The sequence below is a fragment of the Citrus sinensis genome, chromosome 4 (genome assembly GCF_022201045.2).
Source record: "Citrus sinensis cultivar Valencia sweet orange chromosome 4, DVS_A1.0, whole genome shotgun sequence".
In the NCBI taxonomy this organism is placed as follows: Eukaryota; Viridiplantae; Streptophyta; class Magnoliopsida; order Sapindales; family Rutaceae; genus Citrus; species Citrus sinensis.
The window spans coordinates 24,822,021-24,958,884 of NC_068559.1; the positions used below are offsets into that span (position 1 = coordinate 24,822,021).

The 136,864-nt window shown below is 35.7% G+C and overlaps 22 protein-coding genes and 1 non-coding gene across 36 annotated transcripts; 10 read left to right on the forward strand and 13 right to left on the reverse strand.

The window, feature by feature from the left end:
• Nucleotides 1–728: 728 nt before the first annotated feature.
• On the forward strand, nt 729–10,810 carry LOC102629404 (serine/threonine-protein kinase 1). Of its 5 annotated transcripts, none has more exons than XM_025100859.2 (19): nt 733–1,411; nt 1,975–2,063; nt 2,162–2,269; nt 2,374–2,481; nt 2,583–2,673; nt 2,975–3,027; nt 3,647–3,709; nt 4,348–4,452; nt 4,853–4,897; nt 5,302–5,337; nt 6,106–6,161; nt 7,175–7,256; nt 7,928–8,056; nt 8,237–8,369; nt 8,816–8,951; nt 9,206–9,407; nt 9,889–10,107; nt 10,188–10,273; nt 10,517–10,810. In XM_025100859.2, exons 1-19 carry the CDS (start codon nt 823–825, stop codon nt 10,614–10,616), a joined length of 2,430 nt encoding a protein of 809 aa, XP_024956627.1. In that variant the 5' UTR covers nt 733–822; the 3' UTR covers nt 10,617–10,810. The 5 variants fall into 5 exon arrangements, with proteins under 5 accessions (XP_024956629.1, XP_024956627.1, XP_015387446.1 ...); XM_025100860.2 differs by having other exon boundaries at nt 737–1,411; nt 9,907–10,107; XM_015531960.3 differs by lacking the exon at nt 4,348–4,452 and having other exon boundaries at nt 735–1,411.
• A 1,977-nt stretch (nt 10,811–12,787) lies between these two features.
• TRNAA-UGC (transfer RNA alanine (anticodon UGC)) lies at nt 12,788–12,860 on the forward strand. The gene has a single exon. It is a non-coding gene; the product is annotated as a tRNA-Ala (tRNA).
• A 50-nt stretch (nt 12,861–12,910) lies between these two features.
• LOC102629113 (uncharacterized) lies at nt 12,911–15,147 on the forward strand. Its single transcript, XM_006484119.4, has 5 exons — nt 12,911–13,243; nt 13,524–13,591; nt 13,691–13,866; nt 14,456–14,564; nt 14,669–15,147. The coding sequence occupies exons 1-5, from the start codon at nt 12,994–12,996 to the stop codon at nt 14,966–14,968; spliced, it is 903 nt and encodes a 300-aa protein (XP_006484182.1). The 5' UTR covers nt 12,911–12,993; the 3' UTR covers nt 14,969–15,147.
• A 7,394-nt stretch (nt 15,148–22,541) lies between these two features.
• Nucleotides 22,542–28,736, reverse strand: LOC102628451 (probable methyltransferase PMT5). Of its 4 annotated transcripts, XM_052439299.1 has the most exons (10): nt 28,435–28,729; nt 27,927–28,155; nt 27,176–27,785; nt 26,829–26,964; nt 26,352–26,592; nt 24,944–25,169; nt 24,525–24,684; nt 24,094–24,395; nt 23,315–23,447; nt 22,542–23,137 (listed from the first exon to the last, which is right to left on the reverse strand). In XM_052439299.1, the coding sequence occupies exons 3-10, from the start codon at nt 27,685–27,687 to the stop codon at nt 22,988–22,990; spliced, it is 1,860 nt and encodes a 619-aa protein (XP_052295259.1). In that variant the 5' UTR covers nt 27,688–27,785; nt 27,927–28,155; nt 28,435–28,729; the 3' UTR covers nt 22,542–22,987. The 4 variants fall into 4 exon arrangements, with proteins under 4 accessions (XP_052295259.1, XP_052295258.1, XP_052295257.1 ...); XM_052439298.1 differs by having other exon boundaries at nt 27,176–28,117; XM_052439297.1 differs by having other exon boundaries at nt 27,176–28,155.
• A 679-nt stretch (nt 28,737–29,415) lies between these two features.
• On the reverse strand, nt 29,416–31,673 carry LOC112498987 (protein KTI12 homolog). Its single transcript, XM_025101333.2, has 2 exons — nt 31,413–31,673; nt 29,416–30,521 (listed from the first exon to the last, which is right to left on the reverse strand). The coding sequence occupies exon 2, from the start codon at nt 30,501–30,503 to the stop codon at nt 29,592–29,594; it is 912 nt and encodes a 303-aa protein (XP_024957101.1). The 5' UTR covers nt 30,504–30,521; nt 31,413–31,673; the 3' UTR covers nt 29,416–29,591.
• Nucleotides 31,674–32,537: 864 nt separating this feature from the next.
• On the reverse strand, nt 32,538–34,491 carry LOC102627678 (NAC domain-containing protein 83). Of its 2 annotated transcripts, none has more exons than XM_025101429.2 (3): nt 33,886–34,491; nt 33,541–33,773; nt 32,538–33,341 (listed from the first exon to the last, which is right to left on the reverse strand). In XM_025101429.2, exons 1-3 carry the CDS (start codon nt 34,082–34,084, stop codon nt 33,228–33,230), a joined length of 546 nt encoding a protein of 181 aa, XP_024957197.1. In that variant the 5' UTR covers nt 34,085–34,491; the 3' UTR covers nt 32,538–33,227. The 2 variants fall into 2 exon arrangements, with proteins under 2 accessions (XP_024957197.1, XP_006484176.1); XM_006484113.4 differs by having other exon boundaries at nt 32,586–33,341; nt 33,487–33,773.
• A 118-nt stretch (nt 34,492–34,609) lies between these two features.
• On the reverse strand, nt 34,610–38,089 carry LOC102627182 (uncharacterized). 2 transcript variants are annotated; one of them, XM_025101426.2, is made up of 9 exons: nt 37,836–38,087; nt 37,370–37,587; nt 37,103–37,217; nt 36,788–36,877; nt 36,415–36,588; nt 36,185–36,304; nt 35,795–35,905; nt 35,031–35,112; nt 34,610–34,900 (listed from the first exon to the last, which is right to left on the reverse strand). In XM_025101426.2, the coding sequence occupies exons 1-9, from the start codon at nt 37,974–37,976 to the stop codon at nt 34,836–34,838; spliced, it is 1,116 nt and encodes a 371-aa protein (XP_024957194.1). In that variant the 5' UTR covers nt 37,977–38,087; the 3' UTR covers nt 34,610–34,835. The 2 variants fall into 2 exon arrangements, with proteins under 2 accessions (XP_024957194.1, XP_024957196.1); XM_025101428.2 differs by lacking the exon at nt 36,788–36,877 and having other exon boundaries at nt 37,836–38,089.
• A 3,785-nt stretch (nt 38,090–41,874) lies between these two features.
• On the forward strand, nt 41,875–46,868 carry LOC102626910 (beta-glucosidase 40). Its single transcript, XM_006484110.4, has 13 exons — nt 41,875–42,514; nt 43,981–44,047; nt 44,164–44,222; nt 44,338–44,413; nt 44,519–44,590; nt 44,688–44,775; nt 44,899–45,154; nt 45,274–45,389; nt 45,483–45,706; nt 45,836–45,867; nt 45,975–46,077; nt 46,177–46,285; nt 46,407–46,868. The coding sequence occupies exons 1-13, from the start codon at nt 42,374–42,376 to the stop codon at nt 46,582–46,584; spliced, it is 1,521 nt and encodes a 506-aa protein (XP_006484173.1). The 5' UTR covers nt 41,875–42,373; the 3' UTR covers nt 46,585–46,868.
• Nucleotides 46,869–48,081: 1,213 nt separating this feature from the next.
• Nucleotides 48,082–49,783, reverse strand: LOC102625836 (expansin-A23-like). The gene is made up of 2 exons (XM_006484284.4): nt 49,340–49,783; nt 48,082–49,216 (listed from the first exon to the last, which is right to left on the reverse strand). Exons 1-2 carry the CDS (start codon nt 49,473–49,475, stop codon nt 48,600–48,602), a joined length of 753 nt encoding a protein of 250 aa, XP_006484347.2. The 5' UTR covers nt 49,476–49,783; the 3' UTR covers nt 48,082–48,599.
• Nucleotides 49,784–50,988: 1,205 nt separating this feature from the next.
• Nucleotides 50,989–52,244, forward strand: LOC102626620 (NAC domain-containing protein 45-like). Its single transcript, XM_006484109.3, has 2 exons — nt 50,989–51,428; nt 51,803–52,244. Exons 1-2 carry the CDS (start codon nt 51,152–51,154, stop codon nt 52,132–52,134), a joined length of 609 nt encoding a protein of 202 aa, XP_006484172.1. The 5' UTR covers nt 50,989–51,151; the 3' UTR covers nt 52,135–52,244.
• Nucleotides 52,245–57,389: 5,145 nt separating this feature from the next.
• LOC107177684 (NAC domain-containing protein 2-like) lies at nt 57,390–58,379 on the forward strand. The gene is made up of 3 exons (XM_052439931.1): nt 57,390–57,657; nt 57,761–58,035; nt 58,154–58,379. Exons 1-3 carry the CDS (start codon nt 57,390–57,392, stop codon nt 58,280–58,282), a joined length of 672 nt encoding a protein of 223 aa, XP_052295891.1. The 3' UTR covers nt 58,283–58,379.
• Nucleotides 58,380–71,886: 13,507 nt separating this feature from the next.
• Nucleotides 71,887–73,032, forward strand: LOC107177683 (uncharacterized). Its single transcript, XM_015531893.1, has one exon. It carries the CDS (start codon nt 71,887–71,889, stop codon nt 73,030–73,032), a length of 1,146 nt encoding a protein of 381 aa, XP_015387379.1.
• A 2,502-nt stretch (nt 73,033–75,534) lies between these two features.
• LOC102626123 (protein ESSENTIAL FOR POTEXVIRUS ACCUMULATION 1-like) lies at nt 75,535–84,188 on the forward strand. Of its 3 annotated transcripts, XM_025100642.2 has the most exons (12): nt 75,536–75,848; nt 75,943–76,032; nt 76,267–76,326; nt 76,420–76,490; nt 78,221–79,054; nt 79,178–79,271; nt 79,361–79,459; nt 79,584–80,360; nt 80,437–82,632; nt 82,708–82,759; nt 83,274–83,419; nt 83,667–84,188. In XM_025100642.2, the coding sequence occupies exons 2-12, from the start codon at nt 75,957–75,959 to the stop codon at nt 83,996–83,998; spliced, it is 4,737 nt and encodes a 1,578-aa protein (XP_024956410.1). In that variant the 5' UTR covers nt 75,536–75,848; nt 75,943–75,956; the 3' UTR covers nt 83,999–84,188. The 3 variants fall into 3 exon arrangements, with proteins under 3 accessions (XP_024956411.1, XP_024956410.1, XP_024956409.1); XM_025100643.2 differs by having other exon boundaries at nt 75,535–76,032; nt 79,590–80,360; XM_025100641.2 differs by having other exon boundaries at nt 75,536–76,032.
• Nucleotides 84,189–84,426: 238 nt separating this feature from the next.
• On the reverse strand, nt 84,427–87,707 carry LOC102625835 (uncharacterized). The gene is made up of 11 exons (XM_006484106.4): nt 87,663–87,707; nt 87,247–87,507; nt 87,086–87,157; nt 86,814–86,893; nt 86,205–86,304; nt 86,052–86,105; nt 85,511–85,588; nt 85,204–85,301; nt 85,050–85,107; nt 84,846–84,967; nt 84,427–84,708 (listed from the first exon to the last, which is right to left on the reverse strand). The coding sequence occupies exons 1-11, from the start codon at nt 87,690–87,692 to the stop codon at nt 84,558–84,560; spliced, it is 1,104 nt and encodes a 367-aa protein (XP_006484169.2). The 5' UTR covers nt 87,693–87,707; the 3' UTR covers nt 84,427–84,557.
• A 17-nt stretch (nt 87,708–87,724) lies between these two features.
• LOC102625552 (photosynthetic NDH subunit of lumenal location 5, chloroplastic) lies at nt 87,725–91,211 on the forward strand. The gene is made up of 7 exons (XM_006484105.4): nt 87,725–87,885; nt 87,978–88,196; nt 88,361–88,511; nt 88,636–88,724; nt 89,580–89,634; nt 89,947–90,032; nt 90,793–91,211. Exons 1-7 carry the CDS (start codon nt 87,856–87,858, stop codon nt 90,949–90,951), a joined length of 789 nt encoding a protein of 262 aa, XP_006484168.1. The 5' UTR covers nt 87,725–87,855; the 3' UTR covers nt 90,952–91,211.
• A 2,050-nt stretch (nt 91,212–93,261) lies between these two features.
• Nucleotides 93,262–96,698, reverse strand: LOC102625080 (ACT domain-containing protein ACR4-like). The gene is made up of 7 exons (XM_006484103.4): nt 96,215–96,698; nt 95,995–96,040; nt 95,754–95,868; nt 95,589–95,656; nt 94,271–94,870; nt 93,979–94,083; nt 93,262–93,895 (listed from the first exon to the last, which is right to left on the reverse strand). Exons 1-7 carry the CDS (start codon nt 96,286–96,288, stop codon nt 93,551–93,553), a joined length of 1,353 nt encoding a protein of 450 aa, XP_006484166.1. The 5' UTR covers nt 96,289–96,698; the 3' UTR covers nt 93,262–93,550.
• A 6,335-nt stretch (nt 96,699–103,033) lies between these two features.
• Nucleotides 103,034–104,424, reverse strand: LOC102624796 (transcription factor TCP20-like). The gene is made up of 2 exons (XM_006484102.4): nt 103,380–104,424; nt 103,034–103,182 (listed from the first exon to the last, which is right to left on the reverse strand). Exon 1 carries the CDS (start codon nt 104,224–104,226, stop codon nt 103,402–103,404), a length of 825 nt encoding a protein of 274 aa, XP_006484165.1. The 5' UTR covers nt 104,227–104,424; the 3' UTR covers nt 103,034–103,182; nt 103,380–103,401.
• A 2,613-nt stretch (nt 104,425–107,037) lies between these two features.
• On the reverse strand, nt 107,038–111,010 carry LOC102624333 (glucose-6-phosphate 1-dehydrogenase, chloroplastic). 2 transcript variants are annotated; one of them, XM_006484101.4, is made up of 10 exons: nt 110,592–111,010; nt 110,041–110,267; nt 109,854–109,948; nt 109,558–109,672; nt 108,789–108,994; nt 108,554–108,703; nt 108,360–108,480; nt 108,044–108,273; nt 107,740–107,940; nt 107,038–107,447 (listed from the first exon to the last, which is right to left on the reverse strand). In XM_006484101.4, exons 1-10 carry the CDS (start codon nt 110,764–110,766, stop codon nt 107,198–107,200), a joined length of 1,770 nt encoding a protein of 589 aa, XP_006484164.1. In that variant the 5' UTR covers nt 110,767–111,010; the 3' UTR covers nt 107,038–107,197. The 2 variants fall into 2 exon arrangements, with proteins under 2 accessions (XP_006484164.1, XP_006484163.1); XM_006484100.4 differs by having other exon boundaries at nt 110,041–110,273; nt 110,592–111,009.
• A 5,329-nt stretch (nt 111,011–116,339) lies between these two features.
• On the reverse strand, nt 116,340–116,958 carry LOC102623858 (uncharacterized). The gene has a single exon (XM_006484099.4). It carries the CDS (start codon nt 116,956–116,958, stop codon nt 116,578–116,580), a length of 381 nt encoding a protein of 126 aa, XP_006484162.2. The 3' UTR covers nt 116,340–116,577.
• On the reverse strand, nt 116,340–121,730 carry LOC102623569 (uncharacterized). Its single transcript, XM_006484097.4, has 5 exons — nt 120,978–121,730; nt 120,260–120,500; nt 119,076–119,193; nt 117,861–118,986; nt 116,340–117,120 (listed from the first exon to the last, which is right to left on the reverse strand). The coding sequence occupies exons 1-4, from the start codon at nt 121,559–121,561 to the stop codon at nt 118,895–118,897; spliced, it is 1,035 nt and encodes a 344-aa protein (XP_006484160.1). The 5' UTR covers nt 121,562–121,730; the 3' UTR covers nt 116,340–117,120; nt 117,861–118,894.
• A 2,819-nt stretch (nt 121,731–124,549) lies between these two features.
• LOC102625553 (hypothetical protein) lies at nt 124,550–125,701 on the reverse strand. Its single transcript, XM_006484283.1, has 5 exons — nt 125,693–125,701; nt 125,411–125,564; nt 125,092–125,270; nt 124,910–124,997; nt 124,550–124,812 (listed from the first exon to the last, which is right to left on the reverse strand). The coding sequence occupies exons 1-5, from the start codon at nt 125,699–125,701 to the stop codon at nt 124,550–124,552; spliced, it is 693 nt and encodes a 230-aa protein (XP_006484346.1).
• A 2,516-nt stretch (nt 125,702–128,217) lies between these two features.
• On the reverse strand, nt 128,218–129,324 carry LOC127901732 (uncharacterized). Its single transcript, XM_052439167.1, has 3 exons — nt 128,804–129,324; nt 128,638–128,725; nt 128,218–128,506 (listed from the first exon to the last, which is right to left on the reverse strand). The coding sequence occupies exons 1-3, from the start codon at nt 128,879–128,881 to the stop codon at nt 128,295–128,297; spliced, it is 378 nt and encodes a 125-aa protein (XP_052295127.1). The 5' UTR covers nt 128,882–129,324; the 3' UTR covers nt 128,218–128,294.
• Nucleotides 129,325–129,446: 122 nt separating this feature from the next.
• On the forward strand, nt 129,447–131,274 carry LOC102623085 (uncharacterized). Of its 2 annotated transcripts, none has more exons than XM_006484095.4 (3): nt 129,447–129,593; nt 130,014–130,691; nt 130,781–131,274. In XM_006484095.4, exons 2-3 carry the CDS (start codon nt 130,089–130,091, stop codon nt 130,997–130,999), a joined length of 822 nt encoding a protein of 273 aa, XP_006484158.1. In that variant the 5' UTR covers nt 129,447–129,593; nt 130,014–130,088; the 3' UTR covers nt 131,000–131,274. The 2 variants fall into 2 exon arrangements, with proteins under 2 accessions (XP_006484158.1, XP_006484159.1); XM_006484096.4 differs by lacking the exon at nt 129,447–129,593 and adding an exon at nt 129,600–129,749.
• Nucleotides 131,275–136,864: the final 5,590 nt, after the last annotated feature.

The window sequence follows — 136,864 nt, forward strand, 5'->3', positions numbered from 1 at the left end:
AGATTGTGCTAAGTTGAGAAGCTCTTATTGGCCGTGTGGACAATCAAATTGACTATAATCATCTAATTGAATTTAGATATTCTCACTGCAAAGTAAAACATACACAGGAACAAATTAATCTTTATAAAATAATGTACAAGCGGGCAATTTTGTTAAAAATATTGAGTTTTAAAATTCTATTTGAAGTAGCGATGAAAATAGGTGGTGATGTTTGAAGGATGAGAGAGGGAGAGAGAGAGAGAGAGATAAGAGAGAGAGCGCAAATTCAATTAGATGATCAATTGAAAAGATAAAAAAAAAGTTTTTATTCTTATTTTTCATAAGGCAAATTTAAAAATAAGTGAGGTTTTGAAAAGTATGAATATGATCCTCTCCTGATATGAGTTTTACTGAGTTTGTAAAGATTTTCTGTCATGTGTCTTTTAGTGGTAGTGTATGAGTAAAATTTAACTTTTTTTATTTATTTATTTCTTAATAACCAATCAGTAATTGAGTTATTTGATCAGGATTCAGGACTGAAAAGCAAGGGTTGATGAGATAAATTAAATGGGTCAAATATCACTACTCATTTAATAATAAAAACTGAAAATTTTCTAATAATATATATAAAAAATAATTTAATGGGTTCAAATAAGCCCAAATAAGCATCCTCAGTATTTTAATGCAGTGTATTAAGAAGACAAAATATATGGAATTTGCAGCAGTAGGCCCAACACGAAACAATGTTTGCGGATTAACGGACACTGGAGTCCAATAACGGCTGCAATTTGCTTGGGCGAAAATAACATTTCACTTGCGGTCTCTTTCTTCGTGGGCAGAAAAATGGATCACACGCCCACATCTCGGCGGACCCCGAAGCCGCCATCGAGATCGGAAATCTACTCAACAGTCGTAATTCACGACGACGACGATGATGACGATGACGATGAAGAGACCAGATACGACTCAGATTCCAGAACCAACTATTCGCAGAACGACGCCGTCATGGAGGACGACGACTCCCTCCCCCCGCTCCTCAAACGCCTGCCTAAAGATTTCGGCGCCGCTCCTCCCGAAGACGATGACGAGGAAGACGGAGATTTTGGCACTATGATCATCAAAACCAGAACTAAAACTAAAGCTAAAAACAGCCGTACGATAGTGAACAAACCGTATTCGGAGTTTAAGAAAACGGACGGTGACGATGAGTTCGGGACGTTTGTTGTTAGATCGAAGGACGGAGAGAGGAGGAGCGGAGGATACGACGATTCGACGATGGGGAGGGCGGTGGCTAGCATGCGGAGGTTTGGGAGTAGCTCGTCGTTGCATGGAGAGGATGTGAGGCAGCAGACAAAGGTGTCCTCGAGCTCGATCCCGGAGAGTGTTACCAGAGAAGATCCTACTACTAAGTATGAATTGCTCAACGAACTCGGTGCGTCTTGAACTCGAATTTAGTACTGAATTTTTTCTTCACTTTTGTTATTATTTTTTATTTTTTTTTGAAATCCACGTACTGACTTCTGACAGGTACTGTTAGTTAATCCTGTTTTTCTGTATGAACATGAATTTTCTCTTTTGATCGTTTTATAATTTCTAAAATTGTGCTTCTACTATTTAAGCAGCAAACTCGGTAGGCTATGTGCTTTCAAAATTAATCTGAATTAGAAGCACAACAGTTACAGATAGGCTCTTAGTCAAAATTTCAAATCAATTACAGCTCTGGCATTTTTAGTTGGCTCTTTTGGGGTGAATTGGAAAATACTTCAAGTTTGTAAGGCTTTTCAATGAGGCATATAATATGCTTTGTACTTTGTGCTTAGTGTAAGGCTTTTCAGCAAACTTTGTGCTTTATTAAGGCATTTTTTCTCCTTACCAATTGAAAAAAAATAGAAAAAAGAAAGGGTTTGTTTGCTCGTGGATAGCTGATTTTGCAGTATATTTTGACACTGCTGATACTTGTTTGTTTGGTTATTGTTCTAATTTTTGAGGAGGCAGGGAAGGGGTCTTATGGGGCTGTTTACAAGGCTAGAGATCTTAAAACTTCAGAGCTTGTTGCCATCAAAGTTATATCATTATCTGAAGGGGTATAAATGTTTCCTTGTTTGGTATGAAACTATTTTCTATGATTGTTTTAAGTTGGAGGGATTGCAGGAAATGAGTTTTTGATGTTGTTTGTGTTCAGGAGGAGGGATATGAAGAAATTCGTGGTGAAATTGAGATGTTGCAGCAGTGTAGTCATCCGAATGTTGTCCGCTACCTTGGTAGTTACCAAGGGGAAGAGTATCTTTGGGTGGGTGGTTCGGCATTTGCTAAATACTCCTTGTTTCCATAGCCCGTCGAATCATCATTGTCGGGTGTTTAGAGTTCAGTATAAATAATTTTGTTATTTGGCAGATAGTGATGGAGTATTGCGGGGGTGGAAGTGTGGCTGACCTGATGAATGTTACTGAGGAGCCTTTGGAGGAATATCAAATAGCATACATTTGCAGGGAAGCTTTAAAGGTATCCATAACTTTGATAAGTTTGAAAATGAATATTTAAATATTAAGCAATGTAGTGTCATACATATTTCTGCCTGCCTTTCTTTCTCTTATTATATGCAGGGCCTTGCTTATTTGCACTCAATTTTCAAAGTCCATAGAGATATCAAGGGTGGTAATATCTTGTTGACTGATCAAGGAGAGGTGAAGTTGGGTGAGTACGAATCATCAAACAATATTAATTTATCAAAAACAGTGCGTTGGTGCATGTTGTAGGTTTTGCATTTCACTTCCAGCCTGTGATATTGTTAGTTTTTGTTTGTACTTCAATCCTAATTGTTGGCCTCTCCATCTTCCCTCCCTTCCCCCCCTCCCCCCCCCCCCCCCCCCCCCCCCCCCCGGGTTTTCTAATTTCCCTTTCTCAGTTCGTGGTTTCCCATTGCAAAGTTAGCATATTGGTTCTCCATTTGCTTGTAACAGTTCATTGATTCAGAACTTTGGTGTCAATTTATCAGGTGATTTTGGAGTTGCAGCGCAGCTTACAAGGACCATGTCAAAACGTAACACGGTATTTTATCGTCTAACTTTTGCATAAATAGTTAGACGGGTGCTCGAGGTTTCTAGAAAGCTGGCATTACAAATGAGTAGTAATATTTGATTGAAGTGATAAAGCATTTTAACTTAATCTGCTCACCTTGGAATAAGTAATATGTTTTCCTAGTTGCTCATTTCTTTTGATTTTACTCTCTGGATTATGTACCCAAACGGTAACGTATTTGATATATGGATTTTGCTTTAATTTCTTATATCCTAATAAACTAATTTTAACTTCTGAGTAGTACTAGTATGTCATAGATTTTGAGATTTTGTTGCAAATGCGCTGGAGAAAAATAAAAAGAGTAGTGATTTCTTTTGCCTTAATGTTCATATGGATCTTCCTATTTGCTTATGTGAAAGCCAATTGAATTTTTTAGCTAAAATATTTCCTTCGAGTTTGGTATTTACTCTGCTTTTATGTTTATTTTTTCCTATTTCTTTTTACAAACTCCATTTTGTCACTATTTCTACATAACTTGGTCTTTTTGTTGGCATTTGCCAGTATTGCTCCTGCATTGATGACTTCTTTTGTTACTCTGTATGGATTTGACTTCTGATAGTATGTTTTATGACCTTCTACATTGTTTCAGTTTATTGGCACTCCACATTGGATGGCTCCAGAAGTTATTCAGGAAAGTCGATATGATGGCAAGGTATTGTATCTTTTGGCTGCATGAACTTTATTTTCTTTAAATCTCCTTCTTGCTTTGTGGTTCACCATCTCATCCTTTCCATCATTGGTAGAATTAAGTACCTAAGTAGCAGAGGAAACAGGTTTTAAGTATAGATGTGTATGCTAAAGTACTTTCATGGATTATGAGATAGATTGGTTATGGGGCTGCCTGATCCTTGGCTAACTACTGCATTTATTTTAACATCTGAATAGATTTGTCATAAAAAAGAAAAAGAAGGAATCTGAATAGATTAAGGAGATATTTTTTCTACTTGTACCCGCTTGAGTAACTAGTAGTTTTGGGATTTTGGGCCTCAGTAATAGTGAAAAGTGGATTTTAGGATTTTCTTCACTGATGCTGGACGCATATATAATTTTGATGGGTAACATAATGTTGATACTTCCATTGAGGAACGAGTTTGGTTAGGTGTTCTTGTTGAGCACTATTTCTTTTTCCTTTCTTTTTTATTTTTCTCTTTAATGCTTTTGTATTTGGATTTGATTGAGGTCATCGGATATCTTCTTGTCTTAATTTCAAGTTTTATTTGAAGGTGACTAATCTCCAGATGTGCATAAAAAACAATATAAATTACTAACACAAAGATTGTGGGTATGAAGTTGAACGAAAACCCTTGGAAGCACAAGTGGACTGATCTTTATACAAGATTAGGTGGAAATCACACGAAAAGCTTAAGAAACATATCTGAAAATTTTGTTACTTCAGTAAGTAATTTTTTAATGACATAATGAAGAACAAAATGTCAATCAAGCAATCTGATTATGTGATTAGGGTTCTAATGTCCTTTATGGATATTTGTAAATCCACATGACTCTTGTTCTTCCATTTGTTTTTTTCCGAAACCCTTTTGTGAGTACTTCGTTTGTTTTCGTTCTTATTCTTGAAATAAACAACCCGCACACACTCCCTTTCCAACCATCACATTCAAATGTTGAATCTGTAAGTTTTAGAGCAATGACTGTCCTGTTTTAGCTATTAATGATGAGGTTCTTGGATTAATACTTGGTTCCTGTGCTATTGGGAAGCTTTGATATGGTGCTGATTTTGCTATGATAAGTCATTGGTCATGCTAACTTCTTGGTACGCTTTCAAATCATCTCCCAGGTGGACGTTTGGGCCCTTGGTGTCTCTGCAATTGAAATGGCTGAGGTATGTCTGTCCAGGGGATAAATGGCTCCACTGTTCTTCCTGCCCCCCACAAAAAAAAAAAAGTTATCTGTGAAATTTTTTTCCCCCTCTGAATGAGCAATTTTTTCCAGTCATATCTTTTTTTGTGCCCTTGCCTTAGGTAATCTTAAGTCATTTTAGTTTCTGCCAGAGATATTCTTGTATGATTATAAAACCTTAGAATTTGTCCACATTCTTGCCTGGGGGTGCCTGGAAGGCTGGAATGAAAATATAACTCAGTAGAGTTGAGTTCATCAATCTTAGCTTTTCCGTTTATCAACTTATTTAGAATCTCTTCATCGAATCATAAATTGGCTCCTTCTATTTCTGTTTGGTAATGATGTTTTGAGCACTGCTATTCCGTATTTTCTTTTTCCTATTTTCAGGGCCTTCCTCCAAGGTCAACGGTCCATCCGATGAGGGTTAGTGCATTTAATTTCTTTTTAATCTGAACTCTTTATATTTTGGAATACTGAAGCATTTGAACTTCTATATTTTAATTGCCTTAATTTATATTGATGTTGGCTTCAACTGTCACTACATTATTTCTTGATACAGAAGCTACATCTGGATCTGTAAATTGTAGGATGTTTTGAAGATGAAGAGTGGGGGATAGATGTCCCAAAACATAAAATTGAAAGTTTGCTCATCTTAATTAGGTGTGAGAGATCACCATTCAGTTTGATGTATTATGGTTGATGGAACTGCTATGGACAGCCAAAATAGTTTTAAGGAACAGTTTGGTTGGTTTGGCCTCTTGCTTGGGAAGCAAGGGATCAAGGGTGTGAATCCCCTTCATACAAATGGAAGGGAAGTATTTTAATTTGGGGTGGGATACATGATAACTTACAGAAAATGGAGTATTGTGGGAATACGCCGTTTGGGATAATCTACAGGGATGGATATGATGCTTAAATAGATTGAGGGATTCTGTGGGGGCGATTCATTATTGTTTTAGACATCATTTCTTTTTTATAAATTAGAAAATGATAAAGAAACATGGTCAGGTTATTTTTGGAAAATGGGAGCAGGCTTCAATATCATATATATTTCTTCTGCTGTTATATAGATTTACATGAAGAAGTTTTTACTCCATTTTTTCTCTTATTTCCATGTCTTGTAATTCCTTTTCATTTTTTGTATTCAATTTTTGCTTATTAAGAATGTGACTTATTAATTTTTTATTATAGGTCTTATTCATGATATCCATTGAGCCAGCTCCAATGCTCGAGGATAAAGAGAAATGGTTTGTTATTTTAGTTCTTTTTGTGAACAATCTCTTAAAACAAGTCCTCTAGAAACATTGTCTTGCAAGTGGCTTAGAAATTCAGAATATGATTGCCATGCTGAACAGATTCTTTTGCTGGCTTTATGAGTCAGCAACCGAATTTGCAGCCATTATTTTCTATGCCATATAATATGTCACATTCATCGGCCATCTTCTCTTTACAGACCCCAGTTCTTTTAGTCCTTTCTGTTTCCCAAGTGTTTCATTCTCAAACCATATCCCGTTTTACAGGTGCAGTCATCAGATTCATCGCAGATAATCAAAAGACTTTAGTAGCCTTTCTTTTCATAACTGCATCTGCAGTTTCATTCTTTTGTTGCCTTTTGCATGTATGCACATGCTGTGGTTTCCTGAGCTGTCATGCAACTTGTTGCTTGCAAACAGTCCAAATCCCGCAAATTTGGTGGGAATTCATGGTCATTCAACATTATATTACAATTTTTCCTAAAAAGATATTGATGATCATCATCGGGTCTCTTTTTGCTTAAGTTGTCTATCTCTGGTTAAGCCCTGTTTTCCTTCATAAATTTCTTTTGGGTCTGCTTTTGTAATGCATATCCCCTATAACCTTTTGGTTGTAAAGTACAAAGTTGGGGTCTCAAGTCATTAATCCAGCTTCAATTATGACACTAAGAAATTGCAAAAGACATAGTTGGAGTTGTTAAGGGTGAATTTTTGCTGCATTTAGTCAGCTTTTGGTTATACTCAACTCAATGATCCTTATGGCACTGCATTGTAGAACAAAAGACATAGTTGGATGTATTGACTCCTCCACCAGAGGCTGTGGGCTCATGTATGGTAGCCTTTTAAGTATCAGTTTCCTTATACTCATAAATCTGATGATGTGTCTCAAAATCAGAGGAATAATCATAAAAAATTCCCACATCTTTCTAGTAAAGATTGTGCCTACTTATGCTTGTTTCATGACTGGCATTGTAAATCAATGTTTAAATTTGATGATTCTCATTCAGGTCTCTTGTCTTTCATGACTTTGTTGCAAAATGTCTTACCAAGGAACCGCGTGCTCGTCCCACAGCAGCTGAAATGCTTAAGGTATGGTAATTATTGGTTTCTGTATAATGTTGTCCTAAGAATTTCAATTTTGAAAAAGCTTGGTGCAATTATTCCTAAAGTAGTTGTTAAACATGAATTACCAGAAAAAGCTTCTCGCATTAAGATTTAAAATCCACTTGTCTTAGTTTCCATATTGTTTTTATGCTCCAGTTGTCATTTTTTATAGAGTTTTCCATATTGTTTTTTATAAGAGTTTTATGTGCTTCCTAAGTAATATACTTTGTATCTCCATTATAGATTGTGAAAAATGCTTTGAATGCCTGCAAGAATTATCTGTGTTTGATGACCTTTTTTTTGGGGGGGATGGGACTATGTAATAGTTTGATCTCTTAATAACTACAAGGAGAAAAAAGAAAAAAAGTTTTGCCTCTGTGATCACCATGATTTAGTGAACCATGTGATTTATATTCACATAGTTATAAGCTTTTGATAAATATAGTACTTATTAATACCTTTTAAGGATCAGACAACTACCTGTTGAGATTCGTGATGTCAAAACACCTGTATATTCATGTTCGCTAATGTCTGCTTGCATGTGCATGTGTTTTGTCTCTGTTTTTCTAACTTATATTATATAATTGGTATGCATTCTTTTGTTCTATTCTTATACTTTCCTACTTCAAAGCTATTCTCTTCATTTCAAACTTCAGCACAAATTCATTGAAAGATGCAAATGTGGAGCTACTGCAATGTTGCCAAAGATTGAAAAGGCAAGGCAAATTAGGGCCTCAATGGCTCAACAAGCACAAAATATTCTCTCAGACGAACCAGAAGTCAATGTATGCTTCTATTTCCTTACTTTGTGTGCTCAGACATGTTATAAAATCTGTGTATCTCATCATCACACACACACACACACACAAACATGCACATACTGCTTGCATACATAAACGTTATATTTTAAGTATATATGTGATATATCATTGATTGTGCTTGTATTGCTTCCGGTTCTGAAACAGGCAACAATGGGTCTGAAGTTGAATGAGGATTACGGAGATACCGTGCCATCAAAGCCTCAGGTTCAAGTGACAAATGAAGTGCTTGCAACTAGTACTTTGAAAAAGCAACATACGTTGGAGGATATGGAAGAAGGTATTGCTTACTCTGTGTATCTTATATTTCTAGTAAAATTCAGTTATTAGAAGGAAACTGTATTCAAACCCTAAATCACATTACAATTTGATTGCATTATTCTTATGTTGCTTTATCTTCATATTGAAATGCGGTATGGTTGTTGTGTGCATACTTTTAACTAAGATAAGAATAATGAGCAAACTAAAAAATTGTTGTTTCTTTTTAGTTAGTTCTTCATATAAACTAACTCTCACTCATGGGGAAAAATTCTCAAGTTTATTTACCATCTGACAATCTTAATCCAAGTTTGGATTGCATACTTGAGCCTGTTTGCTGGTGATAAATGGGAACCATGTAAATATATTGTGTAGTTAACCTTGTTTCTCTGTGAAGTATTGGTTACTGGGTAGAGAGAGCAAATTAGTTCACTTCTTTCTGATTTAGCTGAAATCTTTGTTAAACAGGTGACTTTGGGACTGTTGTAGTTCATGAGACTGATAAAACAATATCCAAGACTCAATGTTCCAATATTAAAGAATCTTCAACTCTTCCTGGACATACTGAAATTAGTGGCACTGGCGGCAAATTGGCTGATGTCAGGTATTTCCTACCCTAGATACTTCATATTTAACTTGGAACCACATGTATGATTCTTGTCTTTTCTCTTTGCTCCAGGAAAATGCCAAATTTTGTTTATTTGGCTAAGATTATCTTTTGGTATATACAATTGTGGCAATAGATTTCATAACCTCGGTTTGTAACCTATCAATTAATTCCTGTTATGTATCTTCTTTAAAAAAGTTATTGTTTGCCTACTGAAGTGCCTGATTCATTTGGGTATCCTATCCTATTAGGGTGGACGGTGCAGCAGGTGTTGCTTTAAACAATAAATTGGTTGGTGAATCACATCATCTTACACATACAATACAACCTTCTTCTGCTGAAAATCTCAAGACAAAAATTTCTCAAGGACAGATTGGTAGTGGCAGGGATACCGGCAGTGGCGCATTGAAGAGTGAAACAGTCAGCAAGAAAGCTTTTGCTTTGCAAGACAAGGTGATTTTTGTTTTAAACTCTATTTACACCAAATAATTGAGGAATGGTGATAAATTTTTTCCAGATTGCATTATAACTAACCTGACCTGAGCCCTTGGCTCCAGTGTTACATTGAAGTTGGAATGAATTTGGAAACTTCTAGAACTTTGTGAAAGTATGTAAGAACGTATAGAAGTCGAAAATAAATGGTTAGATTTTTACCCTATCAAGTTTATTTTGATATTTAGACAGTCTGTAAACATATGGTAGTTTAATTCACAAGAAACTCAGTATTTCATTTCCTGAAGTTCAGAATGACCAGGTCTTGCTTTTCTGTTTAACGTTTTTCCTTTGCTGAGAAAATTGCTTAGTTACCAGATGCTTGTTTAGTTTGGCTTACCCTGCCTCGTGAAATTGAGTGATGCACTTTATTCTCTCTCGTTTCATTTAGGCATGCTTTATTGCTTGTCATGGGACTGCAATGAATATACCTAATATTTAGTGCTTTCGGTTCCTGCAGCTTTGGTCCATATATGCAGCTGGTAATACAGTGCCAATTCCAATTCTGAGGGCAACTGATATTTCCCCTATTGCTCTCTTGTCGGACAATGTACTGGGAGCCATGCAACATGATAACAAAGGAACGGTGGCAGTGGAAGCACTGCAGGAACTTTTTACTGGTGATGGACAATCCAAAAAAGGACGAAGGGGCCAAAATGAGGTTAGACCTCTTGCTCTCTCTTTGTATGTGTGTGCACCCTATACTTTTGCTTGTCTTATAGGCTGTTTAATGTGGTACAGATTCCCCTCCCTCCAAGTGTCTACCAAAGGCTCACTTCAAGTTCCACGCTATTGAATCTGGCTCAGGCTTTAGCTTATCATAGAATGTATGATTTCATCATTCGCTCAATTATACTCGTTTGTTCTGTTAACCTGTGGCATGTTAATTTTCTCTTATTGACCTTAGGCCCAGTAAATCAGATAGCTTATGCAATTTGTGATATTTGAAATTCCCAATTGACTCCAGATAGTGATTCTTAATTTGTCTGTTCTGCCTGTATGAGTCATTCATGTGTTGCAATTTATTTATTTTTCTAAACTAGAGCTTGTTTTGATATATTACCGTGCAGGTGTTATGATGAAATGCCACTTCAAGAGCTGCAAGTAACACAAGAGGAACAGACCATTCAAAATCTATGTGATACCCTTCGAACTATACTCCGCTTGTAGATAATTTTATGTGGAAATGAAAAATAGAAAAGTATTAAATCTTTTGAATTTTTGTTTCTCCCTTCAATAGTTCAATTATTGTTTTCCTGTTCTCCGTAGCAGTACATTTTGTGTAGGTTTGAGGATGGCCAAAGGTAGTTGCAAAGGGGCAGTTAAATGTCCAATCTCATGTTCTCGCAATTTTTTCATGTACATTACATGTGGATGTGGGCTGTGTCGCTCTGGCCGTTGTTTTTGCTTCCAGTTTCATTTATTGTCCCTTAAAAAAGTTTTTGAAGGGTAGGATGGTGGGAATCCTTGTTAGAGATTTAAATTTAAGCAATTCTTAATGAATAAATACTCTCTGACTTTTTTTTTTTGGGTTGTTTGGGGGGGGGGGGGGTGGAGGTGGGGGAGGAGGAACGGTGATATGTATAATACAGTCAGAAATCTTGACTATCTGAGATTTAGACACTACATTTCTACACACTCAGTGATGGGGAGATATTTGTTTCATCCACATTAATGGGGGAGATATGTAATAGATAATCTGTCAACCTCATATCCCAAACAACTTCATGCTAAAGAATGAGAGGTGATTACTTAATTAGGAAACAACAATTAGTAATTTAGAGTAAGAATCTGTTCGTTGGTATAATTCTGCAACTGTTAACTTGTTTTGTAAATTGATATTGACTACTTATTAGAAGTCTCAAATCTGCTGTTCATTGTCGACTAATCATTCTATTCAATGACAGCCATAGCATCTCAAAAAAATCAGTTGGAATATCAGTTAAACGACAGGAAAATGCTACTTTCTCCGGGTCAAAAACCCTGAATTATTTCAAAACGGTGTCGTTTTGGTTTTTTTTTTTGTTCTTTTTACTTGCATGAAACATAGTCGTTTGAGCTAGTAAATACAAAATAAACTAAAGCAGAAAAAATTCAAGTGCTTCTCTGCCCCTTTCATTATGACAAAATCCCAAAATCATAGAGTTGCAAATAATCACATCCAATGAAAATGACTCCTTGAAAACCCGTATTGCATACTCAAGACAACGGCATTTAGTGTACACCTCAACTAAAGCTCCTCTGCATACAACATTTATCTTGTAACAATTTCTTATCATGAAACAATGAATTTGTTTGCCTTGCTCAAGAGAAGAAATGTTTGCACATGCTGCCAAAAAGAGTTTCAAATGTAAATTTACAAGGTCTTGTCTCCCATTACATCTTTGAGAAAGATGTCATAGCTTCTTCACTCTGAACACGACGAGCGTAGCCAGTCAACACAGCATTCCAAGAAACCTTGTCCCGCCGTTGACTGAACGCTGTATTTTTTGCAGACCAAATCAGCTCAAATTTCAGACCAAATCAGCACAATTTTCAGACCAAATCAAGCACAAATTGCAGACCAATTCAAGCACAAATTGCAGACCAAATCAGCACAAACTGCAGACGAAAATGAAGACGAGAAAATGAAGAGGGGAAGACGAAAACGAAGAGGAGGGGAACAAGGAAGAAGGGCTGCTTGACTCTAGATCGAATGCGACTGGAGATTTTGATTTCCTAGCTCTAAAGGGATTTTCCTCAACAAAGGGCAACAAGAAAGTCATGAAAGAGAGAAGATGAGACTATTAGCCAGCGGGCGAAGGATTTAGCTCTAGAACCGGCTAGGAACCCGAAAAAGAAAGGAGAATGTGAAAAGCGGATTCCCCTTCTCGTTATCCAATCCGCGGTTGAACAGTTCGAATCTCGACTAAGAATCTATGCTTTTGTAGTCGATTGATGATACAGAGAGCTTGTTTTTATTTTTTTGTTTTAAAGCTCCGAGAGGTCTCTCTCTCCTCTCCGATTTTGTTTGTTGCTATGCTTTGCTTTTTTAGGAGACACTGAGAGAGAGAGAGAGGAAGACGAAAACGAAGAGAGGAACTTTTGCTAGGGTGAAACGACAGCGTTTCATGAAGAAGAGAAAACAACGTCATTTTGTTTTATTTAATTTTTAGAGTTTGACCCGTGATTTAATCCGGGGTAAATATCAAAACTCTTAACTAAATCTAAAAAATCCTCACGGGTACTTTTTGGGCTCGCGCGGTTTCAGTCTCATAATGAAAGTGCTGCTTGGGGAAGCGGTTCTAGTAAATACATTTCTTAAGGTATATTAATGTTTATATAAGCTCAAAGCCCAAGTCGGGGATGTAGCTCAAATGGTAGAGCGCTCGCTTTGCATGCGAGAGGTACAGGGTTCGATCCCCTGCATCTCCATTCGTTTAACTTTTGCAATCACAATTCGACAAAGTCGAAACTACGTCCTTTTATTTAGTTGAAAACCGATTTTCCAGCCCCCACAAAACCCAGGGGCCTGAGACAGTAGCCGGGCATTAGCAGTAGTAATACTATGTTTCTTCAAAATTTACGACGCAGTGTGGGCAGGTGGTCACTCTTCTTCTCTTCTTCATCTTTGTCGACAAGAAGGCTCTCTTTTTTTGCTTTGCCCAATATACAACATAACTCACTCCTTTTTCAAAACCCTTGTCGTTTTGTTGATGTTTCTCTTAAACCAACTTCTCCTTTAGCTTTATCTCATCGATTCTTAAGCTCCAGTGTCACTCAAAATAAAGACCACTACGAAGAACACCCACTTCAGCGTAAGCTTCGTTTTAGCTATTCCACGCAGGTTCTATACGATGTTTTCTTCCATCACTCAAGTGTATTATGTGTTTGATTAAAGTTCTATTCCAACGGCTTTATTTGCTTATATATTATTTGATGTTCCAATCAACGTCAATTTTATAATTTTCTTACCACCTCCGCTCTCAATTCACTCTTTTTCCATTTGTGTTTTAAATTTCCATTGTATCTCACTTGTTTTTGATAATTTCTAAATGTGGTTTGGGAGTCGCTGAGAAACTCTTGTTACTGCTGCAGATGAAGAAACTGAAGCGGGAGAAACCACAGATGATGGATGGGAAGAGGAGGATGAGGCCGAGCCTCAGGTACAGTGTTGCTGTGTTTTTGTTGAAGAGTTTGGTTGCCCATATTTCTTTTTCTACCATAAATTTATAGTGGATTAATTTATTTGTTCGTTATTACAGGTTGGTGATGGAGGGGATGGGGGTGGCGTGGTGTTTCAAGGTGTACCCTGGGGCGAACGAGCTCTATCTATTGCCCATGAGGTCTTGTTGCAGTTTGGTGATGACATAAAACTCTATGCTTTCAAGGCCACTCCTCGTGGATATGTTTATGTGAGACTAGATAAATTGTCAAACAAGTAAGGCTTTCTACACTTTTGTTTGTATTAAACTTTTTTCAGTGATGAGAACCAAAATTCATAATATTGTACGCAAATAATTACTGTTGAGCCCCTAATGGTTGATAGGTGCGGTATGAAGCATAGACTACCATAATAATTAATTTCCAAAATTTTATATCAACATATTCTACACATGTTCAAATATTTCAAACAATTCAATCCACTAGTTAATAAGCGGCATTCAATCAACAAGTTCTAACTTATGGAGTTGTTTAAGTTGAAACCATTTTATTTGTTAGTTCCAGTTTTTCTATTTGGGCACTTGTTAAATAACGATGTTAATTCAAAATCCTTAGTTAAATACTCTCTTGTAAACTGTCAAACTTTGATAGCTAATAGAAGCTTCATTCTTATGCAAAATATACCCATTTTCCTCTACACAAACAAACTAGATGAAAATGGTATCTATTCTTTTGCTTGACCACGTTCCTAAATGGTTTGATGTCAATTATGCTGGTTTTAGATTGTAGATCGTGGTGTTGGTAAAGTACTTGTATTCATCTGTTGATGTTTCTTTAAGTTAAATTACCAACATGCCTTTTATTAGATATGGATGTCCTAGCATGGAGGAGCTTGAAAGTTATAGTCAAGAATACAAGAAAAAATTAGATGAAGTTGGAGCTCTTGGAGAAATACCTGATGATTTGGCTCTTGAGGTAACGGAACAAATTGCTAACTGTGCTTTTTTATTGTTGCTCAGTTCATATATGCTGTGATGGCAAAATATATATAACAAATAAGGCTTTGCTTTAATTTGCAGGTATCAACTCCTGGTGCAGAACGGATGTTGAAAGTACCCGATGATTTAGGTCGTTTTAAAGAGATGCCCATTACAGTTTGCTATGAAGACCAGGACTCTGATAGCAGGGAAAAGACTGGGGTCTTCCTGTTGGATTCCATAGAGATGGACTCAGAGATTTGTGTGTGGAAGTTGGCAAATGTGAAGGAGAACAGGGACCCTCAAGAGAAAGGTAGACCATTAAGCCGCAAACAGAGAGACTGGAGATTGAATTTGCCTTTTGTGATGCATAAAAGGGTGACTTTATATCTTGAATACTGAAAAATCTGTGCGGAATGTATTATAGGAATTAGGAAACAAGATTATAGAGTCTCTGCTGTCTTAGTTGAAAAGGTCGAGCACTTGAGCTTGTATGCATTTAAAACAATGCTTTCAAAAGCATTTTCATCTGAAATATTAATCATCTGAATCGAATAAGATCATGCTTAAATTTCGATTTAGTTTCATGGACCATTAATAATGAGCGGCTCAAATACCGGCTGCATATATCGTCTATGTAGACTTGTAAACTGAAAATTATTGTCTCGTTAGCTATTGATTAATTTTTACTCACATTGAGAGCAAGGGAAATCTCAATTTCGTTACTGATCTGTGAGAGCAAGAGCAATCAACAATCACCACTCATCAGCAATTAACTGATGATAAAATTACTAACAGATGAAGAAGTGATAATGTGTTATCTTCTCAGCAAGGTAACCAACAAGCCGCGGCGTACAAAGTTTATCACTGAAATGTATGATTCTACTATGGTGATGAAAAAATATTTGGCAAAGAAAATTTGGCGAAACAGGTGAAAAGTTTCCATACCTGCTCGCCAAGATAAAAAGAGTTCCCAGAACGGGTACCGTATTGATAGAAATTTAAATGAAAAACTCAAGAGAGAAGAAAGATATTAAATATGAATCAAAACCTATCAGGCTTGATGGAGCATGACCGAATATCAGTTATTTAAATAAGGTTCCGATATATATGCACAAAACTAACAGTTGACGCAGAAATCTGATCAACTAGAGAATTAATCGTGTATGTAGAGGCGATACACAGAGTTTTAGGTAATTCAGCCATGGATAGAAATTAAATGCTTTTAATACCATTAATTTAATGGTTTTACTTAATGAAAAACAAATCCAATTTTTACTGTTACAGTATCTTGTCCTTTGTATTAAGAGAGGCATTCTATTTATAATCTTCTACTTATAACATAAAATTTGAATTCACATTCTTCTTAGTCATCTGTATTACTTAAGATTCGAATGATAATATAATTTTATATCTATCCATATTTATTTAACGTATTTTCTTAAATTAAACTTATCGATTCTTTCAGGTCGCGAGAGTGGACTTAAACCAAGTGTCTAATTTTAAATTCATGGATAAGACACTTGACTTAAGTCTACTGATGCAGCGGAAGTTTAATGTTCAAAATATTCCGTTGATTCTAGAAAATACCGGAACAAAAGAACAACTAAATTCACGTTGATTCAAAAGAATACCGCGACTTTAGGGGTTAAGATTCGTTGATTCCGCAGAATACTGAGAATTAACTGTTCAAATACTCACAAAGAGATTTGAAAATTGAAATATTATTAAACTCAAAATTCTACCTTCAAAGGCTACAAGAGGGAGCTATTTATAGTAGTAGTAATTATCCTAATTCATGAAGTAAAACAAAATCCTAAATTGAAAAGGAAACAAAATTTTAAATTAGAAAGGAATTAAAAAGTCTTTAAACTTTAGTTAATAAGGAAACTAATCCTAGTATAATATAGATTCTTACTCTTCATAATTCCCCCCAGGGTGGAGAGAATTCGCCCTCGAATTCGGAGTGTCAGCAACCACATCTTCATCATGATCACCTCTATAAGGAATAAGACGCTTGACATTAAATACATCTGCGGTGCGGATATGACTATGAAGCTTTAATCTGTAGGCATTAGGATTTATCTTCTCTATAATCTCCAAAGGGCCGATTTTCCTGGCAGAAAGCTTGTTGTACTCACCAACTAAGAATCTATCTTTAGTTAGGACAGCCCAAACAAGATCTCCCACTTGAAATTCCAAAGCTCGACGTTTTTTGTCTGCCACAATTTTATAACCTTCGGTTGTCTGCTTCAAAGACTCTTGCGTAGTTTCAAGAATTTTCTTAAGTTGCTCAATAAAGTCTTCCGCTTTACTACTTTTGCGAACTAAATCTGGAATTGGAGCCAAGTTGATGGGAGCTTGTGGATTATATCTGTAATTCACCTGAAAAGGGCTTAAACTAGTACTGCGCTTAACTGCATGGTTATAAGCAAACTCGACTTGATATAACTTTTGATCCCACATCTTCAAGTTATCGCCGACTAGACTACGTAGATGGTTGCCTAAAGAGCGATTGACAACTTCGATTTGACCATCTGTTTGTGGGTGGTAGGCATTACTGAAATTCAGGCGAGTGTTAGTCAACTTCCATAATGTCTTCCCAAAATGGCTAAGAAATCGTGTATCCCGGTCAGATACTATAGAACTCGGTAAACCATGCAATCTATAGACTTCCTTGAAGAATAGACGAGCAACAGTCAAAGCGTCTGTAGTATTTTTGCAGGCAATGAAGTGAGCCATTTTCGAGAATCGATCAACAACAACAAATATTGAATCCATACCCCTCTGAGTGCAGGGTAATCCCAAAACAAAATCCATGCTAATGTCAGCCCAAGGTTGTGTTAGAATCGGCAGCGGCATATATAAACCAGCATTAGTTGCTGAACCCTTGGAAACTTGACAAATGCGACAAGTCTCGACATAGTGATAGACTTCACGCCTATAGTAGGCCAAAAATAAGTGTTGGCTATTAGAGCTAGAGTTTTGTCGCGACCTATGTGCCCTTCATTATGTAACTCTGCAATGATTTTCAATCTCAAACTTGAGTCAGGAATACACAACTGATTACTCTTGAAAAGGAATTTGTCGTGTAAATGATAATCTGAGCGAAACCCTGCAACAACGTCTTCTAATATAGGAGCAAAGTAAGGATCAGAAGCATATAACTCTCGAAATGTGTCAAATCCGAGAACTTGATTATGCATCTTTGTCAATAAAGAAGTTCGTTGACTAAGTGCATCTGCTGTCCGGTTGGATTCACTAGAGGTACGCTTCACCACAAAAGTAAATTGTTGAAGGAATGTTGTCCACATGGCATGTCTGTGAGAGAGCTTGTCTTAACTATTGAGGTATTTTAACGCGGCATGGTCAGTGTATAAAACAAAGTCTTTATGGATTAGATAATGTTGCCAATGTTTTAACGCTTGGACTACTGCGTAAAATTCCACGTCATAAATATTGTAGTGTGCCTTTGCTCCATTTAACTTCTCACTAAAATAAGATATAGGCTTACCCTGTTGGCTAAGAACAGCTCCAATGTGAACCTTAGAAGCATCACAATGTACCTTAAAAGTGAGCGAAAAATTTGGTAGAGCAAGTACTGGGGCAGTAATCATCTTTTCTTTGATAATCTTGAATGCCTTAGTAGCTGCCTCTATCCAAGAGAATTGTCCTCCTTTCATGCAATCCGTGATTGATGCCATAATAGTACTGAAATGAAGAATGAATCGCCTGTAAAAAGAGGCCAATCCATGGAAACTTCTGGTGGCAGATAAAGTAGTTGGCGAAGGCCAATCTCGAATAGCATCCGCTTTTGATTAGTCAACAGATATACCATCCTTCGACACCACATATCCCAAAAATAATACTTTCTCTGTCAAGAAAATACAATTGTTTACTGCTGTGTATAAACTTGCTATTCTTAAGGCTGAAAGCACTTCTCTCAAATGTTGTAGATGTAACTCGTGACTGGTGCTATATATAAGTATATCATCGAAGTAAACAACCACAAACTTTCCAATGAAAGGGCGAAGAACTTGATTCATGACTTGCATAAAAGTACTCGGAGCATTGGATAAGCCAAATTGCATTACCAACCACTCGTATAACCCTTCGCGAATTTTAAAAGTTGTTTTCCATTCATCTCCAGGCCGTATTCAAATTTGATGGTAGCCACTTTTCAAATCAAGTTTGGTAAAAATTGTTGCTCCACTGAGTTGATCTAACAAGTCATCTAATCGAGGGATTGGAAAACGATATCGAACTGTAATTTTATTGATAGCTCGACTGTCCACGCACATCCTCCAAGAAGCATATTTCGTTGGAGTCAACAAAGCAGGGACTGCACATGGACTAAGACTTTCACGGATAAATCCCTTTTCTAGTAACTCTTCCACTTGGCGCCTTAATTCCTTATGTTCTGTAGGACTCGTACGATAATGAGGTCGATTTGGTAATGTAGAACCAGATACCAAATCAATTTGGTGTTGTATATCCCGAAGAGGTGGTAAACCCTGTGGTAGCTCATTGGGGAACAAATCTTAAAATTCCTCCAGAATAGGTGTCACAGCTTCAGGAATCTTCGAATCACCGTTACTCTCTTTTCCCAATAAAATGTAAACTCTCTTTGTCTATGCTACAACATCTATAAATTACTTCTTGCCTAACAAATAATTACCCAAGTCTTGCTGGAGAGTAAACTCCTTGTTAGGTAGGAGAACGATCTTGGTGTTGTTAAACATAAAGCTGTAGGTGTTTCTCTTCCCATTATGCACTATGTTTCGATCATATTGCCAAGGTCTACGCAGTAATAGATGACAAGCATCCATAGCCACAACATCACACCAAATTTTGTCTTTATAAATTGAACCAATGGATAAGGAAATTAAGCAACGTTTCGATACTGTCACTTGATTTCCCTTCTTCAGCCATGTGAGCTTGTATGGAGTTTGATGAGGTTATATCTTTAAATTTAGCTTTGTTATGGCTTCTTCTGAAATTACATTCTCGCAACTGCCAGAGTCTATGACCATACGACCTATTTTACCCCCAATTGTGCAAGTAGTCTAAAAGATATTTTGTCGTAGCCACTTGTCTTTGTCTTGCCCTTTAGGAGTGAATAATGCACGGTTCACGATCAACATTGGTCCACTATCACCATGTTCTTCAACAGATTGAGCGCTACCACTACTATTAAAAGTTGGCTCTACAGTGAATTCTTCAGTTTCTTCCTCCTGATAGTCTTCGCTTTCCTTTGTGCCTGCGAATAAGCCTTTACCATATTTTCCTCCCTTTTTACATTCTGTCATTCGGTGCCCATTTTCTCCGCAATTAAAACAGCATAATCCCGAACCCGAGGATTGAGTTTTGCTGCTTTGACCGATTTCACTAGGTTTACTAGTTTTATTTGGAGGAGTGAAATTACGAAATTGGGAAGTCGGGTTTGAATTATCACGAACAACACTTCGAGCACCCCGAAAGCTTGAGTCATTAGTACGTCGACTAAATTGCTTTTCCAACTGCAAGGCTTGTTGGTGTGCCTCTGAAATAGAGTATGGGTCAAGTAAATTTAATTAGTCTTGAAATTGAGATCGTAGGCCTCCAATGTAGTGGGAAACCTGTTGTTCTTTTGTCTCTGTCAAGTCATTGCGTGCCACCAACCAATGGAATTCTGTAGTGTAATCATCTACTGATCGATTACCTTGCCTTAAATTCTGTAGTTGTTGATATAACAGTCTGGCGTAATTATGAGGCAAGAATGCTCCACGCAAGTGCTTCTTGAACTTTTCCCAAGAATCAATCTTCTTTTTGCCTTGCCTAATCCTTGTGAGCTTAGTTTGTTGCCGCCAAGCTACTGCTCTTCCACGAAATCGAGTTGCAGTAAGCGAAACTAGTTTATTTTCAGGAACTTCTTTGTATTAAAAAACTTCCTCAATGGCGTTAATCCAATCCAATAATTCTTCAGGTCGACCACTTCCTTGAAATTCGGGAATGTCAATTCTCAACCCAGATTCCCATCTTCTGTCATCAGTAGACTCAGTTCTAGGTCGACGCCCAGAGAATGGATTAGCAAAGCTTCCACTTGATTTGTCTTCACGTTCTGGAGTATGATGGCGTTCGTCAAGTAACTCTGCCATTCGTGCCATTTGTGCAGCTAACATATCAATTCTGGCTATCATACTAGCCAGGACTTCATCTTTAGAAACATCTTCTTGATTGTAAGTTGCAGTATGAGCATCACGAGCTTTTCTTGGAGGCATTTTTTCAAATTCGGGTTTAAAAAGGTAGTGGGCCTAAACTGAAAGTAAATAAAAATTTTAGGTCGAAACTGTAATTAAATAGAAGTTTTAGATTTCTGATGACGGTGGTTGGAAATCGAGTAAGGATGGGTAGATTTGAAAGATTTTGGGTTGGTAAGTATGATGGTGGTGGTGGTTTGTCCGAAAAAGTGGTGTTTTGGTAGGAAATTGTAGATAAAGCCGGCGGTTTTGGAGGGCTTCGGTTTCTGGTGGTTTGAGCGTCGATCGGCAGTGAGGAATGGTAGGAAAGGTTCAGTTGATGGAGAGGAATGGACTGATGGTGGTGCTTCTGGCCAAATCGCGCCGGAAAGTGGTGAACGGAGGTGGCGGCGATCGCGGCTGTTTTGGCTTTGTCTTCTGGCAATCTGTGGCTAACGGATAGTGGAAGATGCTTGGGGTTTGATGGCCGGCGATTTATGATCCGTTTAGTGGTGGTTGCGTCCGGATCGGTGACGGAAAACGAGAGCCGGCAGCCTTGGACGGTGGCCGCAGGCTAAAGGTTTTGTTTCTGTTCTGTTTCAGTTTTTTTTTTTAACTAAACGGAAAAAATCAAAGAAGGAAAAAAGGAAAGGTTTGGTGGTAGATGGAGTTAGATTGGTGATACCAGGTTTTGGCTCTGATACCAAGCCGATGCAGTAGAAGTTTAATATTCAAAATATTTCGTTGATTCTAGAGAATACTGGAACAAAAGAACAACTAAATTCACGTTGATTCAAAAGAATACCGTGAATTTAGGGGTTAAGACTCTTTGATTCCGCAGAATACCGAGAATTAACTGTTCAAATACTCACAAAGAGATTTGAAAATTGAAATATTATTAAACTCAAAATTCTACCTTCAAAGGCTACAAGAGGGAGCTATTTATAGTAGTAATAATTATCCTAATTCATGAAGTAAAACAAAATCCTAAATTGAAAGGGAAACAAAATTCTAAATTAGAAAGGAATTAAAAAATTTTTAAACTTTAGTTAATAAGGAAACTAATCCTAGTATAATATAGATTCCTACTCTTCATCATCCACCCTAGCAACCTAAAAAAATCTTAAGTTTAATTTAAAACAATAAGTTAAAAAGATACACATAGATACTTGACTCAAAATAAAAATATTTTAGACTTTCCTTCACCAATTTTTCGCATTTCTTGATAGAAAATTACAAAATATATTTTTATTTGTTTAGTTTCTTGGAACTAGCTAATCAATTAAGTCCCATTCAATTTTTCTTTATTTGTTACTTTTCAGGACAGTGACTGTGTTGTTTGTCGGATTAAAAAACTTAAAGAAACTTGGGATACCTCTTTGAGGCAGAAAGTAGAAGAATTGACAGCGACAATAATGCTATTCTGGAGTATTGTGGATATAGCAACTACACGGTAATGGCGCCGATGAATCTCGACACAATTACAACTGAACAAACGGCACAAGCAAGCAGCGGCAGCCGGCACTTCTGTGTCTCTTACGTAATATTTCAAAGAAGAAGATCACGTAATATGCACATGCAGCCCATAGGCTTACTACTCATCTAGTGGGCGGAAGGCATGAACGTTTCACGCTCAGCGAACAAAGCCTTGGTCACTAAAGTTCTCGTTGACAGTACGAGGCTTTCAACCCATTCCTTATTTCAGCACTCAGTGCATAAGCTTAAGCGTGAAAGAAAATTGCGGACATACGCAAGAGTTACAATACAATGGTTGCTATGTCATTCCGTGGTCATCAGTGACTGTTCAATACAGAAACTTTTGGGTCCAATATCAAGATAACAAAGAAATAAAGAACCCCGGGGGGTGGGGGGAAACAAAAAATTGGATGAATGAATTGCTACAATCGCCTTGACAAAAAGAACCAAAAAAAAAAAAAAATGAATTGCAGCAACTTTGTGCGACAAACTTTCTAATCTACAGCTTCGAGCAGAGCCCTTGGATCAGTTGTTGACATAAAATCTGTCGAGCACCTTGGCATACACAACAAATGCTGATGCAGTGAGACTATTCGTGCTGCGGCAATAGTAACAAGGGCGTAAGGTTATTACTGCCAATGATTTATCCTCCACCTCTGGACAGATTTTGAGTGATTACCAGAGACCCAAAAAAATGTACAAGTCGTATCATGTGATGCTAAATCAATTATTTTTTCAAGAAAGGTTTTTGACAAACAAGTAGCCGTTGGTCACTCCCATTCTGAAGGTCGATCACCCTTGCTTCCCATCGCATCTGTGTAACAACCATTCGTGCCATCTCTATAGCTCCCAATTTATCAGAAATAACAACCCATCCCTGGTGACCAAACACATATCTCATATATCAAAATAAAGTGATGGTGGATTATTGACTGCTGTAAAACAATACCGGGAACAAGGAGCAAATGACCATAATAAACAACTTTGTAGGCTACAGCATAATGTTCAAGAATAAGCAGTTGGATAATAAACAAATGGAACGCAGAAAAAATACCTCAGGGCGTAGAATTCGATCCATCTCCAAAAATAAATCCATCAGATCGCACCTCTCTGAAGAGAGATGTGAGAGGAGCCCATTTGCATGAAGCATGTCATATGTTCGGGGATAAGTGGGGAAGGGTTCACACCTGTGCCCATACAGATAGATCAGATCTGTAAATCTAAATGATACAGCTGAGAGTCTGACACAGTAATTTTCTTCTCGACAAAATATTTCAATTCAGAACTAACAAATAACAAAAACAAAAAATAACTAGAATTTTTTAAATTTTGTCTTAAACATGCCTTTGAATTTTATGAAGGTCCTCAGCAAATACGTATAACTGTCTTGGGACATGTAGATCAAAGAAAGAGTCAAACATAGTTATCATTTGAGGGATCTTGATTTCCTAAATTCCTGTTATATGGGCAAATTTTATATCTTAGAAATTTACTCTTCCCTAAGAAGTAAAGAAGTCAACATCCTCACTGAAAAAAAAATTGTAAAGAAGTCAACACAAAAAGGCTACAGAACAATTGTTAGCAACTTAATCTCAGCAGGTTTCAAAATCAGAAATTATTCAAATAGCATAAACCATTCAAAATAAAAACTTTTATCAACAAATTTGCCAGAAAATTCAATCAGGAAAACCTCAGAAGAAATTGAATTTTTGTTTTTATTTTTCTTTCTGCAAAACCAAGTGATCAATCCTGATTCTTAATCGGCTCAATTCTAAGATGCTTACAAACATCACACTCACAAATTTTATTTAACAAATCCAAAACTTAACTTACCAATCATGCAAAACACCAGCAAAGCCTTGATGAAGTATGAGTGGAAGCGTATTTCGAGCATTGACAGGCACAACATTCATCACCCACACAGATTTTTTCTCCTCCAAAAATGCAGCATTTAAACCCCCATAATGAGCATTCATGTCCATCACATTGCGTATCATGTTAAATGGAGGTAATGGATCTTCATCGCCTGGCCTCTTAGGATGGTCTGAGAAAATTAGGGGAGTGAGCAACGACCAGAAATTTTTCAGAGCTGACCTCCAGACCTGTAAGTCGTCAAAAAAATCTTCAGGCTGGACTCCTGTAAGGACAAAACTCCATCAAAAAACTGGAACAGGAACAACACACCAATAAGGAATTAATACACAAGCTGCATGTAGCACAACCAAAACAATACATTGGGAGAAGATAATCTTGAAACAATACTTTCCGTGAACTTCAAGCTCAGCTGAGCTCAGTTGGGAACCAGAGGACCTATTCTGGATGGAAATCCAGCGCTTGCTGTTTGTTGCACTTATACATGAAACAAGGGGATGATAGTATGGTACAGCATCATGTTCTTCTTTGCAAAGTGGTAAACCATGCTTGCTATGTTATAGAAGAAAAAAAGAAGCATCAGAAGAGTTTTCCCTTAGAGCCATTACTTTGAGAAAGAAGTATGATAATTTCTCACAAACATAATTCAGTATAACAAGGCACATGGAAATATGGAAGTTACTAAAGTTAAAAAAACCTTCTACCTAGCAGCAAAACTAAAATAAGTTGTAATTCCTTTCAAAACAGAAAATAAACCTTTCAAAAAGAAATAAAGTGTAATAGAAAAGTGCTTATTGTTATAGAATCTCACCGAGATGTGTAGCAATGAGCATCAACAGTCTTTTGCCAAATGAAAGTCTCATCCTGCTGAGCAATTAAACTCCAACATATTTTTTCAGTGAATTCTTCCATTACCTTTAGCAAGCTTTTATTCTTCCTACTTGATGAACTTCCCCGCGGCTTGCTTTCAGGCGAGGTTAAAACAAAGTAACCTCCGGGCTTGAGTAACCGGTCCGCTTCAATCAGAAATATGCCTTCTGTTTTGTGTAGTAATGGTCAGAAGCTAAGCAATGAGATTCTCAGAAGAAAGTAGTACGCACACACTAAAAATAAAAATTAAAGAAATCATGGCATTAGTTAACCAAATCACATCGACAATAGCATAGACTTGATCATTGAAACGTCCAACACGAATACAGTGGTATATTACAAAAAACTCGAGTGTTTTATAATTCCTGAGAATTAAAAAAATTAAGTAATTCCAACATCAGATGTGTATTCTATGGTTTCCAATGTTTCTATCTCTCACCTTTTTTGTTTATCATTCAAACTAAAAAATATTGACCATATAAGTCTGGTTAAGACTATATCTGTGTCTGACAACCTAATAACATAGAATGTGATTTGGTGGAATATGCATTATTGGAATATTTTCACAAAGGAAAAAATTTCTTATGTATAATGGCCTATTAATGCCAACAATCCAATTGGGATGAGATCTGCAGAGACGGCATTTCAGCATAGAAGTTCAGAATCAGTTCAATACATGCTATTTGTCAATAAAATTATAACAATGGAGGGGCAGAGGACACAAAGAATTTTAGACAATTTTGAATATTAATAGACAGGAAATATAATTTCAGTTCAGGTTAAAAAAAAAAAAGGCTCATAAGATTTTAGCAAACAATCCAGCTGCGGCCAGCCATGCTAAGTTGCTAACAGCTCAAAATACAGCATCCAGTTTGAATGCCATCTGGTCTTTGCCAAAATTTACCAGCAAATGGATTTCTTACCCTATACAGCCATCTTATCCTTCCTGATATTATTCTTGAGATACATCATTCCACTAAATTTCAGCACAGAAATTTAAAGAAGGTAGGCTCATATCAGTCAGGAATTCACTCAGGGTCGATAACCATATGATTCTTTCATTTATGGCCAAGCAGCACCTATATGCTGTGGTTAAAACTAAATAAGCAGTAATAAAATACCTATGGATGTCAGTCAATGGATTAAAACAGTGAACCCCTATTTGTAACACTTTCAGATAAGAACAATTCAGCACTGAAACAAACACAATAAATTTTAAGCAAACAACAGAAAGCAAAATATAGGATTCCAGCTACACTCACATTCCTTTCTCCAAATAATATTTTGAATCAACCAAAAGAAAGCACACCGGTGACTAGAAGAAAAATGCTTAATAAGTCCAGATGTACCTTTTTGATCCCAAATGATCCCACACTGAGCACAATGAACCATGTCAAACGACAATGATGGATATGGAAGTTGTCTTGAGATGAAGTTGCCAATCATAGCTGGAAGACCTCTCTCAAGGGCCAACTGAACTTGGCTGCCAGTTGCCTCATACACCGCAACACAAACAGCCATCAGCTTCAATGATACTAAATGAGCTCCAAAACTTCCAAATCCACAGCCAACATCAAGTACAGACTGAACCTGTAAGGGACATAGCAAAGATTAAAAATCATAATGCGAAGAGTTCTATTTTCCTTTCAAAAAGATAAAAGGGCAAAAGAAAAATTGCAAAATAGACACAAAACATGCCTGGGTTTTACTGCTAGAATAAAATGATACTAAAGTTTCTATTCAACAAACGCAAGCTCTTTTGGCAAGTTTTGACGTTAATGTTAAAATATATGCATTAATAACCATGATATGCAAAGAAAACTTACACCGGCTTGAAGAAATTCAGAGTCAGTTCCTAGCCCTATCATCTCAGCAATCTGGCGAGAATAATCTTTGACACCGTCAAATACCAATCCATCTTCAGAATGAAATGCAATTTGATTCTCTTCCAGTAACATCAACCTAGCAGATTTATTACAGATGACAAAGACATGACTAAATCATCATATCTCACAAATCCAACAAAAAACAGAGAGGAGAACAATAAACTTTGAATGAAACTATGCAATCCTAATGATTTGAGCAAATCATGCAACTGTAGAGGATCAATGTAAGTTTCAATTTAACACTTACAACCACCGAAGAATCATGTTTAGCATAAATTAAGGAGTACCTCTTTGTCATGCTTCCAGAAGAAAGAAATTGGTCTTTTGTTATCTTCACATTTGCACTCCATATCACATCTCTACCAGCTGGCCACCTCAAGGGGATCTTATAATCCTTTGGGGGCCGAACCAAACACCGGTCTCCTAGTCCTGACATTCCACAATGCCGATCAAACTCCTCTCCCTCTTTAAACCCAGCCAACAAATTTGCTGACACATTGTAACAAGGCACAAAGTTTTCTCTTTCTTTGCCACAAAGATCAAGCTCCTTTGGCCTAGTTGTTCCCAATGAAAGAGTTCTAAGCTCCAAATAATCAACCGCAGCTTGCTCCTTTAGCCTCCTATAGCTTGAATAAATATTGGGTTTCGAGGATGAAGTTACAAAGTCTAAGGTATTAGAGGTTGATGATCCTAATACAGCAATTAGCGCAACAATGCTTAAAAAGCATAATAACAACCAGCTGAGTGGGGGTCCGCGGCCAAGAATAACAGACAGTTTATTGCACCAGGGGCTTCTCATGTCCAAATTGCTGATCGCCTATACAGTCTAGAGTTTCAAAGTCCACTAGATAGCAAATCCCTTTAATGTATTAATCCAGGAACAACGAAAACCATAACCTATCATAACACATAAGTTCCGATATATGTTACCATGAATCCGTACAACTAAAACAAGCATTGAGATACTCCTTTTTAAACTAAATCTCCAATAAAATGCACAGAGATTTCACGTGTGATTGGAGCATCACACACACTCACATTACTAAAAACGCACGAACCAGATCACCACACCCAAGTTTGAGTTCCTGATTACAGATCAGTAATTCACAAAAACTGAACAGTGTAGCAGAACCAAAAGTCCAAATCACACCGAAAAAAGAATAAAGTTCTCTCAGAATAGTAATGCTGATTGTACACTACTGAGTAATGCCAATTGTAGAAACACCACCCTGCAACAGCAAGTAATCAACCAACCAATCAGATCAATCTGCAATAAGAAAAGTCAAAGATCCACCGAATCAATATCACACAATTAATTTAGATTCAGTAACGGCTGGCATGAATGTTCCCCAAAAAAAAGAAAAAAGAAAAACTATCATTTGCTTTACACAACTTCAACTACCCAAAAGACCAGAATGCAAAAGTTCCCATTTCTATAATCAACTATAGGAAACCCAGATCTCAAAAAAGAAATCAGATCAAGAGCACAATAAGAGATGAAAAGAAAAGAAAAATGAAAACAAAATTAGGGATTTTGAATGCGCACCAATTGAAAGAGTCGTTGAATCAGTGAAGAACAAAGATTGAAAGCAAACAGAGCTACTTTTGTTAAGCGTCCAGTTATATATCGAACTCAAGTTTTTGGGGATTGTGTTGGGTTGGAAATAAATACTTTAATTAAATCAGATCTGAAAAACAATCAAAGGCTCTAACTTTTAGACAAAACAAACAGGCAGCAAATCATTTCTCCTCTACAACACAAATAAGGAATAATTGTAATTTATGTTGCAAGCTTTTGCTTTTAGTGCCACTATTAAATTTGTTTGTTCTGTCAATTACGCAGCTACGCTGCGCCAGCCTTAAAAAAAGATTCAAGCCCATCTGGCATTTGCTAGAATGACAGGTGGTATTGCACTAGTGGGTGGCTTGGCCAGATTCTGGCCTTGGATTTGGTACAGAAGTGGAATGGGCGGTTGTGATTTTGCCCGTCATCTGATTATGGAGTATAATACCCTTTATTTAAGTCTGCGATTAGCTGGATTTAATTAACAGAGACAGCGTTAAAATGTACCACTTGTCAAAACAGAATCAGAATGGACTCTGCATTGATTTTTTGCTTTCAAGCATTTCAGCATGTCAAATGACACCAACGCGAAACATGAAAGTTTCTTTTGGGTTCTTATTTTCATTCTCAACAGAAAAATTGATCCCGTCAAAATCAGGGGGTTTCTTTGCCCATTACTCATTTACCAACTTAATTTTTTCTAATTTAATTGGGTTGATGGAAATTTGATAGCCTAACTTAATCGCTGATGCCAACCTGTAGATTAGATTTGGTTCTAGATTGACTATTCGGCCGTAATAAAAAATGTTGGTAGAAGCCTTGGGCTATTAATTTCTCAAGTACTGCTCTGCTCGACACGAATCCTTGACAGAAATTTATTGATCGCACGTCTGCTAGGAAATGGTACAATGGTGCCCAATGATAAATGAAAAATGATAATTAGGCTTTCTCTGATGCAATAGATGCGAAAAACACAACATTCTTTTTTCTTTTTTTTATTTCTTTCCCCGGAAAGCAATACATTACTTCTTAGTACAAAGCCATTCATATTGCAACACAACCTAGAAGAGTATTCAAAAACTCAAAAGGAGGATTAACCCAGAGATGTATCAAATAGCTTACTAAAACATCGTCATCCTTCAAACAGTTGTTTCTAGTTCCCTATTCAAGTAGTCAACAAACATCCGCTTTGCACTGTCAGCATCTGAGGGAGGTGGTGGTCCACTCAAACTTGTTTGCCCTGTCAATTTGATGAATGTTCTTCGCAGCCTTCGTAGCTCTGGCAGCCCAACTGACCTTGAAATACTGATATTTGGTAAACCCTGCCCAAGAGATATCCCATTCATGGGCCCTCCAAGAGCCTTGGATTGCGCTTCGACAACGGCATTAATCACCTCTTGAGTTGCTCTGTCTAATTCATACAATGAATTTGCCTCAGAGAATCGTGTATTTTGTGTTGCAATTGTTGGCTGTAAGATCTTAACATCCCGTGATTTTGAATCCACCTTTTTGGTTAGATAAGCAACGGCGTCCAAAATGGCGGCGGAAGAATTTTCTATTGCATCTTTATATGGGCACAGTTCAAACAAAGGGGAATCCCACCGATTTCTTCTATCTGGCTTCTCGAACCTTCTTACCAAATCTTCAAATATCTTATCATCATAAGCGGCTTCTCCTTTCTCATGGCGCTCTTTATTCCATTTTCTACAATGATCTTCTTCCAAGTCGCAATACAGAACACAGTATCTAATCCCTGCAGCACGAGCCAAGCACCATAACTCATATCTGTAGCCCTTGATACTGTTCAAAGAATCTACTATTATAATATTATCTTTGGACACAGATCTATCAACTTCAGACCTGAGAACTCCACGCAAATTCTTCTCTGCAGGCATACTGGCATAGCTCTGATTGCGATCAAGATGAAAAGAAGCTTCATCAATAATCCTGACAGTCTCTTTTGCCTCTGATTCTTTTAGAGCTTCAGCTAGACATGTTGCTGCCAGTGACTTTCCACTGCTCGGTTGCCCACAGATTACAACCAATGCCATCAGTCAAAACAGTTGGCCCTGAGATTAGACTAGAACATCAGTAACGATCCTTTTTGCCTCTAATCACTCATACACTGTGTATCACACTTCTTCCCAATCCCAAGTCCAAAATCATTAAAAAGACAGAAAGATTTGAAAACAACAATATTGAATAGAACTCTTGCTCTCATCCCATTCTAATAAATTTTGATAATAAAATAAAAGATCAGCTACAGAATAGAAGAATTTTGAAGATCAGGCTAATCAGATCAACAGTAATGGAATATAGATACTAAGGGATGGGCATATCAGGTTTCGGGGGTTGTTCGGGTTTCAGTTTGGGTTACAAGCAGTTCGGATGGGAGAATTCAACCCAATCAAATTCAAAAAGCAAACCAAACCGAAAGCGAATTTAATTCGGCTCGGTTGAGTTTGGGTTCGAGTTTTGGATCGGTTAGAATTGCAAATTCAGATATAAATTTCAGTTTTGGTTGCAATTCGGGTTACAACCTATTCCAAAATTCAATTCAATTTCAAAATGAATCAAGTACCAGCCCAGCTCAATGATGCAAAAATGAAAACAAAAATGAATACCAACTACCAAGCAACCACAACAAGTATTTAAAAAAAAAAAAAAGCTGACGAAAAAGAAAAAAAATAACGCGCAATCCAGTACCAAGGCCGCAAGCTACTGAAGTTACAACTCCAAATGACAAACATATATAATAGATTGATATTTCATCACCATCAACACTCAAGACAAGAACAATTACAATATTAAGAAACTAAATCAGCAACAAGTACAAACAGCCATTATACAAAGAAGATTGAACAGTTTCAGTGCCTGTAACGCCTCTTAAAAAGCCCAAAATAAGATTGAATTTCAAACATCCATTCATGCACAATTTGGAATCGCACGTATAACCTCACCTTATGGCGCTGACGGCAGCGAACGAAGCCGGAGGCAGCGACCGCAGAGGCGGCAGCAACTGGAACGAGGAAGCAAATCGAGAACGGCTAGAAGCTGCAGCGCTGGCACACTTGAACGAAAGTGACAGCGGCGGCAGCGTGGGCGTGGGTGTGTGCGAGTGAATTTGTCGTTCTCTCTCTTTCACAATACAAAGAAGTAAAGAAAGAGAAAGGGAATTAGGGAATTAGGGATGGTAAAATTTATCTGCGTCGTCACCGTTTATACGAGCATTGGTTTTTTTGTGATGCGGATACACTATTAAATAATATAATTTAATAATTTTTTTTATACCAACACACTTTTAAATTATATCTAATAGTTAATTAAAACGATTTTATCAAATTATATAGTTTAATAATGGTTTTAAAATTGATTCTATTAAATTTTATAAATTAATAGCGTGACCTTGTTAAAAAAAAGGTTAATAACGTGTTCACATTAAAAATAATAATTAATAACATGTTCGCATTAAAAAAAATGAGGATGTCTATAATAAAATAGTGTTATATATAAATTTTGAACTTTATTAAATCATGCGATTTAATAATTTTTTTAAACTTAAATAAAGTAAAAGATTTTAAACTAAAACTCTGTAATGAAATTTAAACGACTATCAAGTATTTATTTAATGATTATTTATTTATTTATTTTAATATTGTCAAAATTTTTATAAAACCTAGTCCAATCTTGTATTACACTAAAAACAAGATAATATTATTATAATCCAATTGGTATTTTAAGTAAATGGGAGTGGAGAATATTTTAGCAAACTAAAATAATCCATCCATATTTTTAATATATAAATATGTTCACCTTTGACCCATACAATAAAATATTTTAATGGACTAATATGTTAAAATTTTAAAACTTAATTTTTCCTTTTTTTTATTTTAATAAACAGAATGGACTACATCTTTAATAATCAAGCAAGTGCATCCATGTCGTTGAAATAGCTTTTGCAACTTGGGTTAGATTTAATGGTTGGATCACAAAAAGTCAAAGGATAGTGTATGAAACTATAGTTATATTGTAGTTGGACCCTTATACGTAATACTCGTTTGGTTTAAGATTCTTAACTTTATTAAAATTTAAGAAAATAATTAAATTGTGTAGTTTAATAGTATGATAGATTTAATAATATAATGCAATTATAATATTAAATTGCTTTCGCCGTATTACACTATCTAATTGAGCTCAACTCGAACCGGAATAAAACCGACAGCTGCCCAGCGTTCGCTCAAAGCTAACCTAACAGAACCGAATTAGCTCTTTCAAACGAACTTTAATCGAACCATCCGGTTGGGATATTTGTCATTTTGTGTTTTTTTAATTTCCCCAATTTTTATCAAAAGCATAAACTTTTTTTTTTCCGAACGGATCAGGTTCATCATTCAAATAGAAACAGTACTTTTTACACGGATTCATTATTTGGAGGGGAGTTTAGAATTACGATTGAAAAACAAATTAAAGCAAAAACAAAATAAAACTGAAATTGATAGACCATGGTGGCTTTTTGCGTGAGAAGACATAAACAGATTCAATATTAAGAGGGGAGGTTAGAATTATAAATCAAATCAATACTTGTTTTACCTATTTCAGAAATCAAACGGTAAATTCATCCATGAATCTTCTGCCAGTTCTTTATTTCAGCACAGAAATCATTATGCTCCATCTTTCCATGAAAAAAAGAAAAAAGAAAAAAAATCAGTCTCCAGCGGAGACTCTCCACTCGGCCGATGGTGGCCAAGTAATCGGCTGTGACTGTTCCTAAGTCATCAACATGCTTTAGTCTTTTTGCGTACTGGTAAATTTTTCTTTTTCCCGGCTTCTGAACGTTTATTGCCACTCTCTTTTTTGTGATGAATTTTGCATGCCACGTAATTCACTACCTAAAGTTAATAAGATGAAATCAGAACATTATTTAGTAAAAGAAAATGATATTATAAGTAGTGCAATTTAATTAAAGATTAAATCAGATTTCCCTGTAATTAAGCAGAAGTGACGAAGCAGTGTTGCTTATTAGTTAGTACGGACCTCGGTCTGAGTGGTTATGTCAAGAGCAAAGGCCGAAAGATACGAGGGATTAACTCTAAATTCATGCATGACCCAGCGACTTCTCGTTCCTGTCGGCGGCTTCCCCTCGTAGAAGACGAGAATTTTCTTGAACCCAACAATTGAATTATTCCAAATTATTTGTTCAACTTTACCGGTATCCTTCCAGTAACCACTCTTCGTCGTCCGCTTAGGCTGTCCCTTGCCATCTCTGTTTTCCAACTGGGTGAAGAAGTACCCCTCGTCCGGCTTACAATTCTTAAATTCACCTGAACAGGTAATACATATTATATATAAATTAAACAAGAAAAACCAGAATGTATCAAAATACTATGTGTAGTGGAGCAAAATCTAAAAACTATAATGAAAAGAATGAATCACCGATTGGGAGTTGACGAGGATGATCATAAGCATACAGATCAATGTCTTTGATAATATTGCTAGGAAGCCGTTGGTTCAAGATCTTTTTAGTAAGATATTGCACGATAATCTCTTGACCATTGGGTGAAAATCGGTACCCCAACGGTAAATCAAACTCTTCTTCTTGATTAATACTGCCAAAAACACCTTGAGAGGCCATTAATAAGACACAGAGAGAGCTTATACGTTAGCTTTGCTTGCGTGCTTCCTTGCTTGCCAGTTGCTGTCCCAATGTTCTAGTGCCAGTCAGTAGTCACAAGACACATTTATACATAGACCATAGAGAGAATGATTTCGCAGTTTAGGTCTACAAAAAGCCAATATCTCGTCCTAATCGTTTCCCAAAGTTGAATTTGATTCCTACTTGAACTATGATCCAAGAGTTTCCAGTTTTCACTTATATAAAATTGGAAAAAGGTTCCTGCTGTTTCCGTTGAGCTCCTGTGCAATCTTTTTAACAGGAAATAAGATTAGCTTTCATGTTTGCTAACGGAAATAGGGAATAATAAACTCTTCTTGTGTCTCCTTTGGGCAACTTATGATCATCGAGATTCAGAGCAGTTTGATGCCTCCAACTCCCAGTGCAATACCTTTTCTATTCACTACTCTCGATTTTTCAAGATTTAAGTATTCACTGGTTCTCAATTTTTTAAGGTGAAAAAAAAATAAAAAAATAAAAAAAGAATTAAAGGGGAAGAGGTGATCACTGATAATTTATATAATATACATGCTGCTGCTTAAACTAATAAAATTCCAATTACGAGAAAAAGTCTACTCAACAGGTAAAATCGGTATACACTGTATGAACTAACTGCTTGAGCTCCATTCAAAATAATTGGACTCAAAAAACAATCTTTAGAAAATTGAAGCTTCAAGATGGCAAATCTCTTCAAAATGCTTCTCACTATAAGCTAAGTAGTTGCTAATGTGCAAGTTCTGAAGGAATCTTGAAGAATGTCTTGATTCAGGTGATGACCTGCCAGAGAAATTACAACAAAAATATAAATGAGGGCAGCAGGGAGGGAAAGAGCTCAAACTAAATTCTTTTTTTTTTTTTAAGGATTTTACTGAAAAAAAAAAGAGCAGCAACACCTTTAGAGGATTACCTATAAAAACTATCTTATTCATCTGATTCTCCTCTGTTCTCCATTTTCGAGCTGGAACAATCTCATAAATCTCCCTCACAGCCTGCCAAATGTTCAGCAACAAACAATTTAGAAATGAGACAGCATTCATCTAACCAGCTGAGGCAAGGCCAGTGATTAGAATAAAGATAAATTTGCATACATTAGTGAATAATGGCGCCAATAACCAATAATGAACAATTTTCAATTGAATCAGACACTCCTTCCAACTGAAATTTTTTTACGGTAAGCTTAACTGATATGATTAGAAACTTGATTTCTACATAGAACTTAGAGAGTTCTCCACTGATTCTAAGGTAGCTTCCCATGAATTTCGGTGCAGATTTCTAACTGAAGATTTCGAGAATTTAGCAAACTATTTACATTGATCTGAAACCATCCAAATCTATCTATACATTAATCGAGAGGTACAGGAGGTCCCTGAATACCATTAACCATTTCACAATAGAGCTAACCACAGGATGAATTAAATTCTTGAAAATGTTGGCATTTCTTCTTCCTACTACTATATGTCTTGTTGCCAGATCTTTAACATTCTCTAAAAGAGAAACTCAAAAGACAATTAAGAGTACTATGAATATTATCATAAAAACAGCTGAGAATCTAGAAGAAAGCATAAAGTGACAAAGCATCAGAGATGACAAATGGAAAAGCACTTTGTCTATTTAAAAAACAAGAGCATAAGTGAACTTTTCATGTCATTATCAATCATTGCAAAATATTACCTGCAAAGTATGCAGTTGATCGGAGTGTTTAACACTTAAAACCCCTTTGCAACGGTACACATCCATACCATCTTTTTTATCCCAAAGAATCTCCTCAAGCCATAAGCGAACCTACATAAAACATAATTGCAGGCATTATCAAACACAAAATATTTATTTTACACACAAAAGAATGCACTTTAACAAGAGAGATGTTTAAAACACTATATAAACAGAACATATACTGTTGCAAATTTCAAGTCATATAAGCAAGAAGGATTCGGTCATCTAACTTATCAGTTAGAAGACATAATCCAAATAATTGTCCGTATACACTAGTGAGAAATGTAAAAACAACAAGGTGCACCAACTAAGTAGAGCATGACTTCAGCTAGCAATTTGGAGAATTACCTTATCAAGATTAACTGCCAGTGGTTCACAAATGGACAAGGTTCGCACATTATTGTCATGAAGATTCTGAGAAGATTTATATTGGTGTTCCTCCAACAGTCCTTCTAGACGAGTGACATGCTGTGAGCCAGTAGGGGTAAAAATCGAGTAACATCAGTTCAAATGTAGGTCAGTATAATCTACTAATACACCTATCACGATGATTCTGAACAGAGTTTTATAGGATTTACTGTGGCATCATATGCTCGACAATTCAATACTTCAGACAGGTCAACTTGACATCGAACAGAGTGGATGACATGGGCAAGGGAGTTAATTTCATGTATTTCCTTCTCCAATTCATCAAGAGAATCTCCAGAACGCTCTGGAGAAACTAAATCGACCTTGTTAAGAATCACAACATCCTACAAGATAAGTGACATTCATAAGCCTCTAAGATGCTCAACTTATCCAATATTCATTACACTCCACAAAATATCCAAATAAAAAAAGTAAGAAAAATAAAATTAAAAAAAAAAAAAGAAGAAGAAGCAAACACTGTTTCTGAAAATACAAAAGCTATTGTGGAACTACATCATGAGAGTAGAACGGCATAAGACTTACAGCAAATGCTATTTGATGAATTGCTTCAGGATACGAAGACAAGTGACGATACTTATCAATCTGGAAAAGAAGATTTTTGGCATCCACAACCTATTTGAAAACCAAATTATATGGTAAAAGGTAGCAAGATAAAAGAAGTAGAAACTCAGGATATAGCATATAAAAACTTGAAGATATAAAATTCATCACAAGCTCATAAAATAGACTACTACATACTATATCAAGAAAATAAACAGTCTGCATAATCAAGATAATCCTGAGAAAGCAACAATGCAAAGTCTAAACCATACAGAAATGAGAAATAAGTTTGCTTACAGTGATAATAGAATCAAGCCTGACAGCTGATTCCAGCTGGTCATCCAACCAAAGAACAGATGCCAGAGGAGCAGGATTTGCTAACCCAGTGGTCTCGAGCAAAATATGATCAAGTCTACAAGTCACAAAGCAACAATTCATCCCATTAGTTTCTGAAACTAACATGTCTATTGCAAAATTTCAGAAGTCATAAACACTGATAAACTTAACTATCAGATTCCCCATAAGTTGTATGCTTAATGGCTTGAAAAGAAAAAAAATCATTACCTTTCTTTTCTCTGTACAAGTTGCTCGAGTGCTTGAACTAAACTATGTTTAACAGTGCAACAAATGCACCCATTTGCCAACTCCACCCACTCTTCAACTAGTGCACCTCCTTCTCCTTCATTTATCATTGCTCTCTCAACTCCAATCTCTTCACCAAACTCATTCAAGATGACAGCAATTCTCTTTCCATGTTTCCCATTCAAGATGTAATTAACAAGCTGAAATTCATAACCCCATTTGAAAGTTCACAATTTGGCACAAACTATAATACTAATCCCACATATTTTAATACTTCTTCAAAAGTTTCTCAAACTTCAACACCATTTCGTTACATGTTATTAACAGAAGAAGCAAACAAACCCACCAAAATTAAGCACAATAAAACACTATTTTCACGAAGAACGGGAGCAGAATTACATAAATAAATTATTAAAAAAAACTAAGCAAAAACAAGGGTTTTAGTTACAGTGGATTTGCCAGCTCCAAGAAAGCCAGTGATAACGGTTACGCCAACTGAAACGTCGTCGTTTTCATGAGAGTTGGAGAATTCATGGGTAGTTTCGTCAATTCGAACAGCTAGAGGTGGATCTTCTTCTTCGTCCTCCATTTTCAATAGAATAAAAAAGGATTAAACTTCAATTTTATTTTTTTTTTTTGTTTTTCCTCCCTCGAGCAAGATTGATTCTTTTAGCAACTAAAAGTGGGCGGCCATAAGACTTGAGAAAAAGTCAAAACCCGAAACCAATAGTCATTTGGTTGATTCATCAGATCATTTGCCAGTGAGTTGGCCAGCGGGCCGACCAGCAAGGCCCACGCCGACCACTCGGCCTCGTTGAACGAAACAGGACCCAAGGCCCAATACTGATGCAAGTGAAGCAAATATTCAATCTTAAGATTCCTTATAACTTAAACTCAAAAAAAAAATTTTTTTCTTATAACTTAAACTGCTTACGAGTTAAAAACAGAAAGGGTGAAGTTATATGCACTCTAAAAATTTCTCTCAACACTCTATTACTACGCACACTCATCCATTAATTTAAAAAAAATAAATTATACTTTGTACACTTTTTAAAATGCCAAAATAATCCTCAGTTAATCCTTTTTAAATTAATCATCTTAATTACTCTACACACTCATGAAAATGCTATATACACTCCAACAAATAAATCAATTAAACAATATATCCTTTGGCCAAATCAAGGACGATGTTTGTTCCACTTCGCAAATTCGGAGTTTAGAATCAGGAAGAGAAGTGAAGATGAAATTCTTAATCGTAGTAGTTGATTAACTACACTCAGCATCATGACCAAGACACGTGGTATGGAAGCTGGTCGCAAGCTGAAGTCTCACCATAGGATTCAAAGGTGGGCTGATAAGTCATACAAAAGGTGTCACCTAGGCAACAAGTGGAAGAAGCTATTTGCTGGTTCTTCCCATGGAAAGAAGATTGTGACTTTTGTTCCAAATGATGGTTGCTTGAACTATATTGAAGAAAATGATGAGGTGTTGATTGTTGGATTTGGACGTAAGGGGCATGCAATTGGTAACTTATTTCTGGATTTTTTTTTTTTCCTTTGGATTTGGTTGAAGATAATGTCGCAAACATGCTTGCGGGTTTGTAATATCTTAGTGTTGCAGACTAGCTTATAATAATATGAATAATTGTCAATGTTATTCTAATATTGTGGAATGACATGTATCTTTTGGAGCCAAAAAAAAAAAAAAAAAATCAATGCTATTCTAATATTGTCACCTACCTAACCATCGGGGAATAACAAGGAAGATTATTTGTACTGTAAACTAGAAAATTAAAAGTTAAAATCTTCACATATTGAGTTTCCTTTCTAAATATTTATTTAAGATATTTAGAAGAAAAAACTTAAGATTTAAAATAGTAAAAAAATTAAACATTAATTACAGTGCCCTAAATGAATGTCCAAAGTAATAATATTAAATGTGCTCATAATAAAATATCCTTAATAGTAATTTATATCATGGGTATTTTTGTAATAAAAATATTGATAAAAATAAGAGTATTAAGAGTAAATAGCATATAACCCCACCTAAATAGAAAGTAGAGTGTGCATTCATTGTCGGTCAAGTTACAACTAGATAATTAATTAATTTATTTTAGTTTTTTTATTTGAAAGAAGAACCGAAGTCCTCACCTATTTCGTACAATTAATTTCAAAATATATTCATATTTATATATAATATAAGCGTTAAACGTGCATAATTGGGGGAGAAATTAAAAATAAAAAAAAACTTTTCATGGTCTAATTGAACTAAGAACACAAGTCAACAAGAAAAGGTGTCAAAAATCTATGATTACAATTCGACAATGGAATAGTACGAAATCCATAAAATAACTTTTGAACAATAATAAATTAATCCAAAAACTATGGTCTGAACATGAACTCTACCTAACCAGAATACCATAGAATATACATCGAGCCATCAACTAGAGCAAGAGCAAATGTTACTATACATGCCCTACCGTATAAACAACTTGCACGTATGCCGACTCCTTTGCCTTCACACTTGCACTTTCCCGAAATAGTTGGCGTATACAAGAATTAATCAAATGGGGTTTTTATATTAGCTGTTCGCGAACTTTGTCCAACTGTTATGGCCCCATTAAACTCAATCAGCAAAATCTATCTTGTTTGTTGTCGAATTTTTTAACCATTACGTTTACGTATATAATCCTCTGAATCCCGATCAATTTTGCAGAAAATGACAATCCTCTCGTTACAAATTAATTATGAAGATAAATCCGTCTTTAACATTTTCGTTTCTTGGAAGTTTAGGCAAACCTCTCCGGACAAGAAAACTTTAAAAAACCAGACTTAATATTCAAAGGATCAGTTTTTCATCCCGCCCATCATAACCAAATGATCAATGATCTAACTCTGAGACTACTGGAGATAGAAAAGTGAGCTGATTTCGGCGAGGGGAAAGGCAGATCCACTATTATTGACCCACGCGTATATGCTACTGAGGTGGGATTTTGTTGAGTAATCTTTAATTAATTTTGTCATCATAGTTAGCACACACTGTGGATTGTAGTCTTCATATCAATGCATGGCCAGCGAAGCAAGAAAGCAAATAAACTTTTATATACCAAAGGGGTGTTGAGGCATTATGTGTCCCGTCATCTATATCCATTTCTTCCGGACACGCAAAGAATTAACTCCTTTATTCTCGGCCCTATGAACCAAATAGAGGCATGACGTGACCCGAATCATAATTATGATAAGGATTTAACAAAAGACAAAAATTAAAAAAACAGAAAATTGCTGCCTGTATCTGACCTTATTGGAAGTTGCCGACACAGCGAGTATGGGGTTGGGTGTTATCGAGAAACAAAGATGCTTTTTTTTTTTTTTTTTGAAATAAATAAGCTTTTCTATTTTGTCTATTTAGTTTCTCTTGGAATATTTCGAGAAGGAATATTCTTCTTCTTTGGAAATAGTGTAATATGAGTGGACCGGTTAGATAGTTTTTGATTGATTAACTTCTTGCAGATTAATTACACGTTGTAATTTGAACTTTTGTATATTATCTACCTGAAGAAATCCAATTCTAATCATAAAAAATTTGATGATCACGGTGAGAAAATTCTAATCATAAAAAAATCATCAAATGAAAATTACTTACGCATCCACTTGAACGCATATTTCTTGGTATTGACATTGGAACCAATCTATTCGGTCGAAGAAAAAAGAAACCAAAAGACACATCCGATCTTGCACGTGGTGCGTACATATGACAAAATGAAAATCAAGCTTTTCACGCCAAAACAGACATTCCGTGCTTCATTATCACGGAAAATAGGAATGAAAAACAAACTCCCCAGTAGGAATTTGGACCTGGTCTGTGATATATCAAGAGAAAGTCTACAATGCAACACAACAAAGAAAAGATAAAAAGGCACTACAACAATCATCTAATCTAGTAATAACATGAATGATTATTATTGTGCACACGTCTTCTTTTCTGTTTATTACATATCTTGTTAGAATAGGTGTTTTGGTTCAGTCCACCTCTCATTGATTGAAACCTTTTGCATCATCAGTTGACATTTTGCAGTAAATGTATACATTCCTCAAATGATGTGTTGTCTCTACTGTATTTTAGTATATCACGTTAGAGTAAAAGGTATCTCAAACAAGGAAAAAAAAATAGTAAAATATAGAAAGAAGAAAAAGCATAACAACAAATATACTAAAAAAGCAATCAAAAACGCCTCGAGCAGGGTATCTCAAACAAGAAAAAGAAGAGTTAAATACCAAAAAATACAAGGCATAAAAAGAAATACGTATATTGAAAAGCAATCGATTAGTTCTTATTTTTTATACATACATACGTGTGTGTGTTTATATATATAGTTTTTAATGATCTTAAAAGTTTAAAACTGTAAGTCTTTAAAATCGTATAATTTTAAAAAAATTTATGATTTTTCCGCACTTTAAAATCTTTGATCAGAAACCTTCTTTATATATATATATATATATAATCCATGGCCACCATCGGCTCATCGCCACCATTTGACCCGTTACCACTATGTATCATGTTCAATCTAGAAGACACTATAACTTATAAGGCTTGATACCGTGTGCACACCATTAAACTAGCTCAGTGGGAAATGATACGCAAACCCCACGCCAACAACCCTGACATACAAGTGAATTTCAGACTGTCCAATTTTTTTTTGTAGTTCTCAATTGCGTGGGGCGTATTTTATCATTCCCAAACTCACTGCCATTTCTGGCTTTCTTAACGACCCCAATAGTTATTATTTCGCAATATTTTAATTTCTTTCCTTAAATCTCATCCCTTTCCTCTTTTCTATATAATCCCAAAACCAATTTTGCTTTGCTACAACTTTACATGAATTAACTCCCTCTCTTGAGTCTTGGCTTTTATTCTTCACATCCGCATCACCTCTTTTTACGTATCATTTTATCATTAATTTCTCTGTGGGGATTGTGAAGTTACACCATGGTGTTTAAAAGCGGCATTGCTAATTTGGTCGTATCACTACTACTGGTTGCGTTTGGGATCCAGACTTGCTCTTCACAAATTAACAGAGCTAGCTTCCCAAAGGGTTTTGTTTTTGGGACTGCATCCTCTGCTTTCCAGGTTGGTATCAATCATTGCCATTTTAATTTAATTAATCTTTTTGTTTTTTGGGGGTGGGGGGGTTAAAAATGAGGTCTAAAATTCAGATATAAATACAGACAACGTTTAAAATTGCAGCTTCTTGTGCTGTTTGGTCAGTCGCCATGTTAATAAGCTGAATCTATCTCTCCTCTCCTCTGCAAGGCTTCAACATGAATATGTAGAAATATTGTTTTTTATGAATATGTATTAGAACATATACATAATAAAATAAATAAATGGGAAATGAAGGGTGCTTTTAAGAGCACCAAGTCTTTTTCCATCTTCACTGTGTGATCTGAGTTGTTTCGGATTCCAGTTGACGATAAGAGTGTTGAAGAGATAAAACTTTTTGCTTTTGCGCTGTGCTGTTGTTCCACTGACTCGAGAGTGTGTGAAGGGTAGTTTTGTCAATTCAAACATAATTTCTGTTGGAAAACGGCGGTTTTTCTTTTTTCTTTTTAATATAGCCAGCGAATTCGTCTAGAAAGTCGGGACATTCACATTCCGGATTTGCGGTCGCTTTCTTAAAGTTTTTATTCCTTGTCAAAGACCTTCGCATTCTATGATTTTATGAATTTACCCCCAGTTATTCTTCTTGTTTTCATAGACACCACCGCGCGGTAGAATTGTCAATGGGATGAGATGGGATGGGATATAATACGCAAGAGATAAAAAAATATTTTACTCTCATCCTTATATTTTTTTTAAAATAAAAATATATTTCAATCTAGTTCTAAAAGAAATGAGATCATGCGGGATCACATCTTAATTAAAAAAAATTCTCATCTTTAATCGGTAATGAGACGGGATGAGATAAAATTTGACAATTTCAATCTCATTCTGTATATATAAATGGGATAAAAAAATATATCACTCTTATTCTTATATTTTTTTTATGGGACAAAAATATACGCGATCTCATCCCAAAAATATGTCGCATAAAAAACAATACCATCCTACGGAGCTGGAGCTGTCGAGTGTAAAGTTTTTGTCTTTTTGAAATGGGGAATAATAGATTTATTTTAATTAAGATATGTTCTGGAAGTGAGCTGGCGAAGGCATCTGTCGGCTACAATCGAACTGATTTCTTTGATGGCTGACTTTTGAGATTCATGTATTAAATTTTTATTAGACTATTTTATATTTTTTGTATGTGAAAAGGAGAATGAGATAAAAAATGAACCGCTCTCCAATCAAGATAACGTAGCAAAGCAAAGATTCCATGGTTGAAATTATCGTTTATATGTACAGATAACATCACAATCCGTAGAAACAACAAGACTTTGAAGAGTCTAACACAAAGCTTCAGAATCTTAATTCTATGGCATTGGATCCCATTTTTTCCAAAAAAAAAAAATTCGATTGATTAGATTCTTGGTGAAAGTAATAATGCTGCTGGATAATTTCCTTATTTATTTATTTATTATTTTTTTTTTTTTGGGCAGTATGAAGGAGCAGTGAAAGAGGATGGAAGGGGACCGACTGTCTGGGACACATTTTCACATACTTTTGGTAACACATCATAATTTGCTCAAAATATTTTAAAAATGCCATGAACAACTATAACACATCTAATATGGCTTGAGTAGGCCTCTTTATTTCATGAATCTCTTCAAATTCTGCTGCAGGTAAGATACTGGATAATAGTAATGCTGATGTTGCCGTGGATCAGTACCACCGCTACCCTGTGAGTCTAGAAATACTGACCCCCAATCAAAGAATGGCTTTATTTTGATCAAAATTGTTTTCATCAGCTAAATAATTGATAATTTATTATAATGGGCTTTGGTGTTTGAGTTCAGGAAGATGTACAACTTATGAAGGACATGGGCATGGATGCTTACCGGTTTTCTATTGCTTGGTCTCGGATTTTCCCCAGTAAGCTTTTAGCACCAAACTCGTTAATTGCTGCACTTCTATTGATCATTGTTGATTAATTAGAGATGAAATTCAGAAAAATTCTCATATTGTTCTTGTTTGTAGATGGAACGGGGCAAATAAATCAGGCAGGTGTTGATCATTACAACAAACTCATTGATGCTTTACTTGCTAAAGGTATCCTCCAAAATTTTTCAGCTTTGTGAGGAATGTAAGGAAGAAGGAAAAAAAAAAAAAAAAAAAAAGAGATTCTAACTGCTCAAAACATGCGCAGGAATTGAACCATATGTGACTCTTTATCACTGGGACCTACCTCAAGCCTTGGATGACAAATACAAAGGATGGCTTGACCGCCAAATCATGTAAAATTAGAATGCTCTTACACTCCAACTCCAACTGTATAGTATAGTTCCTTTTGGTAAAAATATCCAATTACAGATCATTAAAATGATTCAATTGGTTCATATGCTGTGTCTCATTTACAGCAATGACTTTGCTACATATGCCGAGACATGCTTCCAGAAATTTGGTGACAGGGTGAAGCACTGGATTACATTCAATGAGCCACATACATTTACCATACAAGGCTATGATGTGGGGCTGCAGGCACCTGGAAGGTGCTCAATCCTTCTTCATCTATTCTGCAGGGCTGGGAACTCTGCTACTGAGCCCTACATTGTCGCCCACAACGCTCTCCTTACTCATGCAAAAGTGGCAGATATATACAGAAAAAAATACAAGGTGAAGTTTAGTACGTTAATGTTAAAATTGAGAGGCATCACATCACCAACAATTTTCATTATGTTAAACAACTGGAGCTGGAATTAGGATCTCACTTGGTTGGTCCTCAATCCATACAGGCAAAACAGGGTGGATCACTTGGGATAGCGTTTGATGTTATTTGGTATGAATCTGCATCAAACTCCACAGAAGACGCTGAAGCAACTCAAAGAGCCCAAGATTTCCAACTTGGCTGGTAAATATAATTACACCTTTATCTTTCTGATTTGTCAAGAGTTTCCGGAAACCAACACAAAGGTTGAAATTCTAATTTGTAGAGTTATTACAGGTTTCTAGACCCTTTGATGTTTGGAGATTATCCAAGTTCAATGAGGAATAGAGTAGGAAGCCGGCTGCCAAGATTCACCAGCTCTGAGGCTGCTCTCCTCAAGGGATCTTTGGATTTCGTGGGAATCAATCACTACACTACTTTCTATGCTCAACGTAATGCAACTAATTTAATCGGGGTTGTGCTTAATGACTCCCTTGCAGATGCTGGCGCCCTTACCATCCGTAAGTCAAAAGAACCTCCCATTTGAGATTTTAAGGCATCCAACGTACAGGAAGCTTATAAGTTTTGTTCTAAAAACATCAGAAACAAGGGTGCTAACCGCTAAGCTATTGTTTTCACATGTTTTTCAGCATTCAAAAATGGGAAACCTATTGCAGACAGGGTATGTGTAACCATATGAGTTAATTAGTATTTATTTATTTATTTTTCTTCAAATATTGTTTAGTTCATATGGCTAATCATGCAAATTTATTTTCCATCTCATTGCAGGCAAATTCAATATGGCTGTACATAGTGCCTCGTGGAATGAGAAGCTTAATGAATTACATCAAGCAGAAGTATAGGAACCCCACTGTCATTATCACTGAAAATGGTGATCTTTTTTTTCTTTTTCCAACTATAACCATTTATTTCATCTAAAAAGAAAGTAATTATTGAGCTGATGAATATTCATTTTTCATGTTCATCACAGGGATGGATGATCCAAATAATCGATTCACCCCAACTAAAGAAGCTCTGAAGGATGATAAAAGAATCAAATACCATAACGACTATTTAACAAACTTGCTAGCTGCAATCAAGTATGTAATACATACTACTTCACATATAAGTGTACTTGTACATACAATTTTCAGTATTTAGTGACTTCTAAAGTGTTGGCTAAACAAAAGCTAAAATGATATATTTTGATTAATGATGCAGGGAAGATGGATGCAATGTGAAAGGGTATTTTGTATGGTCATTATTGGATAACTGGGAGTGGGCAGCTGGTTACACTTCAAGATTCGGTCTATATTTTGTGGATTATAAGGACAATCAGAAGAGATACCCTAAGAACTCTGTTCAGTGGTTCAAGAACTTCCTAAATTCAACAAAATGAAAGAGTTTATTCTTTTATAAGGAAATTGGTTTTTAATCTTTTTTTTTTTTGGTTGGGGGGGGGGGGGGGGGGCGGCTTTGAATTCATTAAGTTTTATACTGTAACCTTGCTGCATTGATTTGATAGAATTATATTGATGTATTAGGTGAAATTATGTTCGATATACAAGCATGGAGATATAGAATTGAACTTTAAAGTTAAGAGTGTAAAGAAACAATTTATAATATGATGTTTGAAAGTTGTGATGAAATTGAAGTATATATAATATAAAGCATTGTCCTTAATACCCCTGTGTCCTAAATAAGTTAGCAGGGTAATTTTCAGTTTCATCCCCTAAGGTTTTGGGTCCGTTCACTTAGATAGAATGTATAAAGGTATCTCCACTTTACACCCCACCGTTAGTATAAAGTTTAGTATATATTTAATATGTGAGGGCATTTAAGTAATTACATGCTAACTTGATTAAATAGTAAAAACATTTTGAATTTTTACACTTTTGAAACTGGAACATGTCAAAAACATTGTTATGTCCGTTGAGTAATAACAGAAGCATGTCAGTGTTCAATGGGTTTTATATCAAATGTTTGTTGGGTAATAACATAAGCATGTTAGTGTTCAATGGATTTTACACCAAATCAAAAACAATGATTTGTTTAATTTTTATCTTTACAAATTGAAAAAGCAAATTCATATCCTCATTAACGCATTAAGCGAATTAGTTGTTGTGACGAACAAGATGTCGGGAAAGCAATCATAATCAAGTTTGACGGGAACTGATGTAAGAGTTCAAACTAATTCGACGACCTTGAGTAAATACTGGCAACGACCAAGAATCCACCCACTTACGATGGAGTCGCATGCCAGGTAACTGAAACTTTCCTTTTTTGTTATACTTTTTTTTTTCCTTTTTACAGTGTTGGGATGAGCTAAAAGTGAAGTTGAGGTTGAACAATAATGCTGATGTGGGTCTGCAGAGTTGGTGCATGTGTTGTTTTTTTTTTTTTTTTCCTTCAAATCATGAAAACCCATGATAAAAATTGTTGTTTTAGTTTGTTATTTCTTCGTTGGTTGATTTTGGAGGTTGACTGCTACTAGAATTAAGAACTTTTCATGACTAATTTTAGTTGGGTTATATGTTTTGGTCTCTAAATTGTGAATATTCATTGCATAAACAGTTGTTAGGTTGGTTAACATTTTGTTGAAGATGGATATTTCAGGCAAGATTTAGAGCAGTGATATGACAAATGCATGTATTTATTTCTTTTTGGGTGGTGATACTGATAAGTATATTTCTCATGAGTTTTATTGAGATTTTAATATAATTTGGGACTAAATTTGTGAATGATCCAGTGCCCAGTACACATCTAGAATATTGTTTTACATACGCAAGGGTATTTAGTCATTTATACAATCAATTATCAGTCAACTAAACTTTATACTAACGGTAGGGGTGTAAAGTGAAAATACCCTTATACATTCTATCTAAGTGAAGGGACCCAAAACCTCAAGGGATGAAACTGAAAATTACCTTAAGTTAGCATAAGTTGTATTAAGTTGGCTTTCCCACATGTTACTAGGAGAGCTAATGAATTAACTTTTTTCTCATATTGAAAATTGGTGACAAATTGAAGTAGGAATACTAAGGGTAGTCCTACAGCTTCACTCAAGCTACTCAGATAAATCTAATATCAATAACAGAACCTATTGATTTTCTGTATGCACAGATTTTTGTGTTCATCAAACAAGTTACCAATTAACTCTATTAGGACACACCTCGTCTTTATATGAGACATGAAAGCTTTCAAGGCAATATGAAAATTAAAGTTAATTCTTCATTATAAAGAAAAGATAGATAAAACTAAAATCATTAATTTGAGTCCCGAAAGTCGTTCTTAATTTCTCATTTACTCAAATAAGCATGTTATTATTAGGATCCAAATTGGACTACATTACATACAACTAATTAGCAGAAGCAGCTAGCTTTTAGGGTCTTAAACTTAGTTATATGGTGCTGCTTAAAAATTCTGTTTGCCCTCAAACACATCACCAAATTGCCAATGCGGCGGTGCAACATCATCAAATTGAACCATTTTGCCATCACTGGTAGTGACTTGAAATGACAAGCTTTGCCCTAGTAATTGTGCAGAAGTTTGCCAGTTCTGGCCCCAGTTTCGCGACATTTGTATCCAACCCGTGCTTGATCCTTTAATCTTCACATCAATCACCTCACCAGCACCCCCAACATTGTACACTAAAACAAGTATCCAATAAGGATTCCCATGCATTTCAAACATAACCCCTCCAGATTTAACGCAAGACACTCTTCGGTACAAGACAGGGACAAAGCCACCTTTGTACTCTGCAATTTTTCGGAACATGGGTTGTGACAAATCAAAGTGTTTCAGGGGAGGATTGCACCAATTTTCATGGGGTTTGCTGTAATTCGGAGGGCAAAAATTTGTCGCAGTTACGCCAATAGCACCCGCCCCCTTCAGGCACCATTTGGAGTTATAGCACACGATTTGATAACAGGCGCCGCAAGTTCGGCCATTGTTGAAAAGAGCTGTGCTTAAAGCTGTTGTCTCGAGGCCATACCCTTGTTTAAATAGGTCTCCGTAGCCACAAGCTCCGTCTGCATGGATGTTACGTGCAAAATGAAAACGAAATTAATGGTTCAATTTCTCAGGATTGCAAGCTATGTTTCTGAAAAAGAAAAGGAAAGAAAAATCTCGACATCGAGGTTGAAGTAATTTACACATTGTTTCATTGCCAGCCATGTCACCGTAAAACGTTGCATGTGCGGGACTCCACTCAGTTAACGTTGAAGCTGAGCTAAAGAGGTTCAGCGCCATAGCCATTAATAAAAGAATAGACCCCTCACGGCCGGCCATTTATTAGCTCTCTATGTGATAATATACACTCAATTCTTAAATCACCTGCATGCTTGGAAAATGGTGGAGGCAATGGTACGTTTATATAGGACAATGTATGAAATGAACAAGAAAGAAAAAGGAAGCCTATACATGGTTAATTATATTGAAGTTAATGAATTATATGTACTGATGCAAGTTGTTTACAGAATCTAGTTAATTATGAGTTGTTAAGAATAATGCAAGTAATTACACAAGAGCTGGATTTTCTATTTTTTTGCTTTTGCATTTATTGTATGCAACTAATTGCTGGATAGGAGATTTAGCATGTGTGCTTTCTTTTCAATGCAATGAGCCAGCCTTAGTGGAAATTCAATTGATTATGAAGTTGTAATTTGTAAAAAGTAATAATAAGTAATTAATCATCAATAATAAATGTATTTTACTTTTGAGAAATCTTTAACTGGTTTACTAGTTAAACCACATACGAATCTAATATTAGATTTTTATGACAATTATGAAATTTTTTTAAAATTTTGTCTACTAGATTCTTTTTCTCATTAATCTACTAATCACAGGTTTTGATTTGATTTTTACTTATAACTTAAGGAGGAGAGCATTCTTCATCCGAGTTTTACGTCACTGTGTTATCTTTGCTTCCTTTTATCTTGATTTAATTTCTTCAACAAATTGATTAATCATTAAAAATGATGAAACAGGAAGTAAAACTGGCATACGATTAATGTATTTGAACAACTTACAACCTCAATGACACTAATTATTTCATGCTTTGATGAATAAATATGATTATATTTAAATGCTATTTATCCTGTCTTAACTGATAATTGTCTCATGATTTCATCTCGATAGAGTTTAGCAATTTTTATAAAAATTAAATGAAATAATTAAAATTCAACAACTGAAACTATGGAGTTAGCACCTCCTTAGTCTCATCATCGAGGTCGAGGTCTTTTTGTAGCTGTAAGAATTTGTTTATTTACTCTTTTTGTTGTTTTCAGATTTTTAGATTGGGTTTAGGTCCCAACAATCATATCTGGTTGTATTTATTTATTTTCAATTAATTCAATGTTAAAATTATACATTAAACTTTATCCAATCTAACGTTGCATCAAACATGAGACAACACCAATAATTCAATGTCAAAATTATATATAAAACTTTGTCCAATCTTATATTACATCAAACATAAGATAAAACCAATATAATGTTATGTTAAATTACACAAGATAATCCTAAATAAAATTCAATTTAGACCAATTCTTCATTGCCCAACCCAATTGAAGAAAGTCGGAAACCAAACCTACCCATCTTGCATTGTTACAGTGTTTGGCAGAGCATGAACCTCATTATGGGCCAAGTCAACAACACTAGATCCTGTCCATGACACAAACGAAGCCCATCAAAAGTGAACCAAAACTCATCCCACCGACAAAGTTAGGATGATTGGTCCATTTTTCTTTTTCTTTTTTTTTTTAATCTTTAAATAGAAATCCTTATCAGAAGAGGATTTAAATTCGTCAGAACCGGAAGTTTCCGCGTGAATCTACAATTGAAGAAAAAAAAAAAAAAAAAAATTCCTTTACCGCTTCCTACAAACTTGTAGTATGTTGCTCCAATTGGTTACGTACCCTCTCGTCTAGGCATTTCCTCAAACGCCTTCGTTACAACCATAACTCATGTCTTCTTCTCTTCCTCCTGCTTCGTCTTCGTCTAATAAAATATTAGAATTAGAAGAACAAAGATCAAGTGCGTTGAAATCTTTTAATTCAAAAAATCGGGGACGTATTGATTTTGAAGATGGATATGTGCCGGTAGGGATTCGTTTCTTTCCGCGTGATCATCAAGTAATTCAGCCTTATCTTCTAAGCAAGATCTTGGGCACTAAGCATACTCCGCTGTATCCCATTAAAGACATGGATTTGTCTACGTTTGATCCTAACGACGTCGTATTCGGTAGGCCAGCCGCTTTAATTTTTCTTGATTACGGTTTAAATTCTTTTTTCAGTATTTGTTGAAATTACATGGATATTTTAATTTTTAGAACACTAATGTCGCACGTTGGAGGAAAAGTGAGAAGCAATTATTTTTGTATCTCGAGATACATGTGCTTGAAGATCATGTATGAAGAGCTGGTCTCATTTAAGCCAAACATTCATAAGTTCATTAAAAAGCTTCCTTTGCTATGCGATTGTTAGGGTGTTTTAGGCTTACTTTGAGGAATTGCCAAGCTTAGCACTAAAGCCGCTAGTATCCGAACTAATCAGTACGGTGATAATATTATTTTTCTATCAAATAATAACACACCATTTATCTTGTTTGTTTTGCAGACGAGAGGTGCAGGGCAAATGAGACTTATTTTTATGCGTGGTTAGTTAATAAACGTGGAAAGGGAATGGTGCAGAGGGTGGTTACGAAGCGCGGGTACTGGGAGGCTGATGGTGTCGATGTGCCTGTATATTCTGACAGGGAAATGAAAGTGATGGTGGGGTTTAAGAAAAATTGGACTTTTTATTTGGGGACAGAGCCCGAAGGGCAAAAGAGCGCCTGGTCTATGACCGAGTACAGAGTCAATCCCCGTTTAATTCCTGCGGATCAAATGAATGACGATGTCAAGACCAGAATTGTGAGTTACGCTGTATGCAAAATAACAAAAGCCTAAAAGCTAAGCAGATTAGACTACACAAGTTTGATTTCGTTTTACGTTTTCTTTCTTCGGATGCAAGGATGATGATGAAAGAATTTAATAAAGCAAGCAATTTCTTGGATGAATTCTCCATCTCTCTTGATGAGTTTCCATGGATGCCCAGTATGTGATATGATTTACTTCAATAAAGAATCAATCTACATGGCCAATGTTTTCTCATCACGACGAATTCAAAGTAAAATCCTAACGGGGTTTTAACAGAGAATTCAAAATCCAAACCCCTTATCACTGCAACAAATAACGATTTGAACTCCAAACCTTTTATCACTACAACAAATAGCGATTTGAACTCCAAATCCTCTCATCTACTAGCAAAATGCCTAACTGGAACCTCAAAACCTCTTTTTGTCCCGTCCCAGCTATCAGAAGTGGACATTTTACTGCCTATAATATGACATGCAAGAGATTATTATTACAAGAGATTATGTAATACGAAAGATTGCGACAGTTAAATCAACGAGTATACTCCTGACAGACCTATATTTTGAAGATCAGAAATGAAAACAGTTTTGAAAAACACTAGTAAAAGGCTAGTGATCATGAAGTGATTCAGAATACCGGTGTAATTCGTCCGAATCTACTGAATATTTTGATCCAAACCCAGCTCATCCCATTCAGAAGTCAACCAAAATCCGCTATTTTTAAGTGTGACCCACAGTCACAGAGTCGTCTCTTCTTAAATTGGAAAGAGAGGATTCCAAAATTAAAAACAAAAATGAAAAATCCGAATTCGACCATGAAAAGGATGGAAGAAAACTTAAATATGAAAAAATAGCACAACATGGCCACAAAAAACAATAGCGGAAGTTTAGAATTGTCCTCCAGCTATTGATGTGTCCTATGCGATTGTTTGATTCTTCTGAGCCTTCTGTAATCTTCTGATAGTGTATTTTGTTACATTACATAATCTCAGGGGCCAAGTAATTGTTTACCATTTCCTTTATATTTTATTTTTCCATCAAAGATGATATGATGGTAGTTATAATTAGTCATTATAGCAGCTGTTAGTTGGCACTTATTTCTCTAAATGTGTTAAAATTCAGCTTAATGAAATGTTGGTCCACGTACTGAAAACACTTTTTAGAAGACACCTTAGGTATCCAACAAAGGATTCAATTTCGGCAGAAAGTCTCCGCGTAGACAAACAGTTAGAAGGTATCTTTGTCTCCAATACAAAAACATCCATTTGCCGCGTCCTATAAATATATGCAGTAAGTCCCTCATTCAACACTCCTGTAACAGCACATGGCTTCTTTAGGGCAACAACAAAAACAAAAACAATTAGAAGATGTTTTGAATCTTAATTAATTTGCTAGATTATTATAATTATTATAATTAATATACTTAATTTGCTATCTCTGCTGACGAGCATGAAAAATAATTAAGATTAGTATCTCCACTAGATTGGTATTTCTTTCTTACAATGAACTTAAAAAAAAAAAAAAAAACTGCAAATAATTGAAGAAATAATTTTAATCTTTAAAAGAAACTAACCTTGTCACTTGTGTTGTCAGTGGTGAGAACAAGCGTGGCACGCCACCCTTCGCACTCTGTCGGATCATTTCGTACATTCGAATGTTAGTTTTAATTCATTAAAATTAAAATTAAAATTAAGGGTGGAGATCTTCATCCTTACATCGAATGGACAATTTAAAAAAATAGATTATTGATACTGTAAAAATTAATACAATATCATAGAAATTTTTCTATTTTAAATTAAATCAAAAGTGCCTTTCATCTAAAATTGATACTGGTTTACTCACTTAATGCAACCACAAAATTATTGCAAAGTTGGAATATAAAATTTGTACCCTATCTTCTTTTAACATTTTTCATTATTTATTTACAATATACATAATCTTAGTAGTACTAAAATTCAATTCTGATTTTTATTTTAAATATAAAAGAAACAAGTCAACGGTAAGACAACAACATCGGCGTCACTAAGACTTGTCGTCTTCAGAGAATCTACAGAGACAATCACAATGAGATGAGGAAGAAGAAAGCAATTGTTAGCTTACTCAACGAGTTATTTATGAAAATTGACACGACTCAAAAGTGTTACTACTTATAAGTATAAGAGTGTTTACTTATAATATAATCCAGTGAGTCCGATGTCGAACCATAAAGAATTGAAAATCTAGTAGTCAATTTGTTAAATAAATAAAATTAATTGCAGGAAGATAAATTACATGAAATCAATTTAAAATTATGCTAAGGTTATGAGATTCACTCTCAGTATTCAAACTATATTTTTAATACTCTTTCATTTTTATATTTTGCTTCACTTTTATCAGTTAATTATTATATCATTTAATTCCTAACTAACTATGTGTGTGGATAAATATGGAATCAAGTACCTAATATGCCATAACTCTATTAATGTATCGACATTATTTCAAAATACCATACAAATAAAAGGAAATCTATAAATTAACATGACATAAAAATAATAAAAAAAGAATTAAATAAACTTAAAACTCACTTGAGAAAGTAATTAATTTTATAATTTGAAACATTGAGCTTTACATTCCGCCTCAACTTAATAAAATTAACTACTTATATTGAAAGAAAATAAAACACTCTTTTTATTTGACAAACTTTTAAAATATATTACAATAAAATTAATTACACCAGAAAATAAGAAAGGAAAGAAAGAAAGATTTACTCAACTTCACTCCCTTCTCTCTCAACTTCTCCTCTCCCGCTTGCAGCCCCTTGTCTTTATTATTATTATTATTATTATTATTATTATTATTATTATTATTATTTTATAAATATATATATACATTGAGAGGTATGATGGTCAGGTGGCAAGATGGCCGCTTGACCATCACGAGCATGGTTGCTCACCTTTTTTATTATTTTATTATTTTATTTTAAAAAAATATTTATTAATTACATACATTTCAAATTGCTCCAGCAATTCTTCTTTGTTTTTGCTTTAAATTCCAATTTCATCTTTATTCCTGAAAAATATTTACAAGATAAAAATTAACATATTGCAAATTAATTTAACATAAAAATTTATTAGACGAGCATTCGTATAATTTATAAGTTATGAGAACATTAATCAATATTTTAAGTGAAAAACTAATAATTTTATCCTTATTACATGTACACTTTTAAGTTTTTATCAAAAGCAATCAAAAAAACAAGTTGGATTTACCATTGATCAAGTGTCGCTTTTTCGCTGCACAAGGACGAGCTAATCATGCATTCAACTGCCAGCTAACAAGATGATAGGGCCACCAATTCCAAATGAATATTATTAGAGAGATCAATATGTACTCCTATGATTTTCATCAACTCCCCATCAGTATGTCGTTTTTCTGTTTGCAATGATACATAATACTGTTTTGATATATATGTTGTGTCAAGCCAGACTAAACGGACTACACAATGGTTTTTAGAAGGCTACTGGTAAATATAAAAAGATATTTTGTGGCTAAACAAGAGTTGGGTTAAGAAATTTTCCATCTTCTATCTGGGAACTCATCGAGAGGGATAAGAAGTAGCTGGATGCTTGGATTATACATGAATTTATAGCTAATCCCTTGTATATTCTTGCTAATGCAATGAACAAATCCATTCAAAGCAATCTAATTAACGAGTCACAACCCTGAATCAAAGTAGTAATTATTAGCACGAAAGTTGAAATGATGTATAAGCTTTAATTGATTATTAGGATTTTTGGAAGCAGCTTTGTGGTAGTTTACTTGACAGTATTGTTTTGGTTTAATATATATGTTGCAGATTGAGACTTATATGCTAGGTAAAATTCATTACAAGCAAGATAACAACAAGCATATGAAAGCCAAGAAACAAAGAAATCAGAAACAGGGCCAGTTCTGACCTTTGAATGAGATGGTGCCCAAATTTATAGCATGTAGCAGGGTTAAAGGACCACCGTCATGTATGAGGATGACAAACACATATCCGTAAATTCTAACAAACACTTCCAGCAGAATCGATTTAAGGATAATTTTACTGTTTTGATTTCTTTATATGTTTTGTGGGTGCCATTGCACCACAGAGTCTTGATTTTGTAGAAATAGAATAGATGAAGTTATCCCGCATCAATTTAGGAAGGGACCGTTAGTGAGTTTATAAGAGTGAAAAAAAATCTCAATTCTTGAACTAATTTTTCAATTGAGAGAGAGAGGTTTAAGACCACCTAATATCGGTATTAAAGTTCAGGTTCACCAACAATCTATAAGGTATTAGAGCTCAAGTTCACTAACAATCTAATAAGGAGAACGAGTGTCTCTATACTTTTGACCCCAAGGCCAAATATGTGAGACAGAGATTATTGGTTGGGGGGAGGGGGGCCTTACCCCTCCTAATACCACTTAACAAGAACCATGCACATATCTTTATTATCTTTTTGGGAGTTAAATTTAGTAATTATTATCTTCTCACGACTTAAATTTAGTAACTGAAAATGTATCATAAGCTGAATGATTGATATTATATTTATATGGAACTATGATACAACCTCCATCAATTTCCGGAAAAAGCTGTGTTAGTGATTTAATGCAATGATTTGGATTAAAATTTTCAGATATCTGAATATATATATATATATACCTTACTGACACAGCTTAGTTAGGGCCTTTGATGAGCTAAAATTTTTTTAACATACTACTCCTAAACCAACATACATGCATGAAAATATATGTATATCTAATAGTGTTCTTCATATATGTATCCAAAACTTGGGATTGGGATAGTTTGGAGGTATTGAATAAGAGAATAACAAGAGATCCTAGTCAAGCGGCACTACTGTTAATTTATCATACACCCCCCCTTTTCAATCTTTGTATATAGTTGCAAAATAGACCTCATAAATTAGCAATCAGCCTTAATACCTGCGTCACGTAATAACCTACGTTTCCTGCTTAGAAATCCAACCACTTGATAACGTATGTCATAACATTAAAATTAGGAATTTACAAAGGGGTCAAGTCAAAGTATGCAGTAGATCTATTTATTTAATTATTTTAATCACAGAAATTCAAATCCTTGAGAGACAAAGAGTAATACGATTTTCCCGAAGAAGAAATCAGAATCCTAGGGGGATTCGGATTCTTTAGAGTTAAGACAAGAAAAAAATTCCGAGAATCTCGCTTAGTATATAAATGTATGTAAGATCAGAGACATTGAGATCTAGAAAACACTAGCTTACTGTTACTGATAAGCTCGTCTTCATGGCTTTGCTAGACATTGTCTCCTACTCGCAGCAAACTTCAGGCGCCACTAGTAACAATAATTTGTTAGCGTATTCAATTTCAGGGGGTCGCGGAAGTAACCAAGATGATGAAGAGTATAATTTACCTTTGGGATATCGGTTTTCACCGCGTGGTAACGAGCTAATTACCCATTACCTTATTAAGAAGATATCTGGCCAACAGCTTCCTGCCAATATCATTAGAGAAATTGATTTGTATGCTTTTGATCCCCATCAACTTCCAATCAGTAAGTTGGAGTTAGAGTTTGCTCACTTTTAGTTGAAAAAAAGAAAGCTAAATTAATTTTATGGTAAAATATGTATAGCTAATTTAGAGATGTGTGGATGCAGGTGAATTCAAGTATGGGAAACCAGATGAGGCGTATTTCTTCACCCGACCAGGAAAGCGGAGACGGACAAGTAGTGGTTACTGGAAGCCTACTGGTCGAGATTTGCCAATCCTGAGTGGGAAAGCGATTGTTGGATTCAAGAGAATTTTGATCTTCTACGAGGGAAAGGCGCCTAGAGGGATCAAGACTCCCTGGGTCGTGCATGAATTTAGAGTAAATCCCTTGTATTTTTCGGCTATCAGAAGAAACAAGCTGGATGAAGACGTGAATGCCAAGGTGACTCGCGTATATATGCAGTAGTCGTTCACTTCAGCTTCATCTTTCAAATTACATTTATTATAGTTAAGTTGTATTCAATTTAGTTAACGCCGTACCTGCAATTATATAATTTCAGGTAGAGAGTTATATCGTATGCAAAATTCGGTACAAACGACAGAGACAAAGCGATAAATGCGGCACAAGTTCAAAAACACAGAAAGCAAATCAGTCAGCAGCAGAATCCCCTCTGAAGGAGACTGTGTAGACCAATTCAAGCAATTGAATTCGATTAATTTTCCTTTTTATTCAGTTTTTAACATGTTCCCTAAAATACTAAAATTACTTAGAATTCAGTTTAATTAATTTTTACGGAAAGATTCCTTAAAATAAATATTAAAAAAAAAACGACATTCTAATTTTATGTATATTGTGTATGCTTTTGAATTGCGAAAATTGGTCAATTTAAAAATTAGCATGTCGCTTTGGATTTCAAGTTTTGCCCGTATTATGTTCATCTCGCTTTGGATGCGCAATTCTCATGATTTATTTTTGGATTCTTTCATATAAAGTTTGTGAAGCATTAGGTTTAGCTTCGGCAACAATAAATGATCCTTCTAAAATTCAGATCTTAGATTTGAATTTTAATAAGTGCGTGAGTTGATTAAAAATAAAATAAAATAAAATAATTTGTCTTTAAGATTATAGGAGATATAAAAAAAATTAACAAGAATTTTATATTTTAAATAGCAAATATAAGAAAGAGCTAAAGTTCCTAAATGATATCCCAAGATTAATTGAAGACTTTAGCATTATTCTAAACTTAAATTTGGATATATACGAGATTCCTATTATATAATTTTAATATTTGCTGAAAGTCAGCACGGAAAGCCTTTGCAAATTACAAGAACCTAAATATAGCCAAAAGCTTCTAATAGAATAATATATTCCTTGTTCAACCAACCGTGCTTAACCTATCTTCTTCTTCTTTTAAGTCGCATCACACATTCTCACTGAACTTGTGCGGTTATTATCCGTAACACTTCTTAAAAACTACCAAAAAATACTAACATATCGACCAAGAGGCATTTGCAACAAAATATAACTATGAATATTATCGTTACACATCTAAAAATATTACTAAATTATCTTAGAGCATCACCAAAAAACTCTTCAAATAATATTTTATTACTTATTTGAAGAGCTACATTAACATTTAAGGCTCCAAAAGACACTTCAATTAAGATTCTTCAAATAAGAAATGATTCTCTCTCTTCAAATTTGAAGAGTTACTTTCTCCCTCTTCAATTTATATTTTATTACTTTTTATTGAAGAAAAATAGAAATATGCTTTAATTACTATTGACTTTTCCTTTAAAAAATAGTTATTTAATTAAAATAATATTAACTCATTTATATTTGAAGAGTCTTTTGGAGAACAATATCATTTTTCACTCATCTATTTACTACATAGGTAAGTAAATGAATATTTGAAAAGTAGAATTTATAGAGCCTTTTAGAGATGCTCTTAATTTTAGAATTATCTTACTAAAAAGAAACAACAAGGAACACTAAGGGCCTGTTTGGTATTGTTTTTGAATCTGTATTTTATGAGAATAAAAACGAAAATGAAAATGGTGTTTTGCAGTTACTGTATTTCGAATTTAAATATGCGTCTGGTATCATTTTCTGTATCTTATATTTTAAAACTGAAAACAGTAATATGCGTTTGGTAGACACAGTTGAAAATTATTAAAAACAGAGAATATGCGTTTGGTAGTGCTTTTTTCAAAAACAGTTTTTACTAATCATTTACATTATATTTATAGTTATAAAATAATTATTTAGCTAATACACACAAATACAACAAAATAATTTAACCAAATTTAATATAAAAAAACTACGTGATAATAAAGTTTAAGAATTAACATTAATTAAAAAAAGTTTGACATTGTCATTGTTTTTACACTATATAATTAAGATATACATTACAACACATGATTTAAACAAAATAATTATAAAAAAATACATGACACACATTATGCATTACGTATGTAATCATGTCACATAAAAGCTGCAATTTCATCTCTTGTAGCATTCATCTCTGCGACACTTGCTGGAGATAAATCAATATTAGTAAGTGGCCTACTAGTGTCTCCTTCATCGTTGGTAACCAAATCTTACACATCAAAGTCCCCAAATAACCTATCACTTGCATTTTCTCGTCGAATAAAATTATGCAAAACGCAACATGCAATTGAAATTAGACGTTGCTTACGTAAACTATAATTATTATCGTTTTTTGGTTTTGCAGGATCTAGGTTAACGAGAGGACAAGGAACGTTTTTTTGTAACTTTTTTTGTAAGGAATCAAATAGAATAATAAACATTATTGTTGTATCATAACTTTATCCTGAAGAATTAATAAAATATTTACATTAAAAAAAAGAAAGAAATAAAAAAGAAAAAAAAAACTGGGCAGGCAGTAATTTATAAACATTACCAGAAGCAAAGGGAATTAATGGAATTGTGGATGGGACAACTAGTCGGCGAACGCGGTGAGGAAGTAATATGCGTGTAATTAATTAAACGCGGATTTGTAAAATTTGTCTAAATTTGTAATGACAGTGAGGTGATGAAAACACCGCGGCAGCAGCTGCAGCAGCAGCGAATGAAGCATTGTTTTCGTACGCGGCAGAAAACGCAAAACCAAAAAACGATAATAATCAAAGCGGTGGAGGATCTAGCAGCAGGAGGATCTAACAGCAGCTGTTAGCCTATATGTTTATAAATATTGATTTTGATGATAACAAACCACATGTATTTATTGAGTCAAGATTTATGAATTGTGCTTTTATAATAAGAAAATGATGTTATGGGATTAAAGCATTTTGGACTAAAATGAAAGTAATTTTAAAATCTTTGATAGTATTTTAAATTTCGGATTTGGACCTATTTGAAACTATTTAAATATTTTTGGACCATTCTATAATTTCACATAGTTTGGGCAAAGTCATAATTTCATAAAGTTGTGGGATTGACAAAGCATTATTCTAAAGTTCTGAAATTGGACCTTTTTGCAAACTTTCATAACGTTTTGGGCCACACTACAGTTTTATAAAGTTTTGGGGTCAAACTATAAATTTGGAAAACTATTCACTGTAGCAGTTACTGTAGCAAGCGGAAATCCGGATTATGACAAACGAAAGTCCGGATTTTAGGCAGAATCTATCCGAATTAAAAGCGGAATTCCGGATCCTGACAAACGGAAATCCGGTTGTTGGGCAGTAAGCTACTGAGCGTAAGCGGAAATCCGGATGTGACAAAGCGGAAATCCGGATGTTCAGAAATTCAAATTTGTAGCTGTAACGGTAACATTAAGCGGAATTCCGGTTGTCCATAACCGGTAATCCGGTTACGACCAAAATGTGCATAACGGCTAGTTTTCGAGCTCAAACTATAAAAACTCAAATCCAACTCATTTTTAATCTCTCCAACAAGCAAAAACAAAAAGCACACGTGATATCTTGAGCTTACAACTTGCAAAACACAAATCATTGAATCATTCATTGTTCTTCATCTTTGAATATCTACTTATTGAGTGAGTTTCATTGTATCTTTCATTTCTTCAATTTATTTGTAAGAGTTTGAGTGTGTGAGACACTTGAGTGAAGAGATTGGGAGATAATCTCTTTGTTGTAAAGGTTTATTGACACCTCAAAGTCAATTGTAATTGTTGAAGCCTTGGAAAGGCTTGGATAGTGAAATCCTCGAGCTTGGATCGCTTGGAGGCGTGGACGTAGGCGGAGATTGCCGAACCACGTAAAAATTCGTGTGTTTGTTTCTCTTCTCCCTTACTCTTTAATTATCGTGCTATTATTGAACTTATTGTTTTCTATTATTGTTAAGACATTAGATTGCTTGTTGTGTGGATTTGTTAGGATAATTTTTAAAATTCCAATTCACCCCCCCTCTTGGGTTGCACACTTGTATTTCATTTGGTATCAGAGCTAGGTGCTCTTATTTAGATTTAACCATCTAGAGTTAAAGATCAATGGCAACTCAAAACGATTCCACATTTAGGGAAGGACAGTCCACCACTAGACCACCTTACTTTGATGGAAACGATTATCCATATTGGAAAACTAGGATGAGAATTTACTTGCAAGCCTTAGATTATGAGATTTGGGAAATCGTTAATGATGGTCCTTTCATGCCCTTGACTAAAAATGAAGTCGGAGAAGATATTCCAAAACCTTCACGGGATTGGAATGAATTTGAAAAGAGAAAAGCTTCTCTAAATTCCAAAGCCATGAATGCCTTATTTTGTGCACTAGATAAGAAAGAGTTTCATAGAGTGTCTAGTTGCGAAAGTGCTAATGAGATTTGGCACAAACTTGAGGTTGTCTATGAAGGCACGAACCAAGTGAAAGAATCTAAAATAAGTAGGTACACTCGACAATATGAATTGTTCCAAATGGAACAAAATGAAAATGTGTACTCTATGTATACTAGATTCACGGACATAGTGAACACTCTAGGAGCCCTAGGAAAGACTTTTTCAAATAGCGAAAAAGTCAAGAAAATCATTAGGTCTCTACCTAAGGAATGGAGACCAAAAAGGACTGCCATTGAGGAAGCCAAGGATTTAAATGTGTTACCTATTGATGATTTAATTGGCTCTCTTATTTCATATGAAGAAGATTTGGCAGCTGAAAAAGGGCATGAGGAAAAGAAGAAGAACATTGCTCTCAAGGCTTCAAAACGTGAGAGTGATGAGGAAAGCGAAATGGATGATGAGGAGTTGGCTATGTTAGCTAGAAGATTCAGAAAATTTTACAAGAAGAATAATGAGCAGAGAAAGTTCAGAGGCTACAAGAATAAGAAGGAGAAGAAGGAGCCAATCACTTGTTATGAATGCAAGAAGCCCGGACACATACGACCGGAATGTCCTCTTCTCAACAAATTCAAGAAGAAGGCTATGGTGGCCACATGGGATGATAGCGATGAGGAAACAAGTGATGAGGATGAACAACAAGAAATGACAAACTTAGCTCTCATGGCCATTGGGGAAGAATCATGTGATGAACTTGATGAGGTAAGTGTTCTTCCTACATATGATGAATTGCATGATGCTTTTAATGATTTGCATGATGAGCTAATGAAGATTGGTAAAAAGAATATAAGTCTTAAAAAGAAGATGATAGAGCTTAAGAATGAAAATGATTCATTTAGTGCAAAGATTACATGCCTAGAATTAGAAAATAAGACATTGCATGATAGTATTGCATCATTTGAGAATTCTAGCACTTCACATGAGCACTTAGAGTCACACATGAATGACTTGAAAAATGAGAATGAAATGCTTAGAAAGAAGAGTAATGAACTAAATGAAATTGTGCTAAAATTCACAAATGGGCAAAAGATGTTGGACAATTTGCTAAACTCACAAAAATGTGTATTTGACAAAAGTGGCATAGGTTATAAACCGAATTTGAAACAAAAATTTTACAATAGTTATTTTGTAAAGAATACATCTATCAACAATAAAATTGTATGTCATTATTGCAATCAAGATGGTCATATGAAAAATAGATGTGCAGTGAAGAGAAATGCATATTATGGTATGAAATGTGTTTGGGTTCCGAAAGGAACCATTGCTAACTCTCAAGGACCCAAAAAGGTTTGGGTACCTAAAACTTGAGATTTTCTCTACAGGGCTTGAAGAAGAAGAAGAATAAATGGTACTTGGACAGCGGCTGTTCAAGACACATGACAGGGAATTATTCTTGGTTCTCAAGCTTTACTAAGATCGAAAATGGTGGAGATGTATCGTTTGGAGATAATTCAAAAGGAAAAATCATTGGGATTGGAAATGTCGGTAATGTATCCTCTACTCTCATTGAGAATGTGTGTTTGGTTGAAAACTTGAAACACAACTTGCTTAGTATTAGTCAATTATGCGATAAAGGATATAGAGTTATCTTTGATGAATCAAAATGTGTCATTGAGAATGCATGTGATGGGAAAGTCTTGTTTGTAGGAAATAGATGTGTTAATGTCTATACCATTAATATAGATTGTGCATCAACAAATGAGAAATGTCTTTCCGCATTGCATGATGATGGTTGGTTGTGGCATAGAAGATTAGGTCATGCAAGCATGGATTTGATTTCAAAAATCGTGAAAAATGATTTAGTAAAAGGCCTTCCAAAAATCAGTTTTCAAAAAGATAGAATTTGTGAAGCATGCCAATTTGGAAAACAAATCAAAACTTCCTTCAAAAGCAAGAATCATATCTCTACTTCAAAACCACTTCAATTACTTCATATAGATTTGTTTGGACCTTCTAGATATGCTAGTTTAAGTGGCAAATATTATGCATTTGTTATTGTGGATGATTATTCTAGATACACATGGGTATTATTCTTAGCTAATAAGGATGATGCCATTGATGCATTTCGAATTTTCTTTAAAAAGGTTCAAAATGAAAAAGGTTATTCTATTGCTTGTATTAGAAGTGATCATGGTGGAGAATTTGAAAATCATGCATTTGAAAATTTTTGTAATGACTTTGGCATTGAACATCAATTTTCATCACCTAGGACTCCACAACAAAATGGAGTAGTAGAGAGAAAGAATAGGTCTATTCAAGAAATGGCTAGGACCATGTTGAATGAAAACTCTTTGCCTAAGTATTTTTGGGCCGAAGCCGTCAACACCGCTTGTTATGTTTTAAATCGGGTGTTGATTAGACCTAATCTTAATAAAACTCCATATGAGCTTTGGAAAGATAGAAAACCCAACATTGGTTATTTTAAAGTTTTTGGATGCAAATGTTTTGTTTTGAACACAAAAGATAATCTTGGTAAATTTGATCCAAAATCTGATGTTGGTATCTTTCTTGGTTATTCAAATTCAAGCAAAGCTTATAGAGTTTATAATAAAAGAACTTTAGTTGTGGAAGAATCTATGCATGTTACATTTGATGAGTCTAACTCCTCCTCTACGGAGAAAGTTGTTGTTGATGATAATGCAGAAGAAGAACAACAAGAAGAAGCATCGAATGACAACCAAGAAGTCGCGCCACATGGAATTCAAGAGGAACATCATGAAGAAACAAATGCAGAGCAAAATGAAGGTACTTCACAAACACTCCCCAAGGAGTGGAGGTATGTGTCCTCTCATCCTAAGGATGTAATTTTAGGAGATCCCTCACGAGGTGTTACCACTAGATCATCTCTTAGGAACACATGTGAGCATGCTGCATTTATTTCTCAAATTGAACCAAAATCCTTTGCGGATGCGGAAAATGATGAATCTTGGATTATGGCAATGCAAGAGGAGTTGAATCAATTTGAGAGAAACAATGTGTGGGAGTTAGTTCCTAATCCAGAACATCAATCCATTATAGGCACTAAATGGGTATTTAGAAATAAAATGGATGAATTTGGTGTGGTTGTAAGAAATAAAGCTAGATTAGTGGCTCAAGGTTACAACCAAGAAGAAGGAATTGATTTTGATGAAACTTTTGCACCTGTAGCAAGATTAGAATCCATTAGGATGTTGTTAGCATATGCATGTCATAAGGATTTTATTTTATATCAAATGGATGTCAAGAGTGCTTTCTTAAATGGATATATTATGGAGGAAGTTTATGTGAAACAACCTCCTGGTTTTGAAAATGAAAAATTTCCAGATCATGTGTATAAGTTATCCAAGGCTTTGTATGGTTTAAAACAAGCACCTAGAGCTTGGTATGATAGGCTTAAAAACTTCTTATTGGATAACAATTTTTCGATGGGAAAAGCGGACACAACTCTTTTTGTTAAGCATAAGAACCAAGACATACTTATTGTTCAAATTTATGTTGATGATATTATTTTTGGTTCTACTAATGAGTTGTTGTGTAAAGATTTTTCATCATGTATGAGCCAAGAGTTTGAGATGAGTATGATGGGAGAGTTGAAGTACTTCCTTGGACTTCAAATCAAACAAAACGAGGAAGGAATTTTCATAAACCAAGCCAAGTACGTGAAAGATCTACTCAAAAGATTTGGCTATGAAAATGGAACGGCAAAAAGCACTCCTATGAGTACTACCATCAAGCTGGACAAAGATGAGAAAGGTAAGGAAGTTGATATCAAGACTTATCGAGGTATGATCGGATCCTTACTCTACTTGACTGCTAGTAGGCCTGATATTATGTTTAGTGTTTGCTTGTGTGCTAGATTTCAATCTTGTCCTAAAGAGTCTCACATGCTTGCTGTCAAACGCATTTTTCGATATTTAATTGGCACTATTAATCTTGGCCTTTGGTATCCTAGAGGAACTCATATTGATTTAACTTGTTATTCGGATGCCGACTTTGCTGGGTATAAGGTTGATAGAAAAAGTACTAGTGGAACATGTCACTTCCTAGGTCATTCTCTTGTCTCTTGGTTTAGTAAGAAACAAAACTCGGTTGCGCTTTCAACCACCGAGGCAGAATATATTGCCGCAGGTAGTTGTTGTGCACAAATTCTTTGGATGAAACAAACCCTTAGAGACTATGGTATTAAGCTTGATCAAATACCTATTTTATGTGACAATACTAGTGCTATTAATCTTTCCAAGAATCCCATTCAACATTCTAGGACTAAACATATAGAAATTAGACATCATTTCCTTAGAGATCATGTTCAAAAAGGAGATGTTGTGATTAAATTTGTTTCCACTGAAAATCAACTTGCGGATATCTTTACAAAACCTCTTAGCGAAGAGCATTTTATAAAGATAAGACATGAGCTTGGAATGATGAATGTTGAATCTTAATTCATGTTTTACTATATAGCTTGATATGTTTGTTATTATATGGATTTATGGTTCATAAATTAGATAGCTTGATATGCTTGTAATTTTATGATTTTATGATTTTATGTTGCTTGCATTAAATGGCTTATTGAAAGGTTTTAAATCTTAAAATGATTTAAAATTAATCAATTTTTAAGGCCGGAAATAAAATGGTATGTGTAATACAAGTTTAAGAGCTAGCAAATATTCCCTTTCTATTCATTTGGAAAATCATTTTTCCTTATTGATTTCTCTCGAGACAAATTCCGGATAATCGGATTTTCAATCCGGAAAAACCGGATTTGTTTTGGTTGCTCTCGGGACAACATTCGGATAACCGGATCTTCAATCCGGAAAACCGGATTTCCTAAGCTTCATTTCTGCTTCAAACCGGACTACCGGTTATAAAAACCGAAAAGCCGGATTCGCAAGCAAAGCTTGCTGGACCAAACCGGATTTCCGGTTATGTCAATCCGGAAATCCGATTTCGAGACTTTGGCAAACCGGCATTGCTATCCTCTGGATCCAACCGGCAAGCCAGTTCATGTTATCTGGAAAACCGTTTTTTTGCGTGGAACCTTGCTGGTAACAACCGGAATGCCGGTTAGTGAAAACCGGAAATCCGGTTTCGGGTTTCAAGCTTCTGGTCACAACCGGACTTCCGGTTAGTGCAAACCGGAATTCCGGTTTCGGAAGCTATTTCAACTGTTCCTCTTCCCTCTTCAAACGGAAATCCGGTTCTTGCTCTCTCTCTAAAACCCGGTTTCTCTCTCTCATTTTTCACTCCAAAATCCATCTTTTTTCTTCCTTTTTCACATCAAATTGAATCAAGAAAATCATTCCCCATCACTTCATTCACTCAAAAGCATCTTTAAACTTCATTTTCATCATCCAAAACTCTAGATCTCAAATTCTACCTAGGGTTTATCCAAATTTTTCTCTCTCTAGATTTCTCATTCTCAAGCCGTTTTTGATTCAAATTGTTTCTCAAAATCACTTTCAATCCTCATTATCTTCATTCTCCTTATCCTTTTCAATCCCAAATCAACCATATCACAATGTCTAGTTCACGGCCGGTTCGAAGAAAAGGCAAAGAACCGGTTCAACAAACCGACCGGCCACGGGAAGCAAGGAGCACCACCAATCAATCCAATTTTGAGTCCACACATTTTCAGAACAAGAAACATCTAGCCAAACGTTTTCATCAACAGTTCAGGACTCGTGAGGTACTCCAAACCTTTTTTATTTTACCGGATTGGTTGAATCATCTTAGTATTAGCAATAGAACTTTATTGCAATTGTTGGAAGATGTTGGTTGGCTTAATGCATTGTTGATTGAGGAGAATGTGTATCCCGACTTGGTGAAAGTATTTTACTCGAATATGGATTGTTCCGCGGAGAAAGAGGATCGAGTAATCACCACAGTTGGAGGAGTTTTGATTGAGTTTGATGATTCGGACTTGAACAACATCCTAGGATCCTCCGATAATGGCCTAGAAATTTTTTCACCTAGGAAACCTCCTGACATTGATGACTATGCTTATATTGATGCTGTTAAGAATATATGTCGTCGTGTCGACCTTTCCGATGAAGATTGTACTATCCATTTTCGCAACCTTTGTCTTTGTCTTCAAACTCGGATATTCCTTCGTTTTATTCAGAGTATTGTTCTTCCTAGATCAGGCCATTTGGATGAGGTCTCTCATATGGATGTCGCCTTGATTGATTGTATTCTTAGACATCGTCCAGTCGACTTAGGATATACCATTGTCCGAAACATGCTCAGCATACCTAAGTTGATTACCCGCTCCCTTCCATATGGTCATTTCATTACCCGAATCCTGAAATTTTTTGATGTATCTATTAAAGAACCGTCATGTAGACCGTCTAAGGGTATCGGAGATGAAGCTATTGTCGGCTTAGGCTTTGAGTGGAAGAATGGCACTTGGGTTAAATACTCTGAAAACAAGTTTACCTTCCTTGCTCCAAGTGATGATCGGCCACTTAATGATGTGGTTCCAGCCGATCAGCTACCCATTTTCTCACTCTCATTTCGGGGGCAGCGTAGACGCCGTGATCCTCCTGTGATTGCTTCAGATCCTGTTGTCTCTGCATCCGTTTCATCACCTCCACGGCCTCCTACATCTGGAGATGTTACTCTTCAGCAGCTTATGGATGAGGTGCGGACACTTTCAGTGCGGCAGACTGAGTTTCAGCAGGAGCAGCAGCAGCAGCGGCAGCTGCAGCAGCAGCTCATTCATGGGCAGCGCCTCCTCTTTGAGCACTTCGGCATTCCATATCCATTTCCACCTCCATCACATCCATCCTCACCACCTGAGTAGTATCTTATGCTTGTATTTGGACACACCTACATTTCATTTCCTGCATTGTGTGTTCTTTTATTTTCGGCTCTATGGATGGTTATTATGATTTTTGGTTTATGGTTTTTGGATGATATGGATTTGTTGTGACTATTTATGTTGGATATTATGGATTTGTTTTTGTTGATCATTATGGATTATATGGATTTTTTTTTATGCTTATGGATATTTTTTTTTACTAATGTGCTTATGTTGCGATTTTGATGATTGATAGGGGGAGCCTTTTATTCTTTTTGATGATGAAGGGGGAGAATGATTTAATTTGTGTTATGAAAATATATGCATGTATCTAGGGGGAGCATGTATGCAGGGGGAGTTTTTATTAAACTATTTTCAAATCATTTTTTAACTTGCATTGATTAAGGGGGAGCTTTTTCATAACAAGATTAAAGTTTTGAATGTGCTTTGTCATCATCAAAAAGGGGGAGAGTGTTAGCCTATATGTTTATAAATATTGATTTTGATGATAACAAACCACATGTATTTATTGAGTCAAGATTTATGAATTGTGCTTTTATAATAAGAAAATGATGTTATGGGATTAAAGCATTTTGGACTAAAATGAAAGTAATTTTAAAATCTTTGATAGTATTTTAAATTTCGGATTTGGACCTATTTGAAACTATTTAAATATTTTTGGACCATTCTATAATTTCACATAGTTTGGGCAAAGTCATAATTTCATAAAGTTGTGGGATTGACAAAGCATTATTCTAAAGTTCTGAAATTGGACCTTTTTGCAAACTTTCATAACGTTTTGGGCCACACTACAGTTTTATAAAGTTTTGGGGTCAAACTATAAATTTGGAAAACTATTCACTGTAGCAGTTACTGTAGCAAGCGGAAATCCGGATTATGACAAACGAAAGTCCGGATTTTAGGCAGAATCTATCCGAATTAAAAGCGGAATTCCGGATCCTGACAAACGGAAATCCGGTTGTTGGGCAGTAAGCTACTGAGCGTAAGCGGAAATCCGGATGTGACAAAGCGGAAATCCGGATGTTCAGAAATTCAAATTTGTAGCTGTAACGGTAACATTAAGCGGAATTCCGGTTGTCCATAACCGGTAATCCGGTTACGACCAAAATGTGCATAACGGCTAGTTTTCGAGCTCAAACTATAAAAACTCAAATCCAACTCATTTTCAATCTCTCCAACAAGCAAAAACAAAAAGCACACGTGATATCTTGAGCTTACAACTTGCAAAACACAAATCATTGAATCATTCATTGTTCTTCATCTTTGAATATCTACTTATTGAGTGAGTTTCATTGTATCTTTCATTTCTTCAATTTATTTGTAAGAGTTTGAGTGTGTGAGACACTTGAGTGAAGAGATTGGGAGATAATCTCTTTGTTGTAAAGGTTTATTGACACCTCAAAGTCAATTGTAATTGTTGAAGCCTTGGAAAGGCTTGGATAGTGAAATCCTCGAGCTTGGATCGCTTGGAGGCGTGGACGTAGGCGGAGATTGCCGAACCACGTAAAAATTCGTGTGTTTGTTTCTCTTCTCCCTTACTCTTTAATTATCGTGCTATTATTGAACTTATTGTTTTCTATTATTGTTAAGACATTAGATTGCTTGTTGTGTGGATTTGTTAGGATAATTTTTAAAATTCCAATTCACCCCCCCTCTTGGGTTGCACACTTGTATTTCAGCAGCAGCACGCGAGTGGAAGAGCAGCAGCAGCAGGATCTACCAGCAGCAGCAACGAACTGGAAGAGCAGCAACAGCAGCAACGAACTGGAAGTAGCTGGAGCAAATACCAAGTGAAGACAGTAGCTGCAACAGCCGAGATCGAGCAGCAGCAGCAACGGACTGGCAGATCGAGTTAGAGGGAGAGATATGTGTTGTAGATCTAGAGAAAGAGGAAGAAGAGAGTGATAGTGAGTACGGAGAGTTTAGATCGGGGACTTTGGGAGCTGTTGATGAAGAGAACACGAGCCGAGATTTGTTCTGTAGTTTGTTCTTGAGTGTGAACTGTAATTCATTTGAAAACGCATTAAAGACGTTTTCAACTTTACAACTAGAAAGCTGAATCCAAATTTTTTGTTTTATAATTTGTTTATGAGTTTAGCCCACCAAACATGTTTTTCAATTGTATTTATAAAACAAAAACGAAAATAGAGACTTGGAAATGGTATCAAACAGGCCCTAAAATTCATTGGAATATACAGTCTTCAATTATTCTTTTGTTTTTCCCCCCCGTTATGATAATCTCCCCGAGAAAGTTGATTTACTTTGTCGTTATAGCACAAAGTAAAGTATGGAGAGAGCGGAAATGGGTAAAGTGCACTGGTATTGTCGTCATATGTCGGATGAGCGAGATCCACGTGTCAAACGATAAGTTAAGGAAGCAAGTTAAAGAAGTTGGATGCGGCCCCGCGGAATCCAAGAGCCAAAAGATGCTAACCGCGCGGCCCTACTCCCGCGCTATAAATTAAGGAAGAAGAATCTCCAGTAATCTAGAACCTAAAACGTAACATGTATCCCTCAAATATCTTTCCTATCGGGTCTGGCCCTGAAACTTCTCGAACTTTCAAGCAGAGGAAAATCAATTTCTATATATGATCCCACAAACCCCTAACATTTTCTATTGTAAACGCAATTACAGAAACCTTAAAAAACAGTTTCAGAAAGAATATTTTCCGACGATACGATGGATAATCTGCTCCACGGGAGAAGTTACCGGAGCATACCGTCTCGCGGTCGGCCGCGCTCTTCCTACGCGCCGAGCGTGAGAGAGATTCCGGTCCAGTACGTCGGCTCGGAGGAGAAGCAGTCGAGGGAACCCAATTCGGCGGTGAAGATCCAGAAGGTTTTCAGAGCATTCCTGGTGAGGAAAAGCGTGAAGAAGATCAAGGAGATAAGAGGCGAAGTGGAGGAGATCGAGAAGCGGATCTCGACGGGGGATAATATTGATTTGATTGCGAGGGATTCACAAGAGAGATTGAAATTGAATGAGATGTTGATGAGTTTGCTTTTCAGGTTGGATTCTGTTAGAGGCGTTGATTCTGGAGTTAGGGATTGCAGAAAGGCGGTTATTAAGAAGGCGATTGCGTTGCAAGAATTTCTGGATGCCGCCTTTTCTTCCAATAATAGCAGGAACGATCAGAACGGTGAGGATGAAAATGTCGTGGAAGCTGTTGACGAGCAGAATCAGTCGGCGCAGGTGGAGTGCACGGAGGAGAATGGTGAAAGAACTGACGCATTTGATGAAAAAGAGACCGTTGAAAATCAAAATGAGGTCGGAGACGAAGAGACTGTCGAAAATCAAGACGACGACGGAGAAGCTCGGGAGGTTGTTGAGGAGTGCGACGATGTGATGCCATCGGTGAGTAATGGTCCGGCACCGGAAGAGAATGTAGGAACAAGTCAAAGTGAGAGTGAAGCCGATTCCTCGGCAAATCCCGAAGAGGATGAGAATTCATCACCGAAACAAGAAAACAATGCAGCTGGAGCTGGAGAGGTCGAAGAGAATGTGAAAGAGAGCGGGGGCGAAGGAGAGGTCGAAGAGAATGTGCAACAGAGTGGGGGCGAAGGAGCAAGAGACGAGAACTCGAAGAACAAAGAGCTGTTGGAGAGGATGATGGAGGATCATGGGAGAATGATGGAAATGATGGCGCAATTATTTGAGAGGAATGAAATGCAGACGAGGTTGTTGAGTGCTCTGTCTCATAGGGTTGAGCAGCTGGAGAAGGCTTTCATGCGTGAGAGGTTGAGGAGGAAGAAAAAGAAGAACGCTGCTGGCGCTGCTGATGGTTGTGAAACGTCGCGGGATAACAAGAAATGCGGAAAGAGATAGTGATTTGAGATTTGTCTCTCAAATGTCTTTTGTTTAACACGTTTTTATGTTTGTAATTTCAATTCAAACTTGCTGTTGGTGGTAATGGTGATTTGAGAGATTGTGTGTGTTAATTGGCAATGCCCGTGTGTTAATCTTAGTTATTAATCATTACAGTCATTCAATCACTCAGCATCCTCTAAAACTCTCCCTAATGAGCAATAGTGTCATTTTGAGCGCTTCACATCAGTAGGGGATGAGAATATGGGTCACGATTTGTTTATTTGATTGGATGTGAATTAAATGGGTTTGAATTAGAAAAAAATAATGTGTTTAATAAATGAGTGAATTCGATTTAATTTGTTAATTAAATAAATTAAATTCGGGTTTGAAGATATTAATTCGTTTATTTATTTATGATTCGTTTAATGAATAGGTTATAAACGAATTGAATACATGTCAATTTGTTTAATATTCATTTAATTAACTTATTATTTTTTGTCCTTAAATTTATTTGAATTTTTTTTTAAATTTGAATGTTAATATTGTAATTTAGATGACTATATATTTAATTCGAGAATATGATTTTGGTTATTTGTATTTTATTGTAGGATGTTAAATTTGTGACTTTTTTTATATTTAATTTTGTTTAATTTTGTTTATTAATTATATTTTTTAAAATGAATTGTAAACGAATTTTGATTTGATTCGATTTGTTATGAATTCGTAATATGATAAATGAATAATAAACGAATTTAGATTCGATTCATTTATTAATTTTACTAAGCGAATTAAACGAATCAAATTAAATATTCGTTTAATAAATAAATTGAATTCGAATCTTGAAATTTCAATTCGTTTAATAAATGAATCGAATTCGAATCCGTATAGTTTTGACCCAATTTATTTACGATTCAATACGAATTTAATTCATTTATTCGTTTTGCCACCCCAGACACACGTGAAGAAACCTCTAGAAGGAAGGGGTGTAGATGTATGTGGTTTGGTTATTAGTGAGGTTCGTAACTTCCTTCGTGAAATTCTTGACTCACTGAGCACACCCCAATTATATCAGCATAAACTGGGTGTGTTCAAGAATGTAGGGTGGAAGATGCAGCAGTAGAAACGAGACATAACTGGAGCGAGTAAACATGGGCCGGCTGATCTGCGGCCTGTTGTCTACTGTGGACGTTGTATGGGACATTTTTTTCTCCCCCCTCATTTTTCCATTTTTTTTTTCTGATGAATTGGGATATTTTGGAGTCATGGTTATGGCTCGACTCTTAAGATCGCGCGAGTCATACCAGCCACAAGTGATAAATTCAAGGGCCTTCATCTGTATTCTAAATGTATTTATCTTTTACATAACATGAATCATCCAAATGAGAAAACTATTAAAAATTTATTTGTGAATTCATTTAAATTATCTAAAGTTGTCTTATCTGATTTTTTAAAAAACTTTATCTGATTTAAAAGTAAATTTTTAATGAATTAAAAACACTAATTTTCTATTTATACAATGAGTTTCGGTTAATGCAATATAAAGCATTTAGTAGGGGAGTTATTTGTCTACAACATAGCTTTTTAAATGCGAGCTTATTAAGCATTCTTATAAATTACACGATTGCAAGCATGTGATCATGTTTATTATATAATACCTCTATTTTATTTTGAATAAATTATGTGATTATTTCATTGAGATAATCATTAGATATCCATATTTTAGTTTTAACTTCACTCAATGGGCTTATAACCCATTGGTAACATATGCCCTATTGGAGTTCTAGCACACACACTTCTCCCCTCCCAATTGGGCGGACTACGTTTTTTCTCCAATAATTCATGAATGTAGAAATCTAGATTATATTATGATTAAAAAATTATTGCAATTTTATTATCGCACGTAGATTATATTAATTATGTATTAGACGATTAATGTTCCACCTTTAGAGAATATGAGAAATACAAGATGTGTTTTTTTTTTTAATTATTATTGTCGAGTTGGTGTTGGTCAATTAAATTATTATATTGTAGATGTTAGTTGACTCAGTTATTAAAATATAATGAAAAAAAATCTATTAAATAAGAGGCTTGAGATTTGAACTTACATTGTATAATTTTTGGGTCTTCATTTTATCCGTACCATGTTTTTTTTTTAAAAAATTCCTAATAATTTTAGGGAGGGGAAAAAAATAAAAAAGAACTCTTCTACAAGGATATTTGAAACTATTTGGAAAGAAAATTTGAAAGTTATTTTATGTAAAAAAAATTATTTATTTATTTATTTTAAATAGTTTCCCCCTCACGCTTACCTTTCCATTAAAAATATATTCAAGTGCAATTATTAGAACTTAGAAGTTTTATGTATAAAACTATTTCAAAATACACTTCATAATTCATATGGATAAGCGTACATGTAAATATTTAAATCAAATTCAAACCCAAAACAAACAAGTGCAATTATTTAAAAAGCAATGCAAGCAAGCTGCAATTATGATAAAATAAAGAGCTTGATTAGAAGTAGATTTGTTTAGCTGTTCTGACCACCCAAAAAAATAAACCCTCTTTACCCTTTCTCTTCCTCACATCAAACATATCAATCATATCACAAGCAAAGCGAGCCCCTTTATCCCTCTCTTGTCTGTCTCTCTCCCAAACACGTACGTTTCGAAACGCCGAAGATCGCCGAAACTCCCAAACGATTTTAAAGAAAAGAAAAAAAAAAAGAAGAAAAAAACTCCGTATCAAATCACGTCTCTTTTTCTTATTATCGCCGTTCTGGCTTTTGTTGTTCGCTAGCTCGCTCGCTCGCTCGCTCGCCGTTAAACAGCTCTCGTGTATTTGTTGTTGTTGTTGTTGTTACTGTTACTGTAATTACTGTGCCCTCTTTCGATCTTATCTGCCTATCTAATCTCTCTCTAACTCCGTTAGTTCTCCACCGGCCGATGGCTGAAGGCAAGTTCGATCTACCTGACGATCTCCTCCCATCTAAACCGTCCGATCATCCGTGGACGCCCAAAGGTATTAATTTAAATTTATTTGATTCCATTGAATCAGAGTCAATGCGAGGGTTTCGTTTATTGATCTGAACTCGCCCAGCATTTCCAGTTGGCCAATTAGGGTTTTTATTTTGACATGGCTGATCCATTTTTGAGGAGATTTTAGTCAATTGATTTTTCTTTTTGTTTTTTTTTTTGTTTTTTATGTAGAATGTTAGCTCCTAGTGCTTAGTTTAATTGGTGAATGTTATTGCAGGGGATGCTTCGGGGAGAAATGAGGATAAGGTTCATCTGGGGTCACTTGACGTGACAAAAGGTGGAAAAATGATTTCTTACCTGTTTAAATACTTTCTATTTTTGTGCCTGGGGTGCCGTTTAAGTTATACTGTTGATTCGTTAATGGTTGCAGATCAATTAGTATCTGAGAGCAGCATACCGTTATCTCCCCAGTGGCTTTATGCCAAACCAAGTGAGAGTAAGGTGGTAAATTCTAACTATTTGTTGGAATTCCGTTGTGGATTTCCATGCCATCACTTTGCATTCGCTGCTATATCAATCCCATCTCGTAGGGCTGGCATATTGGTGCTATAAAATCTAATGAACCTGGATGAAACATATTAATATTAAAGTCCGTTTATGTTTCTGAAGTCAGTTGTTCAACTATCATTTTCTTTGTAATCGCATCGAATGAACTCATTCAATCATATCATGTGGATTTCACTTGTTTAGCTGTTGGGGAAATGTGCATGTGCTCTGTTGCCACAAGGGTTTGTAGGCTGGAAAATTGCATGAATAGGTGTTAGGTCGTCTGGTCATTCACATGCTTGAGATATTGTATCTTATTATCTTGTGGATCGTGATACTCGTTTTTTGTATTCTGGACTTGCTCGCTAATTTATGTGTTAGCTAGGATCTCCCAGCACCTAAATTAATCAGATTATGGTTGCATGTCACTTTTGAAAGTGCTTCAAGGCTGCTAAAAAATAAATTTCTTTTTACGTCCCTCATTTGTGGGCAATGTAGAGGCTTCAATATGTCAGTATGCCTAGTGATATTCCTTACAATAGGATCCCTTTTTTAGCCTGAGTATCTCAGATATTTTCATGCGCTTTCTTTTTGGTGTTAGATCCTCTGGTAACTGGAAGTTGGATTGTTAGAATAGCCACTGAGGGAGAGCTTTGGTCCTCTCTATTTTATTTTTCTTTTTGTTTTTGGAAGTTGGGTGAGGGTGTAAGACCACAAAATGTAGGTGAAATATCTTAAACTTACAAGAGATTTGTAAGGCTTGTCTAGGGGAAATTTCAAGGAGTAAGCCTCTTTATCTTTTTCCCCTCCATGTTTTATTTCACTGATTAGTTGATACAGACTAACTTGGATTATGCTGGAAAGTTACTTTTCTGAGTTAGGATTAGTAATAGGCCATTCTAGGTAATTACTGCATGTTTAGAATTGAATGCCACTTATTCTCTCTATTATTTCCTAATCAGATTTTTCTCCCTTGAGAACTGTGGAATATGAAGACATGGGAAAACCTGTTTTCTAAACTTTTCATGGTATTGGTAAATGATTATAGCCAAATACCGGTCAGGAATGCTTGATGCCTTCTCTTTGTCAAACTTTATCTGTCTTTGATCTGGTAATGTTTAATGGGCTGTTAGGCTAAGACACCATGTTTTTTGTTTCTTAAAATTCTCTTGTCTCATTTTCTGCGGTTAGAATTACTTGATGGCACGGGACACTGATGGTAGAGGCTATCATATGCCACTGAGCTGCAAACCCTTTCTTCTCAAGCTTTTCCTATTTAGTGCTCTGTCTTTTATCTTTTTTTGGTGTGTGTGAGTACCCTTAGATTTATTTTTATACTCAATCTCGGTTCACAAGAAGAAATATAAGAATAGTGTTCCATTTGGCAGACCCATGCTCACCCTAGTTCGAGTAAGAATGGGGGGCAAGGGTTGGTATTTGGTGAGGTTTATCATCCCCATCCAAACCCTTAATGAAAGTGTGCTGTGTTATTAAGTATTTTGTTTGCTCAGCATTAGCTTGAAACACTAATTCTAGAGTGAACTAGGCTAGGAAATGGTACTGAAATCTGTTTGGAAGTTTGTAGCTCCATAAATATAGGTTTGAATACTTTGTATCTCAGTTGCTGTTAGGAGGCGCTACTTTTTGATGGAGCTGTTTTCTAAATGTTCTTACATGTATGGTAGGATGTGCGTGGTCCCACTTCTGTTTCTCTTGGAAGCTCCAGTGATCCCAACCAGAAGGAGAGTTGGCGTGTCGAAGGTTCTGAGGAAAAAAAAGATTGGAGGAGGAGTGCTGCTGATGGTGAAATTAGCCGCCGCTGGCGCGAAGAGGAAAGAGAAACTGGCTTGCTTGGTGGTAGACGAGATCGCAGGAAAACAGATCGTCGTGTTGACAATGTTCTAGCAAGAGACTCAATTGACAGCAGAACTTTACCTTCTTCTGATCGGTGGCATGATAACCCACGCCGTGATAGCAAGTGGTCTTCTAGGTGGGGTCCTGAAGACAAAGAGAAGGAATCCCGAAATGAGAAGAGGATAGATGTCGAGAAGGACAAGGACGATGCTCACACTGACAGTCAGTCTTTTGTAAGTAGCAACCGGTCAGCTTCTGAGCGTGATCCAGATACTCGTGATAAATGGAGACCACGCCACAGAATGGAGGTTCATTCTGGTGGTTCGACTTCCTACCGTGCTGCGCCTGGATTTGGAATTGAGAGAGGGCGGGTAGAGAGTTCAAATTTGGGATTTACCATGGGACGAGGAAGGTCCAATGTTATTGGGAGGGGGACATCTGCAGGTCCCATTGGTGCTTTGCAAAGTGAAAGCATCCCTGGGAAACCTACCCTCTCAGCTGATACTTTTTGCTATCCAAGGGCAAAGCTTCTTGACATCTATCGTAGGCAGAAAAATGATCCCTCTTTTACTACTATGCCTGATGGGATGGAGGAGTTGTCCCCTTTAACCCATGCACATGTTATTAAACCAATGGCTTTTGTTACTCCTGATCCTGAAGAGGAGGTAAAACCTGAGCATCACTTGTCTAAAATGCCCTTTGTTGATTGGCAAAGATATTTTTTTCTTTTGCCCTTTAATTGATTATGTCATTTTCTGCCTGAAATTGGGTTCATTGGATGCAAACAGGTTGTCCTTAGTGATGTATGGCAGGGAAAGATTACCAGTAGCGGGGTGGTATACAATTCATTTAGACAGGGAAGATCAACTGATTATGTCTCAGGTATTGAAATATTCTCAGTAATTATTCCCTGATTTTTGTGTTCTTTTGCTATCCAATTCCCTCAGTCTGCCAATGTATGCATTGTGTAGGTTCTGAAGGCTTGGAATCCACTGAGATAAAACAGAAGGTTCTCCCCGATGAAATTGTAGACACCTTCCAAGAAGCTGGAAACTTTGATGCATGTCAGGGTGAGTAATAATAAATCATTTTGTATGGTGTTCGAACATAGAGTTACCACTATCAAATTGGGTATACAGTTGCTTGCACCTGTTTTATGTCTGAAAGAAATTGAATGTTCTTCTTTTTTCTCAGGAACAGAGCCTATTCATGAAGAACATAAAATTACAACAAAGAACCTTGGATTGGACTCGAATGGAAAAGCCTTAACTCTTGCAAAAAGCAATGGTGTCAGAACTGCCAAAGATTTTGATGCTTCTAGTCATAATATTGGGGAGGATTGGCAAATGCTGGATTCTGCTTTTAATAAATATCATCAGTTTGAAAACACTGATTCTGCTGCTTCATTTGACATCAGGCCCAAGCTTCATGATGAATCAAGCTCTCTGTTGGTTACAGCCTCTTCTGAGCAAAAACAAGGTACTGATGCACCGCAGTTGGGGAGCAATGTAACTATGAAAGAATTAGAAAGGGCTACCCCACCTGAACAACTAGTTCTGTACTACATCGATCCTCAAGGGGCAACTCAGGGACCATTTCTTGGTGCTGATATCATTTCATGGTTTGAGCAAGGCTTTTTTGGGATTGACTTGCCAGTCCGCCTGGCAGATGCTCCTGAAGGAACTCCATTCCAAGATTTGGTTGAGGTGATGCCACATCTTAAAGCTAAGGACATGAATGTCAGTACTAGTGATCCAAATTCTGAGCTGGAGTTTGGTGCTTTTGGAGGAAGTATGGAGGCTAGTTTACCTACTGCTTCAGCTGTTAATAATGGCATGTCCCAGCCATTTTCCGAATTTAATGGCATCTCAGCTCAGAATATTCAGACAAGGTTGTCAGAGCCTGAAGCTCCTTTGCAGCTGCCTCGTTCTGAGGGGCAAAGCATTCAAGATCTTTTAGCGCAAGATGAAGGTTGATATTTTAATTAACAGTTTTGAGTTGTTCTTTTTCCCAGATTTTATACTAATTTTTTATTGTGCTTGTGTAGAAATTTTGTTTCCTGGAAGACCTGGAAATGCTGGCTATCCCATTGTAAAATCTTCCGGGAGCTTTCACGAGCCTGTTGTCCAGCCCTCTCAACCAATGGATTTGACAGAATCTGGCATGCAAAATCAGAACGATAATAGGATGCACCCTATCGGCTTGTTGTGGTCTGAGCTTGAAGCAACTCAAACAAGGCCTACCAGTGTGCCTTCCAGCGCTGGAAGAGCTACCCCGTTCAGTGCTATGGCTGATCCAGCACTTGCTGCTGACACATGGTCAGATATTTACAGGAAAAATACACTTGCTGACCCTAATGTGTATCAAGATCCCATGGCTGCTCACCATATGCGACATGTGGAACAGGAATCCAACAATTTCGATCTAGCAGAGCAGCTTTTGTCAAAACAATTGCAGCAACAGCAGCTCCAACAGCGGAATATGTTTTCTTCTCATGCACATTTGAATGAATCAGTTCTAGAACAAGTGCCAAATCAGAATGTGATTCATCAACAACAGTTGGCAAACCATCCAGCAGCAGATTTGGAACATCTTCTGACACTTCATCTGCAACAGCAACAGCAGCAGCAGCAGCAGCAGCAACTTCAGCTTCAGCATCATCAAATGCAGCAGCAGCAGCAGTTGCATCAACAAAAGCTTTTGTTGGAGCGACAGCAATCTCAAGCTCGACAGGTACTTCTCGAGCAGTTGCTGCATAATCAAATGCCTGATCCTGGCCTTGGACAGTCGCATATTGATCCTATCAGGGCAAATAATGCTCTTGATCAGGCTTTACTAGAGCAGCACCTTCTACATGAGCTGCAACAACGGTCTCATCATCCTCAAAAACATTTTGTTCCATCTTTGGATCAGCTCATTCAAATGAAGTTCGGTCAGGCAATACAACAAGAGCATCATAGAGATTTAATGGAACTAATGTCACGTTCACCACATGGACAAATGCAAGCTTTGGAGCATCAGATTCTCCTTCAGGAGCAGATGCGGGCAAGACAATTATCAATGGGATTAAGACAGCGAGCCAATGTGCCGGCAGATAGACATATTGATCCTCTTTGGCAGGTTGATGAATCTGATCAGTTGCTTCGTACTCATTCTGGTGCTCACTCCTCAGGATTTAGCCCACTAGATGTTTACCAGCAGCAACAGAGGCCGCCTCACGAGGAGCAGCTGGTTAACCTTGAACGAAATCTTTCGTTGCAAGAGCAACTCAGACAAGGGATTTTTGAGCCCGGTTCACTGCCATTTGAGCGGTCCATATCTTTGCCTGCTGGCGCGCCGAGGATGAATCTGGATACTGCTAATGCTATGTCGCATCCTCATGGTCTGGATTTACAGGTGTTGAACCCCCATATGCAACCTGCTGGGCAAGTGGGTTCTTTTAATTCTGGCATCCATCCCCACAATCATCATCACCCTTTAGTTCCCAACCAGCCCAATATTTCACACTTGGATGCAATAGATTGTCACTGGTCTGAGAGCAATGGGCAGCTAGCAAATGAGTGGATGGAATCTAGGATTCAGCAGTTACATATTAATGCTGAGCAGCAGAGAAGGGAGCCGGAAGTTAAAATGACTTCTGAAAATCCAAGTTTATGGATGTCAGATGGATCTCATGATGAGAAGTCAAGGCAATTGTTGATGGAATTACTCCATAAAAAATCAGGCCATCAACCTTCTGAGTCATTGGACATGAATATGAATGGAGTATCCCTTGGGAGGAGGTCACCATCTGGTGTCTACTCTGGATCAACCTCTTCCGATCACCCATTCAGTATGCTTTCAGACCGAGAAGCAGGTCCAAACAGCTCATTTGCTGTAGGATCTTATGGTTCTAATTCATCTGAACCACAGCAGGCTTATGTAGCTGACAAGCAGGCTGGCAGTCTTGAAAGCAATGAAAAATTACGACTAAGATCTGAATCTGGAGTTTTTTCTGAGGCAGAATTGCTCTTTCGAAACATCAATGAGAGTGCTCAGTCAGTTTATAAAGAATCTAACATGATCCATCAGTCATTCCTGACCAAAGAGTTATCTGAGTTGGAGGGGAGGAAGCATGGGTCAAAAAGTGAAGATATGACAAAGGGTTCGGTTTTTGAGGTACAGGATGGCATAGCAAAGCAAGCAGGGTTGGCTGCTTTAGATCGGGTGGATACACTTGGCAGACATACTTCAGAAGCTGCCAGTAAGTATTTCTCCATTTCTTTAGAAGTTTTGCATTTTGTACACGTCACATTGACTTTTTTTTTTTCCCTCTCAGGTAGTGAAGCTGCTTTCTACGATTCATTTGCAGAAGATTTTGTGAAGAATCAGTAAGTTTCTTTTCTTTGGGTTCTACATAAGTTATCACATTCAAGCCTCTGGTTCAGGACTTAAAAACAAGTACCGATTGACCATTGTGTTTTCGCACAAAAGATCTCTTTTTTGAATTATTCTTCTATTGCCATCAATATTTAATAATTGCGTTATTTCTCACCATATTGGTTCCCCTGTTCTAGCTTTTAGTGTTGAGATACAAAGTGTCTATCCCAATTGATGTGGTATAAGATGTGACATTATCCATGGGTGTTTTCCTATGGATGCCAAATGTGCTGCCATGTCAATTTTGGGATAGAAATTGATGTACAAATTTGAAGTTGGGGAAACTTTGTGTGTGTAATTTTACACTATGATTGAAAGGGCAATACACTGTTTGGCAACCCTATTGCTCTTGTTCATGCTCAGTCACATCAGTTTAGATGTTTATATATTACTGTTTGGTTGTGTGACAGTAGTTTAATTTTTATAGTTTATGTTGTATTTATCTTATTGAGATCCTTTTAACAGGTCAGCAGTTGCATCCAGGAGGATTCAAGACAGTGTCTTGCTGAGACGCCCATCTGTCTCACGGACTTTGTCATCTCAAGAAGGATTGCATGATGTGAACTCTAATCCAGTTATCAGGGGGAAACATTCTTCAAGTTCTGCTGATGGTATTTATATGTCTATAACTTCTCTTTTTCGTTCATTTTTCCAAGGGATAGGACAGGGCAGGAGGGAGGTGATGACTTTGAATGCCGATCCTTTAATACTTTTATTCTGTCTATGAATTTTTTAATGGTGCCTTGTGATTGTAACTTATGTTGAATTGTTATTGGGTTGAGAAGACAATTGAGAGTCTAAAAGTAGTTTTGTTTCCACAACAAATCTTTGCTGATGTTGGAACACATGAAATTTTAGGTAGCCAAGATCCAGGGGGTAATTCAGTGAGCCAAGTTTCGGACATGGCATCTGGAAAGAAAGAAATAAGCTTCCGGCGTACCTCATCATGCAGTGATTCTGATTCGTCGGAGCCATTGTTCATAGACATGTTGAAGAGCAATACCAAGAAGAATGTCATGCCAGAGACTCACACAACTGTGGGGATGACAGACTCAACAGATGGAATGCAGGGTGGCCGGGGTGGCAAAAAGAAAGGAAAGAAAGGAAGGCAAATTGATCCTGCTCTCCTTGGTTTTAAAGTCACAAGCAATCGGATAATGATGGGTGAAATACAGCGACTAGATGATTAGCCCACTTCTCGGATTTTTGTGTTTTGCCCATTTGTAGCCAACCACTTGTATAGGTCCAGACGAGCGTAATTGCTCATCTGTTTTCTTTTTTTACTTCGCAATGTGGGAAGCGCCGGTGTAGGAATTTTGACAGGGTAGTCTTTTGTACAGACTAACAATCTTTACGAGGAAAGATCATTACATCATAGAATTATGTAGAAAATGTGTTATTCTTTGGAAGGCTGAGTTAGTTTAGAATTGACCTCAGCATTGTGGCTGCGTTGTATAATTATTGTACGCAACTTTAACAAACTGATTCTCCATCGACGGCCATAAATGATCGTTTAGGTCTTTTGTAAATTGTAAGAGCCATTACGTGGAGGCAGGAGGATCAATCAATAATTTTTAATTTCAATGCTCAAGAGAAATGAAAAAGTGCAGACGCAGGATTTTGGAAAAACTGCAATATGAAGCAGTATTCGGTCCGTCTAAAAGGTCAATAAACTGGTTACCCTCTTAGGGACGGACGGTTTGTTGCTATGCAATGATATAAAAGGGCATTTACAAGGATTATATTTTATCAAAGCCGTTGATCTTGGAAAAGTTGCATGATTGTTCCACCCATGATCCACTCCAACTCAGAAGGAGACAAAGGTACTTCATTGGCGATCAGAGATGCTGCCTCTCTTCCACCTTTATAGCCACATTCTGGAACAACGTATGGGAAATCACTGCAAAAATAATGCTCAATGATATCACCATTTGATCCGCATGGTCACTTATTTGAATATGTAAAGAAACAAAAGGGTAAATTCATATCTGCAAGTTCACTTTGCATGTGTAAAGAAACAAAAGGGCAAGTATTTACCTGCCCCACATGACTCGGTTTGCGCCAAAGCTTGAGACAACTTGGGAGAGTGGAGAGGACAGATCCTGGTAAGGGAATGGCATTCTGGACACCCTAAACAGAGCACTGAATTTGACATATACCTGTAAAAGTTTCCGTATCACAATTGACACCTCAGATTCTTGACAATTTTACACTCACTCAGATTTATACAGGGCACTCTACCTGTGGGAATCTGGATAGCTTTAAGAGATTTGAGAAGGCAAGACTTTCTTCATCATTTCTGCAAGATGACACATGGACATATTATCTTTGCCACAGCTGCTCAAGAAAACATTACAAGGCTTCTGAAACAAAGTTAAATGATGAGAGAGCTCACGATGGTGGTTTGCAGAAAGCCAAATGATCAAGCAACACTGTTGTTGAAGGAAATTCAGTGCAAAGTTCCTCAATTTCAGAAATGTGTAGATTAAGACCCTGAAATTTTACAACACTTCAACCGATCAAACTGAAGTGGCATTTATCAAGAGGGTCAAGATAAATTTAATCAAGTGTACTTGAAGTTATAGCTCCGTATAAAGAAGATCAAGACCTGGTGGTGATCAAGCTAAATACAAATATTACAAAGTAAACTGACTTTTCTTTTTTCCTTTCTGGTCAAATGGAGTCCAGGAAGATTTGTATACCTTCATACACATGAAACCCACTGGCACTCCAAGTTCTCCTGCTTTAGAAAACATTGCCTTCCCAACTTCATTTGTCATCTACATAAATTAATGAGAATCCATCAGTTGATGAGAATCTCACCAATATGAGATTCTAAATGAATTATTATAAAATACCAACACTGGCTCAATTGGAGCTACACAAATTTCTTTTTATATCACCCTCTTCAATCCATGCATATGGAATTTTTTATCTTCTACTAGAATGAGAATTTTCAAATTAGAGATTAACAGTTAAGTCATTGCATATATTGATTCTTCAAAGAATTAATTGGCTGCAAGAGGAATGTTTGGGCCAGAAATAGTAGTTGTCATTTATCAGTTCAGTGTAAGTGATAAGATGACAAATATTGTTGCTTAATCCAAGAAAGTTAAATTAGTTTCTCCTATTAAAAATTTATAAATGAGCAAAGTTTCGAGAAACACAACATGATGAAACAAAATTGAGTAAAAAATTATCAAGTCATGACGACCAAAATTAACCATTTTAACAACAAATTACCTGTTGCCCAGATGGCCACAAGTACGGATTAAAACGAACAGCCCGAAAACCATCCTATCACAAAAAAAAAAAATGTATCAGAATGATTTCCCTGAAAGAATTATTGATAGTGAGATAACGAACATAATTATAAAATTAGAAACATAAAAAAACCTTCAAGATGAGCTGTTCTAGCTGCTTGATCCCTATGACATCTTCTGCAGGATTTGCAAGGCAACAACCAACAAATTTGGAAGGGTACTTTTTCAGGACACTGTCAATAACAATATTGGCATTGGGCAATGCCAAGATGTAGAAAGTAAACAATAATAACTGTATTTATCTTTGAAGTTCTTAATCATGTTCATACACCATTTGACCAGCACTGTCAGGACAGTATGATCTAAAGACAACTTCTCATGAGGAAATTAGTTATAAATCCCGAAAGCAGCAAGAGGGAAAGCATAACCACAACCTTCTTATTTGTCAACATATGAGCTTTGTTCTTCAATTCTTAATCTATAACAAAAATACAAGTGTAATGTAGAGGAATAAGAACTTCAGAATGAGTAAGATTAATAAGCTATCCACCTCACAAGGTCAACAAAAGACTGATAACTTGAGATGCTAGACCCTATGTGAGTTCTATCATGTTATATGATGCACCCCTATGGACACACACCTGCATCATGCAATCTCCTCACTCCTGTGGATTTGTAGCCATCACACATGGAAAAAAGAACAAAGACTGAACATTTTGCTAAAAATGTAATGTCAACAGACCTTGTCACTAAAGAATGATCAAACTTGTGATTAATGGGCTGCACAATGAGTGCACCATCCACACTGGCTTCTTCCATGCACTGCACAGATCATAAACGAATTTGAAAAGGAGATAAGGAATCAGTCCAAGTATTCAATATACTATAACAAGAATCTACTCATCCTTCCAAATCGAAATATACAATAAACAATCATGCAGATTGCAGTTCCAATCAACGAAAACACCCATAGAAGATTGGGGTGGGGGTGGGGGAATTAAATGGAGATAAGACCTGCAGCAAGAAATCGACATGTCCGGGCAAGGTGGGTTCTTGGCCAGGAAAGTAAGGAAATTTGTCAGCAGCCTTCACAAAATTCAACAGTTTGTCAGCAATCTGAAATCACTTTGTTCCTGTAAACAAACAGGCAGAATTATGCAACAACTATATCGCACCTCTTCAGGAGATGCCCACACGTGCAGATGAGAATCAATGATTTTCACTTTCGAAGGAGTTGGTTTGATGTCAGCTTCACTGGTGCTGGTGGTCGCCATTTTAGCAGCAGCTGAGGATCTAAATGATGGTTTATGATTGAACAACAATGAAGCTGGGCTTGAACATCGAGAGAGGACCGAAGCTGGAATCAGTGGCTTCAATAACTTCGCCGCTGTCACAGCCATTGGCAGCTTACTTTGTATATAAAGTAACGGAGCAGGCTACCAAGAAAAGTAAGTTGGGGACTTTTCGTAAATAAATAAAGTTTTAATTTTATTTTCTAAAATTACTTATTGTTAAAAAAATTCGACTTTCAATAAAAATTAAAGAAATAAGCAATAAAAGAAATCTCATAAATATCTATATATGAAATTACCTTTTTGGTATAGGAGGGCAAAGATGTCATTTAAGATCACCACCATCTCGCGTAACATTCACTTGAATTTTTTATGCTACCAAAACCAAACCCACCAAAAACCCACACTTCTTAGCTCTTATCTATCGGTAGTAACAATCTTTTATCTGAATCTCTCAACACACCGACTCTGAGGCACTTGTCCATTCCATCAATGGCGGCAGCGGCTTCATTCGCAGCCCAGGTACTTTCTCATCTCCATTCAATCCTTTGTCCTTCTGGGTCAAATTTTGATTTATTCATTTTTGTTTTTGTTTTTGTTTTTGTTTTTGGCAGATAAATGTAGGCTCGGTCTCAGGCCCACTTCAACTGAACAAAGCTCTCAGTCCCTCGCGTAATGCAATCGAGATACCCAGAAAATCTTCTTCATTCCTATCAAATGCTTCATCATCCTGCTCCAGCTTCTTCTCCCGTCCGTTGACTCCCGTTCCCCCTCTCACTCATTTTCCCACCAGGAAAATGGGTACGCGTAGCCTTGTTCGGGCCAGTGCTGAGGTTAGCAATTTCATTTGAATTTGAATGCGTATGAAATGAAGGTGACTTTATACATCTTGTTGAGTAATGGCATATAATGGAAGCAGCCAACTGCTTCTTACGCTGAGATATGGTAGCTCTAGTATGGTTTCCAATGGGATAGTACCTTTCTGTTTTAATTTCAGGTAGCTGATTTACAATCGAAAGTTACCAATAAAGTTTATTTCGATGTGAGCATTGGGAATCCAGTAGGAAAGCTTGCTGGAAGAATCGTGATTGGATTGTACGGTGATGATGTGCCCCAAACGGCAGAGAACTTCCGTGCTTTATGCACAGGTTTTCTTATTCACTTTTTCACTTTAATATCAATCACTAATATGATGTTCTTGTTTCCATTTTTTGTTTGATTGATCTAGTTTTGGAGTCTGTTATAATTGATATCAATTTTGTATCTGACCAGGAGAGAAGGGCTTTGGTTACAAAGGTTCCACGTTCCATCGTGTTATCAAAGATTTCATGATCCAAGGAGGAGACTTTGATAAAGGCAATGTATGAGCTTTCACACACATTTAGATACTTCAGTGTCTTGTTCATTGTTTAGTGTAACTATTGCAGCTATTTGCTTCTTTAAGAATTTATTTATGAACTAATTAATTGAATTGAGAAGCACATGCTTCTCTGGCTAGGTTACCACATGGAGCTATTAATGGCTTCATAGCAAGATTTATTTTATTTTATTTTTTTTAGCAGTGTAAGAGACATGCTGCCTTTGTTCTCTTCCTTTTGCAAATTTTGAATTATCTGCAATGAAAAGGCGGCAAGAGTTAGTTATGAATGTAGAAACCTTTAAAAAGGACAGCTGTTGTTGCTCCCCTTTGTATTACACTCTCATTGAAAGCTACTACCAGATTTACTTGGTATCTGGACAGATCTCAGCTTGAATAGATCTCTTATCTGGTGTGAAGTGTATGACAAGCTAAATATAGCAGCACGAGCAGGATCTGTTAGCTTTGCTTCAAGTTGACTCTGTAGGGCCAAAACAGAAAGAACAGAAAGAAATGTTGTTGTGTTAAATAACTATTGAAAACATCTGTTGTTGTGTTTTAAGCTCATCTTTTGATGTTCTCAATAGATTTGTTAGGACCTGGAGCTTTTTCTTTCTGTCCAGCTGTTTCCGGGTCCTCAAAGCCTTATCAATTTCCCCATCCTATGAGTGGCAATATAATTGATCTATATGCCTACAGATATGTTTATGGTTTATCAACTCTAAGCATGTTTTAAACCTGCACAACTTCTATTTTTTTGCCTTCAGTTCAGTCACTTTATTAGATTAAATAGTTGTCAGATATGCTTGATTTGGCATATTGTTCGACTAAATTTTATTTACTTAACCTCTTTTTGTAGGGAACTGGAGGTAAAAGTATATACGGCCGTACATTCAAAGATGAGAACTTCAAATGTAAGTTATTCCTGTAGGCTGTAGCTGTTGCATCTCAAGAGAGCCTATATATTTGCCTTTTGAGTGGGTGGGGCATGGATGAGAAGCTAATTGATAAGGACAATGTTTAATTGTAATTTTTCTAGTTGATTGAAAAATTATGCCATTCACCTCTTGTTGATTAAACAAGTATATATAAATTCAGAGGGGAATACTGATGGGTGCTTCAATATTTCTTGTTATGGTCAATTTTGTTTTGTTGTTAAACTAGTTTTATCATTTATCTACCATTATATTAGCATGTGTGGTTCTGAAATGTAAAATGTCTTGCAGTGTCGCATATTGGACCAGGAGTAGTTAGTATGGCAAATGCAGGTCCCAACACTAATGGCAGCCAATTTTTCATTTGCACTGTCAAGGTATGTTAATGCCTTTGCTTGTAGAAGGAAAAGTTACAGTTAATGTTTTGGAGATACTTATATCTCACATTTAATGGTTTATTTGTGGTACTGTAGCATTTTTATTTTCTGCTTAGACGAATTTTTTGTTGAAAATAGGCTGAAAATGCTTCCTGTTTCAGCCTAGTGAAGAAAGAGAAGAAAAAAGATAATTCATTGATTCTTTTGATCTCTTTGACTGGTCATCTTTCTTACTGTATTGGACAACATTGTCTTTGGGCAAGTTTTGAGGACGTGGACATTGTCTCCTTTGCCTGTTGAATAATTGGTGTCAAACTTGATCTCATCATGTATGTTAAGGTTCTTCCATTGTCCAAATTAACAAACTTTCTGGAAGACTCCCTTGCATAGGAATACAAGTAGTTTTTCAATTGAAACAATGGCTTGCATGGTGATGAATTAAAATGTCATGTGTACCGGTCCACATTCTTAAGAATGTCATCATGTTTTAAGTGACTTTACCAGCACTGGACCATGGTTGAATTTCTGTCCAATTAACTACCATTTACTATAGCTTCAAAAAGTAAAAATGAAACTTACCATTTTCTTTTGTGGCTGTCATGAATTTGACTACTTAAGTTGTATTATGATAGTGGAAGTACCTTCAGATTGTCATTTAACTGGATGATTTGAACAAGTTTTTTGACATTGCGTTTGTGAGTAATTTTCACTGGTCAATGGATGACACTGATGTGTTTTCTCTTCTTTTGGCAAATGGCAGACACCATGGCTAGATCAGAGGCATGTTGTCTTTGGGCAAGTTTTGGAGGGCATGGACATTGTTAAGCTTATTGAGTCACAGGAAACTGACAGGGGCGACCGTCCTGGAAAGAAGGTGGTCATTAGTGATTGCGGTGAGCTTCCAATGTCTGAAGCCTGAGCTGGTCAATTCTAGTTCTTTTGCTGCTCTTTCTAAATTTTGGACTAGTTTGCCAAGGTTAGCAGGCTTTTGTTGAATGAGTTATCTCTTACCTACTTGGTAGTTATTTCAGTCCCCCATTTCAGCATAGAAGTTTAAATACTTGGAGTTATAGCAAGAGTGGAATTTCATGCTGTTGATTTGTACCATGAACTGCAGTGAAGCTTGCTGTAATTTTTAGCAGATCCTTTTATCAGATTGCATGATGCATGATTTTGAATTTCACACAAGCATGAGGAAGCTCTATAATTATTGTAGTGGCATGAAGATTAGATAAAGAGTTTTGTAGTGGCATTAAGATTAAATAAAAAGAGTTTTGTAGTGGCATCGTACGGAATGCATATGACATGGGCAGTGGCTACTTGCAAATGTGTGGCCCAAATTGAGCTGAGACTTTAGCTTGGGTTGAATAACCTAAAAGGGATAAGGGCTGAAAAGTGATAATTGTACAACTTAATGGGCCTGAACAGGTTATTGGGAAATGTTCTGGGAAGAGTTGTGTTGTGAAACAAAGCAAAACGTACCAGATAGATAGGAGATGAAGTCAGGCGAAGATCATTTTCCACTTCAAATAAATTGTGGGAGTGAAAGTTTCAGCCGCAAAGTCCAAGTGGGAGCACGCCATTGTATTTGTTCCACTTGCACGCCAAGTTGGGGTCTTCCGATCCACTTCCATTTTCCACCCTTTCCCTTGAGATAAAAATCAAGAGTAATATGAGATAACTGAAACGGTGCGTTTTGCTATGAAAAGGGCACAGAGACAAAATCATGATGGAGCAATTCAACGTCCCTTCAATTCGTACGGTCATGGTAATAAAACACGGCAAAGGCATCCGATTCCTGTATACTTACGTAATGCGCAGCGAAACAATCATGATAAGATGGTACAATGTGGCGATTCCATCTGACGGATGACGGGGGCTCGAAAGTCATCTCCACTTATTTCTGGCCCCTGCTGCAGTGGTCCCAGCCTGTGCTGGCGGCTCTTTCCACGTGTGATCCCTGTCTCGCCACGTGTACATAGGACGCAAAAATTACAGAGAGAATGGAAAACGACGGGTCATTGGCGCGCGTGGAGTTGCATCTGGGCCACTTTCAACCCCGTTAAGATTCTGTCGGTGAACATTTCCTGAATTTTTCGTGGATTCATTTTGTTCCCACCCCCCCTCCCCCCAAAAAAAAGCTATCATTATATTATCATGATTAGTTAATTATTGTTATTTGTCATCATCATTGGCTTACAAATTGCCCCTTATTTAATTAATTATTTGCAATGATTTTGCATCTGATGTTCATTCTTGTCGCCTTCCCCATTCATATCTCACTATTTCAATATTTATTTATTATCAGTCTCAAAAAGAAAAAAATGAATATCCATATTTATTTGTTTATTTTCTAGTTTAATTATTGTTCTTTCTGCTGAAACGTTCCCACGTTTTTAATGCTGTATGATGAATTGAGGGGAGAGAGTAGTTTGATGAGATGTAGTGTTTGTGTATTTTAGTGAGCTTCACCTAACTCGAGCACATGAAGAAATGTCCTGACCCGAAACATGTGAATTTTTTTTTTTTTTCAAATCCGGTTCAAAATCCACTCCCAGGTCGGAGCCTAACCCTTTTTTTTTTTTGTCACCAAGCACTTTTTAAATCAATATTTGCAATCAGTCAATCTAGACGGCTTGATTAAAATATTAGAATGATCATCAATCACCTCATAGGAGATTTCTGAAAACAATGTATTGTATTATATTGTAACAGTAGGCTGCCAAAAACTCAATTGTCACGGTTGGTGCAGTTTATGGAAGCAAATCAAACCCGATCCTGTCTGGAAAAGCATTGTTGTCTATTCTGCTATGCTGCTGTCAAGTGTCAAGTCATCTGGCACGCAATAATCATCCATGGCTATTTATGGAGGCTGAGGCGTTACATGGCAGATACTTTCCAATGCTATACACATCAGGCAGGCACAGAGAAATTATAATATTAAGGCCAAAGTAAAAGCTTTGCCGTGACATTCTTACACGCAAACTTTTCCACAATTTGAAATCGTGACAAATTCTGGTGTTGTTAAAGATTGTCCATCCACCCATCAGAGGCATAACTCGAAAAGGACCTTCACGTCATTTTCTCCGGTTCAAAATGTTCTTGTGCCCTTTGAACCCACATATTTCTTTCATAGCTCATATGCTTAGGGAATCTTAATCCCTATGCAAATTATGGGCATCGCGGCCGCATTTCCTTTATCTTCTTGTTGTCTGTATGCCAACGAGTATTTATAAAGCTACAAATAAGAAATAATCTGAAAATAAGATTCTACAGGAGTTGAAGAGTAGGAAATGTAAGTATTTACAATATCCTTCAAGACGACGATGCAAAGGCGAAAATCTATGTACATGAAGCTGTACAAGTTGAAGCAAGTTTATGGGTCAAACCCAAGATCAACAAGGGATTGACCTAAAATGCTATGCAATTTGATTCCGAGTCACATCCGACAACTAAAGGCAGTCTAAACCAACATAAGCACATGTTCTGAATGAGATCAGGTTCACTTAGTGAACTTCTCAAGAACATGACTTGATCAAACCCAAGTTGTAAAGGAACTTCTCAGATCTTGATCTGAAGAGATTTCCCAGAGAGAATCTCCCACTTTCTTGCGGAGGGGATTTTGAGTAAGCATCATCCTTCACGCGAAGTATTGTAAGGCCAATCTCTTTACGAACTGATTCAATTGTTTCACTCTTCACTGGATTTCCTGATGCATCAACCACATAGAAAACATTCACAGCTTGGGAACCCCTGGTAGTAACCTCAGCTCGAGTCACTGAAAGACCATTTTCTCTAAATATCCGCGTCACATCGGACAAAAGGCCAGCTCTGTCTTCACAACAAAGTTCCAAGCTTATGCCCTGTTTAACAGACAAGCAATGACATCAAAAACATGAATCAACTGAAACTAAAATAAAAAAAGCAAAGGTTCCCTTGTTTTTACCTCGGAAGTTCGCCGCTTAATTGCAGCTTCCAAGCAATTAATTACCCTCTGTCTCTCTGCTTCAGAACTAATAGGGTTCCCATCTACATGCCTAATATAATACTCCTGTTAAACAAATTGGAAAGCAGATAGAAAATATAAGACACCACGAAACAGATACCAAATGCTAATTCTCAATGATTCAGCTCACTACTGAATACTAGGGGAACCAGAACCAAAGTTTTAATTCAAATGAAAATAAACTGAGTCAACCAGCAATCGAAAAGAGCAACTTGAGATTTCAAGGACTGACCTGATAAGCCTCTGGACTTTCAGCTATGACAGTTGCATGGTATACCACGTATTGCATATCTGTCAATGTGCATACTGCATCAAAGAGTAATTTAGGCCGGTCAGGGCACCTTAAGTTCACAACAGTGTATCCCTTATCCGTACAACTTTCTACAGTTACAAGAGGTTTGGATCGACCACTTGCTGACCCACTTTCTGCATAATTCATATCATAATCACGATCAGCATACATCATTTGATGCAGCCTCCTTTCCTTATGGGTGGAATCCACAGAAACAGCAGTATTGGCACTCCGCTTATCTCTGTCACCTTTCAGAACATATAAAAGAAGCTGTTTGATCTTAGCAAGTGTATCAGGATCATCAATCGGCAATCCAGTAGCTTCACTGGTAATATAAACGACTGATGCCATTCTTGAATTATGGGTCCAGACTTCTGCGCCCATCACATTACATTTGAGGTCAGAAAGAACAGCAAAAACCTCTGAAAGTAAACCTGGTCGGTCTCTTCCTGTCAATTCAATAGTTGTGTGCTCCAGGGCAGCTTGGACACCCACAGACCTTCTTAAGGACCGAAAGCTACGTGCTCTTGGTCCCAGTGACTGCACACACATGTAAATTTAATGATTAACATGAATTTGAATGCTTATGGGTCCACACCAAATGAAGCTAATTAGTTGTGGTGCAATTAAACAGCAAACATTGCTTCACCTTAGTCAGGTCTTTTCATTATCTCTCATTCAGGTCCTTAATTAAGGAATGCAATTGAAGTTTAAGACCTTGCTAGCGAGACATTGAAGCCTACTACCAAATACGTCTAACATGACTTCTTTTATTACCTTATTTGTACCTATCAACAATTGGACACACTGTGTTCCTTCCATGACATCTAAAATCCAACGAAAATTTATTGATACTGTTTGTACCCTATTAATGAATTTCTTTTTATTTTTCCTTTTCTTTAAAGGAGAAGAGTCATTCATCAACTTAGAAGTTAGAACAATGTGAATTATATTTGCTAGGATGAATTTATCAGAATCATGACTATTTCTAGGATTCATTTGAAAAATTAGGTAGGAAAGGTTTGTAGTAAAACCATACAAAAAACTATACAACAATTGATTCCATAATAATTGCAGAAAATGGTTAGAACCAATGTAATAAACTCTGACAGAGTGTCTATAAAAATAAAAAATAAAAAATAAAAATCAACTGAAAATCCATCTCTCAATTCCAATGCACCATTGGATCTCCACACAATTATTTTCCAAATTTAAGAGAAATCAAAAGTGAAAATGGAGAATGGTGTTACAGATCTACCTGTTGAATTCTTTCAGACACATCATCCTCAGAAAGCTTATTCCCATTCTGATCTGTTACATGAAACACTGCAAAGGAGCATAGAGAACAAGAAAATCAATCACAAAGCATACAACTAAAGAACAAAATACACAAAGTAAAGCCTTTTGAGAATCAAAAGCTAACCATCCATGAACCATTCCCCATCTGAAGAAATGTAAGCTCGACGAATTATAAGATCCAAATCATTCAAAACCTGAACAAGCTCCAGCAAACTCCCACGCTTGTTAGCACTATCAACCTGAAAATGAAAAAAAAAAAAATTCCAAGAAAGAAACTTTACAACATATTCTCAAGAATACTTCGTACTAAAACCCAAAAAAGAAAAAGAAAAAAAAAAGAAATCCGATATAATTCAATCAAACACCTTAATCAAAGTGGCTTTCCTGCTGGAGGTATTATCAACAGTAACCCTGCAAGTATCCCACATCAACAAGAAATTAAAATCATAAATCCATAAAGTCAAAACCTTTCAAACACCACCATTTCAGCTAAAGAAAAATAGGAATTTCAAGAAAACAAAAGAGCCCCAGTTGGGAAAATGGACTCCCCAAATAACTAACACTAAAGAAAATCAAACGAAATACCTTGGAGGGTTCATTCGGAGAACGAGCTTCTCAAACTCGTCAACAACAGCGAAAGAAGAAGACCAGCAATCCATTTTTGCTTGCGAAGAAAGATTTCAGTCTTTATAACAGAAATGAGCAGAGGCAGAAACAGCAGCAGCTTTCGAACTTATTATATCTGTATATATATGTATATATATATCCTGAGTTTCGTATTGGTGATAAGAGGTGATTTTTTTTTTGTTATTTGTTATTTGTTTCTGGGACTTGTTGTTGTTGTACCAGTGTGGATTCTAATTTCTGTTGTGGTTTGTGTTTTGCTGTGGGGGTGGTGGCTCTTTAGTTGAACGAAGAGTTTCGTATTATACGGTCACATTACATTTAAACAACCAAAGTGAACTCGTTTGTATTGTGTTATGCCTGCTACAAATTCTCCTCTAATAAAATATGATAATGATGATTCTTCTACTACTAATAATCCTACTACAGTTTATCTATCTATCATCAAAAGCTAACAAATATGAGTGCCGTGGTGTTATAAATATAAAAAAAAAATAAATAAATAAAATAAAAATATATATATATATAGGATCAGAGGAGCGCGTGGGCCCATCAGCCAGCCGTAGTTGTCGTAGGTGAAGCGGGGCCCACCTGGGTCGCCCTTCCTAGTTCCTACCACTCGGTCCTCTCCACTTAGGGGCTCGCGGCATTTTGCTTTGGGTGCTGATTCACAAGGTGGCTCCGTGTTTTATTGTTATTCTTGTTCAAATCAAATGCCCATGTTCCCTTCCTTCTTTATTTTTTTTTTTGTACAGTGTGTTGACTGCATCCCTTTAATTTTAGGTCTGGTCTCCTTTACAGGCCTACTTACTACGTGGTAACACAACACATCCTAATGAGCCCGTAGCTCCTCGTTTTCGTTGTCTATGCCCTCGACGACCAAACCCAAACAAACTACAAGGGTCAGTCGCCTCGATGTATGTTTTGGACTTTATTTATTTATTTATTTTCAAGCGCATGATGTATTTAATAATATTAATAATTAATGACAATAATAAATATAATTAGTTCTTCTAAGAATTGTTTGATGATGACTAATAAAATCAAGAGGGAATTAATCAAGCAAAGAGGAGTCTTGCTTGCCTGCCGGTGTAGGCGGGGTTGTAACAAGGGTAACTTCCATATACCAGAGAGAGGCCTCAAGGTTGAAGTCGGCTACCCTGAAGGCACAATTACAAGATTGCTCTCAAAATTTTTAATCAGACTTTGCTGTGCTTTAGGGAACCCTATCTCCTGATCAAATGAGATCTGGTTGGGTTTTGTTTGGGGAGGGGGAGCGGGGGAGCTTCAGGGCGGCCGGCCCTTTATCCTATGGGTTGAACTTTTTGAAGGAAGCCATAGATTATCATCATTCATGAGCTTTCCAAATCTAGCAGGATTTTGCTCAGCTGTAAAGGATCATGTGCCTCTCTATTTGACTCTCTTATTTTTTTTATTTTTTTTTTCAGTTTTACTCTCTTACCAAAATCACGTGTTATCAGTTATCTCCAGATTTTATTTGTTTGGCTACTTGCGGCATAGAATCCACCATTACTCTCCTACGCGCGCGCCTTTATTCCCCCTATCTTCCTATCAAAACCCATTTTTTACTATATATCAGCCATGCATCACATTCATAGTAATATGTTTTTATTACCAAATTAGTGTGTTTTGACTTAGATTCAATAGAGCAGTAAATTTTTTATTATACTTCTACTTATAGAGATATCCATCTTAAATAATAAAATAAAAAGGACGAGAGAGAGTGAGTGTGTGTGTGGGAATCCATTATTGTGCTGTGAGGGTGAGGTATTTTTTTTTATATATCACCCAAGGTATATATATTTGGAACTTTGATGTATTGGCTTAATTTCAAAATTACTGCGGCTGTAATTTATATCTTGTAATTATAAGCCCCATTTTTACACAGGAGTTAGTGTACCACTCATTTCTACACCGAAGAGTTGGTGGTTTTAAAAATAAAAGTTGTTCCATTCTTGAAAAGGATTTTTAGTGCTTTTATTTTAAGGGAGAAGTTATGAAAATACCGAAAATTATTAGGGGTGTTGTTATGTTGGATCATCTCTGAATTACATCAATTCTGTTTTCCTTTATAAATAATAAAATTTTTGTTTTTCACTTATTGTATAACTTAGTGTATTTAGGCAAGTATGTATTGAATACATATTTTTGTAAAGCAAACTATCAATATTGTTATGAAAAACAAAGAGAGAGAGAGTGCGTGACATATTGTGCATCAAACTATATTTTTTTAGAGTGGACATCCTTTTTTTTTTTTCTTTTACAGATACGTTATTAAGCTACCAGGTTTAATAATATGTTCACATTAAAAAAAAAAAGAAGACGTCCATAGTTAAAAAAATATATATACATATATGTATATGTATATAATGTGTGTGTGTGTGTGTGTGGAATTGGTTGATGGTAACAAAATACCCACAACATTTTACTTAGAAATGGGTTGGGAAGACAAGCATGTGAACAAAAACCAATGCTCATCCGATGGGGTTTATACATTGAATAATGAAGGCTAATTTTCTGTAAAAAATTCTTAAAGTTTCCACACCGTCGGATCAAGTTCTTTTCAGACAATGATTTGATAATCATCGCTGAGGCTGAGGTACCCATAAGAGCGGTTCTGATTAGACGATCTCGACCGACCGTCCATCACATCTAAGCACGGCAATGTACAGAGAAACGAAACCGGTGAGAGTCAACCAAGGGAGTTTGACCAAAAAATAAAACAATCAGTAATGCGAGAGAATGATGAATTCAATTTGAAGAGCGTCAAGTGCAGTTGTAGTTGTAGGACAAGTGCCAGAGCTGCAGCGCAATAAATGCCACCCGCCATAATTTCGTGTCTTGCACATGCAAAGATTGACTGCAAATGGTTTCAAAGGCAGCCCATGATGGCACGAGAACTAAAATTACACATAAATTAGTATGCTACAATTTCCACGATAATGATTCAGTGATAGGATGAATTTTTGTCAAGTATTAAATTAATAGTTGTTGTTTGGGGGAAAAATAAGAAAGATAGCAGAACGCCACGTGTCGACGAATGGAATAACTTCAGTGCAATCCGAGGTACCCGATATGATTATAGATACCTCGCATGATTAGAGATACCTGTCCTAATTTAAGGTATCCGGCCTGATTAGAGGTACCCCGCATAATTAGAGGTACCCGGCGTGATTAGAGGTACCCCGCATGATTAGAGGTACCCGGCCTGATTAGAGGTAACCCGCATGATTAGAGGTACCCTGCGTGATTAGAGTTACCCCGCATGATTAGAGGTACCCGGCGTAATTAGAAGTACCCTGCTTGATTAGAGGTACCCCGCACAATTAAAGGTACCCCACACAAATAGAGGTACCCCACATGATATGAGGTACCCCACATGATACGAGGTACCCCACACAAATAGAGGTACCCCGCACAATTAGGGGTACCCCACATAAGTTGAGGTACCCCACGTGACTCGAGGTACCCGGCAGATCAGATGCAAGAGAATCCTCCAAAAATATCCACCATGAGAAACGTCTCTACCTCTTAAAAGATATTATTCGATTTTGTCAGAATTAGGAATCAAGAACGTCGTACCAAAAGGGGGGGACAACCGCCTGCTACCTCTGCCAAAAGTGAAGGACACTGTCCCAAGGGCAGTGGTCCTCAGCCGCCTACCCGACAGTTACTGCAGAGGTACCCTGGACCACTCTCCAGCGCGCGCCACGTTTCCAAAGGATGAGATACGCCGCGAACATGCACATAACGGCCCAAAAATCATAAAAAGGTAAAAGGACGTTAGCCAAAAAGGGTACGTCACGTGGCAGCTGAGGTACTCCATATATAAAGGTGCTTAGGTTTCATTCTCCATCATGTTCTCACTCACCATGAACACTCACACTCCAAAAAATAGGTTTTCTTCAACCTTAAACCCTAATTTACAGAGGGCTAACTAGCTCTTTTTGCCATAAAAGCTTGAGTTTGCTAACTTGAGCGTCGGAGTGTGAACGCCGGGGTACCCCGGCTTCACCTCTAACCTCTATTTCACTGTTTTGCACGCGTGAAGCTCATTTGGAAGGACACCTCTCTTGTTTCTGACCTTCCACCATTGTTACCACTCTCTCTCCCCTTCTCACCTCCCCCGAATTTCAGATACACCGCACCGCACACAACAAACCAGTGAGGTACCCCATCTCCCCCAAAAATATAAATTTATTGTTCTAGATTGATTTGGTTTTTCCTACCCCAAAATCAGTTGAAAACAGTTGTTAAATAAATAAATAAACAAAAATTTAAAATAATTTTAATTATTAATTTAGTGCACAATAAATACTCAACAGACAATGCAGAGTGAAGGACTCGTTTGCGCAGCTGCGCCCCAAATGGACCGTCGAATGCTTCTTCTTCTAAGTTGAAAGGCCAATCCAGACTGGGCACGTGAACTTGCAGTTAGTCCAAAGTGAATTGTCAGTCGTGGGCCTGCAAAAAGCAAACTTCCTCACTCGTGCAAACATCAATGGCCGTCAATGCCAATTCACATATATTAATGCTTGACTTTGGTTGTAATATTTTGTTTGTTGAAAAAATTAAAAAAAAAAAAAAACAACAAAATCAGTACGAATTGAGATATTAGGAACCCAACTTTGGTTGGGAATCACCGATGGTGTGAAAACGAAGAGGGGATCATGAATTCTTTCAAGGGAAAGGAAAGCTTTACAATTGTTGTTATTATTATTTTTTAAAAAAAAATTTACCGAAATTGGGTGCAATCCAAATTCAGCTTTTTATGTTTAGTGTGGTCCAAAACCCTACGAGCAATATGGCCACCTTCTGACCATTTAAAATCGCACCCCCACGTAACCAAACGCTGCCTATATTTTCTACTTGATTCTTTGCCTGGACGGTTCTAGCCTTAGCTTACCAAAACTGTGGAAGAAATAAACTCAGCTTGTCTGGGATCGATTTATTGGCATATTTTCGTGGATGGAGCTTTATAACTTTCCTTTCGAACTTATTTTAAAAAATATCCTCAATTTAGTTAATAAAATATAAGTTCATGTACTAAAATTAATCATCTTCCCATAAATTCCTACCCTAAAGAAATATTTATTCTTAAATTGCGTAAACATATTAAAAAATTAAATTTATCTTATACTTTTTTTTTATTATTGTATAATTTATATCTTCATAACTTTAAACTCTTATAATTTTCACCAAAAAAATTATTTTTAATTAAAATATAAAATATAAAATATAAAATAATAAAATGGGTGGGTGCAAAAAAAAATTTATAAGAATAATTTATCTAAATGTTTAATTAATTTTCATTCAAAACAAGAAATGAATTAATTTGTGTCAGGTTGTTAAGTAGTTTCAATTAAAAATGGATTTTAAGAAGAATTTTATAGGACGTCAGAGAGCCTACTCCAATTCCATTTGAAGTTTTGGGCCAGGTTGACATGTTTTTAGAAGTCAAGCCCAGTCCAGTTGATTGGCAATTCCGAGCCCAGACAGGAGTGAATGATTTATTTTTGTGATCTGAGCCGGCCACAGGGACTCTTTGCAATTACAGATTTACAGGTCGCTGCATTGTATTTCAGGAAAAATGACACCAGCAGCAATGTAGAAGGTTTGCCTTGGTGGTGCAGGCAGACCTTCAACAACGTTGTAAGGAATGGACTCAGAATAAACCCCTTTCTAGTTTGTACCATCACTACCAACACTGCATGTGCAGCCTCTCTGTTATTTATTATTATTATTATTTAAATGCAAAACTGATCTCACCATCACACTGATCTTGAAATATAGAGACCAACAATGATATCCAATGTTCTCAAATACATGAAAAATAAGAACAGAAAAAGGTCTGTGTGTTCATTCCCAAAACGTACGTGAGGACTAATCTTTTGAATCTTGATATCATTTCCCCTTTTCATTTCACAGGGTGAAAGAAACCCGTCAAGAGTGGCAACCGTTTTAAGTTCACAGTGCTGGATGGGAGCAAGATGGAAGCAATATGTAGAAACGTTTCTATGTGAATGTTTGACCTTCAATAGAGCATTTATCAAGGCTGAAAACCTGGGAATAGAAAGAAAAGATGTCAACTTTTTTTTTCTTTTTTTTTTTTGGGTTTTGGACTCTTGTTTTTGAGTCTGCTTGCCCTCGAAGGGATAAGGATTTGCTGAGCCAATATTCACTCACCAAACTCCACCTATCCTTTGTAAAGTTTCAGAGCCATTTCACCAAATCTGTGAGAAGAGTCTATATATTTTAATCTCTTTGGAGTCTTTATGCGCCGATACGCACTACTGTCCTACACTGTTAAGAGTTTTCACTACGACAGCCAACGACATAGTCTGAAAGAGTCTAAAGAATCGAGCATGCTTTATACATAACAAAGCAATGTCACTTGGTATGTAGAGAATCTAGAGATTTTCTTCTCTGGATGTCATCAGGGCAACGAAAGAGTGGCAAAGATGGTAGAAATCATTACGGCAAAGAAAGGGTCTCAAAGATGGTAGAGAAGCCATTCACTCAAGGAATTGAGAAAGAAAAGAAACGAAAGACAAAAAAAACCTATTGAGATATCCAAGAGTAAATGTGATTAATTGAAACACATAAAATCCAGATTAACATCGAATGGCAATTGGTATTCCTACATGAAATGCGTATGCATCTCTTTGATGGGAAAATTGTTTGTGTTTGAAAACTTACCATATTTCTCTTCATGTACATAGAATAATAAACATGTATGAAGAATTCGCAGGGGTTCACTTCGAGAAACAAAATCACCACTCTATTCAAATATGCATAATTATGCCACTCTGGGTATTTAATATAACAACACACCTCGAAATATTCTAGTAACCAAAATCAAACCCTGCCTCTGGGCCTCTCTTCTCTTGAGACATGAATAGATCATCCTGCACATGCATATGATAAAGTTTCTTACAAGAACAAAATCAAATCATTATCAAGTAATCTAATTCAATTGAAGTCAAAAAAATTCCAACTTCTTTTGAGGTGTTTTAACTCCAATCTCACTTCAAAATCCAGGAAACATGAGAGGCTCATTAGCTTCTGAACTATGCTACACATCTCTGACCAAAATTTTCATTACCATTTCTTCTGTTTTACTCCATCTACTGCTTTGATCCTGATCCCTGAGAATCATCCTTATCAGAAATTTGTTGCTGATGCTGATGCTGCTGATTCAAGGATCCTGAAGCGCTTCTGTGATGCCCCATCTGTTGATAGAACTGGCTTATAGCTTGAGAATTCATCACCCCCACATGCGCATCCTGTGAGAGACCAAGCTCCAAGCCAGGAATTTGATGGCTAGCACCGCTCAACATCGAGGAGAAACTCATCAAACCCATATTCATATTTGGAAATTCAATCCCGTGGAACCCAAATTTTGGATTTGCACTCAAATTTTCACTTCCAAAATTTGAAGTCAACTGGCCAGAATTTTGAATAAACCCAGACCCAGTTCCATTTATAGTTGGCCAAACTCCACTTGGAATTTGAGACCTTCCAAAATTTGCACTCATCATTGTCCAGTTGGCCCTATTAATGGACCCAACACCTGGTCCCAACCCTTCTATTTTTGTATGCAAGCCTGCTGAAACAGAGTTCCCCTGTTCGGAAACAGAGGCCCCTGCAGCAGCAAGCATAGAGGCTGGAATAGTCCCAGTTCCTGTAGCAGCGATGATAGATGGTTCAGCTTGCTGTAACAGCCATTGAATTGTCTCTCCATCCGATTTATGACCCAATTCCCTGGTCAATTGAAAAATCCTGGCAGCACATAAAGCTGGCATCCTGATTCTTCTTCCTCTGCCATCTACTTTTTTGTGTCTATCTTTGTTAGAGCTTCTTTTTGGTGCCAACTTCTTGGTACTATCATCTTTGTTTGCAATCATGATTTGGAAATCTTTGATCTCACCAGGCTTGTTATTCTCTGCCATGATTTCTTTCAAGGGAAGATTGGAGAAGGTGGGTTTACTTCTTCTTTGATGGTGATTTAAGCCTTGGATTCCATGAGAACAGTGGAAAATAATGGCCTGTTTTTGATTGGCAAAGGCCACCTCAAAAAGACATGCTTTCTTGACCTTTCAATGTAGCGTCAACATTTCAAAGTTTGGAACCACAAAGTTTCAATTTAAAGTTATTACTAAATGATTTAATTTAAATAAAGATTTGTCAGTGCTAACATGTTGCTATATATATACACATACCCAAAAAAAAAAAAGTGATATATCTTATCATTCAATCCAAATCTATAATTTTTTATTTTCTCATGTTGCAATGTCAAATTATATATATATATATATGTGTGTGTTATAAATTGGTAACTTATCCATTAATAAATGTCATATCCTACAGTCAAATAATCCTCAGCTATTTCCCCTCGAAAAGTTAACTTATTCCAATCAGGCGTCTATTGTGCCTGAAATTAGTTTTTTCCTTTGGGATTTTCACGCTTGTCTCCATTAACGAAGCATTTGGGTTCACTATTTTATATCATGCTACAGATAATGGGTATAGTGACCATGAGATATGAGAGTCACGGCCATGGGATTGTTTCGGAGAGCAAGTGGGTCCTTAAATTGAGGGATTACATCACATTACATACACTTCTTTATTTTCTTTCTTTCTTTATTTTATTTTATTTTATTTATTTATTTTTGTTTTTTGCAGCCAATCATGAAACATGGGTCATTCAGACCGTCCCATCTTCTTGATAAACGAAAGTAAAGATTGGAAATCTTGTGAAATGGGTAAGGCAGAGTGAGAAAAACAAAAACAAAACATTAGTTTTTTTTTCTTCTGCCATCACAAAGTCTATGGGAAGTTTACTTGTGCTATTTTTTATGTCCAGCTTAGCTACTGTAAAATCTCTCTAATTTTGCCTGCCAAAACAACTTTTGAGGATGTGCATGTGAGCTGCATAGCACTGGTTAGAATGACTTGTCATAATGGGTAGGTGAGAGCTTTGTGTTTAGTCATTGCATTTCTTTAGTTTTCAAATGTGTTTGCCATTCTAGGAGACATTATTGGGTCCCTTGACAAGTTTGCCATTGACATATCACCACCCTCTATCACTTGAATTTGAAGCTTTCAGCCAAAAAGTTATTGCTTTTACACAACCAAAGTCCTTTAAATTCTTTAATTAGTTAGTGTGATGCTAATCAAATAACCACACCGCCTCTATTTCTTCACACGCTTTCTTGAATCATGAATCATGATGGCAAAAGTTTCAACCTTTGCCTATGTGTTTGCGATCGGAACCTGTACTTTTAACAGCTTAATGGTTTCTCAAGTCAATATTTGTTTGCTGTGTAATTAATAGCCAAGACTGCCTTTCCTCTTTAGAATTTGAAAAAAAAAAAAAAAAAACTTCATCCTTTTCATTGATGCAAAATACCCAGAGCAAGAAAATGATTTGGCCCTGAGCAAGAAAATGATTTGTTTCTGCGTCACAAAAATATGACATCGATCACACGCACAGCACATAAAGATTGTCTCGGCTTGATGGCAAGTGGCTAATTATTGATTGTAACTGCTTTAATCTTCTTCTACGGTTATGAAATTGGACAAAATGCTGACACTGGATCAGAGAATAGTAATAAAACACTCATGCATCAAAGTTGCATATGAAACCACTTCGTCCATCATTTGTTAGCTGTTACTCATCAACTTTATTTAGATATATTAATTATAATAGATGGACACAACGTGAAAATGCGGTTGCAAAATGTAGAAATAGTTGTATCTAGATGTACGGAAGCGCTTTAATTTTACGACCAAATTGGCTAGTTTGATGACGTTCACCCAAAGCACAAACAAGCAGTTCCATGGTAGCAAGAAGCACTGATGAACTTGTCCTTTAAGATTGCCTTGCAGGCAGCTGTGCATTTATCTATAGTGCACGGATCCATTACAATGCCGAATACTGCCTCAGCTGTGTTAGGGCAAGTCGTCATGATGATTAAGCCAACAAGAAATAACAGCTTGACCCAATTCATAGTCACTCTATAATCCATGAGGAGCTTCTGACTCTTTCTTGTTCTTGAGAGAAATTGTACGTATATAGCCTAAGAAGAAGATTTACCGTGTACAAGAAAATCTAGTAGAACCAGAAGGCTTTAATGTATGCAAACGAAGTCAATCTGTTACAACTTACACCACATTTGCTTGTTTCGGTTAGTTTGTTGTCTCTACAAGACAAGTTGTTTATGATCTTGTGAATGCGTGATATTTTTAGGGAGCAATACTTATCAAACTCAATCACCCGAGCTAACAGTTTTTATCTTGCAGTATCTTTAATCCTAAATTTGGGAATAATTACTCTTATCTAAAACAACCTTTTGATTAACTATAGTCAAATGTGCATCTAGAAAAGGTAGCACAGCCACATTTTCAAGGATCAAGATTCTCTCTTGATCTAATCTTTATTTGAGCAAATTATGTTAATATGATTGATGGTTAATAAATTAAAAAGAAAAAATAATTAAATGATAATCATCCACTAACATTAAAATACAGATGGCACAAGATCTATAAAAGATAAAGAGTGTTCATATCAGGAGAGGATCCTGATCCCATTTTCAAAGCTTTTTATGAATGAATTCACAGAAAACAAGTAAAGGTAGTGCACAAAGGATGTGAGTCCGGGATTTTATTAACATAAGAAACTCAATCTATTTGCTCTTAAAACTTTGGAACCAAAAAGAGAGAAGAAAAGGAACAGGAAAGATGGTAGGACGAAGAAAATATTACAGAAGCAGATTTTTAATGGAAAGAATAAATCTCACAAGATCATAAACTTAATGTGCTATCTTCATCTATCGATATGGCAAATTACAAACTTAATGCAGCCTAATAATTAGGATGATAAATATAAGCTTTTAGCTCTTCTAATATCACTGATAGCAGTTATTGCTCTACACCGAGGTCACCCCATCGGACATTGTATCTGGCGGCAAGGTAGTGAGCCCCAACAGGGCCACGACTTCCGTAAGGATAGTATTCAGGGATAATCTTTTTCTCTTCTAGTTCCTTCAAAAGAGGAGTGAAAAGCGCCCATGCAGCATCTAGTTCGTCACTTCGGATAAATAGTCTTCTTTCCCCTTCTATAGCATCCAGCAGAAGCCTCTCATATGCATCTGGAATCTCCTTTGAGTATCTACAAAGCACATGACAACCAATTCAGATTCAGTACCAATAATAAAACCTGTATATAAATCAAAGGCCAATATTGATTGTTGTCAGAGCAGCCAAGAAGGAAGGCAAAAAAAGATTTTTACATGCCTAACCACTACTATTAAACTAACAGTTAGAATGGTTATTTTTCAACATGCTTAAACAGCCAAGGAAAGCCATCCACGATGCAAGCCATAATGTGGATCCCGGAAAAATCTATGAAGATGTTTTGCAGGCAGAATACATCATTTTACAAGGAATTTTTAACAATTTACCTTGCTGCATAGTGAAGGTTTAGATGGCTACGGTCTAATCTCATTCCCAACCCAGGCACCTTGTTATTGATCTTCAAATAAATAGCTTCATCAGGCTGAACTCTGAGAACAAGCTCATTTGTTGCTCGATCAAGATCTGTTCCAAAATTTCGGTTATACAAATTGCCAGGCACATGCCTGAACTGAACTCTTATCTCAGTCCTGGAAAGGAAGGAAAAATTAATAAAGTTAAGGACAAGCAGATATTAGTTAATAAAGTTAAGACAGTAAATAGGTGAATTAAGATATCGTTAATTCCACGTACCTCCTAGTATGCAATGCTTTGCCAGCTTTCATTAGAAAAGGCACTCCATCCCATCTCGCATTGTCTATGAAGAGGGCAGCTGCCGCAAAAGTTGGAGTCAAGCTGTCTTTTGACACAGTCTTATCATCAGTATAGGCTGGATAACTAACTCCTCCTTTTGTGTGGCTCTTGTACTGCCCTGTAACCACATCTTCAAGTCGTAAAGGTCTCATGGAACGCAAAACTTTGACCTGGCACCCAACAGACAACCACAAATTTATTAGTCAATCCAACAGTAAAATCTTAATATAGCAAACTTCAGTATTTTAGTGAAAACCTTTTCGTTTCTGGTATCTTCAGCATCCAAACTGACAGGCGTTTCCATTGCAAATAAGGCAAGAATTTGAAGCAGGTGGTTCTGCATTATATCTCTTATTATCCCATAATGATCAAAATACCTATGGGCCAACAGGAAAACAATCAATCATACGCTATTAGAAACTGAGATGTCTATATAAGAAAGAAAAATACCCTCCACGTCCTTCAGTGCCAAAATCTTCAGAGAATATCAACTGCACATTTCTGATATACTGCCTTGACCACAGTGGCTCAAAAATGAGATTGGAGAACCGGAGAACAGATAGGTTTTCCACAAGCTCCTTTCCCAGGTAGTGGTCAATCCTGTAGAAATAATAACCCATCCAATCAGATTATGGTCCGTATTATTTTCCATCATAAGAACCAACAATGGTTAGAAAAAATTCACCGAAATATTTGATCTTCTTTTAGGTACTGCTTCAGGGATTTTGTCATTGCAGCTGAGGATTCTGAATCTCGTCCAAAGGGCTTCTCAACAATGACCCTTGTCCAGCCGTTACCAGATGATGCAGAAGAGCTTGCACATCTTACTGCATCTATGAATATATTAGGAGGGATGGACAGATAAAAGAGGCGATTAGAAACCCTCCCACCCTGCATAAGTGAACAATGTCAAGCATAATACAACCTCAAGTTGTGCTGAGAAGAGTTTATATATATCAGATGAAACTAGGAATAGACAATTTTTTTTTTTTTTAAGGTTATCTCAATGTTAAAGAAAAAGCAAACCCACTGACAGCAGCATGCTACCCAAGAAAGCATAAAACAGTGTATGTCTATATGACTGCATCTGAGGATAATGTGAAAGAGAAATAATATACAGTATCAGGTTACCACCAGATGCCTCAAAATTATATTGCATCAGATTCCGACAAGCAACCTACTAGCAGACTCTGTGCTCATAATTGCATTAAATCCTCCAGCAATCAGCCAAAAATGGTAAGACCATCCTAGAGATTCAACCAACTAAACTAGAAATTTACAAGACATTCTAAGACTAATATATCAGGACTAGATATTGGATATTCAGTCAACAAATAGGAAGCAAACATTTTGATTCAACTCTAGACCAACATTGTAAGAATCCCCAACTAATGCATCTTCTTGCAAGTGACTTTTCTAATACGGTAAATATTTTCAGGCAAAGTTCTAATCACCTCATGTGCCATAAGCTTCTTGTCAAGAGCAGCAAAATTTTCCTGAGAATCATACTGACCAGAATGGTAGAAACACCTTTTAAGAAATTCGTCCATCTTTTCATCACAGTTCTCCCTAAAACCCAAAGAAAAGAACTCATATCACATCTAAATGAACTGGCACCACAAAAACAAAATTAGAACACAAAATATTTTGAAAACTTGTGCGACACAATATATCAGACTATTGATATTGCTACTTCCTACAGAGAAAAATGAAACATTGAAATCACAGAGAAGGATAAAGCCAGACTGACCTCTTATCAATTCTGCAAGTAAGAGTCCTGCTAACCATGTTTCTAAGTTCTGCATCAGTCATTTTACTCCGAGCATAACCAAAAATAGTGAAGTGCTGCATTATAAAAGTTACACCACTTGTGAGCTAATCATAATAAACGAATTACACTTTCTTGGATTAAAACAAATAAGAAACTGATATAAAACCTTAGGAAGAAAGCCCTCGTAATAAAGAGCGAAAAGAGCAGGAAATATCTTCTTCTTGGCAAGGTCTCCAGAAGCTCCAACTACGGTAATACTGACAGTGGACTCATCTCCGTTCATATCAAAACCAGCTGCATCATTAGATTCCTCCAAAGACGTACCCAACACCAACCTTTCATTCAATTCATTCAGAGGGGTTTCATTTTTGACATGGGTGGGCGTTGTGACCGCTGCACCTATACAACAGTACCAGTTTATATATAATAAAAAGATACAAACCACAAAAGGGACAAAGTAGAATCAAAGCAACATCTCAATATGTAGATATGCATGAGCATCTAAAAACAATGAAATTTGCAGCTCTAATGTTCCATATTGCATCGGCTTTCAATACATTGACCAAAATAACGAAATATGAAATCTCGTAACAAATTTATAAAAGAGTTAACAAGTACCATTCAAATGCAAGCCATCCTACTAATTTGTCCACTGCATCCATTATGTGAACTATAGTAATACAAGGCTGGAAGCAAAAGAATATAAAATAAAATTACCATCTTCCATAAGAACCATATTGGGATGAGAATTTCTGCGGCATTGAAGAGAGAGCTTAGCAGAGAGAAACCGTTGTGGCAATAAAAAAGGAGGAGGAGAAGAGAATGCAATACGTTGATGAAGCCCATTTACAGATGAAGACGACAAAGCGGTCGAAGAAGACAGAGCTGCCATCTCTTTACACTTCTATTCTGTATCTGAATTCGACAATCAGAGATGATAACAAGCGATGTGAGTAAAGCTGCACAAGCTGCAAAAACCTCGATTGGGTTTTTGAAGACACAAATAGACTACTTCGGAGACACCGAGGGGTAGGCCCTTGAGATATCCGAAAGGCTGCCACCAAACCTACGTTCGGACTCAAGACAGGCTGACAGGGTCAGCAGCGAAAGACAAATCAGAGATGGCGTTTGCGCTTCTTTTCTTTTTTTTATTATTAATTGAGTAATTAGATGTTAATTAGGTTCACTAGAACAATGGGCCTTAACCCAAACCTCAAACTCAAAGGCTTTTTAAATTAATGATTATTTGATTAATCGTATTCATATAATCATATTATATACAATATAAATATGTTAAAATTAATAAAAAAAAAAGTAACGAATGAATTTCTAATTACGTTTTGTGTCAATAATATTTCTCTTATAAATTATAATTAAAGTTCAATCAGATACTACTACTAATATAAGCCAAATTGCCAATCTCATCAATATATTTTAAAAATAGCAATTTGTCTATTGTTGAAGCATTTACTGAACTGTTTTGAATCTGGAACGCAATTGCTGACTTTAGAAAACAGTACATAACACACGAGTTCAATGTGTATGTAATAACTGGCGCTTAGTTTGTTCGTGTTTTTGTAGATAATATGTTTCAGTTGTTTACTCTTCAATTACTTACACGTGTATTTATAGTAATGTACGATTAAAATCATATTAACACTAAAATTAAAATCTTTATGCAATAAAAGTTTCTATTTCAAAGTAGTTTTCGCTAAATCCCAAAATCCATAGAACTACAATTAAAATCAAACTGAGCATGAATTTTACTAATTAAATAATACTATCTATTTGAATATGATCATCTCCTTATTTGAACTCTATTGAGTTTTTAAACATCTTCTGTCATGTGTCTTTTAGTAGTAGTGTATGGATAAGATTTAATTTCTTTAATTTTTTTATTTATTAATAACTAATCAGCAATTGAGTTATTTGCTCAGGACATGATCAGGAGAGAATTCTAATTCATATCTATTACCTATAACTTCTTAATTGAGTTGATCGAAGATTCAAGTCTTCACATGCGACTGTGAAAGTTAATTTTCATGTGATTTCGATTTTAAATTTTTAAATTATGAATTTCTATTAAGTTTACACACACACATACTGCCCCTCACCTATTTGTACTATACCTAATATTAAAAACGCATATACATCACCCCATTTTTTGTATTAATAATTCATGCACTTAATGGGTGGAATTGTTCGGCTACAAGTAAATTGAGTTGGACGCCTTTTAGTCCACTTGTTGGCCATTCAATACAATATTGGGCCTTCATGAAATGTTTGTTCAAATGACTCTTTTTTATCATTATTTATTTTTATCATATTACACTCGATGTCACCTCCCTTAGATCCTCATGCGATCAATACCACTTATATAAAACCATCAACTTCTTATGAAAAAAAAAAATTACAATATCATGAGAATTATCATTAACTGTTGCTTTTTATTTTTCTTTATGATTAATGCCATCGTTAAATTTTTATAGTTGAACGGTTGATTCTATATTTTAGTCTACCATAATTAAAATATTATACGTTGAAAATGATGCATCCTATGTTTTGTTTGATATAACTTCTCAAATAAATCTTGTTTAAGTAAAATCATAGAATTACTTTCATAGTAAATTTTTTAAAGTTATGTTATGAAAGAAATGAAATAAGATTGTAAAATAACTAAAGGATATTTTAGATATTTTAATATTTTTCAACCTCTATTCCCAAAGACTTAAAAATTTTGAGTTTTTACTAGCAGAGTTAAAGTAACTTATTTAATATTCAAAACCTTTACTCAAAAAACAACTAAACAACAATTAAAAAAATTGAAAGTGTTTATAAAATTAAATAAACACTTACACTTAGATGTGAGAGAGTATGAAATATCAAGATTCAATTATCGATTAATTATTAGTATAACTCATGCCAAATAAAATTTATTAAACCGCTGGTTATAAATCAAAAGGCAATCAATGCATAATTGATTGAAGGGTTTACTTTCCTTTATGCATAATCGATGCATAATATCAAGATTCAATAGCTAGGACTATGGATGGCAATGGGGTGTGGTGGGGGTGGGGAGGCCTACCCCATTTCCCACCTCACTAAAAATTTTCACCTCCATTCCCCACCGCATTCCTCATTTACCTATTTTATAGTAAATATAGATACATAATTTCAGTAAATTAAAATTAGAGAATTAAAATAAAATTATCACCATATTATAAAGTATTGAAATTATTTTTAAAAAACTCTAAAAGTTTAAAATAATATCTTAAAATGATATCAAAACTGAAAAATGTTTGAAGAGAGCAGCACTATAAAAGAGGAAAAAAAACATAACAATGTTTTAAAGTCGAAAAAAAATTATATTGTAGGGTTTTGTTTTAGTTATATCATGTTTATATTACATAAAAATAAAAAGAAAATTTATTAATTGACATTATATTTGATAAAACAAAAATTATTAAATAAGAATTAAAAAATATTTATATATAATGGGGATTGGGGTAGGGGTGAGGTGGGGAGTACAAAATCAAACCCTACCTCATTAAGAATCCGGAGATTATTTTTCCCTCATTCCCCACCACATTATTCAAAATTTTCTCCATTTGGGTGAGGCTCCAAATCCGTGGAGGATTTTGCCATCCCTTGCTGGGACCCTTTTTTTTTGGTTGAATAAATGGAAAAATATAAAAGTTTATTCGCAAATATCAAGATTGTATTGTATAATATTACATCGTAAACATATGTAGTTCTTAAAAGTAATATAACTAATAATGAAACCACTCTTCACCCTTTAGTACTTATATTTGTTGAATAGGCAAGCAAGACTAAGAAGTAATAATATCTATGGAGTCCGGCTACGGTGCAATGGTGGTACGGTACCACTGTTGCATCCAGTCGTTGAATCCACTTTGATGGATGGATTTAAATATTTTTATTAGCATATTAATTTACGGTTACAAATATATAATCCCAATCTGTACTCAGAGAAAGATCTTAATTTCTTCATCTTACAAAAACAACGAAAAGAAATATAGTCGCTACATAATTATACAAAACCTACAAATAATTTCTACAAACTGAAAATTTATATATATGCGTATATAATTTGATTAATTAATTTACTCATTATCAGTATTTAGTTCATGCCTTACAGCAAATTAATTTTCTTTCTTCAAGCCACCTTTGCTTGTTAACCCTTGCGATGAACTCTTCAACCCTCTTTTTGAGCTCCTCAGCCGGCAATCCAGGCTCTTCTTGATCTCCATCATCTTTTTCTTTCTCTTGTTCAACTTTTGTCTGTTTTCCTTTGTCCACGTCTTTAACTTGATGAACCCTTTTCACGCTCCGCTCAACAATCTGCTCATGAGGTTTTTTCTCGTCTATTTTCTGGGCAGCTACTCTGGCTCGGAGCCTTGTTCTGCTTCTCTGAACGTACTCATCATAAAGGTCAGTAGCTGGAGATGATGAATTTGCAGAAGAGCCCATAAAATTTGATTCCCCAACAAGAAAGGCAATGATGACATTGGCTATTATGAATATGCACTTGGGGCTAGAAAACGAAGACCAAATATGAGGAACATGCATAAACAAGAACTGCTCCACGGAACAATAAGTACAACTCAAAGAACAAAACCTATAAGCATGGCAGCAAAACACACTGCAAGCCAATCCTGTCAGAGAATAAAGCATCATATTGTAAAGATAGCAACCCTTTTTCTGAATCTTCTTCATTGAATCCATTGTCACTAATATTTACTTTACGGGCGATTTTTGGAAACTTTGAAAGGGGTACTTGGTTAAAGCTGCAGCTTATGGTTATAGATGAGGATTCACACATCAGCTGACTGAACATAGAAGTGGAAGGCAAATGCGAATTATATAGTTGCGAAAAAAGTTTGTGGGATATTTTTTTTGAGATTCACTTTGGCGTATTCTTGCTGCTTTTGTTAATTACTTTATGAAAAGTCATGGCTGGCTGAGAACATGTGTCCATTTATTTTTTATTTTTTAAAAAATTAAATTAAATTTAGCCGGGTTACATTTTCAATGCAACATTATTTGGTACAACATCCGCCCACTTTTTGTTCAAAATATTTTTAATTTTTAATTTTGTTGACATTTTAAATTTTATAATAATGTACATAATATATCATAAGTTAGGAGACAGAAATGAGAACTTAAATAAATTTAATAATTAAAGAGAAAGAGTATGGGTGGAAGCATTTTCAATATATCTAATGTTGTGGTGTAATCATTCTCTAACTAGCCTCCATCTGATTCTAAATTTGTTGTTGATGGTTTTCTATTTTGAATTTTGTTTATAATAAGTATGGGAGAAACTAATTCTCAAATTAGTGTAAAATAAAATCTATTTGTGACAACTTAGCTGTTAAATTATGATTTTTATAATTAAAAGAAATGTAGTGATACCATGAATTGTGCCATAAATTATCTTGCCTTCAATGGGTGCACATTGGAAGAGGCTGGTAGTCTTGCTGAAAAAATGGCGGTTGGGATTGCCAATAAGCCATTCTTTTTCTATTAACTTGCTTTGCTTTTTTCTTCCATTATTGAAGCATTAGGTATAGCACGTTTGTTGAATAGAGAAAAAAAGGTGATTGAAAAGGAAATGCACTACTGCATGAATCATTACATTTACATTCATTAAAACATTGTAGAACGATTTGGTCACTTAGTTAAAACCCCACATAAACATGACAACGGATTCATCAAAAGCAAAGTAAACCCAAATGAAAAAATGCAATGTTGAAAATGAAGGTTCAGCGAATGGGTATATTGCTTTTGTAAAATGAAGGAATCTTTTTTATTACCCTTTATGAAAAGATCCTTTACTTAATGTAAGAGAGAAAGGGATGGAGTACATGTGTTTGGAAGTAAATGGAACTACATAGAAAAGAAGGTCCTTAAAAGGAAGGGAAAATTTTTTAAGCATTAGAAAAGGTTACATTTTCGTCAATTGAGAACTACATTTCTGCCATGTGTTTGGTTTAAAAGGCGTTTATGGTACTAAGATACGATAAAAATATCTTGATATTTATCCTCTTTCCTTTTTTATGGCATGTAAAAATCAAATTCAATTATTCAATTTTATCATAGGGTTAGGCTGTCTTCAAAACCACCCAAGTCCCAACACAATCACCATTACACGCAAATAGTGGGCAATATCAAGCTAAATATGGGTGGGATTCCTTCTCATTTTTCACTTAAAATTTCATCCACCGAATTTATTCAATCTAATGATATGGATTTAAAGCTTAAAAACAAAAAAAAAATTACTATTTTAAGTTCTTATTAATCTACTAGTGAATTGAATGATGAAAATTTAAGTCGCTATTTCAAGTTATAATAATTTAACGCAAGGAAACAAAAAGCAGCACAAGTATAATTTAACTTGCATGCAGCAAAGGGTACAAAGAAGATAGGAATTGGAAGAGAAAATAACGAACTGCAGTTATTTTTAATCTTCAAAGGAAAAGAATTATTTCAAATGAAAACAAACAACTATACAAGTTCCTAGAAAACACTTAATGGGTATGCAAATTGAGTACAAATGAACTCAAAATCATGAAAAACATAATATAACCCACCAGATAATCATTCCACAGATCATCACCACAAGGAACTATTCACAGAAATGATTGGCAGGAACTACTATAATTATTTAGGGAAAGTGAATCTAAAGCAATTTGACACCAGCTTCCCTCAGAGAATCGATAATGGCTTTCACTTTACCATGATATCTTTGTTCTCTCTTAAGGAAAACAGAAACAGCAGGTATGTCCTTGAGAAGGAGACGCTCACCCAGTAGTTTCCCAATCTTGGAAGCAGCTGCCACATCCCGAGTACAGCCGATTGTAGACCTCAGGGCCTTTTCCTGGGAGCTTGCAGAAGAAGCTACCGTGGCCGTTGGTGAGTGGACCACTTGCGCACTCACATACTTGTTAGTGAGGTGCATCTTCAGTACATATGGCTCAGAAGGTTGGTAAGTTTTGAGTGGCCTACGAGGTGGAGGAACAACCATATCTCTGTTTGGCCAATATACTTTATTATTACACATTGAATGAAGAACGTTTAGTACAAATATAGTTTCAGCATCTAATGCTTGAATTAGTGGAGAAGAATCACATTTCGTGATTATTATTCAAATCAAGACATAATTGTGAGAAAAGCAATTCTTCGTATGTGACTTGATTTAATTGTCTTTTTCTGCAGCATTTTTCTGCAGCAGACAAGATAAGATAAGGTTATATATTCTAACTTCCACAATTAAAGGTTATCTGGTATTATGGTGTTGTAACTTTTAAACTACATCTATTGTAGAAAAAAAATGTAACTATAAAATAAAAATTAATAGTATGCAATAAAAATAGTTCTTATATAATAATTTTGATAAAATTAGTAAAGATATAATAAAATTTTCATATTATACATGTAAAATTAAATCAACTTAGCTTTCAGGCTACAATAGCTAGTATTTGCTAAACACTTTTAGTAGCGTACCTTTTACCCAACCTCAATCCCCTAGACAAGACCTAAGTAAAAAAATAAATTTCAGTTTACTCAATAAAACGTCAATCTTTGATCTATCCTAAAAAGTGTTAAAACCTCAATTTATTCTATTTTTATCTTATCAATAAATGAAAGTAAATTAATTTTTTCAGATTCTGAATGGATATATTAAAGATTGTCATTTTAAGTAGAGGGCAAAATGTAGTTCACGTAACTAAAAATGAAGAAACCTATGCTATCAGACCAAGTTAATCATGACCCTGACCTTTTTACATTTGACATAAGATGGTTGGCCATCAATTAATCAATGTAAGTATTTCACTCTACACAAAATCTAAAAGAGAGAAATTTGAAATCTTTAATCGTAGAATATTTTAATCTCCAAATTTCTGAGTCAGCGCATAAATCAACAGTGAAAGAAGCAGAAGCAGAAACAGAAGCAACTCAAACCTTTCATCCGGAAAAGTGAGGCGGCAGTCCGACGTAGTACAGGCGGCGAGCAGGGGCAGGTGAAATGAGGGGTGTTTAGGGTTTTCCAATCTTTGATTTTAGGTGTTTCGTATGGTTTTAATTTTTGAGTTGGGTCTTGTTAGATTTGGACTGCTTGTATACTTGTAATGTTGGTGTGTGTTCATTTCTGCGTGTACTTGTAATGTTACTGTGTGGTTATGTTTATCACAATAAAATGTACCCTACCTCATATATTATGTCACGTGTCACTTTTCAAATAAAATTACAAAAATAATCGGTCGACCCTTAAAAGTTACGTAGTCGAGTTATATAGACCGGTGTTTGTTCTCTGTATATGCTACAACTGTGGCGTTAATTTTGTGGCATAATATAACACACGACGAGTGCGCTTGATGAGTGATTTTCCAGCGAGTTCGATTGATTACTCTCTCGGGTCTTGGCGGAATTTTGCGACACAGGCAAGATTTTGCGACACTGAGATTTGGGAAAATGCTTGAAAATAGGGGATCGGGCTGATCGGCATGGCAAACATACAAGTTTGTTGTTCAAAAACAAAACAACAATAAGAGATGCCTCTTCCTTCTCTTTACACAAACTTAGCCAACTAAAATAGACATTTATCTCATAGACTTAATCCAAGTGCAGCATAGAATACAACAGAAACGGTACTATTCTAGCTTCCACACAATAGCACCAAGACAGTACAAGCACCCCTCCCCCAAGAGAAAATTACTCAAAAAGAACAAAAGAATCCGGCACAAAAAAAGGGGAAAAAAAGAAGAAAAAAACTACAGAAGCACTACAGGCTTAAGAGCAGGCACGGAATCTGCAAGTCAGAGTCATTGATGACCAACTCTAAAAAATGTTGACACAAAAATTTAACTCTTAAGCAATGAAGCTCTCATTGTGACTCCATAAAGAATCAGGAGAACTAAACTGCAAGCCATGGATGGGGGGGTAAAAGAATAGCTCTACTTCTAATCTAAGCCACAAAAATTTATGATTATTCTCCCCTAAAGTACCATAGCAACCTTCTCATGGGAGATAACCGAACAAGCATTGGCTATCAATGGTTCATAGTGATCAGCTCCAGCACCACACCAACCTGTGTGTGAGGAAATACTTCAAGCTGTGAATGGGGATGTTCAAGAATCAACAGAGTGGAGATGTTAAAGACCAAAAAACTTAAGTTACCTGTTCCTTTCATGAATAGGAAAATTGGAGGTTCACAAATGTCGCTCCTTGGACGATGCGGGAGGAAAAAGACACAATTTTCTTCATCAACCATCGCATCAGATCCATGTGCTTGCACCTGCAATCACACAAGTAAGACAAGAAAACTTGATTCACATAACTGTGCCTCTCGTTGCCAAGTTCAGCAAAAGCAGGAACTCTTCCCATGCGAAAATATATTACTGAATAAAGTAAAAGAACCCAACTGATTCAACAATGTAGAGCAAAAGCACAAACTACATATTCCAGATTCCACAGAAAATGACAACTCTTTTAATGAGATAAAAATAATTTTCTTTTCACCTATAGCTCATAAATGCAAAGCAAGAGGGTTAAACTTCCCAGTGAAATGCATAAGTTCACATCAATACACTATAGTATCTTAGAAAATTCAACACAAGAGGGAAAGTGAAACAAGCTGTAAGTGAGTGCTTTACTGAATATTATAACATAGAAAAATGGGAAAGACTCAAAAGGAGGGGAGGCAGTTTTAAGTTGACACCAAGAGAAAAAAGGTTTGAGTCTGAAACAAGCTATCAATCATTACAGTCGATGGTGGTAACAGAAACATGCCGAAGTAATCCAAACTAAACAGGAAGGAACTGCTACATAATTGAGAGAGTAAAGAGATTCTTATGGGAAAAGAAAAGATGCAATGACCATGAACTTCATAAAAGAGGCCCAATAACAAGAGAAGTGGACATTGCAACAAACTGTGCAGTGTGAGAAAAGAACACTGAAAAGCATTTCTTTCTTGCTAAGTACGTCAGAACAGGTTCCATAAAAATAGAAACAAGATATGGCCCAAATGTCAAAGCAACAATCGATTACAAACTGATTGAACTTGTAGATACTGAATTCCAGCAGCAAAAGTCATTTGGGTTAACATGACTTGTGCATGTAGTTCGAATCTATTCCTTCAAATTAATATCACATCTTAATCCAGTCGCATGTACATTACTGAAACATATATTGATACAGTATGCACCAATAAACATTCAGTAGCCCCAGAGTCAAACTTGAGTTAACCAACAAAGTGAAACCAAATTCGTGAAAGCAGCTTGCAATCGATATGAAAAACATGAACTTCCAAAAATCAAAAGATTTGGGGAAGAAAATTTCAGAGCTAGCAACAAATTCCTCACCACATATATCTCTCGATTGAACTCTGTAGCAAGACATTCAATAGCTATATCATCTCCAAAGGCTGCAGCGTGACCTTCTCTGTTCTCATCTACCGACAATAAACCGTCCTCAGTATACTGCAAAGTGATGATATCATATTCATCATCATGTGAACCAGAGATCAACATGTACTTGGCCCAACTCGGACCATCACTCACAAGAATACATCTCTCTTTGTATATAGATTCAGCCGCCATTTCTCTTCAATCAGAAAAAGTAAATAATAAAAAAAAACAGATAATAACTAGCTGCTACAACAATCAAAATAACATTCGCAATATTAAAAGAACCATAAGTGCGTAAATTATCAACAAGATAACCAATAGGAGAGAATAAAACTCATTTCTGATTGCTAAGAAAACAAAGAAAAATAATACAAATGAATCCATTTCCAGTTGAATTTTTCAGTTTTTGCTGACCAAAAATAATGATTATTTATTTTTTGTTTCTAGAAATAAATATTTGTAATTAATCCATTTAAAATAACAGGAGAAAAAAGGTTAATAAATCCCCAAAAATAAAAAATCAATTTTACAGTAACTTCCTTTTCCAAGATTTTCCTGTCAAACAAACAGACAGCCTAAGCCCCAAATCTAACCCAAAAAACAGACCAACTCGCATGTAAAGAAAATATAATATTTCTATTTTTTTTGAAAAAAAATAAAAATAAAATAGTACCTTTGCATGCCGAGCTGAACGAGCTCATCGATTGCGGAGTCTAACCCGACCCGATCTTCTTTCTTGGCCAACAATTTCACTTCTTGGACTACGTGGATTCCCCACCCGTTCTTCAGATCCGGTGAGTACATGTGCCTAATCGCGTCATTTATCATTTCTCTCTGGCCTTCACCCACAGATCCGAGATCCTCCAAGAACCTCCTCACCGTCCGCCTCCGTAACTCCCGCGCGTCCACATCACGCGCCGTCATCGCCTTCTGAGAAGCCGTGAAAAGACAGTTCCCATCCGCCGACACCTCCCCTCCGTGGGAAAGCTTAAACACGATCGACCGCGACTGGTCCTCCGGGTGCTTCCAAAGAACCCCCTTTGAGTGGAGCCTCTCCAAATGCCGCCTCTGCTGCTCCTCTAGACCTATCACTTCCCCCCACGCGGCGACCCCAATTGATGTCGTGGAGGCCGTTACGTCGGCTGACTGGTCAACAAGATCGACGGTCGGCGACGGGTCTCTCCAACTTACGGTTGGTGATGCAGTTTGAAATGTCTCCGCAGCAACGGTCGTGGAGTCGCACAACAATTTACCCATTTGAAATTTACAACCTTTCTTTTGAATTTATCTTGCAATTTAACCTCTTTTTTGTTTTTTAAATTTTCAAGATTTCTCTTCTCTTCTTTGATTCAAAGAAAGAGGATTGCAGAAAGAAGAGAGAGAAAGAGAGAGAGAGGGGAGGGAGTGGGGTTAACGGATAGATGTCAACGCGGGAGAGTTATATGACACGTGTTAATATCTGGGGGTGTTTAGGGTCTCAAGAAATAAGACTGTTTGAGATGCTAACGCAAGCCTGTGGACCATGACCACTAAACCTGAGCCCAAGTTTTATTTTATTAATTTTTTTTATAAAATATTTCTTTGGAAATAAGACGTTATAAGTTTTTATAAAAAAAAAAAAAAAAATCCACCGTCCACCTATTTTTTACACTTTTTTTAAAAATACACAATTCTTTTATTTTTTGACTGAAATCCACCTAAAGTTACATTTTGTTTCATTTTTCCACTTCCGTTTAAAATCCGTTAACAAAACTAACGGAAACTTAAAAAAATGACAATTTTACCCCCAAAATGAAAATTACAATTTCACTCTAAAAATGCCAAAAAAAACCTGCATTTGATGGTTGTGGAATTAATTTCTTTATTGACTAATGGGAAAAATAATTAGATTTAATCTGATTATTTTTTGTAATTTTTAAGGTGAAATTATAATTTTCGTTTTGGGGGTAAAATGGTTATTTTTTTAAGTTTTTGTTAGTTTTGTTAACGGATTTTAAACGGAAGTGGAAAAGTGAAATAAAATGTAACTTTAGGTGGATTTCAGCAAAAAAATAAAAGAATTATATATTTTTAAAAAATATGTAAAAAACGGATGGACGGTGAATATTTAAAAAAAAAAAAAAGACGTTATTAGTTTCTTTAAAAAAAAGACGTTATTAGTTTTTTTTTTTTTTTTTTTTTTTTTGCTTTTTAAGTTCTAGTCCTTCGCTCTGTTGGGAACATGCTTTGGTTTTGGTAGGTGAGCCACGATGCGTAGAGTTTTGCTTGATACCCAATAGAATCAAAACACGTCAGTTATGTGGGACCACATGTTTCGAACTATCCAATGGGAATACTCGTGCAATGAGGATACTAGTCTCTCAACGGCTATTTTAAATAAATAAATGAAATCTCAACGGCTACATTTGACAAGGGTGATGATTTAGTGGTTCATTGCGTTCACCTTCTATTAAATGACAGATGTTATGTGATGCTGTAATTTATAGAATTATTTATAATTAATTATTGAATTTTACTAAATATTTAAGTACTTATTCTATGTTAGGTACTAGTACTTAATGGATCATTTTTCATTGTTTAAGTAGTAAAATTTAGTCAATGTAATTTTTTCTATTCACTCATTCTTTATAATTTTTAGAAAATAAATAAATGATTTAGAAAACCTACTTTAAAACGGACAAAATTACGGTACAATTGTGGTACCGTACCACATCTGCACCTAACCATTGGATCAGTCTACAATTATCACCATAACTGAATCCGATGGTTTGGTGCAGCTGTGGTACCGAGTTGGACCCCTTAAAAACTACTTAAAACACTCAATTACTAAGAATACTCTCTTGTAAAATTTAAAAATCAAACTTTTCTATTTACACCATATTACATCTCAAAAATAACCTTTGATTTATTTTTTTCCCCAAGACCCATTTCTTCTTCTTTTTCTTTTTTTTTTTCTTTGTTTTTCTCAAACCAAACTTAGAAGATAACATCTCAAGAAAGAACATCTCTTAGACTTTGCAAACTCATTGGAAAAGTCGCACAACTTTTTTAAAAAAATTTGTCATATATTTAGCTAAGCATTTACAAAATGCTGACAAGTATAGAGTCAAATCCTTCAAAAATCACAATTTTAAGAGAAGGATTTTTTATCTACACATGTCCAGTGTTCATTGGGAAAACTTCAACCACAATTCTCCGAATTAGAGTTGCCCACGCGGCTTGATGTTCACCGGATCGCTTCCTTTGAAAAGACTAACTTTCATCATGACCTAAATAATTGAATTTATTGAAAATTTTAACGACGTCAAGAAATATTCGTTGTCGGGGAAGAAGAAATAATACTGCTAGAAAATAAAAACAATCCGATAAAAGAAAAGCCATTTTCACATATAAGGAATTCACATTTTCCATTGACTAGAGCATGTCATATATTCGATATATTACTCATTAATTAATGCACATAATTATCACATTAACGATCATATAAAAACAATTGCTTAACATATGTTTGTCACTAATTGATGTCATACTATTAGTTGAAATATAGATCTTTTTATTAGTGTTATTGATCACATTGATAATAGATTAAAGATGGAATTGTATTATTTATGTTTAATTTCTCATTTAAAAAAATAAAATAGAAGAGGTCTGATGAAGACAAAATTAATTAATTTACAATGCCGTCCTTTCTATTGGTAAAAGTTTTAATTTATTAACACAGATATAATATTATATCTTAATATTTTTTAAGAAGAATATTAGTTTTTAATATCTATGAATATAACTAACATGTACTTAATTATATTTCCAATTAGATCAGTCTAAAGAGGTGTGCATTACATGCTATATTTTCATTTTCTGTTTAAAATCATCCCTACATTAAAATATCAACATTATATCACCTGTATTATCTATGTAATTAAATAATATCGTATAATTATTAAACGATAAGAGAGTCATAAACTTGAAAACCTCACGAGTCTTGCCATTTTTAAGATTATATTTTTTTGGTTATTCATAATCATCTTTTTTTTTTTGTTTAAACCACTCGATTTCTGGCAACCGCATTAGGCCCCGACTAATCCGGATTCGGAGTGTAGTCACAGTTAAGACTCTTTACCCCTCCCAAATGATGTGTTTAGTGGGGATCATTCATAATCATCTTTAGTTACACACAAAAATAAAAAGTCACCCTCCTCATTATTTTATTCTTGTTTCCAGATTGGCTCACTCAAATAGCTTAATTTACATCACGAAGCATGAATGAATAGCTTCATCACTGAGACAGCTATAAAAATTCTTATTAAAGGGATGTTGAGGAGGATAATGCATCATATTATTTTCATTATCCTTTTTATGGTTCTTCTTGCTCTTCGCTGCCTCTTCTTTCACAATCTCTACAAACTTTCCTAGTCGTTTTGTGATTGCTTCAGCCAACTTTGGTGGATCAAATTCTCCCTTTACTGTCACTTGAGATTTACTCATATCTGGTTCCACAGTTAAAACTCCTGAAAATTATGAAGATAAATAATGAGTAAAAAAAAAAAGAATAGTAACTAATAATGAACAATGAGTTATATAAATAAATTTAGATGTCAAAATTACCATCGATTCTCGCTATATTTTTCTTAATATCACGAGCACAACCTTCACAGTGCATGTACATTTTGAGGATCACGACCTTCACTTGAGGCTGCATGGATAGAATAGAAAATTAATAAGAAAATATAAAAATTTCTAGACAACACAGTACAGTTGAAAAAAAAAGGGTTTAATGACAAACACACTTGTTTTTTTTGCGGCTCTTTCTTGTCTTCGCCATTATTAGTTTTTGGTTTTGGAGAAATGAGCTCTGCATTTGTACTGTATTTTTTACGAATTCTCTCGATAACTTTGGATGGTTCGGCTTTTTCTCCACTTACAATCACCTTATTGTTTGCTCTATCAAGCTTAACTTTTTCCACACCTAAAATATGATAAGACAAAATTTAGTTATGCAACGTAAAATAAATCATAAAGTTCATCGCATAATATAAGTGAGGTTAAAAAAAAAAAACCATGTATTCATTTATATTTAATAGAAGAGATTAAAAAGGAAAAGATTACCATCAAAACCATGGAGGCAGTGAGCAACTTTAGTAGCACATCCATCGCAATGCATGTAAACTTGCAAAACAATATCCTCAACTCTCTCTTGTGACTGTTTATCTTCGTCGCCTTGATTTTGTGGCACATTTATCTTTTTTCTTCTATTTTTTCTCTAAAAACAATATGAATTTACATAGTAAACAACTAATATAAAAAAATAAATCCTTAATTAAAACGTTTTTTTTTTTAAAAAAAAAAAGAACACGACGCCTAAAATTATAAATGTATAGTGTGGATTACCTCTCCCATTGTTCTGTTTGTGGCTTGATTTGAAATTGCAAGTATGATTGGGAGTTGAATGAAGAAAGGTTAACAGGATATAAATAAATAGTTCAGTGTTGCCGGTACATAGCTAGTATGAGTTTTTATTATCATCAATAATTAGGGAATTATTGCTACTACATAAGAAGAGAAATATTTTGAATGCAAAATGATTCTTTTCGGTTATAAAATGTTTTGGGTTAATTAGCCACAATGGATTATACCGAACATGAAACATCAGCATATGTTACTGTTTCATATAATCTTGAAATACTAAATGAAAAACGAGATATGGCGTCGGCCGAATCTAGTAAGTAATTGAATTGAACTTTCTCAAATGAGCTTCATAAATAGTTTCTTTTTTCCCCTGAGATTACAACTAATTCAAGTTCCTGATATACATAATGAAATTCATTGGCTACTGATTTATTGTCTACGGTTTTGGAATCCTTTTTGATACTGCTTGCTCAATTTGTAACAAGTCAATTGGTTTAACACTTCTTCGAATTAGCTGCTTACGGTCACGGATATTAATCAATTTTATCATTTTGGTGGTAACGCAGCCTGCCTGGGCAAAGCAAAAGAAGAAGAATTAACCAACTTACTGCTCTAGTCCAATGCGGGATTTGTGATGATGGTATTAAAGTCAAGAATAAGTTAACAGATAAAAAAGAAAAAAAAAATTATATAGAGTGTATTTTATCTTATAATGTATTAAAATTTGTGTTTTTTTATCTTTTAGATTATCCCTAAAATGATTATACACTACTTTATCTCAGTCAGGTGCCCTCATTTTTTTATGTGTTAAAAATAAGCCTAACAGTACCTTTCATTAAGCCCAAATTAATAAGACCAATCCATGAAAGGTTCTATGAGTAGATATGATTGGTGAGGTAATTTGAATTATTAATGGTAAGTGTGGTAGGTAAAATTATTAGTGGCAGGTGAAAATTAATGGTTATTAATTTTTTATAATTTTTTATTTGAATCGTTTAGATGTGTTCTTATGTACTATAATGTCCCCTTATATCATTTGGTTATGTATCAAGTGAAGAGTGAATAATAAAAGGGAAAATAAGAAGTGTGAGCCGTAAGTTGTGTATAGTATTTCTTGCAAAATAGCAATAAAGTCGTTGAGTTTAGTAAAATTCTTTTGTTGCTCAAATAATTTCATTTTTGAGCAGTTTAATCCTCCTTTGTTTTCAACATTATGCGGACACACTGTTAAACTATGTGATTTAGAAAAGTCAATGAAAACATGCTATTAACTATACGATTTTATATTACATTAAAAATTAATTTTATTAAATAATATGGTTTAACAATATGTTTGTATTAAAAAAAAAAGTTGAGGGCATCCACACTTAATATATTGGTCCAAGCAGCAGTAACACTTCACAAGCGCAAAGAAGCTGCTTCGGCAAAACAGGTAGCCCCTTAAATTTGTCGGGTTCAACTTGTAATTAACAACTTACAATCAAAATTATTGCAAATTAAAATTTTTCATTAATTGAGCAACCACTGATATGTTTCAACAATTTTTTTTTTTTATGTATAAGGAGGAAGGGAGATGGTAACTTAAATTTGCAGAATTTTGATCTACCGTCCGTGTAACTAGAAATTGGTGATTAGAACAGAAGTTTAAATGAAATCTTTTAATATTTCAACTTAAAGAGTAATAAGTCAGAAACGTTTAACGACTGCCTTTGAAATTGAATATTAGTAAACAATATCGCATCTATGTAAAACATTATCAGACGACAAATCATTTTCCATAGAATTCTCATATGACACCTAGTAAAGATTATGCATCGATGCCTTTTAGGATATGTCATATATAACATTTTGACAACAAGTTGTCCTTGCAAAACTCATCATATGACACGTCGTCAAATCAATCTATAACTTCAACATAATATCATGAATTTACTAGGTAAAAGATGAAAAATAAATAAATAAATAAAAACTCCAAGCTAGAAATTGGTGTATTCAAGATCCAATCCAAACTAATTCAAATGTTGTCAATTTGACTTTATTGGATTTGATTGGATTGCAAAATGGAAAATCCAATGTCTTTGGATTGATTTATATATTTTATATATGTGTTCAAATTCAATATAAACCAACCCAATCAATTAATTTTTTATTTTATTTATTAAATTAAAAAAAAGATACACGTCACTTTTATATTTTTATTATTCAAAAAAAAAAAACTATGTTTTCACCCTCCGATGTTCTGTTAAGTGTTAATATTGTTAAGGCCTTAATATAATATCGTTAAGTATTTCATTCTCCAACGTTCTGTTAATTCGGTCAACAATGTGGATATTCATTCATGATTTGATGAACTCAACTCCTAAAGTACCTATCATGGTTGTATTATATAAATATACAAGCAGCATCTAACGAAAGAATCCTTCTAATTCATTTATTTATTTAATATAAATTAAAGAAGACATGTACAAATTTGAAAAATAGCGCCTGGTAATTTTGTCATTTGAAAAAAAAAATGAATAATTGATGTTATTTATATCTTCTTATCTTATCCATCTTCTCAATTATTCCTATGAAAATTTCACGTTCAATCTTCAACATGCAGTTCATCATCGCTGCTACTGTCTCTCTCCTTGTCGTCCCTGTCATTGGACCCTTCGCCGGTTGCAAAAGTTTGGCTCACAATCTCCACATGCTTATGAAGATCTTTGAATATGTGTGCTTTCAGATTTTCAACACGGAAGGTGCCCGTAACTTCGGCTTGTTCTCTTTCCGAATTTACATCTACGCTTACAACTCCTTAAATTTTTTTAAAAAAAAAAAAAGAGTAAAAAATAATAATAAGGTAGAAATTAGAGGAAAAATATATTAATTCAAATTGATTTTATTCTTCCATTCAGCTGATGAAAATTGTGTTAACAGACACATGCCACCTCTAGCCTTCTTGATGCAATTCCTTACTTGCTTCTTACAACACTGAGGACAGTGGGCATTAAACTTCAAGACCACAATCGTTTCCTGAGGCCAACATGTATACAGTTCATGAGTTCAAGATAATATATATATAAATTAATAGGGATGTTGACAAGTACAAACCGGTCCTTCCATTGAAGGTTCTTCGCGCTTAGCATCCCTTAAAGATAAGCTCCGAAGTTTCTTCAAAATATTCTTCATTGGATGGTGGCTGTCTTGATCAGCTTCTTTTTCTTTTTTTTTCTCTCTCTCTCTCTTCTGCCTATGCAAATATGCAGTCAGGTGATCATGAACATGGAGCGTGCTACACAAATTAATGGCATAATCGACTGAGCTGTGAGCGCATATATTCTCAAGATTATTTTTTAAGATAAATAATGTGATTAGAAGCGGCTTCAATTCTCAATGGCGAAGCAAAAAAGTGTGGGTAAATCACTACTAATAAACGAGCTCGCAGTCGCACACATCTATTTGGACTTTCATGCCGTGTTTTGTGTCGGCCTGGACCATTTTATACATCTGGATACGGGTGCCTAAAGTTTGAACTTTGGGTTTGAGTAAACGGTTGGGTTTAGCTTCGGTTTCACATATTTGGATCGGGTTAAACTTAACCGGTCCATCCCTTGGTTGTCAAAACGGGAGAGCAAAACGATAAACAAAAGCGCCGCTTAAACAGAGAGACAGGTGGCAGATCCCTGCCACACAGCTGACCCCAAAAACCACGTGTCGCAAATGCAAAGACTACACGTCAGAACAAAAGATTGTTTCCAGGGGCGTGGCATGGCCACCCCCGCCCGCTCGGTATAATTTTGTAAAGCAAATGAAATCTTCCCACGAGACAAGTTGGCCCTCTCTATTCCTACGCTCTGGTTTTGAATGATTCATTATCACCTGCACTCACTCATTTTCCTCAGTAAGATCTGTTCTTTCTCCATCAATTCTCTCTCTCTCTCTCTCTTATTACTTTTTCAAATTACTTTGTTGCTTAACATATACACTGCTTAATATTTATGTAAAGCTTCTCCTTCTGAGCCCTGTGATTTAGATTCATCGTTTTTCAGAACATCTGGTAATTGTTCATGAAAATTGTTGATATATATTTTGTTTTAAATTGAATTGAACCTTCCTTAGGGTTTCACTGCATCTGTTGTAGCTTGTTCGTAACAAGATTTTGTGACCACTTCTCATGGAGCCTCTCTTCCAAAAATGTGAAATTGGATACCTAATTAGGAAACCAGTCCAATGATAACTTTGAATTAAATTTACAGTACTACTGTTTAATTTTCTGGCCCATTTATTGTGAATTTCATACTGTCGTAATGTTTCTCTTCAGGTTTTGAATAGCACCAAAACGCAAGCAGTTTATTATTTCCACCTTAACCTCAAGGACCATAAAGTGAAAGGACATATGTCTGGTGCATCGCTTGCTGTTCCTCGCAATGAGAAAGACAAAACCACAACCACTGACCAGAATCCCCCTCCCAGTGCCCGGCAGCAACAGGCAGTTGGGGGGGATGTCATGGGATCATTGCGTGTCATAGAACTCCAGTTAGTGGCGTTCATTACAGTTTTCTCAGCCAGTGGGCTTGTCCCTCTCCTAGATTTAGTCTTTCCTGCCTTTGCTTCGGCTTACCTTATAGCTCTATCGCGCTTGGCCTTCCCTGCGCACGGTAATTCTTCCTCTGGTTCGCAGGAGCTATTCCGCGGAGGCAAATTCTTCAGGTTCTATGTGGTTGTAGGCACCACAATTGGGCTCTTCTTGCCACTAGCATATGTCTTGGGAGGCTTTGCAAGGGGTGATGAGGATGCGGTTCGCTGTACAACACCTCACTTGTTCTTGCTGTCATTTCAAATACTAACGGAGAATGTTATCAGCGGGTTATCTATGTTTTCACCTCCAGTGAGGGCGCTGGTACCGTTGCTCTATACCGTGAAGAGGCTCTTTCTTATCATTGATTGGATAAATGATGCGTGGTTTAACAAAACTCTGCCCGCAAATGCGGAAGTCCAGGTAATTCATTCTTGGGCAATCTTTTTCTTGTCATTCACGTAATCCGACATGTCATGCTCCTTAGAATTGGGTTAATGTTTGCGGTGCAGGATGCGGCATGGTATTGGTTCGGGAGGGTTCTTGCAGTTGCCAATCTTGCCTACTTTGCTAGTAATCTATTTTGCTTTCTGATTCCATTATTCCTTCCTCGGGCCTTCGAAAGGTACTTCAAGGAGAGGGATGAAATTCAAGGAAAGATGGCAGAGGATAAACGGTCTGCGGCTGCAAGCAAATCTGAATCCAAATCCATGGCTAAGAAAGCTGATTGATTTGCTGCTTTGTTACAGCTATTGAGCGGATACATGTGGGAATGAGAACGACGCGTCCTAAACACTTGTTGTTCCACTGCTTTTAAATCCCACTTACCAAGAAACTTTCTATCTTTGCCGCAAAATCCTGATTTCAGGCGGACTTGGAGATTTTAATTTTTCGTTTCTGCGTATTCTCTCATCTTCTGATAGATTTGAGGTAGTTTTCTGGCATAATTAATGTAATGAAGACTGTTGACGAATTTCTTTAATCATTAGGTTCATTAATCATAAAAGTTCATGTTACCACTAATCATGATGCATGGATGACGGTGAAAAAAGTTATATTTTAAATTAACATGGCCATGTATCATTGCCGTGATCGGAAAAAGAAACTGGTGTCTCGTGGTGGGAATTCACACACACTACCTATGATTTGGGCAATTAGTACTTGTCGCTCAAATTAACAAGTGCTTTGATCCGGACAACAATTGATGTCATCCAAGCAGTGGGAGCGTGGCCTTTTTTTTTTTTTTTTGAGTTGTTATTTTGTTTGATTTTCTCATTCGCTTCATTTTTGCTATAAGTCATCCCCTTTTTCCCGTGTGTTTTGTGCTTTTATGATTCTAAAATTTATTTTGAGGCCTAATAAGCCTCTCCCACATAATGTTGCTACACTGTTTTCCCCTTAAAAATGTTAAAAAATAAAAATAAATAAATAACGGGAGACAGCATATTGCCGCCCACATTGCAATGAGCAATGGCATGGGGACGCCCGTGGGCAAATGCTGACACCATCGAAGGCAACACTGACGCCAATCTTCTCTTTAAACTCATTTTACTATAGTCATTTTATAGTAAAAATTTCTCAGGCATGTTAACAAGCATCTGATGTATCATATTTTATAAACCTTAATCTTAAGAAAATTTCAAAATTTTCATATCCAATACATATATTAATGCTTAACAATCAGCAATAGTACATCAAACAAACAATTTATTCAACATTTAATGACCAAAACCAACAAAAAAGGAACAATATTGTGAAGTAAACCCAAGCAAAATCGTGAACAAAGCGGAGCATAACTACGAATTGAACACAAAACCCTTTAAGGAAGTGAAGCTACCATTGAACGAGGGAAGTCCTGATCAGTCGGGTTTGTGCGATCTTGAAGTCCAGTCGACAGCCATTGAACGAAGGAAGCCGTCATATGTGCAGGTTGCACTAAATCATTACCGGAAGTGGCGGAAGCCGCCGTCGGAGGTGAAGCTATTAGTTGCGTGCAATTGCGCGAAGTGGGCGATCAATTTGTGCTAATTTGGGGTTTTGAGTCTTCTTTGTTTTAATTTTTACGGGTATTTTACTATTTTAGTTCAAAAGATGTATGAATTGTTGATCTTTTCTGAAAGTAAGAACTTGAAAGAGGTCTGATCAGTACATTTGAGAAAGAAAGAAAGAAAAAAAAAATAAAACGCGAATTCATGCAAAAGCGCAAATGAAGCATAAAACTGTGGTTGTTGAAAAAAGTAAACACAATTTTGCCGTCCGTCCAATGGCATGTTGACATGCATTCGGCTCACTGACTCCATTTTCACACCGTTCTCTGTGCTTTTGGTCGGCTGTGCTGACCTTTTTTAGAATTTACGAAATGACGGATATTAACAGGAGAAGACAGAATACATTTTTTAACAAGAAAAAGTACGTACGGAGGAGGTAGATTTTTTTTTTTAATACTGATTAATCATCAGATTACTGCATTACACAGATATTTACAACAACTGCTTAGTGTAGCAGAGATATTACACTGATATTTACAATCAGATATACATGATTGAGACTTATATTATTACAATGAATTCTATAAAGTACATGCCCGGACAAATAATCCCTCACAGGAGAAGAATGTCCATACTCCATTTGCATTTCGTAAGAAAGAAAGATTTTTAAATATAAAGAACATTTAACCCTCACAATACTTTTGTGGGGGCCAGAACCGCTGCCCTCACAAGATTGTGAGGGCAGCAGCCCACCACTTCGGCCAAGGCTGGAGGAGGTAGATTTAGTTTGTGTGTGCGTGTATGACAATGAATCTCTACTATTGATCCTACTAATAAAATGGGAGGCATGGTCTATAAAAATTTATTACAATTCAATTTTCGAATGGGAAACTACTCACATGTCACAAAGCTTTAATACAGATTTTGAAAAGTTAATAGGTTATTTTTAATATTTAATTTTTTTTATAAAAAATTACTTTCACTGAAATCGCTCTATCATCCAATAGATTTTGAATAACAGGGAATAAATAATTATTTAAAATATAATTATGAGAATCAATTTTATATTTAATATAATTCTATATATATTCTCATATATATTATAAAACTCCAAAAGTATACTTATTAATTAGAAAATAAAATCATTTACTTCAAAATATTATTATTATTATTAATTGAGATATCAAAATAAAAAATAAAATTAATGATATAAAATATTTATTTTAATTATTAATTTTTATATATACACAATTAAAAATATTTTATATACATATTTATAAATTGATAAATAAATTTTATTCAATATTATGTCCAATCAATTATTTATATTTTTTTTGATATTTTAACAACAACATTTATCAAACAAATACAACTGCTTTTAAAACTCATGACACTTTTAAAAATAAATTATATCCAACGTTTAATTGATTCTCTTCACAATTAATTATTTAAAAAAAAAACACAGGTAACAACAACAATTATTTTTAAAGTTACAATAAAACTGACCCTAAATGAAATTGACATTTGTATATAACTTAGAATGCTAAGAAAGTGTTTGTTAAGGATCTGGCCTGGCGCGTCTGTAAAGTTTCAACATACCAAGGTCTTTACGCCGGAAAACGACCAACCCTTTTGCACTATTTAGGATTTTTATCAGCATCTCAATCTACCAGCCACATAAAAACATTTTTATTCCAACAAAACTTAAGGAACTGAGTAATTAACCGAGCCCCCTATAGTTTTAATCACCGAGTATTTAGTCCTCTTGTCACCGCTTTTTGCAGTTTTTCCACACTTGAATCTCATGCCGCCTATCCTGTGCAAACAAATTTAATAATACTATATGATAATTTTTGACCACTTTTCTTTCTTTAAGTTTTTTTATCTTTGTTATTCAAGATACAAATTGCTAGGAAAAATGGAAACAATTAAGTACATCAGCAGAACTCCAGGATATATATTCTACGACTGTTGTTTAATGAACCACATGGAGACTTGGAGACTTATTCAAATTTCAGTCCTTGTGTTTTTAACATGCCAGATTCTACCAACTTAACCAGTTGGCACTCACTTTCCAATAACATGTCCATTCCCTAATATTATGGATAACTTTAATAATTTCTTTGTTTATGATGATCTACTTTTGACTTTAGTGTTGCAGTTTATTATTTGAGTCATGATAGTCGTTGAAAAAAATCAATCACACACTTTTATTTTTTATGATCTACTGTGATTTGACAAGACAGTCTTGTCAAATCACTATAATTAATTAAAAATAATAATAAAATACCATTATTTTGTATTCATGTAGATCCACCATGACACGACAGTCTCATCGTATCATTATACTAAATTTAAAAAAGAAAAATAAGTATCTCATTTCTATGTTTGCGAAGATATATTACAACATAGAAATATGATCAGATCTTTATAATAAATTTTAAAAAAATAAACTAAATCATCCTCATTTTCTATTTACGAGGATCTATTGTAACAAAACACTCTTATCTAATAGCAGGATACAAAATATTTTTAATATTACATATAATAAAATCAAATCCCAACATAGTATACATGTTCAATCAAAAGCCAGCATATCAAATTCAAAGAAAACACTCTTACAGTTAGTAGCAGGGAGACTCAAAACATTTTACCTTAATAGTTAAGGAGAAAAAAATACCTATCTAACCAATCAAGGAGTTGTTGAATAGAATACAAAATGTTTAAATTTGGCATAACGAATAGTTTTTTTCTTTTCGTTGGCTAAAATCTAACAGCAATTTCACTACAAAACAAATTTCAGAATACCTAACCCAAGAGGTAGGCGTAGATTTGGCTGTTAAATGAATTCTATCCAATAATAACCTCTCAGGTTACTAGTCTTCCTCATTGACAGTGAGCAGTTTTGACGTAATTGGACCAAAATTTGAACAAAGTGTTTGAACATAAGAAGTTTTCTGGGGATCTTTCGATTAGTTTGAACACAATAAATGGCCAAACTTGCTGTAGCCTACTTCTATGATTTTAGGAAAATGACATTTATTACTGCAATTTGCCAGGAAGAAGAACCGCCGGCCGTTTGCTATAATGTTAATGTCACAAAATTTAAAGTTGCAAATGGGTCAAAGATTCTATGATGTATGATTACAAAATGAATTATTGAAACACCGAGCGAACTAGGTGTATTCTGATATTTGAATCTATTATAAATCTAAATATATTCACAAGTTATACATGCGATATGCAAAAGCGTGTTACATAGGGCAGTAAATGAATCAGACCGAAGACAAATAAATATAATGTCAGTTTTTTTTTTTAATATTATATCTAATAGCAACCACAGCTAAATTATCAATCTACAATTAAAATTCAATATAATCCAACATGCCAAAATTTAAAGTATGAACTAAAGTCCAATAAAAATAAAAATAAAATTTCTCATAATTAGATCTGGTAAAATCGGTCATGGGTTGTGTTTTTGTTGTGTCAAATTTAGGTCAGTTAAAACACAACTCATTTTAACAAAGTGATGATACTTTCACTAGATATTCGACTATATATATAGAGAGAGAGAGTATGACGATATACTCATTTTAATAAAGTGAGAATGCTACAATTAACTAAAAAATAGTTTCCAATGTATTAAAATCATAAATTTGTATGTTATCAATTAAATAAAGCTTATTATTTGATACCTGAAATATCTGTGTAGGTACGTATTGATGTTTGTTTGTTTGTTAATTATCTTTATATATATATATATATATCTGTGTGTGTGTAATATGTAGTATCAGTGCCATGTGTGATTTCTTCTTTAACTATATGGTTTGAATTTTTGGAAAAGGTTTGGTACATCATTACGGATATGGACTGTTTTAGGGACTGCTTTCCCCCTTATTGTTAACCCTTAGCTTGTGCTAGGCTCGTCTTTCTTGCCCCAAAAAAAAAAAAAAAAAAAAAATGCACAGGGAATTGATAGTATCCCCAACACCTGGCAAATATGGAAACCAATTTATTTGTCCTTCATTATTTTCACCGTGCCAATCTTGTGAATCTTTAACACGAAAAAATATGAATTTCGTGCAATTCCTTAATTAGAAAGTCAGATAATCTTTGATCAACTTGGTGTTGGACTTAAAAAAGTAAGCAACCAAGTATAATTTTCAGTTGTTTCAGATTCTACAACATAGAAGGAAAAGCATAAGATCGATGTCCTACGTACATGTTAGCAAAAGCAGATTACTTTTACGAAGACAAATATGAGTCCAAAAATGAAGTTGATGGATCAAAAACGGCTTCGCTTGAAGCAGAAGTTTATGACTTACGCGACTGGAAGAAGATACTCGATCGCTAATCCAGTAATGGAATCGTCGTGATCATGGAAAAAAAAAAAAAAAATAGAGGCATCACTACTTTCTTAAAAACCTGAACGGCGAGTTGATTTATGAATGACAAGATACTGCAACAACAGAAAGTTCAACTCAAATGCTTGTAAGAGAGGATACTGATAGATTGCTTTCAATAAGATTCTTCTAAAAAGCTTAGACATGAAGTTTGTTTAATTAATTGTTACTTGAGAGCGACCGTGAGATAAAGGCCTGAAACGAC

Coding starts and splice junctions, on each gene's coding strand:
- LOC102629113 (XM_006484119.4), top strand. CDS start 12,994: ATGTTTCTTCAAAATTTACGACGCAGTGTGGGCAGGTGGTCACTCTTC. Junction 13,592..13,690: donor AGGATGAGGCCGAGCCTCAG/GTACAGTGTTGC, acceptor TCGTTATTACAG/GTTGGTGATGGAGGGGATGG. Junction 14,565..14,668: donor CTGATGATTTGGCTCTTGAG/GTAACGGAACAA, acceptor TTTAATTTGCAG/GTATCAACTCCTGGTGCAGA.
- LOC102626620 (XM_006484109.3), top strand. CDS start 51,152: ATGTCTTCTTCTCTTCCTCCTGCTTCGTCTTCGTCTAATAAAATATTA. Junction 51,429..51,802: donor TCCTAACGACGTCGTATTCG/GTAGGCCAGCCG, acceptor TTTGTTTTGCAG/ACGAGAGGTGCAGGGCAAAT.
- LOC102629404 (XM_025100859.2), top strand. CDS start 823: ATGGATCACACGCCCACATCTCGGCGGACCCCGAAGCCGCCATCGAGA. Junction 2,270..2,373: donor AAGGGGAAGAGTATCTTTGG/GTGGGTGGTTCG, acceptor GTTATTTGGCAG/ATAGTGATGGAGTATTGCGG. Junction 4,453..4,852: donor CTGAAAATTTTGTTACTTCA/GTAAGTAATTTT, acceptor ATCATCTCCCAG/GTGGACGTTTGGGCCCTTGG.
- LOC102624333 (XM_006484100.4), bottom strand. CDS start 110,766: ATGGCAGCTCTGTCTTCTTCGACCGCTTTGTCGTCTTCATCTGTAAAT. Junction 109,949..110,040: donor ACGAGGGCTTTCTTCCTAAG/GTTTTATATCAG, acceptor TTTATAATGCAG/CACTTCACTATTTTTGGTTA. Junction 107,448..107,739: donor AACCTTCACTATGCAGCAAG/GTAAATTGTTAA, acceptor TGTGCTTTGTAG/ATACTCAAAGGAGATTCCAG.
- LOC102627678 (XM_006484113.4), bottom strand. CDS start 34,084: ATGGCCTCTCAAGGTGTTTTTGGCAGTATTAATCAAGAAGAAGAGTTT. Junction 33,774..33,885: donor TCCTCGTCAACTCCCAATCG/GTGATTCATTCT, acceptor TTACCTGTTCAG/GTGAATTTAAGAATTGTAAG. Junction 33,342..33,486: donor ACATAACCACTCAGACCGAG/GTCCGTACTAAC, acceptor TATTAACTTTAG/GTAGTGAATTACGTGGCATG.
- LOC127901732 (XM_052439167.1), bottom strand. CDS start 128,881: ATGAAGAATATTTTGAAGAAACTTCGGAGCTTATCTTTAAGGGATGCT. Junction 128,726..128,803: donor AACCTTCAATGGAAGGACCG/GTTTGTACTTGT, acceptor TGTTGGCCTCAG/GAAACGATTGTGGTCTTGAA. Junction 128,507..128,637: donor CATCAAGAAGGCTAGAGGTG/GCATGTGTCTGT, acceptor AAAAAATTTAAG/GAGTTGTAAGCGTAGATGTA.
- LOC107177684 (XM_052439931.1), top strand. CDS start 57,390: ATGGCTTTGCTAGACATTGTCTCCTACTCGCAGCAAACTTCAGGCGCC. Junction 57,658..57,760: donor TCCCCATCAACTTCCAATCA/GTAAGTTGGAGT, acceptor GTGTGGATGCAG/GTGAATTCAAGTATGGGAAA. Junction 58,036..58,153: donor ATGAAGACGTGAATGCCAAG/GTGACTCGCGTA, acceptor ATATAATTTCAG/GTAGAGAGTTATATCGTATG.
- LOC102628451 (XM_052439298.1), bottom strand. CDS start 27,687: ATGAGAAGCCCCTGGTGCAATAAACTGTCTGTTATTCTTGGCCGCGGA. Junction 23,448..24,093: donor GCTGGTGTTTTGCATGATTG/GTAAGTTAAGTT, acceptor GTATGGGCACAG/GTGTGAACCCTTCCCCACTT. Junction 23,138..23,314: donor ATCGAATTCTACGCCCTGAG/GTATTTTTTCTG, acceptor TTTGGTCACCAG/GGATGGGTTGTTATTTCTGA.
- LOC102626123 (XM_025100641.2), top strand. CDS start 75,957: ATGGCTGAAGGCAAGTTCGATCTACCTGACGATCTCCTCCCATCTAAA. Junction 76,033..76,266: donor TCATCCGTGGACGCCCAAAG/GTATTAATTTAA, acceptor ATGTTATTGCAG/GGGATGCTTCGGGGAGAAAT. Junction 83,420..83,666: donor TTCTTCAAGTTCTGCTGATG/GTATTTATATGT, acceptor ATGAAATTTTAG/GTAGCCAAGATCCAGGGGGT.
- LOC102625552 (XM_006484105.4), top strand. CDS start 87,856: ATGGCGGCAGCGGCTTCATTCGCAGCCCAG. Junction 88,197..88,360: donor TTGTTCGGGCCAGTGCTGAG/GTTAGCAATTTC, acceptor TTTTAATTTCAG/GTAGCTGATTTACAATCGAA. Junction 89,635..89,946: donor CAAAGATGAGAACTTCAAAT/GTAAGTTATTCC, acceptor AATGTCTTGCAG/TGTCGCATATTGGACCAGGA.
- LOC102625553 (XM_006484283.1), bottom strand. Junction 125,271..125,410: donor CTGCCTCCATGGTTTTGATG/GTAATCTTTTCC, acceptor ATCATATTTTAG/GTGTGGAAAAAGTTAAGCTT. Junction 124,813..124,909: donor AAATATAGCGAGAATCGATG/GTAATTTTGACA, acceptor CATAATTTTCAG/GAGTTTTAACTGTGGAACCA.
- LOC102623569 (XM_006484097.4), bottom strand. CDS start 121,561: ATGGGTAAATTGTTGTGCGACTCCACGACCGTTGCTGCGGAGACATTT. Junction 120,501..120,977: donor GTTCAGCTCGGCATGCAAAG/GTACTATTTTAT, acceptor TTCTGATTGAAG/AGAAATGGCGGCTGAATCTA. Junction 119,194..120,259: donor TCAATCGAGAGATATATGTG/GTGAGGAATTTG, acceptor GTGTGATTGCAG/GTGCAAGCACATGGATCTGA.
- LOC102627182 (XM_025101426.2), bottom strand. CDS start 37,976: ATGGAGGACGAAGAAGAAGATCCACCTCTAGCTGTTCGAATTGACGAA. Junction 37,588..37,835: donor TTGGAGCTGGCAAATCCACT/GTAACTAAAACC, acceptor TATGAATTTCAG/CTTGTTAATTACATCTTGAA. Junction 37,218..37,369: donor CTTGTACAGAGAAAAGAAAG/GTAATGATTTTT, acceptor TGTGACTTGTAG/ACTTGATCATATTTTGCTCG.
- LOC107177683 (XM_015531893.1), top strand. CDS start 71,887: ATGGATAATCTGCTCCACGGGAGAAGTTACCGGAGCATACCGTCTCGC.
- LOC102625835 (XM_006484106.4), bottom strand. CDS start 87,692: ATGACATCTTTGCCCTCCTATACCAAAAAG. Junction 86,894..87,085: donor ATGTCGATTTCTTGCTGCAG/GTCTTATCTCCA, acceptor TGATCTGTGCAG/TGCATGGAAGAAGCCAGTGT. Junction 86,106..86,204: donor TAGAACAGCTCATCTTGAAG/GTTTTTTTATGT, acceptor TTTTTGTGATAG/GATGGTTTTCGGGCTGTTCG.
- LOC102626910 (XM_006484110.4), top strand. CDS start 42,374: ATGGTGTTTAAAAGCGGCATTGCTAATTTGGTCGTATCACTACTACTG. Junction 45,707..45,835: donor TGCTGGCGCCCTTACCATCC/GTAAGTCAAAAG, acceptor CATGTTTTTCAG/CATTCAAAAATGGGAAACCT. Junction 46,078..46,176: donor TGTCATTATCACTGAAAATG/GTGATCTTTTTT, acceptor TGTTCATCACAG/GGATGGATGATCCAAATAAT.
- LOC112498987 (XM_025101333.2), bottom strand. CDS start 30,503: ATGGCATTGGTTGTAATCTGTGGGCAACCGAGCAGTGGAAAGTCACTG.
- LOC102624796 (XM_006484102.4), bottom strand. CDS start 104,226: ATGGCAGAGAATAACAAGCCTGGTGAGATCAAAGATTTCCAAATCATG.
- LOC102625080 (XM_006484103.4), bottom strand. CDS start 96,288: ATGGATTGCTGGTCTTCTTCTTTCGCTGTTGTTGACGAGTTTGAGAAG. Junction 96,041..96,214: donor CTCCGAATGAACCCTCCAAG/GTATTTCGTTTG, acceptor GGATACTTGCAG/GGTTACTGTTGATAATACCT. Junction 95,657..95,753: donor TGGGGAATGGTTCATGGATG/GTTAGCTTTTGA, acceptor GCTCCTTTGCAG/TGTTTCATGTAACAGATCAG.
- LOC102625836 (XM_006484284.4), bottom strand. CDS start 49,475: ATGGCCGGCCGTGAGGGGTCTATTCTTTTATTAATGGCTATGGCGCTG. Junction 49,217..49,339: donor GGCTGGCAATGAAACAATGT/GTAAATTACTTC, acceptor ACATCCATGCAG/ACGGAGCTTGTGGCTACGGA.
- LOC102623085 (XM_006484095.4), top strand. CDS start 130,089: ATGTCTGGTGCATCGCTTGCTGTTCCTCGCAATGAGAAAGACAAAACC. Junction 130,692..130,780: donor CCGCAAATGCGGAAGTCCAG/GTAATTCATTCT, acceptor TTTGCGGTGCAG/GATGCGGCATGGTATTGGTT.
- LOC102623858 (XM_006484099.4), bottom strand. CDS start 116,958: ATGTGTAATAATAAAGTATATTGGCCAAACAGAGATATGGTTGTTCCT.